A 130,082-nucleotide genomic window follows, 5' to 3' on the forward strand; every position below is an offset into this window, starting at 1 on the left:
AATAAACACGTCCGCTCAGTTCGACCGCTCGCACGAGAATGAGTAAAAGACGTCGATTTGTGATAACATAACCTCGATTGCTGGATTAATACCACAGATTACAGATTAGAAAGATGATAATTAGTACAAATTTGTTTATCTTTTAGTAAACAATTTATAGGATTCTTGTGATATAACCAAGTTACAGGGGATGAAAAAAAGAAATGTGCCTCACGCACGACAACAAATAGATCCAGCTGATTTTTTGGAAGTCAGCAATATTTTGTTAAACAAATTGCAGCCACATGAAATTGTGGTTGCAAATAAAGCTTGGAATGATTTAATTTGAAGGGCCATTATAACGTTTATAAATAATAGAAATCAATTAAACTAGTTGTCAAGCCAGGTTAAATTTTAACGGCATCTATTTTGGTCCCGCTAAATTTTGACATATTTAGTTAAAACAAACCCATTAAAATTTTTATAGAATACAGTATTGGGCTAAACAATGGAAGGTTAAAATTTTAACTGTGATCTTGACGTTAAAATTTAGTCAAAAGCGTTACAGAATACACCCGTTAAAGGGTCATAAACTCTCATAATGGCTTTGGAAGGATCATCTTGACCTTGGTCTGTTTCCACCGTCGATGTTAAGACGTTGGTTCCCTGCTCGCTGGTGAAGGGGTTTCCAGGTGTCTCATTTACTTCCTGCTTCATGTGAGATCTGAAGGTCGCCAACATAGAAAGCTGCTTCCTCCATAATGAGTTCGATCTGCTTCGGGTGGATGATCCACGCTTTAATTGTTTGTTGTTGTGAGCTATCGGCATTATACTTTTTTTAAACGAGTGAGTTTTTATAATTTAGAGTGTTTGTATGTAACGGATTTTCGACTGTGCCCTGTGTATGATTACACAATTTTTGTTCAGTATTGTCGAGTCCGATACCCTAGTGCCTGAGTGTCGATATCACTGTCTGTTTGCACCGGTTAAAATCACTTAAGTTCGATAGTGTACGGCCTCCTTAGAATGCCGGTACGGTAAGCTTTACGAGCTTTTTGTGTACATGGCAACGTGGGAGATCAGCTTTGTGAGCGTTGTGCTCGGTTTGATCCCCTCCCGCGCTAGCCTAAGGGCCACCTTAGCATAGCGCATCCCAGACTGCATAGCCGCACTGCCCTACCCAACCATACCACACATAAATATGACACCACCCCCGGGGTTTACACAGACGAGCCGGCGAAGCAAGAAGAGCGCCAGAAGAAAGGGCCCTAGCCGGCGGGGCCCAGCCAGGACAAAAGGAGGTCCCACAAAGTGCCTACACCGGCCGCATTTGCGGTCGGGGTAGACGACGGATGGGGCCCACCTACGAAGGCTGTCCAGGCCTACACGAGATGAGGCAGGATAAAGAGGGATAATCCCCCTCGATTCCAAATTATTGAGGCCAATTTCTAGCCATGGAATAATGGCGCGCGCTCGGTTTGAAATTGAGAAAATTTAAGTTTAGTGCACACTCTCACCAGTACAGGTCACCATCCCTGGTTATAAAGTTATTGTAAAAACCAAAGCGGACGTTCGGACGCTAAACGAGTGGAGTGGAGCAGCCAGCTGCGTGGTTCGATTTAGGTACAGGAAACACGGGGCTGAAAATTATTTTAATTAGTACCGACCCTAAGGTCGGTACTAATGCCTGCCTTAGGGAGAGATCAGGCATGCGTTGTCGTCGTCGTATGCGGGAATGAGGGACCTTTGGCGACAATCTCTTCATCCTTGGCGGGTAAATTTTGGAAAGATGCGTGAAATTCTTTTTTTCCCGCGTGATCGGAAGGACATAGGGCTGTGTCAAAGGCGTATCTGCATCGTCTAGGCGGCAATCAGGGCTTCTTCTTCGTCATCGTGGCAGGAGAATTTTCGAAAGATAGGTGAAATTCGTCTGTGCGGTCAAATGAAATTATAATAAACTCTTACTACTACTACTTTTCTATAACGTGTTTTAATTTGGTTACGTTAAACTGGGACACCCTCTATATATTTCTCTATTTTAGTAGCGGCAGACAAATAATTATTCTTTGGCAGAAAAACAAAACAAAAAAAACACTCGGAATTGGGTGTTGACACGCGCTGGCGCCTGCGTGCAGACGATGCCGCCGCACGAGGTTGCTCCCGAATGTAAGCGCCGCCGGCGGCGGCAGTTTTGGCCGTCTCGACGTCGCGGACGGTCCACGATACTGCAGAAGACGTCGCGGGTGAGTGTAACTCTTCGCTGGACTGCAACAGAGGGAGGACAGACTCCAACAGGTTTGTTTTCGTTCTGGGTGACAGTGCTCATGGCAGTTAGCGGTGAGGATGGATATTTTTTTGAATTATACAATTTTTGAGTATCAATATCATAACTGAATAAGAAAAAATATTTGGATTCTAGTCAGTATAAAAAAAAACAATGATAATATGTATTCTGGTTATTAAAAAGTTTTTGTTTGTGGCACTACTTGGTGTCTTAAATTTTTTATCATTTGATCATTCCATTAAAAAAAACACGGCGGGGTGCAGATAAATAAATGCGAAAAAAATTGTGAAGTGGTGCTTAGTTGAATATTAAGAACTATTGAAAAGGATTTATGGATAATTCGGTTACAGAGGTAGAAATAATCACCCCTACAAGTAATTTCTTACCTAACTTGTTCTTTTTTAAATAGAATTGTGTATATTTTTGAATTTTTTGTTTTATTTAAGCGTTACTTTGGTAATAAAATTGGAGCTTTAAGTCATATCGTTTGGATGTCGTTTGACGTTTTTTTTTTAATTAACGTTTGCAACATATTAAATAATTCCAAATATCTCCGAAACTAAGCATGGTAATAAGAAGTGTTTCCATAATTTGTTCAAGCATAGAAAAACATATTCTCTTCATTCTTAAAAACGTTTCAAATATAAAAATACATAGATAAGAAATTACAAACTTTAGAAAGTTTCAGTCACGGACATTTGATTTTTTTAATAAAACCACGAGTTAAATTTAATCGAAAGGAATTTCGATTTTATAAAAGTTTAGTTAGTTTAATAGCAAAACTTTCAAAACTAAAATGAACTATAAAAATGATGTAATATTAGACATATACATATTTATAAGGGTGTGCAAATAATTTTTTTTTGTCAATGAAGACATAACTTTATTGAAATATGATCATAATAGTTAGCATATACTGCACAGAAACATTCTTACCAATAATGAAATAATTAATAACAAGAAAACACACAAAAGTCGTAAGAAAAACAACAAAATTTATAATCTTTTAAAATTTTCATTGAATGTCAAGTATAATGTCTTTGAAAGCTTGCTTTTTCCCATTTTGCATATTTCACGTTGTAAGTGGGAGATGAAGAATAATATGCTCAACTTTTTATAAATCGTTACGAGAAGAAGTAAAGTTTTTTCATAGATGTGGAAAATGTTGAGTTAATTAAAACATTATTTTTTCTATTTTGGATTGGATCTATTATGTGACATATTTTTATATGTGGAAATAGAAAAAAAAAGGAAGCGATTAAAAAACTTGTACGGCAAACTATAAATAATAAACACGAATAAAATTTTTATATCTATCTGTATTCAAGAGAGTTCCATAAAAAAAAACAAATTATCCATGGTCTTCTATTTGAGAAATAGAAAATCAGACGAGTATAATGATTACGATGGGTTTTTCATGCTTGAAGAAATAGTGAAAACCACATCCTATCATATTTATTCTTGGATACTTGATATCTTCTAAAATTCTACGAACGACAATTGAAAAAATCATTCAATGACACCGAAACAGGTTGATATAAACCCAATACTTCTTTATCAACGTAGGCCCTAATTTAAATGAAAAATTGAAAAATTCAACTAACAGAGAAGCTAACAACAAATAAATGGAAGAAACTGCTTTCTGTAAAATGTTTTTGAAGTACGAAAATAAGAGCTGCGTTAGAGTCAGTCTTAAACGAGACACCCTGAGTTACTGGTAACGGATTTTATGACAAGTTTAATACACTATTATAATTTACATTATATTAGTTTTATTTACTGTTGCAGTAATTATTTTGACATTTTGTTGTATAACGTCATATGATATGTTCCAAAAAATTTTTACTTTTTTACTTTTTTTACTTTTTTTTTACTTTTTTATTTAAATTTCTCGTGATACGTACAATTGAAAAAAAAACTGAAAGGTTTTTCTGATATTCTTTTACCGTCTCTTACAATTAGTGATTTGGTTATTTTCTTAACTATAGTCTTGATTCCAGTTCTTATTAAATATTTTGCTTTTTTAAGCCAAAATATTTTTGCTATCAATGAAAAATATATTCATGCTAATTATAACCTTTATCACGCCCCAATCTTGTACTATTTACTTTCTTGACATAGATGTTGCATAAAACCTATACCTCAACAGATTTCTGCAACACAAATAATTTACAAATCCGCATCTACCCTAATTCCGTCGCGTTACACAAAAATAAATTCCGACGTATTTATTTTCTGTCGGCAGACGTACCAAAATAGTCCACCAACATAATAATAAAACACCTCACTCCGAGACGGTCTCTGAAATTACTGGATTTCATATCAACAATTACTGTGATTTTGTCACCTTGACACATTGCCAATAGCCACGATGGTGATAAACAAGGGAATATCAACGTTTCCAATTATCTGAAATTAAAGAAGCGTCAACAGGACAAACTTTTGCATATTTTGATCATTTTACCTCCATCGTACAAAACTACTGGTACGGAAAAAAAGGAATTCGGAACAGGATGGAAATATGACCGGTTGGTTAAAGTTCCTGAAATAAGTGGAATGATACAACTTATCTTATCACCTTCATTTTACATTTTTGATATCCAAAGTAGGTAACACAGACCATGGCAAATACTAATGTCAAAGCCATTGTTGTAGTTAGCGTTAGTGTAGAGAATCTTGAATTACTAGAACGTTATTTTAAATTTATCATATACAGAACACAAAGCAAGGCACTACAATTTATGTTTATTTGTATAAATTAAGTAGACAGACCTTCTAAAGACGAATTCAACGATATCAGGTTATAAATAATTTTTTGTCATAGTTGTCAAAAAACGGAGGAATTAAATGAAAACAATAATTTAGTACTACTTTTTATTTTATTACATCAAATGTGCAAAGTGGCCCCCATTATCTATTGCACAATGTCCAATTCGGTGTTCAAAGTTATCAATTACATTTTGAATAACATTTGGTGCTATGTTTTTTCACTGATACGATTTTTCAATCCTTCGATAGTGTCTGGTCTGTTTATATACATTTTGCTTTTTAGATAACCCCACAAAAAAATCTAGTGGGGTTAAGTCAGGGGAGAGTGGTGGCCATTCGATTTGGGAAAACTTCATTAAGGTAATTTCTTACATCGAGATGAAAATACGGAGGGGCACGATCTAGTTGGAACCAGACATCACCAGCAGGCATATCGTGCTCATTAGGGTTTGGAAAAATTAATTCCAGGGCTTGAATCAGCTGAAAACACAAAGATATGCGATCCGAGTATGAGATTTCCTACTATTCCAGTCTTTGTATATAATATTTTGCCTGTTCACGGTTCCATTTAAGCAAAAAGTTGCTTCGTCAGTGAAAATTATGCGATTTCTTAAGTTGGCCTATTCATAAATATGTTAGAAGGATTAAACGTTAGTTTATTTCACATATTAAGGAGCAATGATTTCTTAAAAAAGACAACTCTGTACCTTTTTCGAATTAGTTTTCTACTGACCAATAAATTTTGAATGCTAATTAGGTTATCCACAGTCCACACAGTTGTCTCAAGAAGAAAATTATTAATCCAATCTTTATTTTATGTTAGTTTTTGCGGAAATTAGCTTACATGATGATTTTTCAGGAAGCAATTAAATTTTACCAGGTTCTACATAAACGAAACTTTTCTAATAAAGACTGAGGAAGACCTCTATTGTTTTCGTGAGATACTTTCTGGGTATATAAATTTCTCTTGAGAATACGCTAAAAAAGTATTGCAAGATAGAAATTAACTCTGGGTACATGAAACCTTATACAGTTTTGGTCGGCTAAAAGACAATAAATTTCTCCTTCCTCTTCTCGTTGATACATACAAGATGTTCTTTGAATCTGTGATCTTAATTTGAATGCTCAGCTTTGAAATAAATACATAAATAGTTTTATTTTTGAATTTACATAAACTGGATTTGTTGAAAATAGTTGGAGATTGAACTATTGGAAATTTCAAAAGGATTTTTATGCACCTTACTAACATAAATAAAGCAAGTAGTAAAAGTTTGTTATAAAACCTACTTAATTTCACGCTCATCATCGTAATAAATGGCTAAGTTGTATTGCCTCATTTTTTCTTATTTTTTGTTTGTTTCATTATGGTTTCAAAATTTGAAGTAAACAATATACAATAATTAAAAAATACACAAAAATAAAATCTTTGGATCTATTTGTTAAATTATGATCGCTATTTGTAGTTGTATATTACAGGGGCGTAAGATTAACAGTTTTCAAAATATAGCTTGTATTAATATTGGGGAGTTTTATCACAACGTGACAACAACCGCTTAATCTAACGCTACACAGCTGGTGCATATCACGTGTGCACGCGACAGACTTGTCCTACGGAAAAAATGTAAACAAGTAAACATTTAGTAAATTTCAATTGTTTTCCAATTTTTAAATAAATAAAATAAAATGTTATCGATTTTGTAGTACGAAGATAGTGTTGTGCTTAAATTTTAGCCCGAATTTTAGTAATTAACACACCTTTTATCCAAAAATTATCCAAATTGAATGAGAAAGAAAAAAATTACAACGAAAAATAGATTTTTAACTTTTTATCTTCAAGGGAGTTCATGGTGAGCCCGAATAACACGAAATATACTTATTTAGATCAGAGAGGCTGCCATCATTTCCTGGACATCCTGTACATTAATTCTACAGGGTGTAACAGCGACATTGAGATAAACGTTTAGGGCAGGATCTCGTTAAAGCAAACTAAACAAGTGAGAGTTTTTATACAAATTTTGAAGAAAAGGTAACCAGTGGCGTCGGAATAAGGTGCGATCAAGTCCAAATGTTAGATGAAATAATATTTGATGTTAAAGGGGACTTTTACTTATAGGTTTGGATGGACTGTTTCCAGCTAAAACTTCTGTAAAAATAAAAGTAAACTAGTCAAGTAAGTCCAAAACCAGTAGGTCCAAAAATTACGGCAATGTTATGTACTGATCACCATCAAATTGTAGATTTAAGTTTATTTTACTTTAATTTCTTAATAGAGAATAGATAATAGATTCGTAATTATGGCTTTCTCTAAGTTACATTAAATTGTTTTTTTTTAGGTCACAAAAAAATCTGCCGCTGTTAATAACACATTTATTTGGTTACGAACGATTTGTTGCTGTCTACATTGCATTCAATTCAAAATATAATGTCAACGGTTTCTAAAAATAAGATATAAGGAGTTCGAATTTAGCTCACGTATGATTTTTGCAAGTTGCGGTGTATTTTCTGATTTTATAAGTGTCACTTAAGTAAATTTAGATTTTGGAAAATAACTACATACTTGCGTCAAAACGAAAAATTAATAACCGGTTTGAATGTTCACTTAAATTTAAAGGCTTTTAAAGAAGTGAGCGTGAATTATATTAATGACTTGTGGAAATAATTAAAATCCAAATATATCCAAAAGAAACGTTGAAAAGTGTGACGGTAAACACCACCATTTCATTCTATTTTCGTTGTTCGAGAAAAAAAGATTTGCCACCTTTAGATCCTGACGAAATAACAGTATTCTAAGTGCTATTCGAGACTCTATCTTTAGTATCAACACCGACCAAGTTGTGACAGAAATATTTTTTCACACAGCCAGGAAACTTGGTTTTCACTTTGATAATAACAAAAATCGCGTGACCGATGAAACAAGTAAATAAGTCGCCGACCCTAACAGCTATTAGAACAGCGGTTTAAAATCTAAAGTGGAACTTATTTCTGTTTTGATTTAGGAACTAGTGACCTGCGGTAGTGAAATTGCGTGTCATTATATCGAAGCGAAGTGTGGAATAAAATTTGAATTTTAAAATGTGTTAATATATTCGTTGAAATGAGAACACGATATTTTACGGGATGGCAGACATTTTTATTGCATTAATTTGATTTTTGACTACAAATTTTGGATACATATTGCCACTACTACTTGTTCATGATTCCGTACTTCGATTATCTCGCTCCGATTTATCGATATCCGTAAAAATAAGACTCTTCAATCAATTTGGTTCAAAATAACTTTAATAATAGTGATAGACTTGCGTACAGATTGAATCAAATAAAGTCAAAATTTAAAGGAGGAAAGCACATTATCTCACCTTTCAGGTTTTTAATTATGCCATTTTTAATAATTTTATAATTGGAGTAATAATATGTTCCCTGGAAATCTTTACATCTAAAAATAACAAATCAAATAAAGCTTCAAACTTTAAATAAAAAATATAATTTCTGGACTTTCGATGATTATTTCTGTCAAAAGTACTGAGGTAAGTCTTACTCATTCGCTCGTTAATCACAAACTAAACGTGGCAGCTGTCTAAAAATTGATAGGTACGTCACTGACTGTGCTACAAATACACAAAAAAAGAGTCAACTCAATAGACAAAATACAGCAAGCGCAATTTGAAAATTTCTGTTACTTTTTGATCAAACCTCGCATATATTTTTTAATTTTCAACACCCTATATCTCGAAAACGAAATGTTCCGTGACCCACGTTTGCATGAAAGTTCTTGCTTAAAACCACGTGTTTATTCACCTGATAAAGTTTCCCGATTAGAACTTGAAACGCCTTGTACTTTGTCATAACATTTCAGAAACTATAACTTTACCTTCAATTAAAATATGTTATGTCAAAACTAAGGTCCCTATTTAAAAAAAAAAATGTCTGATGAAAATCTATCCATAATTTCTAAATGAAATGTAATAATAGTAATTTATTGTATATTTTAAGTAACATTTTATCCACGCAAGAATGTATATATCCTTAAGTGGATAAAATGCAATTAAAATACGAATGCAATACGTTTTATCCATAATCTCATCACAATCATATTTGTGGAGTCGGAACTATTGGAATTTAATAAAAAAGTATTCGCACGACTTGATATTTCTTACTGCTTAGTACTCAATGAAACGTGGTAGGTTTTGTTATATCTACTGGTTGCTATATGGTACGTTGTGTATTATCAATTAGGTAATAAACAGTTCTATCTGAATTTGGTAAAAATGCAAGAAAGTAATTGTGTTCCTGTGGCTGTTCTTGAAGAAGCTCAAAAAGCAATTTTTCATTTATTGCCAGCGAAATCCAGGAACATTACGAAAAAGTGTTCGACGATTTTAACGAACGGAGGAAAAAATGGAGAGTAATGACAATAAATAAAGAAGTCATGCTATCGTATTTTTTAAATTTGAAGAAAAAATATGTAATTTTATCTATGGGGTCGAAGTATTCGACGTTGAGGGCTACTATAAAGGTCTATAAAAATTTAGATATTGGAAAATATAACAAGCTTCTTGCTTATTTCAAGAGTGAATCAAGAGGATACAAAGCAAAAAAAGCCGTAGTATTGGAAAGAGCACATATTGCAGAATTTTTGACTGGGACTTCCGATAAAGAATATTTAATGATTAAATTAATATCTCTTTACCTTTAACATGTTGTTTAGGTATATAGTGAACTTTGAATTGTTTTAGGTTGCACTAATAATGGGGGTTTCTGGTGCCAGTTGATGCTACCTACTTGTTTTAATACCTGACACCAAGAAGAGCATTTCAAAAAAATTTACAATTATAGAAGAATTTTGCGTGAATGCTGTTGAAATATACAGAAAATATACAGGGTAGCCCATCGAAAACGTACCGCAAGGCATTACAGGGTAGTAATGAACTTTTCAGCAAATTCCAAAAACAGGTAAAGTTTGCTTCTGAGGGGGACAACTTTTGGCGCAAAAAGCATAGCAAAATCTTCAACCCCCTACGTGGGGGTGCCATCCCCCATTTTTTTTTAAATGGGAATAGGTGTCAAGTGGGGGGTCATTAGAAAGGGCTATTAATTCTCTATACATCGATTCTTACTTTTTGAAAATCGATCCATTATTTTAGAAAATATGCAGCTTTGAAAATACGAACAATATTTTTGACCAGAAATGCGAAAATCGATTTAATTTTACTTCAAAACTTACGGTATTAGCTTGGTAAATTCCTTCAAAAGAATTCGCTGTTTTTTTTTCTGATTTGCGAATTCTTTAGCCTGATTTTGGTGAGCAAAAAATTGTCCGCTTTTTGTTTCGTATTTAGATAGGCCACAAGAAGTTGCTAGATAATTGTCTTGTGACTTGTAGTTGAAGAGTACCAATACTGTCGAGTCTTTTAAATTAATTAATTAAGGTGTACTCAATTCCAGAAAGAGTAGAAATTATTGAGCTTTTTTTCAAAAACAATGAATGCGGAATTGGGTCGCCGAACTGTTCAACCAACGGCATCCTGAGAAACATGCGTCTGGAAAAATTGTTCGCGAATTGGTGGCCAAATTGCGCGAAACTGGCTCCGTTCATAACAAAAAGAGGCAGGTTGAAAATCCGGTACTAAATGAACCTACGGAAATAGCGGTATTGAGGCAAGTGGCAATGGATAGTACGCTTAGTACAATGCAATTGGCTACTGCGACAGGAGTGAGTCGTACAAGTGTCCAACGAATATTAAAAAAATACAAATTCCATCCTTATAAGATTCGGCTAGTGCAAGAGCTAAATGAAGACGATTTTGATCGTCGTTTGTAATTTTACGAAATAATGACTGAACGAGAAATAAATGATAATTTCTTCTTTAATGTGTGTTTTTCGGACGAGTGTACGTTCTTCTTGAATGGTTTAGTGAATCGCCATAATTGTCGTTACTGGGCTGATACCAATCCAAGGATTTTCCATGAGACACACTCCCAACGCCCCCAGAAGTTGAATGTATGGGCAGGTATTTTTGGAAATTCCATTGTAAGTCCTTTTTTCCTTCCTGGAAATACAGGCGATATGTACTTGGATTTACTACAAAATGTCATCGACCCAGCTCTAACAAATAGAGGAGGACCCTGCTTACAATGAACACGAACTGATTTTCCAGCAAGACGGAGCTCCTCCACATTACTCGCTCAATGTGCGCAATTACCTAAATGAGACGTTTCCAGGACGCTGGATAAGACGATGAGGTGCAATTGAGTGGCCCCCTCGGTCACCCGACTTAAATCCTTTCGATTTCTTACTCTGGGGGCACATTAAAAGCAAAGTTTACAGCACTCCACCTGATACCTTGGAAGGTATCTAATAACTAAATAAATTAAATTTGATTTATTATAGGTTTATTATTATTTAATTATTCTACTAGTGAAATAAAGTTACTTAATATTCCACTAGTGGATAAAGTATCACTTTAGAGGATTCATATGTGTGGATAAAATTCCGATTATAAGGTGATTATGGATAAACATCATTTATCAAGACTGAAACAAGCAAGTTCTATATTGAATGCCGATGAAAACATTGGTTTTACTGTTAAAACAGGTGATTATAATAACTATGAATTACGCACAACTGGATGTGCACAAAAAATGGATATAAACGTATTATTTGTTTTAGTTTCATATACAGTATTCCAGACAAATAAACATTGTTAATTTTTTATACTCCTCATTTTCAATGCAACGACTTTAAAGTTTCCAATGCGTTCAAATTTTGGAAGCTGGTAGATATCAGAGATGTGATAAATCTGTGTATTTCTCTTGAAGCACTATTATTCAGATATCAGTCCCGATTGTAATCGATTCAAGAAGGAAAATAAGGAAGAAAGTGCATGTATTACTTTCATATCTTTTCTGAACAACTATAAACTATATAATTTCGATACATCTTTATTTTCTGGTTATGTATCAATAGTATGTGGTGTTAAATCTGTTATTGGGCAATCCTTTAACACCCAAATTGCTAACAGCAAACACACATCCAGCTAAAGGTTCTTCTTTAACTTGGGCATCGTTCAGATGGAGCCTGGAAGACGTCACGAAGAGAACGTCCAGGTTGGGACCTCCAAAACAAACTGACGTTACGTAGGTAACTGGCATTTTAATTTCTCTGATGATTTTTGATGTTCTAGGGTTGATGTTGATTACCTAGGGACGAACTATTTTAAATATTTGATAATAATTTTAACAATAAGACGAGGGTATTTCAAAAATTGCTAGGACATTGACAATACTTCAGTAAATAATTTGAAAAATATATGAAGGAAGATATCTAAAAAATCAAGCTGTTTCGAAAAACATATGAGTGTAATAATTTGTAGAAAATTGAAAGGCAAATCCGAAAATATTGTGGTTGTTATCGTAAAGCAGTGGCGTACTATTTTATTTAGAAAAATATGCCACCGATACCCTGTACCTCCGCCACTGGAGCATGTAAATTTTAGGAAAAACACTCAGATGTTGGACAATGTTTACATAAATACATGTGCCTAATTTCAAATTATTTAACTTCCTAATTTTTACATTATTAAAAAAAATTAAAAATATTTTTTGAAGTTTAACACCCTGTATCTTTTTAACGAAGCGTCTTAGATAAAAACTTTATAGGAAAAACTGCCCTTAAAATTCACCAAAGAATACCAGGTTCCTTTTTTGATCGCCACTTATGAATCACCCTGTATATTTAGAAGAATGTTTTAAATAATTAGTAAAAAAATACAGTTTACATCAATCTATTTGGAATATTTGCACCAGACACACAATCAACTAAACCAGTGTTAGATATCTTAAATTAATTCAAAACAACATAAACCTCCAACAAAATTAAACCACGGATGACACGCACGAAACGAAAGTCCGATTTTGAATTCGTAGATGATCGTCCTTTGGTGGGGATTGCTGTTCGATCAGTTTTATCCATCAGTTTCAAAGCCAATATAAAATTTGCTCCTGTCTTTTGAAATACCCTGGTATATTATTGTTAGTTATCTTGCACTTGCCCGGTATACCTACCGAATGTCCTCCGAATAGAGCAATCCAGAGATTGTCCGAAGTATCGATTGTCATCCCGTCCGGCAAACCTTTCAAGTGGGGATGGTCATGCAAGTCGAATACTACTTTTTCACCGCCTAAAAACAGATCAAATTTTAATTTTTATGAAATATACAAAAACAAAGTCAGTGTGTATGTGTGTGTGCACTAACAAGGAGAATTTTGAGATTTTATATTATGCCATAGCTGATGATGATTTAAATAAAAAAAAACGTCGACGTCTCTCTTGTGTCTTTAAACTTTCTTTGTATTATAAATGCTAAATTCCAAAATATCTGTTCGCCAAATGGTACTGGTGATTTCATTGGATATGAATTCGTACAAAAGTCTGTTCTACTTCTACACTTTTTCTCTTAGGTACCTATTTTTCCCGTCTCTTCATGATAATCGTAGCCATACACCAGTCTTGGTGCCGAATCTATAAAATAAAAGCGCTTGCCATCGCTGGACCAGGCTAAACCGTTGCTGATGCTAGTGTTCGGTACTTTTTCTTCGAAATTCTGCAGATCTTCGCTTCCGAACATATATAAGCTACCTCCATTTGGAGCCACGGAGAGATCTTTATTCCTCGTCAAGGTACCTGTCAAAAAATGAAAGGTTTTTGTTATATTGTACAGCTGACAAAGAAAATGGACAATGAAAGTTGTATCCCCCACAGAGGCGTAACTACGGTTATGGGTAATATTAATAACAAAAACATTACACAGAGATTGTTGTATTTCTAGTGGAGTTTCCGTGCATAAATAGGGCGTAGAGGTCATGAATTGATAAGGGCTGCTACATTTTCATTTACCATTAGGTCAGTATTTTCAAATAGTTCGTAATGTGAATATGGCCTTACAGAATGTAAAAGATATCTGAAGGTATAAAGTAATTTATTAAGTTTACTACAAAAAATTCTTTCCTTGAACAAGTGCAGAATTTCAAAAATCGCTGAAACAGGTCAATTAGTAAATAGACATTGTTACTTTTCTGCAATATTTTCTACTTTTTCTAAAGACAAATTCAGCAACATAAGGTTATAACAATATTTTTTGTCACAGTTGTCCAAAAAAAAAATTTAAAAATGTATTTTATGTCGTACTGACGACTACTTCAAACAATCATAGTCTCTTATGTACTTTAAAAACGTACCTATTCTTTATTAATCTGTTTTTACTCACTTCGAAAAATTGAAACATCGAATCAGAGAAGAAGTTCGAAACAACACCAAATGTTATTTAAAATGTAATTGATAACTTGATCATTTTTTGCTACTACAAAAACTTAACAACTTTGGGTTTTGCGATGATTTGCTCAGACTGTTTCAATATTATCTAACTGATCCCTATCGTGGTTTTAATTTATACACCTTTTCTCAGACTTCCGGCGTTCCCCAGGGTTCAATATTAGGTCCGCTTTTATTCACAATTTTTATTAATGGCATTGTTAATGATCTAAATGTTCGCTACCTTCTGTACGCTGATGATGTGAAGTTATATTGCAGAATTGACGGTTTGTGCGACTGCAAAAATTTGCAACGAAGTCTTTTGACATTGAATGCAGCTAAATTTCCTCCATTTTGTGACAACTATGACAAAAAAGTAGGTAGTTATAACCTTATATCGCGGAATTCATCTTTAGAAGGGCTATCCATTTATATTATAAAATATAGAGCGTCCTATTAAAAATAAATATCGGTAATGTTATTGGTCTGTGAATCATGGCTAAAAAATACAGAAAATAATGCAAAAAGTGACAATTTTTATATACTAATTGACCTGTTTTATCGATTTTTTTGAATTTCAACAGGAAAAAATATGAATTTTGTTCCATGATTTTGGGACACACTGTATATTTTGAATGTAACAATTAAGCAGTTATATGAAATAAATCTTTTGTGGATACATGTGTTTGGAACTGTTTTCTTAATTCGTTAGGAATCCATCACTGTCACTTAGCTAAAGAATTTAATTACACGCATTATTAATTGTTAAATTCGTAACTGAACCGCATGAAAAATAGTCAGTTGAAAGGAAATCATGGAGAAAGAAACTAAAAAACATTGTCGAAGATTAAAATTCCTTTGAAATGTTTAGTATAACAAGAATTCAGCTATTACATTATTATTAATATTATTATTACTTTATTCAAAAAACGTCTTACGTTGGTTTAAACTTGATTTACATTAAAAACAATGTTAATGAGTTATTTTACTCAACGGCTTAAGTTGTTAATTTAATTGTTTTATTAGATTGTAAAGTTAATGTATATTTTGCTTAAAGCAATTAAGACGAGCAAAAATATAATTTAGATAAAGAATAATTGGTACTGCTACTTCCTTATGATCTCTTAAGATATATTGACTTTTTACAAAAAATTGTAGAAGAAATATTCATTACCGGAAAGTTAATTTTCCTTTGTAGTAAAATATACCCATAAGAACAATAGATATGTACTTTGGATTTGCGAACTGGTTGGAAAGTGGTTACGTTACATCACATCAGGTTAGATCAGATCAGGATAGGTCAGGTTAAGATAGATCAGATCAGGTCACGTCAGGTTAAGTTAGATCAATTCAGGTCAGTTCAGATCGGGTTATGTTAGATTAGGTCAGGTTAGTTTAGGTTAAGATCTACAAGGTACTTTTTGTGTTCTTTAATAGCACTTAAATTTTCGTTTGACATCTTATTTGCATCACTCAACAGAAATTTTGAGGACCCTTGAAAACTGATTTCATCCGAATACGACGGTCACTTTGTACGTTTTTGTATTCACCTAACTATACCCAGTTTAGTATCACAATATTTTTTGAAATTATTTGTTATGACCATAAACACTTACCCAACCATAATCTTCCCCTACTGTCAACTTTCCCATCGTTAAACTGGTTCGTAGGTTTTTCATCTTCTACTTTAAGTAATTTCTCCAAAGTCGCTTCTACATTTTCACAATCAGGCCATATCATCCTGTACAGGCATCTGTCTGCTCCAACTATAAACTCATCCTGATTTTCTCCGGATGGTATTACCACAGCAATAGAATTATGACCATCTAAAACAAATACACTTCATTCCTGAGTACATACATCTTGAACTGCATATAACAAAGCACAATATAATAGTAAGCACATCGTACCTAGCTTATAAGAAGACCTTTTTGCGGTTTTTAGGTTGTACCTAAATGCTGTGGCTTGGAAAGTATCAACGTAGTACAGAACTTCGTTATTTACATCACAAAAAGGACCCTCGCTGTGCTGGACAGGTTCTGTGATAGCTAGTACTTCTACTTTCGAGCTAGAACAAATACCTCTACATTTGACATCTGACATTTTTTAAATGTAGTTATTTACACCATAAAGGAGGCAAGTATTATTTAACAGTCGATGATGATTTTGCGCCCGAGCGGAGCGAGGGTTGGCAATAGAATCCGAGACTGGTTAATTATACATAACTGCTGCGTGGTGAATAACATTTTAACTGCTCCCAGAGTTCTTTATGGTTCATGAAATAAAGATTAGGTTTTATTTTTTGACATTTCTTTCTTAATCAATTCATTTTGACATTATTCCAAATCTTTCAAAGTCGCCTTGGTTGCTTGGATTTTGTCGTTTCTAAGGTGTTTACAAATAAAGCTACATAAAAATTGCAATTTTGCTGGTCTTGAATTATTATTTCTAAATGAGTGATTTTCAATTAGAAAGTGCAGCATGTGCCGCCTGCGAATTTTTATTGTCCGGGAAGTCGAAAGAGCGCTACGGACGAGCATACAGAAATTTCAAAGAATGGTACCGGAACAAAAATACTGGTGTTTCTGAAACTTCACTGCTAGCATATTTTATGGAGAAGTCGAGAACTTTAAAGTCACCGGCGAGTTTGTGGAGTGAGTACTCAATGATTAAGTCGACTATTTTCATAGAGGAGAACGTGGATATATTAAAATACCCCAAGCTGAGAGCAGATTAATAGCACCTGATAAAACATATTTGCTAATGAAGCTAGTGACTGTCTTAAGCATTGCAGGAGCATATCGTTCTGATGAGTTATGCAAACTTACTTTGGAACGTCAATTTCAAAAATTGATGACATTATAGTTACAATTCCAGATTCTAAAAATGGTATGTCATGTACGTTTATAATTACTTCTCGCCTGGGTTCTGTTTCTCACCTAGAAATTCTCAAGAAATATATCAAGATTGGACTAGAAATTAAAACTGAAATTTCACGGTTGTTTATGCGCTATCAGGCAGGTTGATGTTACAACCAACCAGTGGGCAGCAATACCCTTTCTATGATTCCTAATAAGATTGCACAGTTTTTGAAACTAGAACATCCTGTAACATATACAGGCCATTCATTCCGAAGAACATCGGCAACGTTACTGGCTAATATAGGAGTTGATGTATTAGCAATTAAGAGACATGGTAGGTCGAAATCAGCAACAATTGCAGAAAGTTATATTGCTGACAGTTTAAGTAACAAAAATGAAATAGCCAACAGGATTCTTTACAATGACACTTTAACTCCAGATTCTACGTAGTAGTACGTGGCATCATGCTGTTTTAATGGATCATTCAGATAATATTGAGCCTCCCGTGACTGAAATGGGGTGGTCAAATCATTTTGATAAGAATGTGACAATTAGTAAACGCGAGGGAAATAATTATCCAGATTTTATAAATGTTGGGTACTAAATGTAATAACTGCACAATTACTATAAATATTCATTCGTAATAATTAATAAAATGTAATGTTCCTCAAAGTTCCACTTCTATGGTAAAATCCACTTACCTCTTTAAAAACAATGTATTTTTAGTATATTTACAATAGTGGGAGCATCTAAAATTCATTATTTAACACTTTTTATCCTTGACATTTCGTGAACATATGAAAAAAATTGCTTCATACTAGACACTATTGGCCAGCCATATACCGATAAATAAATCATCAAACTTGATCTTTCACATGTCGTCAGCCGTTAATGCTTACTACGCATGTAACGGAACGAAATGAAATTGCGAGCCCTATTAAAATTATCAATGAATTGAACACTGCCTCGCAGAAAAATTTTCAGCCTTCTCCAAAGATTAGGAGTCAAATGACGTTTGATACTGTTTGATATCACTAGATTTTAACAGGCGATTTTATTGGATGATTAAGTGTCTTAATTTCATCACAAAGTCAAGTATGTAAAGAGTCAGATATCAGTTCTGATTAGATCCGTCCGGCTGGCTGGCTATTAACCATTATCTAATCACCTTGCCCACATATCCTGCCGGTAAGGTAAGGCAATAAGTAAACCATTAAGCTGACAATAACTCAAAGATAGTCAATGAGAAAAATATAATTTGAGATCAGTAACTCTCGTCATCATAATAACACATATCAAAGCAAGGTACCCCTGTCAAATAATAGTTATTTCTTTAAGTAGTCGGTAAAGTACAAGATTTACCGCCGTGGCTGGTATTTAATACACGAGGCGCAGCCGAGCCTATTAAAGCAGCCAAGGCCATTCTGCTTTACTACCAAGTTAAACACGTAATTTCTTCACTGATCAATTTTAATTTTATTATAATAGCAAACAAATGAAGATATTGCCGTACTAATAAAAAAAATAATGAATGTTGCATATATATTGACCTGTATTTTTTTCGTATTGAAGATATGTATTTTCTCAACTACAGCGAAACAAGAAATCATCCACCCAACTCGATTTTTGCAATTGATAGATCAAACCAGTGTGACTGCGGTTTAATCTATTTTGGCTGACCTTCAAGTAAACCAATGAAGAATGAAATTATGTAAATGAAGATTGTTGAACTGTGATATTAATAAATATGGTGCTTCATGCTTTATAATCTTATCCTGCGGATTTTCTGTGAAGATTCAAACAGATGAGAGTGTAATGCCATCAGGTCCAAAGTACGATGGATATTGCAACACCTCAGATGTCAGTGTGTAGGAGACCTTGTCATGAGGCAGTAAGCGAACTTCCAAGCCTTAAAGTCATATCATGAGCATCACCTTGTTGACTAGTCACTTTAAGGTGGTTCTTCACTAAAGATCTCATCGTTTTCTTGAAAGTGATCAACTTTCTTGCCGAAATGTTCTCCAGTTTTTTTGGCACATGACAAAAAGTGCGCTGGCAACTGTTTTCATTCCAATGATTGATTCCACAGATAACAGAACACTTACCACTTTCTGGTTAGTATCCACGACTGTTCCACAATTCGAGAGAACATTTGTAGGATCCACAACAAAGAACTTTTAATAAAGGCATTCTCATAAATACGTGATGACTTTTATCTCTTTGGTTATGTTTGAACCTATACACTAGTTGCTTTCGAGTTGCATGAAATCCTCAGTCCCTTACTTCAGTTAAATAATTCTAGTCGTTTGGCATTCGATTTGATAACAACTAAGGGAAAATAACTGAGAAGCTTACCGTCCCCCTTACTTTGTTTGAAACAATCAAGGGCATGGCTTAAGTAGTATCAAATTATTAAAAAATCAATTCGGGGTTGGATTTTGAATGAGAAGAGCATGTGTTAATGGGAAATGTATCACGATGTGATCACAGTTTACTGTAATTTCACTGATATTAGGTCTCTTCGTTATCATAAAATTTTTGTGACGTCATTTTATTACAAATTTCTTCTTGATTTTGGAAATTAACGAATAAATATATTTGCCGTCTTTTTAACACTACGACATAGTTGACGTAAGAGGAACCAATATGTTGATAATAATCAAAATTCCAATGTCAGAAACCACCAAACCTTGAACTTTTATTATTGCTTGAAATTTATAGAAAATACACCATTGCACAATCCATAGGAGTATAGGGGTCATGGTTTTACATGAACATCTGTAACCACGCTTTCAGATGCAGATGTTTTAAATTGAAGAGGTATAGCGGTTGGGATTTATAGTATGCAGAAAAATCAATTGAAAAAATTAAAATTAAAAATGAATAAAATACTGATAATCTTACTGATAGACCTTTTAACTGAAATCGTACTATAAAATATTGCAATAAAAAACTTTATTGCGTAGACTCAAAAAACAAATTTGGAATACTACTTAGTCCATATTTTACATTTTACATATAAGCAGTATTACAGGAAATAATAATAAAATTCGAACAACTACTAAATCTAGTTTTAAATCAACATAAATGCCTATGTTAAAGTAGTATGACAACAAATGTTACGTGAATATTCCCTTATGTTAAAAATAATGTTTTGTTAACTTACCCCTTGTCGTAGGAATAAGTATAGAATACAAAACTTAAAAGTAAATAAACGTGTAACACCAACATATTCCTAGTTTGTGGTGAAATAAATTTAATTTTCGTTATCAGAAAATAATTTGTAAGTAGGTGGTTTGAAATCCATGTTTTATTGGTTTTATGCAATTTAATTTCAAATGTCATAAATAAGACCGATATGAAAATTTATTGGTTTAAAAATAATGTTCTATGATATCTGTTTTTTTATTAGAAAATATGTATTGATATATCAGTACAAACATTTTGTAAAAATCCACTTACATCTAGTTTTAGTTGTATATGTACGTGAATGTTGTTGCTGTGAATATAGATTGTTCGTTTAGAACTTTCCATCCTGGTATCTCCAAAAGTACTGTAAGATATGTTCTGTAAAGAGTGCATCTAAATGACTTCAGTTCTCCATACAAATGACATTACTTTATACGGTGGCATAGACGGGTAGCTTTGTATTGAAAAATATGGTATAATTTCCATAAATTTTGAACTTATTTATATGTACTTTGGAACTTTTTCGTATCCCCAGTATTTCCTTTGTTCTGCCTCAGACCATTTGCGAAGAGCCCCATAACCACACTGGGAGATGTGTCACAGAAGGATTTCGGATCAACGAAATTTGTTTCGGATTCCTTCCTAGAAAGTTCATCCGCATTCTCCTTTCCGTCAATGCCCTGTCATCCAACAAAGTCCAACTGTATCGTGGCTCAGTCAGCATTTGTAAATATTCCCACACAAGTTTTGAACTTGCCTTGAGTATGTCTAAAGCCTTAATTGCTGCTTCTCTATCCGAGAATATGTATACGAATTTATGTTCGTAACCTGTAAGTACTTTCTCTGCTAAACACGCCATTATCGCGAAAATTTGTGTTTGAAATACAGCGTGACATGCTTGGCTTCAGTCTCCAGGTTCTACCAATAAAATATTATAAAACTTAGATATCCCATTTGATTTTGTAAGTATCAGGTTGAAGAGTTTTGAAAGGAGTGCTCTGTATAAGAGTGAACATAATAAAGGAACATGGTTTTATTAACTCATGATCTAGCGCCCGCAAAAAGATTTGCGTTCCCAATGCATAAAGGTGCATCAAATGTTTTACAATTTTTATTAACTTTGATCAGTGTTTATAGATAGCATTTAACGGAGCACTCCCGGCGAATCTTACGCTATTAAATTAGAAAATTTTGTATTTTGCAACAATTTTTATGGTGTGTACGTACCCCCACCCCTGCTACTATTTTGTACGCCTATGAATCTGTCGATTTGATATAAATTCATTAAAAAAAATTAAAGATATCGGAAAATATAACTCTAACTAAAATAGTTTCAAAAATAAACCTCAAATTCTAAAGAATTTCCAACTAATTGTATTTCAATAATGATATCTGTTACATTTAAGTGCCTTAGTTTGATAATGATAACAATAACTGATATATCATGTAACGCATCATATCAACAATTTTTTTCAGATATTTCAGTATTAATTTGCCAAATAAAGTACGTACCTCATGTTTCAACGAAGCACTAGCTAATACTGCGTAGTATATTACGCAACAACCTTCACCGCAGCTCAATATCTCTGCTCAGAAGAGAAGTAGGATAGATAAAATTTATTATTTTATAGTTTCTTTATTAACTTGTTTATGTTCTTCGTTTGTTTATTAAAACTTATACATATTATATCTCTACTCTTTTATTTAATTATACCTACTACTTAAAATTGTAACGAATTTTAATTTAAGTTAATTTGATTTAATCTTATTATAATTAGGCTTATTGCGGAACGGAGTTTAACAGCACCGTAGTCAAATTACGAATGAAAATATTAATATGTTTACAGAAAAATCGCAACATAGTACTATTACGAAAGAGCAAGGCGAAGTAGAGGATAAAATACCTATGTATATACAGGTATGAATTTAAGTGACACCACTTACCTGATAAACCTTAGTGTTGAGACAAGGCTTCCGTGGCATATTGGAAGGAGTTAAAACATATTACTACGTGCTTTTCTAAGTTTTCTTTATAAGCCAGGAAAAAGAGCTGGGAATTGACCATTTCGTGACTTTGTTTCGGCAAGATAAATTTATCACTGTAGATGCTAAATATTATGTACAATAACGTATTAGTTTCCACAATTATAAAAATGGTAAAAAATGGTAGGTTAATTGTATAATTTTTACTTAAAGTCACTTTTTCCGTTCATTTCCACGAGAAAACAGTAAAGTACTTTTTTTTTGTCCTCAAAAGACCTACAAAACTAGCTCTCGAGCGTCAAAAAATATTGATTAGATGAAAAGTTATAAACAGAAGAAGTTTATTTATGACTTTTGAATTAAACATTTATAAACTGCGTTATTATTACCAGACCGTTTTGGTATCCCATCCTCTCATTCCTCATCACTGTCTAATAACTCACACGAAATCTGGAATCGGTAAAGTTGAATAGTTTACAAGTTATGGCCTTATAAACAAATTAACTAATTATTACTCTGGACGATCCCGAGCATCTCCCACAATCGCATTGATTTTTTTCATGGTAGATTTCATAATACATTGAAATCTATAATTTTTTTTATTTCAAATTTGCAACCTGGAAGGTTTTTTTATTTTTTAGCCTTAGTTGCAAAATGAAATATACGACGCACAAGCGTGATATAGTTATATATTATTACATATTTGGAAAGCGTATGAAAAGAGCTTTAACTTAAAAAACGTCAAGATTTGTTGCAAAATAATGGAGTTGAATAATTTTTTTCATTGTCCATCGACAGTATTAAAATGTTGCCATCTTTTTCGAGTAAATGACAATTGAATGTTAGAAAAACCAAATCAATTAAAATAATAAAAACGTTATCAAATTTAGTTTTTCGATATGCCAGAAGTTTTTTATGGATCACGTAGGTGTAAATCTTTACAAAGTGTCACTGTCATACCAACTTTCTAAGTAATGTAAGCGATATAAAAATTATGAATGAATTTAAAGTATTATGGCACATTTAACTGTCACACAAATAATTGAAATTTTAATTCTTATCGGATGCGGGGATAAGACTAGAACGCAGCAGGAAGTATGCGATTTATTTAATGAAAAACATCCAGATCGCCGTATCAGCCAATCAACAGTAAGATAGAATCTAAATTTAGAGAAACTGGCAATGTTGTAGATATTCCAAAACCTGTACGTCCAAGCGTTAGTGAAGATCACAAACAGAACATTTTGATAAGTATGGTAGATAATCCTCATAATACTTCACGACTGGTTGCATTAAACAATGAAATTAGTCAGACCACAGTGCTACGTATCCTGAGGGAGGAAAAATATCATCTCTACAAAATTCAACTTGTGCAGGAACTCAATGAAGACGATCCCGACCGCCGCTTACACTTTTGTGAAATTATAATCGATTTATGTCAAGTAAATAGAGATTTACACCGGCAAATACTTTTTTCAGACGAGGCCACGTTTTGCCTCAATGGTACAGTGAACCGTCAAACTTACAGGTATTGGAGTCGGGAATCCTCATTGGATGGCAGAGACACATATCCAACACCAACAGAAATTAAATGAGTGGGCTGGAATAGTTGACAACAGAATAGTAGGACCTTTCTTCTTTGAAGGAACCCTTACAGGAGAAAAATATTTAGAGTTTTTACAAAACGACCTTGTTCCAGAGCTTGCAGTAATTTTTTCTAACGATAATGACCCTGATATTCCTGATGACACCATATGGTTTCAGCAAGACGGTGAACCTCCGCACTATGCGCGCTCTATTCGAGATTTTCTGGATAATTGTTTTCTTAGTAGGTGGATCGGCAGACAAGGACCAATATAATAGCCCGCGAGATCACCAGATCTTACACCCCTGGACTATTTTTTATGGGGCTACTTAAAGTCCAAAGTGTACGTTAATAGATCACATAATTTAGAAGAACTCCAAAATTGTATTATAGATGAAATACACAGAGTTACCCCAGAAATAATTCATAATGTACAAGAAGAATTTCTACACAGACTTGCATATTATCAAGAAGTCGGTGGGTGGCAATTCGAACACTTAATGAATTATATTTGCTTGACATAGGAATTGTTATTTTTTTAATGTATAAAATTTACGTTTTCCTACATTCAATCGTCATTTACTCGAAAACTTTCCTATGTAAGATGGCAACATTTTAATACTATCGGATCGACAATGAAACGATCTTTCAGAATCAAGAAAAAAAATAGGGGGTTGCTATTTAAAAAAAATGGCGATGACGTCATTACTCGAAAACAAATGACTGTTGAAATACGCCTTTTATGCTAAAATATGTATTTTTTATATTAAAAATCGACCTGTTCGAGGATTTTTCCCAAATTTGTTGCGTTTTTACTAAATTTATTCCACACTTTATGCGCGTACTGTATAAAACATAATTTGTCGAGGACCAAATAAATTCGCAACTGGTAGTGTGTAATATATGTCAAAAATTCTTGTAGTAGTACTGGTAGACAAGCAATAACAACATAAGGAATGTTGAATCATTTAAAAAATGAACATACTGACATGTTTCAACGAATTCAGCCATCATTGGATAAAGGCATTCTAGAAAACCAATGATAGTATAAAATACATAAAATGATGCATCCAGAGCACATGTACCGAGTTTCTGGTGATTTCCAAGTCATTACTTTATTTTGGTACCACAATTAGGATTTACTAAGTATCCTCTTTTCTGTGTCTAACACTGTAGAGGTAGGAAGAATCACTATGAACAAAAAACTTGGCCTAACTAAAGGCCAAGGCCTTACCTTTTAGCGTTACTCACTCGTTAGATGCATCAAAGATTCTGCTTCCTCCAGTTCATATAGAACTTGGACTAATGAAACAATTCGTTAAAGCTTTGGATAAAGCTAGAGCAAAGTTAAATTTCCCGAAATCGAAAATGCTAAACTGAAAGAATGACCTCAAATACGTAAAATGTCGGGTGGTGAAGAATTTGTATTGAGAATGAATGAAACTGAGAAGATTGCAACGCAAATCTTAAAAAATGCAACAGAAATCTTTTTGGATAATCACAAAAGTCACGATTATAAAACTTTAATCGTGGAGAATTTCAGATAATTTGGATTACGTGGATTACTTTCCTGATAAATAGATGACCATTAGTGAAAGTAAGGTGAACGATTTCACGAATATCTACAGGAATAGGAAAAAAATATTCGGACAAATTGAGTTTTGACCCATATTTTTTCATTTTCACCCAAAAATTTCATGTTTTCATTATGAATTTTGACTACAGGATCGTGTTCAACGCATCATATTCCCTCGGAAATAATATATGGATCTCTTGGGTTTGGCCTTTTTTTGTCTGCGTTATTGTTTCATGGTACCACATTCAGAAGGATAGGTCGCAGTAGGCATTGATTTATATTTAAATTATTGTTAATCTTCCGTTGATACCGTCTCATTCTGGTTATAGGAAGCAGTTGTCAATATTTCTGGGCCACCCTATATATCTTGACTCTATTTTAATTTTGTTATTTATATTTCAAGAACAAGTATTTGGTACTTAGATTGCGTATTTGTTCGGTAGGCGTAAAACACCCTATGCCATGCAAAAAGTTTTTATATTGGACTCTCATGGACCTCCCACCTGGTTTCAGCGCCAGCGGTCTCCCGATATTGACTCTAGTTGCCTTGATGAAGCGAAACATAGAATGCTGGTGGCTTTGGCAATCCAAATACGCCTCCTAGGCTATAGGACTTCCCTCTAAAATGCTCCTCTCTTTGACAATGGTTTATCCGTCCCTTTAGAGCAAGAAGTGAATGTGCCAATTATTGAAATAATACTGAATTCTCTACTATCAAAACAGAAGGTGATATTTTGATAATTATTTTAGCAATCCTAAGCAGAAACTTTCCTTCTGCCAAATGTGACACTACAAGAAAGAAATTAATGTTATTTTTTGCATTTTGACAGGTAATACAGAGTGGTCAAATGAAAATGAAACACAGCCATTTTCAGGAACTGCGTCAAGATTGTAGAAAAACGCTCAGACCCGTCGATTTTAGATTAAAGGGGGACATTCTTTGCTGGTATTTTTGACTCCGCCACTTTCACCCCCAAGCAAGGGTAAGCATCACCCCAAAATATTTAAATGGCATTGGGGGTTGAGTAATATTTCTTTTGAAAGCTCTTACAATTCTCTTTACAACAGACTTTAAATTTTATAATTCCGCCCAATACTTTGAAAAAAATTTACATTTTAAAATTTAAATTATGTTTAGTTGCTTACTTACTACTTAGTTGATTAAATGTTCAAACTGATGACCGCCCGCTTCCATACAAGAATAAAGATTTTGTTCGAAACGTTCGCGCACATTCCGAAGCATTTCCGGAGTGATTCGACGGCATTCGTCGACGATTCTTTGACGCAAATCTTCCAGCGACGCTGGCTGTGTTTTATAGATTTTACTTTTTAGGTATCCCCACAAAAAGAAATCAAGGGGCGATAAATCCGGTGATCGTGGAGGCCACTCAATGCTGCCTCTTCTCCCAATCCAATTCCGTAGAAAACGTTGGTCCAAATACTGACGGACAATTAACGCATAATGCGGAGGAGCACCGTCCTGTTGAAAAATCAAATGATCTTCATCATACTCTGGAACATTTTCAATAATATCAGTCAAGGCAGGGTCAATAGCGTCTTCCAGTAATTGCAAATACATTTGGCCAGTCAAATTACCAGGTAGAAAAAAAGGACCCACCAGCCGGTCACCGAAAATTCCAGCCCATACATTTAATTTTTCCGGTTGCTGTGTATGCACCTCGTGAAAAACTCTTGGGTTTGAATCGGACCAATAGCGGCAATTGTGACGATTTACCGTCCCGTTCAAGAAAAAACTGCATTCATCAGAAAAACAGATGTTAAAAAGGAACTGTGGATCGTTCCCTGCTCGCTCACTCATTATTTCGCAAAATTGCAAACGGCGGTCATAATCATCCTCATGAAGTTCCTGGACTAAATGTATTTTGTATGGATGGAATTTATTCTTCTTCAAAATGGTTTGTATGCTAGTTCGATTGATCCCAGACACAGATGCCAGCTGCCTCGTACTTAATGTAGGATCAAGATGAACTTGTCCCAAAACTGCAACTTCACTAGCTTCATTAACTATAGGTTTTTCAATTTCTCGTTTTTTATTGGCTACGTTCCCTGTCTCTTGAAATTTTTTTACTAACTCTAGAACATACTTCCTTCTGACATGTCGATCTTGATGTTGTTCATTAAATAGCTGAGCTGTTCTATTCGTACATTTATTGTTCATAAAGTAAAACGAAATGATATCTACCCTTTTAGCAATGGAATAAACCATAGTGTTTAATTTTCAAAAACAATTAATAAACTACCAACCAACGCTTCCAAAGAATACTAGAAAATAATTTGGAATCCACTAACTTTACGTTCATTGTGTGTATATAGCATTCATTTATGTTTTTTACAATTGTGTTTTTTTTTACGAAAGTGATAACAAATCGCCAAAAACCAATGAAATACTAAATTTATACCATTGGCGTACTTAACTCGAATGACTGACATTTTTACCGTTACTAATTGTTTGTACATAAGTTTCAACTTTAAAATCAAAATTCTTAATAAGTATTGGGCGGAATTATAAAATTTAAAGTCTGTTGTAAAGAGAATTGTAAGAGCTTTCAAAAGAAATATTACTCAACCCCCAATGCCATTTAAATATTTTGGGGTGATGCTTACCCTTGCTTGGGGGTGAAAGTGGCGGAGTCAAAAATACCAGCAAAGAATGTCCCCCTTTAATATAAAATCGACGGGTCTCAGTGTTCTTCTACAATCTTGACGCAGTTCCTGAAAATGGCTCTGTTTCGTTTTCATTTGGCCACCCTAAATGTTATTTTACTAAATTTAAAATCGTTTACTAAAGTGACACTTTACCACATGAAATGTCACTTTACTATATAGAAATATCTTTGTTAATAAAAAATCCTGGTTATTAGGTACCGGTAAAAACAAAACAACTTTAGGATGATTTAATTTGTGTTAACAATATATTATGTACCATTAAATTTTTTATCTGATTGTTTTGCTGCAGGTTTTACATAAACAGCAAGCACACAACCTAAAAGATCTCGATCGTCAGGTCGTAAGATGGATGCATTTAGAAAACGTTTGGAAGTACCCACGTAAAGCAGGTTCCCACGAAAACCTCCTAAACAAACAGAGGTTAAGTAAGTCGCAAACATTTCGATTACTTTAATGACTTTTGACGTTCTAGGGTTGACATTGATGACCTGTGAACAAGTTAGTCTCTTCAGAAATAATATATTTTTAGTTTATTTACACTCACGCGATGTCCTTCGTAGAGGGCGATCCACAGATTATCAGAGGAATCAGTTGTCATTCCATAAGGTGTACCAGTCAACTTGGGATGGTTTCTCATGTCGAACACAATCCTTTGATCATCTGGAATCACATAAAACTTAAATTTTTCGACACGGAGTCATGGCATCAAGCAAAATGAAACAAGTCATTTATCATTTATTTGTACATACAGGGTGTCCAAAAAGTCTGGAAATACCTGAATAATTTCTCAGGTAAATTATTTTTGGAAAATGTTAAGGTCATTCCTGTAGTAACGTTTGGCGAGGAATTCAATGGTGACCTTGGATTTGACCTTGACGATGACTGAAGGTTATTTCAAGGTCACCTCAATTTTTTTTATGGAACCTCCTTTTTCGAATGGGCGGGAAATTTTACGTCCAAAAACTCTAAGGTCTTAAATCAGGGTTGACCTTGAAGGTCATTCAAAGGTTAATTAAATTTGAGGGCTGGATATCTCCAATGGACGCAGTTGATGAAAATAGTTTAAAGCTCACTTAAGTTATTTTGTTTAATTACAATTAGTGGTGACCTCAAACTCGACCTTCTTGGTGTCCTTCAAGGTCATTTCAAGGTTTTTTTTTACTGAAAATCTCATGTGACGTCGGCAATCAAAAGAGCGAAAGTTGTCATACTTTTACTTTTAGCGTTACCCAGGAACATCGACGTGGACGTAATAATTTCTGTTCCCTTTGGGGTGCTGTATTATCGTGAGTACCCTTGCTCTCACGTTTGGGGTGTTTCATTATCGTGAATAAAGAAATTGACCTTGAAATGACCTTGAAAGACACCAAGAAGGTCGAGTTTAGGATCACTACTAATTGCAATTAAACAAAATAACTAAAGTGAGCTTTGTACTATTTTCATCAACTGTGTCCTTCGGAGATATCCAGCCCTCAAATTTAAGTTAACCTTTGAATGACCTTCAAGGTCAACCCTGATTTATGATCTTAGAGTTTCCCGCTCTATCGATTGCCGAAGTAGAAAACAGGGGGTTTCCATAAAAAAATGGAGGTGACCTTGAAATAACCTTCAAGGTCATCGTCAAGGTCAAATCCAAGGTCACCATTGAATTCCTCGTCAAAAGTTACTACAAGAATGACCTTAACAATATTCAAAAATAATTTACCTGGGAAATTATTCAGGTGATTCCAGACTTTTTGGACACTGGTTATACAATGCATAATAAAATTGACACTTGACAATTGGTTTATTCTGCACTTTATGGAACGTTTTTTGAATGATTAACCTGTGACTGATCTTTCGTTCATATTTCTTTTAATACGTAGTAACCAGATCTTTTTCTTACCGATGCTTCCAGTTTTTTCTTCAAAATCATAACAAAATACCAGTCTTTGCGATGAAACGGAAGTATATAGCCGCTTGCCGTCGTTGGACCATGTCATACCATTTGTGACGTTCGTCGCTATTTTCCTAAAATTCCCTAGATCATTCCCATCAAATACGTAAAAGTTACTATTTTCTGAAGCCAATGAGAGGTCTTTGTTTCTCTTTATGGTTCCTAATCAGAAATACAAAGTTTTAGGTCTCTATTTCTTTGGAAAAAGGAGGAGTACATTCTTTGTTCCACCAAATATGTTTACATGGACCATTCATAAATGAATCAAAGCTACGTGACCAGTAACTTTGTTTGGAACAGTATATTATTTCCTTCACATTAACAACTAAATTTCTATAAAATTAAAAATTATTGAAGCAATAACAGTTTGTCAGTGTTCATTGCAAACGAATCGTTAATATTAGTGAAATTAAGATTTAGGGATTTACAATGGTTTTAGTTGCCAGTCAATGATTAATGTGTGTTTCTTGGTCATCCTACATACATACTCCCAACCGTGTAGATAACACAAAAATAAACGACACAAGTTGAAGGAGAAAGGATTGAAGAGAAATTACATAATACAGGTCTGGGAAAAGGTTTGTGGCGTTTTCCACGATAGATGGCGTCAATTGCAAATAACTCACGAACCACTGATCACAGCGACACCAATAAACGCTCATTGTAAAGATGACATTTCAAGCGTTACTTTGAGTGTTATTGGTGCAGTGGTTGGAATAAAAAATTGCGCTATATTTCGCAATATTATTACGACAAAGGGAAGAATACTGTGCAAACTTGTGGAAAAATTTGTTCTGTGTATGGTGCAGGTACTTTATCAAGATCTGCTGCGCGGAAATGATTTACTCGCTCTCGTTCTGGTAATTTTGATGTGAAAGATGAGCCACGCTCTGATCGTCCAATCAGTGGAAAAGCTGATAAAATTCCAGCAAGATAAGCATATAAGTTGTGTGGAAATTGGTATGGAGCTAGATATTGAGCACAAAACTGTTTGGAACCATTTACACAGAGCTAGCACGTCAGAACGAATTATGCTGCACAAATACTGCCAACTCTTCGGAATGAAAATGGCGCACAATTCATTTTAGGAGACCCTTTATATTCTCCTATTGTATCGGCACCGTTACCATCATATTTGCATGATTTTCTTTATTTTCTTTGAATCTACAATTGTTCTTACCCAACCACAGTCTTCCCTTGCTGTCAACTTTACCATAATTAAATTGCTCCGTAGGTTCTAGATCATCAACCTTCATCAATAGTTCTATACTACCATTACCGGTAACTCTGTTGAAATTTGGAACACGTAGGTTAGGCCAGGTCAATTTATACAAGTATCTGTCTGCTGCTACTATTAACTCATCGTTATTCTTCCTAAATGGAATTATCACAGCAGCAGAATTACGACCTTCTGGAACAGAAAAGAAACAGGCCAGATATTATTATTTGTATGAATAGAGTGGACCAATTTCAACACTCACTTTTCAGGGGTTTCTTGAATTTAAAGATTCTTGAAGGCTCTGCTTTACTTTAAATGTATTAAGCTGATTTACACTAATTTTAAAAAAAAATTAAAATTATTACCAAATATGCTCTTCGCCTCCATTTTCATATTCGTCATATATAAATATTAAGAAGTTTGTAGAGGTTGTTCAAATTTGAGTTACTTTTTAAATTTGCCGCCATTTTTTTTACTAAAATGATTTTGGTTTTTTGACAGCTGTTAAGTAGAAACATGGCGGTTAATGGAGGCACATACGATTGAACACCTTTATTGTTAAAAATTATTTTAAATTTTGTGAAAGTTATGCAAAGGTTGGAACAAATGGAAAAACAAATTGTCCAGCAAAGAGCACCATTCGAAATAAATTTGAAGAAACTGGTACAATTCAATATCAAAGAAGTAAATTTTACAGTCATAGTGGTCGTTCACAAGAAAATATTGCAGCTGTCAATGATGGTGTCACAGCAGAAACAAATACATCAATTCGTTATCATTCACAGCATTTAGGCATTAAACAAACCACTTTATTCAATATTTTGCATAAGGATCCTCACTTAAAAGCTCACAAGTAACAATTAGCACAAGAATTATTATTAACTGACCATGGATTACGTCGTATATTTGTTAATTGGGCTCTTGTTTGAAAGAAGAAAATGATATTTTTTTTTAACAAAGTCATGTTTAGTGATGAAGCTAATTTTGAAATTGGTGTATAGGCATGTTAATAAACAAAATTGGCGCATCTGGGGTGAAGAAAACCCAAGAATAATATTGGAACAACCAATGCATCCACAAAAAGTGACTATTTGATGGGGTTTTTGGTCTAGTGGAGCGATTGGTCCATACTTCTTCCAAAATGAAGCTGGAAACGTAGTTACTGTGAATGGTGCTCGATATCGAACCATGATTAATATTGGCTAAATTGGGGCATATTAATGTGCAGGATATGTGGTTTCAACAGGATGGTGCAACATGTCATACAGCAACGAAAACAATCCTTTTGAATCAGAAATTTGGTAATCGAACAATATCTCAAAGAAGAGATGACAATTGGCCACTAAGATGATGCGATCTATTACCATTAGACTTCTTTTTATGTTTTTTTTTTGAAAAGCAAAGTTTATGCTGACAATCCTCAAACCATTCAACTTCAGCAAGAAAACATAATTGAGCAAATTACTCAAATTGAATTATGTGAACACGTGATGGAAAATTTTGCTAAAAAATTGTCTTTTCCATTATTAACTGCAACATGTCTACATTAATATTCAATGAAGATATCTAGTTATTTTGAATAAATTTTGTAGTTTATTAAGAAATTAAAAAGTTAACTCAAATTTAAACACTACCTATAAAAATAATAAATTTTAAAAATATGTATTTCTAGAACGCGCTTCACAAAATTTGACATATTTATTATTACATTTAATGTTTACAAACCATGCTAGTAATTCTACATTTCGGTAGTCAGTGTACATCTAAATTACTTTCTGTTTAGGTAGTTCTTTCAGAAATAATATTGTAATCTAATTGTAGAAATTGTTCACCCTGTATGTATTGCATACAGTTACGTATTGACTATAATTATTTATTTGTTGTATTTTTTTTACTGTTTTTGTTTAATTAGTTATTTCTGTCACATTGGAACAAAAGTTTTTAAATAAATTCAATTCCGTAGAGAAAATAAGGTAAAATGATTAAAATATATTAAAATGATAGTAACAAAATAGAGACATGACAAAATAGACAATCACAAAATTTATCTAATAGTTTAACAAAACTGTTATTAATTTATTAAACCGCGATTTAACTTCTTCTAGAAAAATTTGTTCTAAGGTTTATGTTATTACGTGACACCTGAAAATATACGATACCTAAATTAGATATAACATTCACAGAAGAAATAGCTCATAAGTGGAGCTGTCAGAACTGAGCCGCAGGACATAGGCGTACGCATTATTTACTAAAAATCAACAAATTAAATTGTCTACAATACATCAGCATAAACACCAACGGATAGGAATTAATTACGCAACATCCGCTCGATAACAAAGCAACAGTATACTAACGTGACACGAACGTGAAAAGAACGCCATTGAATTGAGGCTCTCTCTGACAGCCTTACTCATAAGTTATCATTTGCTTTGGTAATAAATATGGAATAAGATCTAAAATAAAAAAATAATAAATTATCTTTAGAAACTCAAAAGAAAACACATTAACTTGCTTAGACATTCTAATTAAAAGGCATAATGACAGAATATCGTCAGATTCATAGACTACTAATGGGGCGTTTCTTCGTAAACACGTGACTATTACTATAATTTTTTCACTCAACGCGATGACATTAATGATAAGCTTTTACACAAATTTGAGGTTATTCTGTAATAGTTTCGAAATTATCTAGTGTTGCCAGATTTATTAAAAATATTAAAATTCTGATATTTGAGGTTGTTTTTGAAATCGTTTCTTACTTATATTATATCATTGGAAAACCAAAAAGCTGCTCTATTTGCTCAGCTTAAAGTTCAATATGGCGCCCATAAGAAAAAAGAAAGTTGACGATTGTTTCTCGTAATCGAAACGTCGCAATAAAAATCTAAATATACAGTAAAATTCCTTGAAAAATTTGCTGGGAAAAAGTTTTTTAAGGTTTTAAAAATTCCCCTATATAAAAAAGTTACAGATGATTTTCAAAAACGTCACGTTTACTTTTTTTCAAAGTAACCTGAGGAGCTGCAAGCGCCATTGTGTTAGCAACAGAACTGTCTAAAACTGTACCCATCTAACCATTTTCCTATCTCTTATAGTTTCCAAGATACCAATAAATGCATCATCAAAACGGTCACATCTGACTTTAGAGAATACTTTCTAAGTGCGAGATATTTCTGTCAGAATTATGCAAATAAATATAGACAGTAACAAAAGTACATATATCCCACCTAACTTATACTTTTTTATTATGGTATGCCAGTCGTACTGCTTATAAACTGTTGCAGCAAAAGTGTCAATGTAGTATAACATTTCATTTTCTATATCGCAAAAGATACCATCAATGTGTATTGCTCGACATTCCGCCATCATTACCTCATCATCTGCTAGAGATCTAGAACAAACAGATGTTTAATAATTTCTAAATTTGGTTAATTTTTAAATAATGATGTGGATTTGCGCTATTCTTTGTTTTCATCGTCTGGTACAATCTATTGAAATAATTTGTTTGACAACAGATACGTACAAGTCAACTTATGCCTAAAGGAACTATTCGAGATCGTGTACCTAAGAATATGCCGTCATTCATGCATGATTACAAGCCGATTGACCTTCGATCATAGGCAACCAACTTTGCGTGATTGGCACTATCAACTAAAAATCTCTAAACCTCAGTGGAGCGGTTGAAATGTATTTAAATAAAATTCTTTTTGAATATGAACCGTTGATATTAACTTAATACATAGTATTAGAGAGGTACTAACATATGAAAACTTTTGACATGTACTTATTTGACTGAGACAAAGAATAGCGATGAAATGTAATGAAGTGACGTCACTGTGCAGTTGACAATAAAATAGTTATTACAGTTAATGGAAGGGGCACTTTATTTACCCCCGTTGAATATATTTGTCCTATTAGCTTACCCCAGCTGAATTTGAATAAGAAAGTAAAGGCACATAAGATACAAACACTTCATTTTTGAGAAATACAATCAGCATTTATCGCTACCTGCTAGTATAATCGAACTAGCTCGTTTAATATCACGCTCATATTGATTTAATGCAATTTCCATTGTCGTTTGCATTAAATTAGAAAATAATTTTATGTACAATTTTTTAATGTCGCTGATCGCAACAATTGTTTTTCTTTTATTTAAGTAAACGCTGATACGTTGATAATGTGTTTTCAGATTTATTTCAATAAAATTGTTTAGATAATATTCCTAGAATTAGAACACGACTACTACTACTTTAAAAATGTACAGGGTGTCCCAAAGTTCGCGTCTCGGGCCCATAACAGACGAACGAAAAACGACAGTAAAAACCTATTTAGATGACATGAATGGGGACTCGCTAAGGTCTGTTTTGCACTTGAAAAACATTTTTATCAAAATTCGGAAAATAAAAAAAATTACGTCAACTTTTTTTTCCACGAAAATACCCATTTTTATGATAACTAAAATTATCTATTTTTATGAACATTTTTTGTGCACATTTTTTCTATCTCTTCCTGAAAAAGTTACAATAACAAACATTATACAAAAATGTATCCTATTGTACTGATTTAATCAACATTGCTGTGAAAACAATGGCTGAAACTGCTGTCACAAGTCTGTTTACATATTAGTTTCTGTCAAACGTTATTTCTTCCATAACAAACAAACTAGTAAGTGGTTGTTAAAAATTAAAAAAATATTCACAAACAATGATAAAGTTTAAGTGTCGTTTTTCGTTTGTCTGCTATGAACCCGAGACGCGAACCCTATACAAGGTGTTTTCTAAGTCCATGCCATAACTTTAGGAAGTTATTTCTTAAACAGTTTTGGATTACAGCTTCCTAAAAAGGTATAAAGCTTCATCTCAGTTAATTTTCTGGACTCTTGACTATACCCATTTGAAACTGTATTTCTAATCCTATGTTCCTCTCCAATTTCATTGGTTAATATGTTTATTACTCAGTGATACTAGTTTTCCGTCAATGTTTGCTTTTATTTATTTAAATTATTAACTCTCATTTCATAAACCTCTGTATTTAAATAATTTGGTTAAATTTATTCAAATGTTTGATTTTGCAAAGACCAATTCAACGAAGATTCTGAAATTATTTCGTGAATCTCAGAATAAAACAAAGCAATCCACCAAATATACCTCATTATTAATTTGTATCTTTAGAAAATAGTTATCGGTAAAAAATTAAACGAAAAAATCTTTGAACTTTTAAGGAAACGTTTTGGTGGTGAAGTATATTAACTTAATAGCTTTACAAGCTTTGGTTAAATTTTCTGTATACTGGCAATGTATAAATAACACGTAATTTCATATTAAATGTAAAACGCCTTGTATATTGTAACACTTTTGTTTAAAAAATATTCACAATGAACTCCTTTCTATGTAGCACAGTTTCCTGATATTGACCCAAATCCTTTGATGAAGCGAAACACAGAATGTCGTTTGTGTAGGCAACACAAATACGCCCTTAGATTAGGGGAGACCATCCAAAGTGCTCTTCGTTTAAAAAAAAAAAATGGAAAGTTATCCACCATGACAGAAATATAAAAAGCCAGTATCATATTAGCCTCATCATGAAATCATTTGATCATACGTAAGAAGTTGCCTATAAAAGGATATTTGTAGATTAAATCTTTATGCACCACACACAAACCACTGCATAATTCAAATGTTTCGATAAAAAAAGTTTTAACAATGAATTCTCGCGAGCCTCCCTTCTAGCCTGCAACTGTTTCCTAATATTGACCCAAATCGCTTTGATGAGACCAAACGCAGAACGTTGTTAGTGTTGGCAAATGCAAATACACTCCCCTAGACTAGAGGATTTCCGTTAGTTCAGTGCTCTTCACTTTAATAAAGACGTTGCTCCCCCTGCAGGGATTGTCAACTGCCAATTACTGGCGTTTCACATCCTCTTTTACTAGAGCAGAAAATTGAAAAATATGTACTGCGGTATATGCATGATAAAGAATTAAACAGAAATGTACATATACTTACAAATATATTCGACAAGGAACTACAATTTATACAATTATACAGGATGTAAAAACTCGACTGGCAGAAATATTTTTCGCAAATGAATTGACCCCTTTATGAACCCTATTTATTTACTGAATCCTTTAATGACTTACCAAAATAATACGAAGACACATTTTTAGAGCCACTAGCGCTTACTGTTGCTCTTGTTTATAATTATTTACACAAATCGCTCCACTTATATAAGAATGTGCAGTTAACCTAGTTTGCCTCATATTGGGAGAAAAATAAAATGAATTTTGAGCTTTCTTTGGTATTAGAAACAACTTTAATAATAATAGTCCACGGGCCCACGTACAAAGAAAAAAATGATTACCAGCAAGCTGTAACTTTGCGTGCAGCTTAAGTTTGACGAGTCTCCCAAGATTTGACTACGAGAAAAATTCAACAGTGGTAAGTTTTCCCGTGATTTTCAGGAAAACATGTCAATCTGGCATAAACATGGAATGTTATGACCAGTACTTTTTTTTAAGTTTAAATGAAAGATATATTATTTTTTTTAAACCCCCCAAAAAATTTGTCCGACACAAATGTTGGTATTTTGAGTTTGTCCCCCACCCCAAATATGTCGATTTGGTGACATTATGGTTGGTGACAACCAGCAAGCTGATTTTTCTGGGAGGGTTTGGTAATAAGATTTGAAATGAAAGTATCTTATTGTCCGGCAAAATTCTTGAGAAGTTTTTGCAGTCCGACGCCCCGAAGATGTCAACTTAACGACAACATGGTTGGTGATAACCAGCTGTCGGACAAAAGCGTCATTATTTAAAAAAATTTCATATTAATCTAAGAATTTAATTGTCCGACAAAATTATCGTTTTTTTTGCTTGTCCGACAAAATTAAACGATAAAATTTTGCGGTTTCAATACTTACGCATGATGTAGAAGAAAAATTTATATTTAATAAAAAAAATATATGAATAAAAAAATTTTTGTTCAAATTTCTCAAGTTTCAAAATAAATATGACTAATTTAAATTAATTTTTTTATACAATTACAAAAAAATTGTATACAGGGTGGTTCCGAGCTAATAGGTCAAAGTTCATGGGTAGATTCTCAAAGCACAAATATTGCGATTTAGCCGAACTTACCTTAATCCAAAAGTTGACAGTTAAAGAGATACAGGGTGTTAAATGTAAAATATTATTTTAGTTTTTTTTTTCATTTATTCTTGAACAAATGCAAATATCCTCACAAAATTTTGAGGTTTGGAGTTCATTAAGTAGAGGAATTGAAATGTGTTCACATTTTGGTTAAAGTTCATAGAGGGCGCTGCCTGCAGTAGATTGAATGTTTTAAAAAGGACATAACTTTTTTATACTTTAAGGTATCATCATCTTTGGTATCAAATTCTTATTTTCCAACTTTTTTTACACAAAAAAACTACACTATAAAACTAGCTGTCTCGCACCGTTTTCGAGATATTTGGCTTTGAAACTTCCAATGCTATTGAATTAAATTACAATGAAGTACCTACCTATTAGGTATTAATTTAGCGGTGAAGTTTCTTAAGTTTGGACGAAAATCAAATAATTGACATATTTCACTTGTGCATGCTGTCATTTGTATGCTACTATCCATTAAGTATTATTCGTACCTAAATTACATCTTAATTTAAATTGTATGTACATAAATGTGAGATGGAATGCCGAGACTTCCGTTTTTGGGGTTACATGAAATCAGTTGCTTATGGAGAAACTATAAATACCTGTTAAGAACTTTGGCAGCAGGTTTTAAATGCTGCAAAGTCATTTCGCATTAAGGATTTATACTTTTACAACAAGACAATCTTTTAATAAACGCGTTGATAAATATATAATAATATTTTTAAAATTGGTTTAAAATTGGTTTAATTGGTTCTTCAAGAACAAAACTAAGTATGTGTAAACTGTTTGTCAAAACAAGATTGCAAATTTTAATTTAGAAAAACACACGCAAAAAAGTATGCATTCATTGTACAATTACCATTTTTTATAAAATAGTTACAATAGTTTATAAAATAAAATGTACGTATAAGTTTTTTGAACAAAGAATCATTTTGATGGAGATTAATTAAATTAGTTAGACATAATTATTTACGAATTTCAATTTCTGTTGCTCCTGTTAACAAGATAATTTTCTTATTTATTTTTCTTTATTTTTTCATTAAAATATTAATTATTTTATAGCGGAATGAACATTAGGTACCACAAAAATAGTTATTTTTCCCATTTTTAAGGCAAATTTTCCAATCTTTTTGGCGGACAAGTATATTATTATGTTATACATTTCAATTATTAGAGAAAAAAATCAAAACCAGATTGCAGGTTATCACCAACCATGTTGTCGTTAAGTCGACATCTTCGGGGAGTCGGACTGCAAAAACTTCTCAAGAATTTTGTCGGACAATAAGATACTTTCATTTCAAATCTTATTACCAAACGCTCCCAGAAAAATCAGCTTGCTGGTTGTCACCAACCATAATGTCACCAAATCGATATATTTGGGGTGGGGGACAAACTCAAAATACCAACATTTTTGTCGGACAAATTTTTTGGGGGGTTTAAAAAATATATATCTTTCATTTAAACTTAAAAAAAGTGCTGGTCATAACATTCCATGTTTATGCCAGATGTTTTCCTGAAAATCACGGGAAAACTTGAATTTTCCTCGTAGTCAAATCTTGGGAGACTCGTCAAACTTAAGCTGCACGCAAAGTTACAGCTTGCTGGTAATCATTTTTTTCTTTGTACGTGGGCCCGTGGACTATAAAATTTTGTAGTAGTCCTTACAATTAGGTCGCTTTATTCTTAAGGCAATTTTGGTTTTTCCAAGTTTGTGAACGCCCTGTATAAATTTTTAGTTTTCTGAAACTGGTTTTCGAAGTCTCAGGTCAAGTAAAAATGTTTATAAAGAACGACTTTTTGTTGAAAAATGAAAAATTATTTTTTTACAAGAGTACCTAGTTATAAGCCCTGACACACAGTATAACAAAAAAAAATAATTTCTATAAATTTTCATTCACTTTTACACATCCATTTCATACCTATATGTTCAATGAAGTGTAAATTAAAAAATGTTATTGTTTTAAATACATCTACATTCTGTCCATTTGGACAAAAAAATTGTTCAAAATACCTCAGTAAGCGAATTCCAATCTTCCCTTTTTGTCTAATTTTATATTCGGAACATCCTTAAAATATTGGAATTACCTCCAAACAAACACAAATTACTTGGAAATAATGTTTCCTTCGAAATTGTTTTTTAAAAAATCTCTACCGCATAAATATGAATTATCTTGCCAAATTCTTAAGTGATAAATGTGTTCTGATATATATTGTTCTATTCTAGGTGACCTGATGTTTTTTCTGGCAGTATTCGTGGCTACCTGGACCTCGTAGTTGTCAACTAATGGATCCGTGATTGGCGTTTCGTCAGAGATTTTCCAGTTAAATAGGTAAGAACACGCGTAAAACTAATTGCTGTTAGTACAAACTGTGAAAATTTAGTCTCTTTGATCTAATTTAAGATCAAGGCAAGTATTATATCATAATTTTTCTGACAGTTCGTTTTATTTTTAAGTACAGGGTGTTTTAAACTCGCTAGTATGAGCCTACTGTGAGGATACAAACAATTTAAATAAAATTTGGGACACGTGGGTGTAAGCTCTATTTTCAATCGAAAATATTATCTATGGGGTTTGACAGAAACGACCCAAGTTTTTTTCCTGTTAAAAAGCTCTATTTTTTCTAATAAACTTTTATTATAGAAATTTTTCTGTATTACCCATTTAAAAGTTACAAGCATTATCGTCCCAAAGAGTCTCAAAAGAAATTCCACCTAAAAATCACATTAGCGGTGAAAGAATCAAGTAGTCATTGAAAAATAACTGAATGTTCGCTATCTGTCCAGATGTGCAGATAGTCTATTTGCACCTTCAAGTCAAATTATGTCCGAACCTATGGACGACTGATGACATGACAAAGATTGCATCTCTTACTCCTGATTACAGACAGGATTATAAGTTAATGGAAGGAATTATTCGTAATTTATTTAGCAACGACATTATACCAACTAATCAACATAATTTCTTACTTCTTCTCCAGTTTGCTCCAGAAACGTATGTACATTATATGAATTCTGATGAACAGAAGAATGCAATTTATTTAGACCTGGAAAATACATGGTTTATGTGGTGTGCCCCAAAATTCATGCCCATAAATAAAATAAAAATAACTTAATAACTTAAAATAGTCCCCATGCTGGGGACTATTTTAATTTTATATATTGGACCTTACAAGAAACGGTGCTTCGGAATTGATTTCCTTTGCATCCCTTTTCATCCTTGATGACCTTGATCTCATCAATGATTGGTGCTCGAAATCGTTCCTACCTTTTAAGTATATGTTACGTGATGCATATGTCCAAAATCAACATCAAATTTATAAGCTAAATACATCATCTTTCCCCTAAGTTCAAATAACCTGGCATATAAAACACAGTTATGTTCAATTACTGTGCTGATTTATCAACTTTGTAATTAATTCGTTGAAACAGCTTTCGTCAGCAAACGTCCAAAAGCTCTTTTTTAAATCTAGACCATTGTGTTGCAGCTGTTATATGCACTCTGCCAAATTCGAATTTCGAAGTTTTACGAATGTCTAGACGGGATTACAAAATAATCTGTGAGCCACATGGAAATTCCATTTATAGTTTTCTAGAGGATTGGGTATATACCGTATGTGGGGATTGTTCAGATATCCCGTTTCAACTACATTGAAGTGAGAACGGAGATTTTGATAGGTTTAAAATTTAAAGGGAAACGAATAAAAAGTAGATTGGAAGTGCTTTTATATCTGTTTGTATTTCAATGTAGGAAAGTATAATCATCTGGGGAATAAATTTGAGCATGCAAATTTTAAACGAATTAGTCTCTGTCTGAAGCAAAGGAAATACCCTTAGGGAATTCTAATTTGCTATAAAAAAACTTTAACGGGGACAGTGAAATGGGAATAAGGGCACCAGTCTATTGTGAGGGGATATATGTCCTAAAGAAGGAAAAACTAATTAATTAATGGCAGAACTATTTAGAGCTTACTGCACAACTATGTTGTGATACTTTGCCATATTGTATCAGCTATCTTTTATCCGCGGTAACAACATTCAAGCAAATATTGAATAGAAAAATGTGTGATTTGAAGGAGCACTGAGACATTTCTCTGCAGGTGATTTTCAACCATTTGAGGGATAAGTTATATTATATTTTTTTGGTATGTTGTTTATCTACAGGGTGTGGCGTGTATAATCTACAAAAATTAAACTACAGCTTCCTGATGATATTTATAATAGAAAACTCATATACGAAAAAGTTCTATCTTCGCGTTTTTTTTGTAAATTAAAGTTCACTTATTCAACGAAAATGAAAGCCGTCCCTGTGTTATTTATTAAAAACTTTGGAAATGTTTTTATGCGACCCGAGACGCAACATTATAATTTAAGTCGGTATAATCTAATACTTGTAATACTAAAAGAAGGTTGTTACATTGTCAAAAAATTTGAGCAGTCAACTGATTTTGTATTTATATTGAATTAATTATTCACTTAATTATTAAATATTGAGTATCGTCCATCAGTCTTAAAATGTGAAAAATTCCAGACAAATGTTTTTATTTTGTAATTCCGCGATAGTGACAGTGTAATTTTTATAAAGAAGTAAAAAATAAGAATAGCGTGCCGATTACATTAAAAACGAGATTCTTATTTCTTACTTTGCTTAATTTTTTTAATTTGTGCACAAACTAGTTTTACAATGAACCGAGCATTTACTATTTCCGAACGTGACAATATGGTGTCAGTGTATAGTGCAGCCGGAGAAAATGCGCTCGCGGCGACTAGGTTGTACCGGAAACGATGGCCACAATGTCATCCCCCCATGTGCAAATACAATCCTACAGTGCGTTCAGCGGCTGCGAGATACGGGAGGTGTTATTCCTCGAGGAGAAGGACGTGGTCAGCAAGTGAACCTAAATGTTGAAGATGCAGTGTTGGAAAATCTTGACGAAGACCCCACAATTAGTACTCAACGACTCGCACAGCAAGTAGGAACCTCATCTCGTACCGTACATCGCATCTTAAGGTGCCAGCTGTTTCCAGTGTCATCTGCAATCAGTTCAACAGATTTTACCCCCGGATTGCGATCAACGAATGCGTTTTTGCAGATGGCTTTTACGGTAATGTGCCAATCAAGTAGACTTTCCTGCTTATGTTTGTGTAACAGATGAGGTGACATTTACCTGTGATAAAGCGAATTTCCATAATATGCATATATGGGCCGATGAAAATCCTCACCCGATTAGGGAAACTCATTTTCAACATCGGTCCTCGGTAAATGTTTGGGCTGGCATAATAGGCGATGTATGTACTTGTGGGTCCCTATTTTTTTGAAGGACGACTAAATGGACCAACATATGCTGACAATTTGGAGAACCGGTTTCTTGAATTATTGGACAATGTGGCATTACAAATTAGGGCACGTATGTTTTATCTTCAAGATGGAGCTCCTCCACACAGTACTCGAGAAGTAACGACACTTTTGAATGAAATGTTTCCTCAGCGATGGATAGGACGCTTTGGTCCTGTGCCGTGGTCACCTCGGTCACCCGATCTAACTCCAATGGACTATCTTTGGAGTCACTTTAAGTCATTGGTTTACAATACCCCAATTGCTACGATGAAAGAATTGCGAAACAGTATACTTGAAGCTGCTGACACAATTAGGGGAATACCTGGAATTTGGGAAAATATTCGCCAAAATTGGGTGCGTCGGTGCCATGCCTGTATCCGCGCTAATGGGGATCAATTTCAACATTTTCTCTAGAAATGGTAAGTTTTATTTCATTTTGTTCCATATTTTAATGGAGTTTGTTTGGTTCACGCAGTTGGCAACTGCAGATGCTTACGGATGTGGTTTTGTTTTCGAACACTTGCAATAACAACAATGCATTTAAGATAGTAATTACTATTAATTATTATAATAAGAAAATATCAGTTTCTTTAAAAATATCTGTTTATCTTAGTTTATACTTTTGCATTGAAAAATTCTCCAAAAATTGAGAAATGTTTTTCTATCTTTCAACGACGGTTTGTTTACGCGACTGGTCTACAACACGTAACTCATCGCACAGCACACGGACAGGACCGTTCCAGAGAAAATATTTTGATCCATGACTGAACTTTAATTTACAAGGCCATGGTTTTTCACATTGCAATAACATTCGTCATTTGATCTTATTCTTGGAATTGACCCCCTCGTATATTTTAGATAATACATTATTAGATATGTTTATGATCCTGATTACAGAGGTTCGTGACATCACTGATACCATTTTTTCTAATGGATTGGCTAGACCAATTCAGAACGAAACAATTGTAAGCTTCCAAGGAAATCACTTATTTAATTATTTATTCGGCTTGGCCGACAACTTCTTATAAATATTTAATTAACGTGTTGATCGACGAGCGCGAGTCCTTAATTATTTACGATAATTGTTTATAACATTTGGAAAATAGCGAGCTTTGACAATTTATAGTCTGAACCGTACTGGGAAATAAAAAAGTCGTAGTTTTCCATGAACGCTATAATAGCAAGGTGTTAAGGAATATTAAGATAACTGTTTTGAACCGGTAAAAGGAAATAAACTGAGATAAAGCAAATATATAAAAAAATAATCTCCTTTTTTTGTAGGCGGTGCTTAGGAAAACGACCTATTTATTTATATAACTTCAAAATTTTAATACTACAGAATGTTTCCTATTGGGCATTCCCATATGAGTAACTAAATAAGAGGGTTTTATTCTGTGTATTCTGTCGACAGCAACGGCAGAGTACCGCCATCTGTAGCTGGTGCAGCAAACGCCTCACTCGGAAACCACAGACCATAAAATAATTAAGGAAACTGCATTGTTTAGTTTATCTAGTTTATGACAATGATATTTAAATTAAAATTTAAAGAGAGTCTGATTAAAAAATTACTTAATAATAGTAATAATTTAAATCATATTAGAGAAAAAGATAACTCTAAATTGGTATTATAAAATCAGAGTAGAGTCAACAGTCACTCAATTGGTAGTTAGAGTAACTTGGATTTGAGTAAAATTCACTCATTTCTGATGCAATAGTTACCCTCAGTTGTACTCATGCTAATAGAGTGAAAATTTCACTCAGTCGGGTGTGGACAAAAATTGAAACATTATTGAGTAAAATTGAGTAAAATTTGAGTGATTTTTTGTACAGTGTACGTGTCCTTATCTGAGATACAGAATGGTCAAATATTAAATCTTTTGGGGTTTCTTCTATAGATTACTGTTATGTTAAAAAAAATCCAGTCCGTTTCTCACTAATACGTCTTTTCTAGATTTTAAAAACTATAATAAACTTCCTATAACATTTATTTTTACACTTTTTTCATATCTCGTAGTATAAAAGAGATAAAACGATGGTCAATTTTTGCGTGACCACCCTATATTACAGTATTTAAAAAAATAATAATAAACAAATGTTAAATATAAAAGTTGTATGCATTTTCCCGAAGCCCCAGAATTTGGTATCGAATCAAGCAAAGGAATATCGCAAAAATGAGTGTAAACAGACTTAGATACATTACATAAAACACTCCTTGATGATTCCTGTGACATAAAGTGTAATGGATGCATTAAACGTAAGAACAAGTGAATATAGGTACCGTGTCAATATTTAACTATTTTCGTCATACAGTAAGAGATAACCATTTAAAATTCATAACATTTCATAAAAATTCATAAAATAACATAGCTTTCACCCAAAAATTGTCCAAGCTGAATGAAAAATAAAAAAGAATATGAATAATGAGAATAAAAGAGATTGCCCACCATTTCCTGATTATCCGGTACACAAATATAAACTGACATCATTCCACTAGAGAATCAGTCTTTATTTCTGTAGGTTTTCAGAATGTGCCGACAATTAACTGAATTTATGCTATAAATTATTATCGATCATCCATCGCTTCGCTGGCATGTTCGTCACAGTCAAATATTTGCTTTTAATAAAGACTACGTTGATTTTTATTTTCCCAGTAGTAAACAGAACTTTGTTTGAGTCGTAATACTTCGCTGCTAGGGGTGTCTAAAAGTCTTCGAGGAATTTATTTCGTGATAATTAAGTCTCTTGTGTATACGGTGTACATTTGGTCCAATAGTCGAGAATCTTAATTTTAACATAAATCTTGAGGACACTTTTTTTCAAATGACAGTTGATCAGAATGATGACAGACAGGTATTGTCATAAAAAATTTAACTGGAGACTATAGGAGATTCTAAAAAATACAACAAAACGCAGGGCAACTCATACAAATCGATAGAACACTTAACTGTAAGAGTTAAAATAATTAATGTTTAGTGAATCGCTAGGGAGAACACATTGGCCAAAATTGTACATTGCTTCTTAAATCCCTGCAAATTCCTGGAAATCGTTTGTAAATCCTATATTTTTACATCTTTTTCTTTCAATATCTTCTGAACTTTATACAAAGTGACTCATAACATATTTCCATTCTACATTTAAACGTATGAAGAGTGTTCTAATAAACATCTGTTTTCCTTCAATGCATACATCTAAAAAAAAAAATAAGTTAGGAGGCTGGACAATTAAATAATGAGACCGATTTTTTTGCAAGATGTGGCAACCCTGCAGCTTGCGTTGATACTCCATTTTCGACCTTGATCTTTAAGCTACTTCTAGTCCAAGCGGCACAGTGGTGCGATTGCTCAGTTTTGAATTGTGCTAGGGAGGATATGGTTTTGTCACTCATAACTGAAATCCAACCCAAATTTATTGAACCGTGTTATCACTGGTGATGAGACTTGGTTTTTCCAGTATGATCAAAGATCGCAATGGTGTTCAAAGAGATCACCCAGACCAAAAAAGCTCGCATATCCTAATCTAAAGTGAAATGTATGTTTGTGTGCTTTTTCGATCTAAGGGCATTATATTTCTATAATGAAGTTCTCGAAAGACTTCGAAAACGGATTCTCGTGTCCGTGCAAACATTGCTGATGATTGGATTCTTCATCACGATAATGCGCTATCCCATACTGTACTGTCTGTACAGTTCAAAACGTATTACAGTACTACCATAGCCACCGTATTCACCGGATATCGATCTGTGTGACTTTTTTCTATTTCCAGGGTTCAAAATGGCTGTCAAGGGACCCCATTTTCAAACAACAGAAGATGTCAAAATCTCTGTAACGATGGTCTTAGAGGACGTTCCAAAGAAAAAGTTCCAGGAATGTTACCAGCGCTAGAGTAAGTGTCTGCAAGCAAAAGGGAACTATTTTGAAGAAGATCACACTACAGACGACTAAACACATTACCGTTATTTTTTTTCACATCAGTCTCATTACTTAATTGTCGGACTTCGTATATGCCATCTGAGATATCCTAAGTTGGGATATTTCAGATCTATTTCAGGTTGTATTGTAATTTTATTCTATTCCCTGTAGAACATGCAAGCTCTCAACAGGTTCTGCAATCTGCATACACTGTACCATTAAGGTAACCCCAAATAAAAATGTCTAGGATATTTAGGTCTGATGATCTAGGTGGTCATTGCGCCGGTCTACCACAATCAATCCACCCTTGGTTTGTAAGTTTCGTTTATGTACCCCTGAACCCATAATGAGCACTATCGTACTTGAGCCACAAACCATGTCTGACATTCAGTAGCACGGCTGCAAGTAATGGCGGTAACGCTTCTTAATCAATCAATCCACTATTTTTGTCCAAATTCAATTAATCCACTATTTTTGTCCAAATGTGCAAACAATTTATGTGCGCCACTATGTGAAATTATGAAAAAATCCTTCGATACTGGTCAGTTACCATTGGATTGGAAATTATCTAGTGTGACACCAATTTTCAAAAAAGGTGACAAACTTTCCAGTACCAATTACCGACCAATCAACTTGACGTCTGTGCCATGCAAGGTTATGGAGAGGATTATTTGTGAAGAGCTCATCAAATTTTTACTGAACTATGATATCATACCTCAACACCAACATGGATTTCTCCCTAGTCGTTCGGTTGTGTCGAATTTACTGCAAGCTGTTAATTCCTGGACTATATGTGCAGACAACGGACAACCCTTAGATGTTCTATACTTAGATTTTTCTCGAGCCTTTGATAAAGTGCCGCACTCCCGTCTGTTGAATAAACTGAACCACTTTGGTGTCCGTGGCAAACTTTTAAACTGGATCAAGTCTTTTCTAGAGGATCGCCAATTTATGGTTCGTGTTGCTGACAGTTTCTCCGAAAAACGGAAGGTATTAAGCGGTGTGCCGCAGGGTTCAGTCCTTGGACCAATTTTATTTCTAATATACGTGTCAGACCTTACCAATAACTGCAGGTCTCAAGTGTTATCTTATGCAGATGACCTTAAATTGTTTTCCTCGCCTTCTTCGCTTCTACAAGAAGATCTTGATATGATTCTGAATTGGTGTTCTGAATGGTTGTTGCCTCTTAATCCCGAAAAGTGCTGTGTACTACACATGTCCAAAACCAATCCTAGACTAGCATATAACATTAATGGAATCGAACTACCGAGTGTTACACATCAAAATGATCTTGGCGTTGTTATAACAGAGTCTCTTTCCTGGAGTGCACATGTTACAAAAGTTGTGAAAACGTGCAATCAATTAATTTTCATAATTAAAAAATCTTTCTGTGACCTCACCATCAGCATGTTTCTCAAGTTATATAAATCCTATATTCGCCCTCAGATAGAATTTGCCGTAGCCATATGGTCTCCGTTATTAAAGCAGGACATTGCAAGATTGGAAGGTGTTCAAAGGCGTGCTACAAAACTCCCAGTTGGTTTTAAACATCTTACATTTGAAGAACGTTTTATGCGCCTCCGTCTTCAATCATTGGAAGTGCGACGTACTCGTGGTGACCTCATAACAACTTCACACTTCACTTCATGGTGAATTATACTGTCCAGAAACGATATTTCAACTAAACACTGATTCTCGTCTTAGAGGTAACTCCTTCAAACTTAAGAAAGAAAATTTCCACACTCGCAACAGACATAATTTTTTACCTAATAGAATTTTCGACCAGTGGAACTCCCTACCAGATTATGTGGTTTCGGCACCATCTCTTAATTCCTTTAAGAATGGACTCGATGGCCACCTTAATACCCAAACAGGATAAAAAAATTTTTCTACAATATGCATACATATTTTATCTTATGTTTTTACTGTTTACATTCGTGTCATTAATTTTTGTTTCTTATTTTTCTCTTTTTATTGTATTTTTCTTATCAACCATGTGTAGGATAAGCTTTTTTTTGTATTAGAGCTTAACAAGCATTTGCTTTAGCTCTTAAAAGTTCTTAATAATAATAATAATAATAATAATAATAATAATAATAAATACTGTAAATATGCAGAACTGAAGTATTCTTTCCTTTAAATACGTTTATACATTATAACACCCTGTCACTTGTCGTACAATATTTGGGCTATAGTTTTATGGTAACCATCTTTGTTCGATTTCCTTCCGTGACTGCTTTATATCGTTAGTGAAGATGATTTTCAAATATTGCAGGATTTCACCGACGTAAATCTCATTCGTCATTATTTTTTGCAGTTAATCACATCTTGCGATGTCTCGGGGGAAGCCCGCCCAAACCGATCAAGGCTGTCCCTATCGAATGGGGTGTCCTTCACCGACCTCCACCCCCGAGGAACTAGAGAGGAGGGCCATCATCCAGAGAAATGACCTGCTGCTACACGAAGCAGTCATCAAGAACGACACCGAGGGTGTCAGGAAGATACTCAAGGAGCCTGTAGATATTAACTGTAGGAATAATGTAGGTGTTATTGGTTTTTCAAGTTTTTATACAGGGTGGTTAAAAAAAATTGTCGAATATGAATTTCGGAAAATGTGGAAAACTCGAAATTTTTAAATGGAAACCCTTAATTTTTTTAACGTATTCGCATTCTGCACTAAAATTTAGTGTAACTTTGTTAAAGTTTCCTTATACCTAAACCCAGTGGTTTTCATTTTATTTACGAATAAACATTTCCCTTTTCTTAAAATGATGTTTCCATCTGTTTCTCACATTTTAGGTTGGCCATGACAGATAAGTAACAATCAACATGACAACTGTCACAGGTTTTTAATTGTTAAATTTATTTAGTTCTTTGCTGTTCTAATACAATCCGGTGATATATGCTATTTATTTGGGACACTACAAAATAGTATGTAACAACTAATGGCTGATTTACATTTTGTGAAGTAACAAGTATCATTGATGATTCCTAAAATCTGTGATGCTATATATATAGTTCTTCAGTCCATTTCATGACAGGAATATCGTTCGTACTTATTTACTTGTCAAAAATAACGGCCTGTCAAACAGTTAAATAGTGTAGTTCGGGCGGGCCACGTTTGGCGGCGCTACGATTGCGGGGAGTACGCGGGTGTGCGGGGTTAGCTACTTAACAGAGAAAATAGACCGTGCTTCTATTCACTTTACTTTGCACTCGCACTTCGCACTTGCACTAATCACTTAACAGCGTGAGCGTTTACACTTTGATTTTACTTATCACTTAACACCTGCACTTCTTACCTGCACTTGCTACTTAACAAAATGTAAATCAGCCATAAGGAAAATTTTATGCATAGAGTAAGGCAAGCATTTGAGCATCTACCACCGGATTCTATTAGAGCAGCGACCCACAACCAACTAATCTGAAGGTGTGAAAAATGTTTAGAAGTTGAGAAGTTGAAGTAAGACATTTTGAACATTTATTAAAATAAATTTAACAATTAAAAACCTGCGACAGTTGTCATGTTGATTGTTACTTACCTGTCAGGGCCAACCTAAAATGTGCGAAATTTTGCTGACAGTCTGCATCTGTCAATTTTTGCTTAAAAATCAAAATATCTCGGAAACGGTAAATCCTAAGTACGGAGTGTGCTATATGTTTTCATCTTAAAAATAGATACTCTTTCCAAAAATATAATAATATACAGGGTGTTCCATTTAAAATAAGAAAGTTAGGATCGACTTCCGGTATAACCGGAAGTACGATGACCTTGAAAGTATTTTTGCTTGGTAGGCCCCACAGTCCGTATCACACCATCACAATTTCAAAAAAATCCTTCCAGCGGTTTCCCAGATATCCATCGATGGATTTCGTGGTGGGACACCTTGTATAGATTACTTTCCGATTACACATAAACATTGTTATTTTTAATATAGTCCACAGTACAGGCCCCCCTTGGAAAGTTGATTACCACATACTTTATAACTCCTGAGGTGCTTCGTTTTGACGAGTCTACCACATTTTTCCTCCGCGATTTTTCTCGATTCCTCCGCTTTTCCACTCGGAAAAGTCCAAAAACATGGCAATTTCCCGGGGTCTTGAAAACTCAAGACCACATCTTTTATTTTTAGCTTAAGTAACTGGAAATTTTGTTGCAAATGCCGATTTAAATTTGTCCGACAGAAATTCCTCCGACATTGACGTGTCTACCGGTCGAAACATGCCAAAATAACAGGGTATTGAAAATCAATTACCACATAGGTAATTTTTAGTAAAATTAATTGTAAATAATTAATTCAGTCAAAAAGTATTGTTGTCCGACAAATTTCAAGCCGCGTTTTTTCAGTCCGACAGCTGGAAATCGGAATTTTCACGGGGTATGAAAAATCGATTACCACATATCTAATTTTCATTTTTTCCACTTTTAAATTTACTGTACAAAATAGTGATATAAGTGTCCGACGATTTAATGTCCGCAAATTATTAAAAAATCAATAAATCAATAAACGTGATGAAATTTAATTTTTTCACTCCAAAAATTTCATATTTATAAATGGTTATTAATTATTATTATGTAAATTATTATTTGTTTCAAATAAATAATTATAATATTGCTTATTTTATGCTTAAAAATTTAAAAGTTATAAACAAATGAAGTTATTTTTGAGGCGATTAATACGATCTTAGTGCATAATGCATTATTTCTAAATAAATTAATATTATACTTGATATAAAAATCCTTTTTTCTCTTTCAAGTTTTCATTCGCGTTTGTTATTTTTCTTTACAAAAATTTTCCTATTTTTCTAAAAGAAAATCCCAAAACTTTTGTGCATAATTTTTTTACACCATACATACTTTTTTGAAATCGTTTAATTCTTTTCTCGATATTTATTTGGCTAAATTGAGCATATAGAGATTTACAATTACAAGAATAAAACGAAAAATATATACAGGGTGTTTCAGAAAGACCTCCCGTAAATAAAGGGGGTGATAGTATGACAAAAAATGAGAATTTTTTGTCTTATGAACTCTATGTCTATCTCCTCTTGTTTTCGAGATACAGAGAGACAAAATAAAATTTTTTAAATAACATTTTTATGAAAATTTCCAAATGGTGCGAAATATTTTTATGAAATTTGGTAGTCCGAGGTTTTTAAGGGTGCCAAATACGCTAGTCTAATTATTTTTTGTATATTTCATAGAGGGCGCTAGTTATGCTACATTCTTATTACAATTTAAGTTATATTTTTTTTAAGGTTAGATTTTTTACCAGTCGGGCTCCAATTTCTATTGTACAATTTTATTTTCTAAAAATAATGTACTCTTGTTAGAACTTCCTAATGTGGACGATTTTCGAGAAAAAAGGCTTTTAATTAAACTCTTACAATATTACACTATAAAATAAGTGACTTTTCTCAAAGTAAGCTTGAGCTTTGAGAAGAGGAGATAGACATATAGTTCATATGACAAAAAATTCTTATTTTTTGTCGTCCTCACCCCCTGTATTTACGGGAGGTCTTTCTGAAACACCCTGTATTGTATATTTATATGGAATTTTGCTTAATACATGAAAATACCTTATTAGAAATTATAAATACATGTGCACATTTTTTACGAAATTTTTTTCATCATTTTTTGTCGGACTGACGATTTGCGGATATATTTTTGTCGGACATTACAATTTTTGCTTATAAAAAACACTTTTCTATCGTGTGTTATTTTTGTCCGACATGTGGTAATCGATTTTTCATACCCCGTGAAAATTCCGATTTCCAGCTGTCGGACTGAAAAAACGCGGCTTGAAATTTGTCGGACAACAATACTTTTTGACTGAATTAATTATTTACAATTAATTTTACTAAAAATTACCTATGTGGTAATTGATTTTCAATACCCTGTTATTTTGGCATGTTTCGACCGGTAGACACGTCAATGTCGGAGGAATTTCTGTCGGACAAATTTAAATCGGCATTTGCAACAAAATTTCCAGTTACTTAAGCTAAAAATAAAAGATGTGGTCTTGAGTTTTCAAGACCCCGGGAAATTGCCATGTTTTTGGACTTTTCCGAGTGGAAAAGCGGAGGAATCGAGAAAAGTCGCAGAGGAAAAATGTGGTAGACTCGTCAAAACGAAGCACCTCAGGAGTTATAAAGCATGTGGTAATCAACTTTCTAGAGGGGGCCTGTACTGTGGACCAATAACTAGTACAAGTACTTTTTAAATTTATCAAAAGGCTATATAAACTTGAAAGGGTGCTTTTTAGGACAAGATGGCCATCGGACAAAAAATCTAATTTTTACTTATAAAATATACCATTCCGTTTTTTAGCATCAGCCTTGGAACACCCTGTATAGAGTATTATATTTAATAAATTAAAGCAAACATCCTCTATAGCTCAAAATATTGTTTCATGCAGTATTTTTAAAACATTAAGTATATAGTTGGCATTGGATCCTGTAGTTTACCCACTCCCTTAAATAAAAGTGAGATTTTATATAATGACGCCGCATGTCAATAGCGAGAAGCCTGTCATCCGAAACAAGTTATGGAGCTTCCAAGTTAAAGCCATCCGCGTTGTAAGCACAAATTTTGAAACAATAGCGGGGAGTTGTATGGTTACAGATTATATTATTTGCCAGAGACAATGCCACCATGAACAATAGAGCGTATACGCTATAACCGCAACTCGTCGATATCCCATTCATATTATGGGAGTAATTCAAAAATGTGTACGCGAGATTGGCATTCACAGCTGAGGTATCACGTAAATCCTCTGAAATGATTTTTCCGCGACGCCAACTGCATTTGAAAAATTTATTGCCGTTTTATGATTCAATATTAAAAGTGATGTACATGTGGCATCATTTAATCATTTATTAACGTATAAATGATATTGTCAAATAAGCGTTTGCAACAATAAATCAAATTAAAATTATTAAACACTACATGTATTTAGTGAAAAAACAACAACAGACACCCTTAGAGTATCGATTTTTATCAGCTTTGTACATGTTGATCCAAGAAAGTCATTCTTGGCTTTCGAACACCCTGTAGCAAAATACAGTAAAAATTCAGACTGTGAGCAAACAAAAAAACTCGAGTGTGAAGATGTAGATTCCGGTAGTGTTATTAATTCTGATATTTCGGGTTGGCCAGGCACAAAAAAAGTGCAAACCCAAAGATCTACACACATACAGTGCCTTCATAAATGTCCGAGTCCCACGTGACCGCGACTGTTAGGCAACCAAACTTACAATGGAATCAGTGACACAAAATTTCCTAGACAGAAAATGGAGTACATATTACAATTCTTTACAAGCATTCAACTTTAATTTGCAAAATATATTTCTTTTTTCAATAAAAAACAATTATTTTTTACAATTTTACTTACAAAACAATCATACTCATTTAAGATATTTTGAATTTTTATCCCATTCTATATTAAAAAAGTATTTTTTGATTGGAAGAAGTTGTCATTTTAAAAATATTAGACCTCTTTAGCAGTAGTGACGTCACATACGCCAAATAATAGGCAACCCCATATTGCACATTGTCATGAAGAATTTCTCAATATTTTTACTAGATCGACTTTCGACCTTATGTACTTTGGTTATAAGTGCCAAAAAAATGGCTTCTTTGTCATGACCTTAAATATCGCGATATTAGAAATATTTAATATTATCAAACACCAAGTGACAAAATAAAAGAATTATAGACTTTATATATTTAACTTTATAAAATAATATTTACTTTTATAGGAATTAATAAATTAAAATTATATCAATATTACAGAGCATGCGCATTAAAGATAATTACATGTAAGCGAGGTAGCCTCGCAACAAGAAAGGTTTGGTTGTGATTAAGAGTACGTCTATAATAAACCACTCGAAGAAAAAAACACTCGATAGCACACAGTACAACAACAAGAAAAACAATAAAAATACTTACTAGAACTAGAAAATGCCAAGATTAAACAAAACAAGAAAAAATACACTAATGATGACAGCGATAACATATCAACAAGATCTCACCTGCGTATGAGGCTATTCTTTCCAAGCATGAGCATTAGGAATAACACGGTTAATGTTAAACTTTATTTAAATTTAGGAATATTTTTTTATATCGTTTTTTGTAAGTTTTAAGTACATTATACATATATCTACATGTAAATAGTACACAAGGGTCAGATTCGGTCTGTACAATTTCAACTACGACAATTTGTTGCGGTTTGCCTAAATATGTGACGTCACACTAAAAAGGTCTATTGAGATCGTAAAGACTATACTACTGCGAAAATGTGCTATAAAAACAAATGCGCCTTGTTCTGATGTAAACAGCGTTTCTACACAAATATACAAGAAATAAGAAAGCAACAAATGAAAAATAACCTTAAAATATTCGATTAACTTACGTTAAAGCGTCGAATTTTCGGTTTAATTTTTTTTTTTTTTCAACTCAACAGACAAAAATTCATTTGTATAAAAGCGCAATAGTCCAGTCACGGAATCATTTTGGCTACCAATTTTTTCGCATGGAATGGATTGACGTGAAATTTGAACTGTAGCTAGGGAATAGCCCAATAAACAAAAGTTATATAGTGCCGATGTGTGCTTTTACCCTAGGAGTGGATGGAAATTTTTTATTAAAATAACCCCACGATTTGAGAGGGACGAATTCTAATCAAAAATTGTTCTATAAGTATTTTTTGTACAGTCAATACTTTTTGAGTTATTTGCGCCTAAACGTGTTCGTTTTAAGCCCAAAAATGCATGTTTTTGAGCCATTTTTCGCGAATATCTCAAAAACTGCAAGTTTTATCAAAAAAATTATCATAAGCAAAAATGAAGGTAATTAAATAGCAAAGAGATGTCTTTTTTAATTTTTGTAGGTGGTATAGAACCCGAGCTCCGAGTTATGACTCCCAGAAGTTGAAGTCAATTTCAAAGATACCTGTAATCGAAACGTTCAACGTCCTGTAGCGGAAAAATTAAAGATTTTTCGAGGAAAACTTATATAACACTTATTAAAGTTCTTGAAAAGACCTTTAAATTGAGTGGTGGTAAAAGTCGTTAGCATGAAAACTAATGAAGTTACAATCAAAATAAAATGATTGTCTTGATTTTTGAGAAAAAAATAATCGGTATTAAAATTAATGACTTGACGGAAAAAGAAAATAAAAGTATTCCTTCTGCAATTTACTTTATTTATGTATTAACAGTAGATTCTGGGAATTTGAACGATTTAAGAGCCTAAATTTAAAAAAAATATTTCATTTACTTTTGAATAAAATTTTTAAATTTTTCAAAAAATTGCCTTTTTTCAAAATATTTCAAAAATGAACAGTTATAAAAAAATGATAGAATAAGAAATTGTAGGTTTTTTTCTTACTGAACAATTTGCTTTTTTTAATTTTTGTAGGACAAAATTTGAATGAGTTATGATCGTTAGAAGCCCAAAACTAAGCTCAAAGTCTGCCTTTCCTAAGCTCTTTCAGCTTACAAATCTAAAAAACGAAGGGCTCAAGAAAACTGCAAATCACAGAACTTAAAAGTGCTTTAAATTCCCTACAAAATGGTTCTGAGCGGGTAAATTACCATAATCTTTCTCTATTTTGGAGCACTTGTAAACTGATTTGAGTAAGTATTTTAATAATATACTTACACACACGTATCCGAGTTCACATGTATATGTATACTTGATATTAATTTAATAAAAAAATATTAAGAATAAATTCAATAAAATTTAAAAAATATATCATCATACTCAATATAATTTTTAGGAAATTTTTCTATAAGGGTAGGGTTTTTTATGAGGGGTAGGTTTTCCATAAGGGTTTTTTGGGTGGCTGAAAAGTGCCAATATATCATAGATCATTTGAAAACCAATAAAAAGTTTATAATTCATGCATACCATTAAAACATCTCAAGCTTTCAATAATATTTTTTTGTTTATTTTATTATTAGGGATGGTTTTTAAGGGTTGCAACTTTATAATGAGTCGTAAGCTTTCTAATGAATAACAAAAGAAATGCAATACATTGTGAATGCTCCAAAAGAATATTTTAAACTGTTAAAAACTTTTTTCTATTTTTTTTGTCTATGGAACGGTAGTTTTTAAGGATTGAAAAGTAATTAAATTTCATAAATTATATTAAAAAACATGAAAGGAACTTTATCCAACATATTTGAACATGAATTGAATCTTTAAAATACGTAAATCTGCGAGTTTCGCATTATTTTCGTACACGGGTAGCTTTCGCACCCAAATAGAAAAAAGCACACATCTAGACAATATAACATTTAAAGTGGGGGGTCAGATGAGCTTGTGTGCAAATTCTCAGGAAAATCCATGCTATCCGAACAAATTGGGAGCTTTTACCTTATTTTCGCCTTCAGTGACTGGACTACAAAAATACTAGTAAACACTGCTAAATTGTACAAACAAGGACCGGCAGAATTGACGTTTCAACTAGGGTTCTAGTCGGCAACTTTTTCTTGACAATTTCTGAAATACCAACTTAAGAAAGTCATTTATTGAACGCCGAAACAAATCTGGTCACATAGGATTCGGACATTTATGTAAGTACTGTGTATTTAGGGTGAAAACGGACCTAAAAATCGCACAATTTAGCCAAAGAATAAGTATTTGTTTTGTTTTCAAATGATCTGCGAAGAGGATGTTTTTTTCTTTTGTTTGTCTTTGGTTTCCGGTATATTTTGTTTCTAATTCCATGGTATCGCTTTCCCATTTCCTTGAGGTCCTGATATGATGGAATCTTTAGCTCTGTTTCGCTAAAGTTCCCAAAATTGTCTGGAAAGTAATTGAGGTGTGATTTTCTAAGAAAAAAATCCGTTGTTATTTATTGGAACAGTTTTGTAGTTTTCTATACCGTTCTCGGTGGAGTAACTAAAAAATTATCGAACCTTTTTAGAGTAAAATTCCTTTCGGCGCGGTTCATACAATTTTTATTACATTATTCGAGTCACTTCGCCCATAATGTTTCTATATTTATCTAAATTGCGTCTACGTATTTACGAAATGCCGCAAGGGCAACGCAGTCGGACACCTGAGACTTATAAAATTAAAACAGACGACCAATAGAGACCGGCGGACGCGTGAACGCTGTAAATTACCTCCTCTAATTTAGATATTACATCTAGATATCGCTGGATACAAACAACTAGTTAATTACATGGGGAAAATAAACATAATTTCGTGTGCGCTGACACTCATTATTACTGTTCAGACCTTGTCTACCAACCGTTTATGAAGATAATACCTAAAAAAATGAGGCTACACTAAAAGCCGGCCAATATAAAATTTTTTGTACTATTCTATTTATTCAAATGTCAAAAGTGAACTTCTGAATGTTGTGTACAAACCAATCAATAATTCAGAAAATTCAATGACGGGGCCTTCGCAAAGCGTAACGGGGTAAAATGCATTGTTGTTGGAAGGAAATAAAAGTATTACTTATTATTTCTTTATTATATAGGAATAATTGAAAATCATAATAATAATTGGGGAACGATTTTTTTTTTAAAAATACCGAGTATAGTCCTGTCACTGAAGGCGAAAATAAGGTAAAAGCTCCCAATTTTTTCGGATATCATGGATTTTCCTGAAAATTTGCATACAGGCTCATCTGACCCCCTACTTCAAAAGTTATATTGTCTAGATGTGTGCTTTCTTCTATTTGGGGGTGAAAACTACCCTTGTACGAAAAAAATGCGAAAATCGCAGATTTACGTATTTTAAAGATTCAATTCATTTTCAAATATGTTGGATAAAGTCCCTTTCATGTTTTTTAAATATAATTTATGAAATTTAATTACTATTCAACCATTAAAAAATCCTTAAAAACTACCCTTCCATGGCCAAAAAAATAGAAAAAAAAAGTTTTTAACAGTTTAAAATATTCTTTTGGTGCATTCACAATGTATTGCATTTCTTTTGTTATTTATTAGAAAGTTTACAACTCAGTACAAAGTTGCAACCCTTAAAAACCATCCCTTATAATAAAATAAACAAAAAATATTATTGAATGCTTGAGATGTTTTAATGGTATGGATATGTTGAATTATAAACTTTTGACTGGTTTTCAAATGATCTATAATATATTGCAACTTTTCAGCCACCCAAAAAACCTTTATGGAAGACCTACCCCTCATAAAAAATCCTACCCCTTATAGAAAAATTTCCTAAAAATTATATGTCAGTATGATGATATAATTATTATTTTTTTAATTTTATTGAATATATTCTTATTTTTTAATTAAATTAATATCAAATAAAACATTTTTATATACATTATAAATGGATATATTGTACAAAATGTTTTAAAAATACACAAAGATGATGGTAATTTGAAAATTGAAAATTTTACCGAAAAAATGCGATAAATTTTTTTACCATAACCTTTGTAATTTTAAAGTTATAAATTCACTCAAAGGGAATATGCAGTTTTTTTGAGCCCTTCGTTTTTAGATTTGTAAAAATCAAGACAATTATTTTATTTTGATTATAACTTCATTAGTTTTCATGTTAAAGACCTTTACTTTACCACCACTCAATTTAAAGTCTTTTCAAGAACTTTGATAAGTGTTACATAGGTTTTCCTTGAAAAACCTTTAATTTTTCCGCTACAGGACGTTGAACGTTTCGATTATAGCTATCTTCGAAATTGACTTCAACTTCTGGGAGTCATAACTCGGGTTCTATACCACCTAAAAAAATAAAAAAAACAATCTCTTTGCTATCTAATTACCTTCATTTTTGCTTATGATCATTTTTTTTTATAAAACTTGTAGTTTTTGAGATATTCGCGAAAAATGGCTCAAAAACATGCATTTTTGGGCTAAAAACGAACATAGGCGCAAATAACTCAAAAAGTATTGACTGTACAAAAAATTCTTATAGAACAATTTTTGCTTAGAATTTGTTCCTCTATCGAATCGGGAGGTTATTTTTAATAAAAAATTCCCACCCTCCAGAAGGGGTGGCATCCACACTTAGAGTAAAAGTACACATCGGCACTATATAACTTTTGGTTCTAGGGCTATTCCCTATAGCTGCAGTTCAAATTTCACGTCAATCCATTCCATCCGAAAAAATTTATAGCCAAATAGCTTCAGTGACTGGACTAGTATTGTACTATCCTAGATTTCTGAAACCGTTTTTATAACTGTAAAATTTGACCAGCAAATGTCATTTATTTACGGCACTGTTTTGCAATGTTAATAGAAAGAATAAAGTATCTGAAGATAGTTTATGAATAAAATTGTATGTTGAACTGAAATCTTCAGTGGAAGAATTAAAATAAGAAAAAAAACTGGGCGCTTTCGGCTTTGCTTTAACCACAATTCTAATTTTGTGTCTTTGGTCTGTGTCACAATGAAGAGTAAGTTATTACAGTACAACTCTTTATCCACAACGAATAATATACTTCTGTACTTTTGTTGTATTGTTGTAGAATTGTTTGTGATCGTATATTAAATTTGATACAGATTGATGCAGAATTTAAGTCACGGTTTTTCATATTGTTTGCCGCTATTTTCATAACATATAATGTATAAGTCACTTAAATAAAAACAAAACATACAAAATCATAATTATTCAAAATGTTTACCATTTTGCGAAGCACGTAATCGGGTACGACTGACATCTCCGAGAGCTTGCCCTTTTTATTTTGCATATCTGGCTGTGTGGGAGGCGAATAATAAATTTTACCGCTACCCGACGAGATAAAGTCAGACTTTGTTAGATCGACAGATATCGGTAGCCTTAATTAAGTTACTAGTTTTTTCAGCATTCTCATTACTTCAGTTGTACTAAAATTGTTGTATGTCAGTTATGGACAAAAGAAATGAAACAATTTATTCCCCCTTCGATCATTTGTTTCATTACATTTAAAACAAAGAGTATTTGGAATTACTTTCGTGATCCAATGTATCTATTACATTAGTCTATTTCCATTTACATCGTTCGATAGCTAATGGATCTGAAACTTTAGTAGTTATACCAGGAAGTAGTGTTATATTCGTATGAATTCGTATTGAATACACGGTAAAAAAATCAATAAAGGTACGAAGTGAATCCATTGACCGAAATTATTCAGTACATTTTCATCATTATTGAGCATTTTAATAATATTACATATTATGTGATAATATTTGGACTAAAACTGAGTACTTTCACTCAAATATAAGCACGCGTTAAATAAATTCTGCAGATAAGCTCGTATTTGGTGCACTTGTAGCTAAATTCTATGGTTGTCGTGCGTTGTCTTTGTCTATCCCCATCATCCCCATTAGGTCACGGAGACGATAGGGATAAAATTTTAGTTGTACTTGTACTAATTGAGTGATTCTTTTTACAGTGTAGTTGTTCAAAATGTACCATCTATTTCTACAATGATCGATGATTAAAGCAGCTTACAAGTAATATTAAACAACCGCCTTCTCCATATATATCTCTCACTCACTTGTAATTAAGATTAGGGATGTAGACATTGTGATAATCTTGCTGTTCGATATGAAATGGGCCCGTAATGGCGTTTAATTGATTTTTTTCTTAATTAGTGCAAGTATTTCCCCCAGGCCCAACCTAATGCGCAAATAAAAATGCTGCACGTTTAGTACATTAAATAATTACTAAATGTTCGCCATATGGGACCCTGACGCAACTGGAAATTCTAAATAGCCGTCAAATTTGTGGAAAATACGAAATTACAGTTGTTCAGTCCTTCGTATCGGCCCACAAATCTGGAAAATTATGTATAATTATGAACGTTTAGCGTTATTACTATATTTTTTTCTAGTGTTAGGTATAATCGATAGTGAGAGAAACAGAAGTATTTATTGAACACATGTAATCAATTTGGAAAGGTAAAAGGTTATATAAAATAATTTTCGTCAAAGCACCTGTAAGCATACTACTTGTAGTATGTAATTAAAAAAGTTTTTTTGAAGATTCTTATACTGAAACTGAAGTCGTTGGAATCAGGACAAATAAATCACACCGCTGTAAATTCGACGTTTTATTTATTAGACATAAACTTCTTCAGCATATCGACCTGAATTATCAGACAGACTTTGGTGTGACAGTTACGAATCCCTTATGCTCACATCTCAAGTACTGTAAATAAAATTAATTCAGTGTTGTTCCTGCTTAGAAAGAAATGTTATTTTGAGCAAAACGTTTCCGATTTAGAAACGCCATTCGTATCAATATGATTAACATTAAACTCAAGGACAAACGATATGTATTAAGAGAATACAAAAAAACTGTCTATACGGAAGGAAATAACACGTGTCTCCAAGTATAAGGTTCTAAAGGAACACTAATCCATTACATCATAACTTATCGTTATTACTTCAATGTCCCACACTGTCCTTATACATTATGTAAAACCTCACTCCAAGTGTTTTTCTTTCTGCTACCATCGATTCTTCTACGCAGTTCAGATTTTAATGTAATTGCTAACGAACGACGACACATCCGCTTGCCGCTACTCGTAAGGTGAAGGTTCACAGGTGCATTTTACCGAGGACCTTTTACATATTTAATATGGTGTCGTTAGCGAACGGAAAAGGTTACACTGGTGACAGTTTAAAAGTTTAAAGAGAACTGTAAGCACCAACGCAAAGAAAAATAAATCATTCAAAGCATTTCTGGACGTTATTTATGATTTTGCAATATTTCTTAATATTTCTCGGTCAATTATTGGACATGCACGCAAAAAGGGGTACAACATTTCGACTTATCACGTTGAGGGACGTAATTTGTGAGATATTTTTCTTTCACAATTAGTTGTAGAAACAAATGTACAAAGGAGCCTATGATTAAACGTTAAGAATATTTATTTACTCTTCACAGTAAGTACATACTACAAATTATAATTTGGTAGTTTTCTAAAAGTGGTATCAGATCGTTCGTAATAATGTTGTGTGTTGAAGTTTTTCAATAAAATTAACATTTGTCCTCATTAATATTATAATAAAAAAGTAATATACATAAGAGACTATAGACTTCGATAGATATATACTTTAACTTACAATTTGTCAATAGAGTGAATCAATTTCATTTCGTCGCAATAGCCCGGTCAAAATAGACATTTCAAATAACGAAAATTCCTACAGAGCTAAATTTTGGTGTGGAGACCTTGGGTACACCATTAGAAATAAAGTGTCAAAAGTCCCCATCGATCCATTGTGTGCTAAAAAAGTTATTCGGGGTCAAAAGTCAAAATTTGAGGTTTTTTGGATATTTTTAGAAAACGGTATGTTTTATCAAAAAAGTAGCCTTAGCAAAAATTATAGACCTCAAAATTATCTACAAAAATGGTCCTTATACTTTTTTTTTTAAGAATCACCATTCCCGAGATATTGCGATTCTAATAATAGAAGGTGGTTTCCCCGGTAGGTCTACTCCACGAACTGTTATGACGGAATTTTCAGGGACAATACTCTTTTAATTGTATGATGCCTATTACTATTGATATTGGTAATTGACTTTAACTGTAGTTCTGATTTCTTTTGATATTTTAATCTAATTCATACTCTACAAAGTCGACTTCAACAGTCATGTCTTCTTCGATTTCTTCTTCTTCCTCTTCTTTTGCTGGATGTTCATAAATTGTTCAAATGAAGATGAATCAGCTGTCTCTTCATCGAAATCACATGAATCTTCGTCTGTTGTATTCAATTGGACATTTGAGCAAGACTGGCTTTGGCAATTAGTACACGCTGGAGAACACAGTAACCCTACTCTTCTACAGCCATATTTAGCACTACAACTTTTTTGCAATTGCAAAAAATAGTGTTTAGGAGTTTTTCTAGAGCAGGTCGAAGTAAAGTTTGAATTGGTTCCAAAGTATTATCTGTTAATTTCCAACCCGTCTTCTGGGTTCAGTTGATTGCCTAGCCATGTCTGAACTTGATAGTATACTTGATACAAGTGTTGATTAGCAGAAGCCGATGTTGGAGGAAGAGAAGATAGTTGTACGTGTTTCTTGTTTCGTGTATTTTTTACAGAAGTTAAATATCTGTATTTATCTATACAATCAATTTTTTTTTGGAGCTCCTTAACAGCAAGGAGAAAGCGAATTCCTTTTGTGATTATTGTTTGAGGTGAAGAATCAATTTCTGCAATCAATCAAATCATTTTTTCCAAATAATTTTAATACTGATGTTTTACCCCTTCTGAACATTGCTGATGTAGTATCGCAGCCGGTTATCGCATGTAAAAATAACATATGGTTTTGGCATTTTGGATAAACAGGTAAACTTTTTGAAGAATATATTTCTGTTCGCTGTTGAGCCTTTCCAGGTTTTAAAAAGTATATAAATTTATCAATTGGAGTCCTTGCAGTGAATAGTATTAATAAGTCAACATCTTCACCAACTACAATAGTTGTATTTGTTGAATTAAATTAATCTATTGCTGTTTCAATTATAAGGACATCTGTGTCATTTTGACTAAGGGACTGAGTTTCTTTTGACTGTATATTCTCAGAATAGTACATATAATACATATAAGAGACACAAATAGGCATTTTTACTGGCATTAAGTGCCTGACTATGTATATACGTTGCATATATGTGCATATGTAGAAGGTGACTCCTTCAACTTTTAGAATCGCCATTTCTCAGGAATGGTGGTTCTTAGAAAAAAAAGTATAAGATAATTTTCAGATCTATAATTTTTGTCAGGACTACTTTTTTGATAAAACATACCGTTTTCGAAGAAAATCCAAAAAACCTCAAATTTTGACCTTTGATCCCGAATAACTTTTTTAGCACACATTGGATCGATAGGGACTTTTGACACTTATTATTATTATTATTATTTCTAATGGTGTACCCAAGATCTTCACCATAATTTAGCTCTGTCGGAATTTTTGTTATTTGACCACTATTTTTATGACTAATTTGACCGGTCTACAATCAAATACAGTGTATAGTGCCTACATTTACATTATTACTGGATGTTGTTGATACTGTGAGATTAACAACGCAATGAGACATGGCAGGATTGTCTATGTAAATGTAAACGAAAGATCTTAATTCTAATTTTTTTAATAAAAATGAAATGGAACATGGTAAACATTAAAAAATACGCTATTTATTGATTTTACTTTATTTTATATAAAATATTATGGAGGAAAACGGAACAATTTCTAATAATAACAAATATAGATATTTAAGGTATTTATTTTTAGAAGGTATTCCGAAAACTGAAAGAAATAATTTTTATTATTTATCTTCTGCTTTTTTAAAGAAGCATCATGTCACAAAATATGCGTATTGATGACGTTTTAACGTTAATGAAATGATAATAGTCTATGATCCCGACTTCTAATGAAATTAGAATTTTGATAATATAATACATATATACACTTGATTTGGTAGACTTCAAATTTCCCTACACAGCTATTTTTAATAAAAAATAAAGTAATTATAGTAATAGTACTATAATTACTAAATCAAGTGTATATATGTATTATATTATCAAAATTCTAATTTCATTAGAAGTCGGGATCTTAGACCATTATCATTTCATTAACGTTAAAACGTCATCAATACGCATTACTATAATAATAATAATTAGTATAGTAATAATTCTATTCAAAATTCTATTCGATTTAATTCAAAATTAAAGTTCAATTCAAAGTTACCTGTTTACACCTGGTTTTATGCAAGGAACAAAAATGTCGACCAAACTTTGGCATATTGTATATATATTTCTTTCGATTGGTAATAAATTTATCCAAAAACTCAATAACTACATTCATGAAAAAAAATTAGCAACTTTAATTTTTTTATTAAAAATAGCTGTGCAGGGAAATTGGATGTCGACCAAATCAAGTTTTGTATATTAATACATTATATTATCAAAATTCAAATTTCATTAGAAAACTCGATGGGTGAAGGTCGATCTAAGTTGGGATCTCGTAGGTACTATAAAACAAATGTAAAAAATAGCAACTTATTTTTTACGAATTGGAAATTGCTTTGCTGCTTAATAAAACATAAACAAGGTGCCTCATGCGATATAAAAATGTGTTCTAAATATTGTATGCTACACTTCAAAATCTGGACTGTGACCAAATACCCTACACAATTTATTTAACAATGTTGCATCCAATTAACAGAAAATATGAGTAATGTTGTATTGCAAATAATAATATACAAAATTTATTAACCACGAGTGTACCTTTAAAGTTGCTATGAGAATCACATCATCTTAATAATGTAGTCGTACACACCAATAGAAAATATTTTTAGATAATTAAGTCTGCAATAGCCTCTCAGGAGAACTTAAACATATAAATAAAAAATGCACAATCGCCGTTTTGTTCATACAATCAGAAATTAAACCTGTTCTTCTTATTTAAAATGCCCTTACTTAAACTTGTTTTACTTAACCTAACGTCCAATGTAGGATGTACCATTATTCTAGTAGGTTAAAACTCTTAAAATCCATTTACATATATCAAACATGCTTGTCAAATTCGTCATAACTGCATATTATTTTACGTACCCAAAGTTAAAATTATAACAGCCCAAATGCACTGTGTTTGAATAAAATGTCCTATTTAGACATTTAGACATATTAATTCAGTGGAATCATACCATTTCACTCATTTTAATAATGAAAGGGCTAATTATTGAGGTAGACGTCGATTCTAAATATTATCCAACTAAAATTACACACATATATGAAGAAAGTGGTGAGGCCCTCTAGCATACTATGTATTTGGACCCCTAGAAAACGATTCTGCCATGGAAAATGCTCCGTCATCCTCCAGTTCTTTTTATATGGCAAAATCACATCTAAAAATACAGCATTATTCGCCGATGTTTAGTTGATTTTTAAATTTTAGGGGTGGTTTCTTGCTATTCGTTCAAAGCTAAAGTGTTGCAAGGGTTAACTAATCTTGAAATCCAAATGTACCCAAGGAAAAACCTACTGTTCGCATAGTTCTAGCTGCTTTTCAGGTTTTAAGGTGATTGAATATTTCCTATTCCAGAATCTTGTCTGTGGATCCAAATACAAAGACTTATTATTCTTTGTGTGCTTATCGATTGTTCTGTGGTAAATCTAAAGTTTCATCTGTAATAGATAGACATTGATATAACCTATTAAATGTTGAAATTAATCCCTTCAAAAAACATTGAATATGTTCTCAGATTTGTATAAAATCATAGAAGGCATAAGGAAAAAACTTTTAAAGAGTTTTTCTCATAATAATCATGATGTCGTTCAGGATGTTTTAAATAAGAACAATAGAAATATGAAATTAGATTAATTGTACCAGTGCATGCTGACTGTTGTATTTATTTCACTTCAGTCATATGTTGTACGGTTTTCAGTATGGAAGAGCACCCCTACACTGGGCTTCGGCTAGGGGTAACTTAGATATAATGGAAATGCTTATTGCAGCTAACTGTGATATCGAAGCTAGAGATAAGGTAACCTCTATTAATACCAGTAAAAAATATAAGTAGTTCTTAGTAGTACTTCTTCAGTACTTCACTTAATTCCTCATGATTTTGACGTCTTGGTACCAAAATAAAGCATATATTTGTCTATTTAAACTTTTCATGGTGTTAATAAAGTGAATGTTACCAAGATTGTCAAGATCTGTTGAGGAAAGTTATTCAAAATATGGCTTTTATGCAATTAATATACTCTAACTACTACCTACTACTAACTGTACTAACCAAATTTCTTTCAGTACGGAATGCGTCCTCTCCAGATGGCGGCCTGGCATGGTCATCCACTAGCCGTCCAAATGCTCATTAACTTAGGTGCCTGCTCACACGCCACTACTAAGGTACATTAACCTCTTTCTAACATCCCAAGTTCCTCTTCCAATTAATGAAAATACAGTATTGTACTTTTATTGGATCAGCAAATTGTATTAGTCGTTTTGATTTTAATTGTTTTCTACAAATTGTTTACATGTTACTATTGTTATATGCGTTCGAAGCTACTGATAAACATTCATATTTCATAATATTTATATTGTTAACTGAAATAGTAGGATACTACCCAGGCAAACCAATAGAAGTACAATATATTTTTTAGGAGCAGCAAATGAAGTTACCAAAGAGATTAATAAGGCAATTAGAAAAAATCTAAAATAATTTATCAAGTTTTGCGACGCTGAGACGTTTTTATAAGGCAACATAAAACTGAAGGAATACTGAAAAGTGGATAATCCACACAATAAAGTACATATTTGAAAAGTAGCAACATTTAAATATGTTAGTTGAGTTTGTTCTTTTTGTTGTAATGATTTTTACTTATTCTTGTTACATATTAGTTAACAACACTTGTTTTTATTTCTTTGATTTTTTCCTTTTAGCCAATTCGACGTAAACTATTCCTCATTTAGTCAAATGTTTGACATGTATAGTAATTGTAATGCGATTCCGATAAACATCAGTTTGCTAATTGATATTTCATTGATTGGTAAAACAATGCGGACTATATCTAAATGGATTCTATGAATTGTAAAAATGGAAAAATATCGTTACACATTCAATACCTTTTTATATTTGACTATTAATACAGTATGAGAGATATTTCTTTATTTAAAAGTTTCTCATTACTTTTGTTGATAACAGCAAAAATTAACACATGAATTTCAATTTCCATTTCTTCGTAAAATCAAGGTTGCTTATCAAATCTGTTTCTGAAAAAAATTTGTATAAACTCCCTATTTTCAAGTATGGAGAACCAGATTTACTTTACTATTTATTCAGTGACAACGGAAATTTATATAATTTCCTTATGATGCTTTTAGCTCTCTGCTTTGGATGTGTCTACGATATCAACTCAGTTATAAAGCGATAAATATGGCTTGCTCTTAAAAGCACATCTAAATGACTTCATTCGAAACGTAGAAATTGAGTAGAATTTATCATTTAAAATAAAAAATCGTGTGTCATTCATATTGTCATTTCAAAATAAGTCAATACAATTGCTAACTTCGCGCCATTATTTTATTGGAAATATAAAAGTGGTCAAATTATTAATAATAACAATGCGATAGTAATTTTTCTTCTATTGATGTATGCTAAACAAAGCAATAGACTTCTGTACAATGTAAGTTTGTTATAATTGAATACAATGGTATGGTTAAAGGATGGATGGATTTACTTTTAATGGTAAGAAAGACATGACTGTCATAATATGTCAGAGAGAAACATAAAAGAATTGGTCGATTACATTACCAAATCGTTAAAGTCGAGCTACTGAATAGGTAGAATATATCCGGTAAAATATATCTAAATGAAAATGCTTTCATTGGAACCAAAACGCGGTGCCGCTCTGGTGATCAATCAAGATTATATTGAGCTTTAGAGAGTAAGCTTTATCTCGAAAATCACCCAACTTTTGAATTTTTCCAATGGGCCTAATAACATAAACATTACTCCATCGCCCTCCTATATGAGCCAGGATATGCAAATGACCAAAATGGACAATAGATCAATATGCGACGGCAGACAGATAAATTAGATAGAAATTTTAATCCAGTTTGAAATTTTCAAGCGCTTCTAGACAAACAGCTCGATAACCGCTATTTTAAAATATTTCTGAAGTGTTTTAGACCTGGGAAAAGACGACTCCACCTATTCAATTCTAAATCGTTTTACATGAATATTGTGAACCCGATTCTACTTTTTGTTAAGATTTTCTCTCTTTCTTTAGAATCTTCAACTACCGTCACTCTGGGCACATACTTCTCAGTAACACACGATAGCTTAACAGTATTAACATAAAATTATAGTCATTATATTAATTATAGTAGTAGTACCTACATAGTAGCAGTATAGCAGTAGTTATAGTGACCCAACCGACCTTATTGACGCTCAGCCAAACATCTTACATTGCTGACATTTTCTAATAGTCATATCTTTCTTACCAATAAGAGTAAATCATCAGAACTTAATATCTAACAATTAGAAAGTCAGCAGAAGTGCTGACATACCCGAAAACAATTTTTTTTTTATAAGATAACTCTTCAAAAGATATTTTCGTCTGCTGTTCTCGAACATTAGGAACAAATGACCGTTTATAACTTTTGTTTTCTGCACATAGATAGTATGTAATGGTTTGTTTGAAATTAAACTTAAAGTTTTAATATCCATCCAGCTAATTTAGAAAATAAAAAAGACTTCATCGATCGAATTATTAGTAGGTAGGCACTCGCTACAAGCAAGAACCAATTTCAGTATTTAAATATTCATAGCCAATGAATTTGACAAAGTGCGTGATCGTAGTGTTATCCGAATTCAACAATGAAGCGGAACTGTAACAAACAACCATAAATTACGCCTACTTTGTTTCCGTATAAATCCTTTTTTACACATATCAGGGAATCATTTATTATTTATACATGTAGATTTGAGAATGGCAATTAGAGGAAGTGAATCATGAAACCATTCCAACAAGTAGAGCTGAAATCCAGTTCAATAATGGATTTTGTATTTCATGGGAATAAGTAACCATTTTTGAAGAAATTTATTTCTTTTGAACATAAATTAACTCAGAATATATGTTTTATTGGAGTGATTGGTTGTCGAAATATGAATTAAGGAAATGTTCCTTTCTACAAGGTGTTTCATTCATTAACACTGGACACAGTCGTGTTAATGAATGGGCGATTCCTACTGTCAAAATAGGAAGATTGAGCCAAAAAAGCCTTAAGGGGGGCGTTTTTAAGTACAATTTTCAGTGAATTCTTGACATAACTAGGTTTATCCAACATATGGTCATTCAATATGTAGCGAAATTGAACTGAACCTGTTCCGCTCATTGCCCTATTTTGACTTAAAGAATCTTTCATTCATTTGATTTCCATTCAAAGTGAGACACCTTACACTAAATCTAAAATCATCTAGATCTTGGCAACAGAGTTGGCGTATTATAAAACCGTATAATATATTAATTAAATTTTGGATTTTAAGAAGTTCTTAGAAGTTTCTGATTTACTGCAATATTAGTTTAAAGTCACCGTTTCCACCGTAATATCGATACTTTGTTGAAGCTACTAGCAATTCAGTATTTCCAGATTTATGGTGCCCTAAAAGTGTCGTAAATTCCACATTTCGCGCGTCCTTATTGTGACTAAGTTAGATATCGATCATTACCTTTATCCGCCGCAAGTACAATTTTTATCTAGGCACAATACACGTTGCTGATGTGTGCCGCACGGAACAACCGGGTAGAGGTTGTGGACTTCCTGTTGGACACTTTGGAGGACGTCAAAATTGACGCCGTCGACGCAGACGGACAGACAGCGCTTTTCCATGCCGCCCTCTTTGGTAATGCTGCGGTCGTGAGGAGACTCATCGAAGTGGGGGCGCAGCTGGATAGAAAGAACAAGGTAGCGGTCTTTCCTGATCATTTTAGAACGTCTTTCCTGAGCGCAAACACCAAAAGTCGCAGTGTACGTTATTCTCTCTCTTTTCCTTTTTTTCTTTCTATCAATTATCTTTTATATTAATCTTTTAGGAGATGTTGTAGTTATTTTAATTTTAAGTTCCTTCACTGAGCAGTATGAATAAAAATGGGGTAATCCTTTTACTATAGAAAAATACAGCTTTTACTTAATTTTATATGAATCAAAATAGAATCAAAATCTTTCACTTCAAGTCCAATTCACTTCGATGTCTAAATTTTGATATTTGAATGGTTACTATATTATCTCTATATGACCTTTCCAGAAATATATCGTTCTCTTCTTCAGAAGAATTCACATTTGTTGTGTGCACTAGTCTATGGATTCTGGTGGATGATTTGAAGTAATTGATAATAGTCATGACAAAAATCTTCTTTCTCTCACTAGAATTCTGGTCTTACTTACGTCCGTGAAATGACCTAGATTTGTTACGTGCTATACATCTGTTGATTTATCAAAGAGAGATCAGCACCCGTAGAGTACATGACAGATATAATGCATTTAATTAATTTAAGTATACGTAATTCTTGTGGGAGCGGAATTTAGAGACGACCAATTTCTGACAATCAATGATCAGAAGGTTACCGTGACTTTAAAACGTGCACCACAACTCCATGGACCATGGTCGACACATCAAATATGAATACCAGTCAGAAGACTTAATCTCTTTTTTACAAAACTTCTAACGAAGAGGTATGTTTCTCGAAATGTCAACAAATCTAAATCGACGACATGGCAACCACATCGGAAATTGTTCAATCATTGACAACTGCCACGATAACTTGCCAACTAATCTGAATGGATAAGATTTATTATCGTTGAGAAATAGAGCGTTTGCTTCTCAGATATTAAGATGTCTGATCTATAAAACTATGTCCTATGTCTTTAAAAAGATTACAGTATGAAATGTACAAAACAACTGTCAAACAGCAATTTTGAACCAACAGAACTTGTGATCAATGGAACTCATTTCCATGGTTCTCCCAATGGTCAAAATTTGTTCAAATTTAATACGTAGGCAAATGCTATGAGAACCACATTGTTATAAATTTGACCAGGATGGTTCACAACTTATCAAATAAAAAAAAATTAAATGTACAGAATGTACTAGCTGCATTCGGCACATGTCTACCGGAAAATCGTTCTGCGTACAGATGAGAAGCTGCTAAAGCATTTTGTCTTGCTTCATCATAAATTAAAACGATATCCATCAACCCCGAGTTGCTGTACACCTAAGCCGTTTTTGGCACTTGAAAAACTAATGTAAACACTATCGCAATAACGATAATACTAAAATCGGATTTCAGTATTCGGAATCGCCAACGCACAACGCGAATGACGCTGGAGACTACAGTAGCCCACCGATGTAAAGGGTGAAAATACTACAACTTCAATATTTTTTTCTCGGAAACTGTAAGGTTTTTATAATTTTTTTTTTGATAAGTTGTGAATCACCCTGTGTATCTTCAGCAATTAAAATAAAATATGTTTGACGACCAGGCTTTGAAGAATCGTATAAAGTTTAGTAATTTTTTGCTCTTAAATAAACAGAGATGGCAAGTAGATTTTAGTATATTTTTCCAGTTCCTATTGAATTTTATATCAATAAGAATAAAATGTGCTACTTAAATCGCTTTCTGTTTTGTTTTTTCTATCTTATTTTATTATTAGATGTTAGTTTGTAAGTTCTTTATTTTCCGGTAGTCATAAATTAAAAAATAACATATTCACAAAATCTAGGTATTTTCTGGAAGAGTAGAAATTTCACTATATTTAAATAAATGAATCGTTTTTTAGTTGTGTTGATATTATCTTGAATAATTATTAACTACAAAAAATCGAACACAAAATCTAATACAAGTATCTTTAAGTCAAAGGTTAGGGCTTCTAATTTTTTACAGACAGAAACCACTAATACCTCGGATTGACATTAATGCTTTACCAAGTAATTACACCACAATCGGAGAAGGGAGCTTAGAGTAAATTATTAATAGAGACAGACGGTTGTGAGGTGGTACAACGAAACGAGCTGATTTATTTACTTAAATAATTGATTTCCCATAATCAAGGTGTGATTTAGAGAATGCGACTGCTTAGTCGATATTGTGATTCCTATAAATAATTGATAATCCGGGTTCAATGTCTCACGATAAGACGTATTATGTCTACATTTAGATACTGCACCAAATTCCTTTTCTTTGCAAAAAGATGGAAGCAAATTCGCATCCTTAAAGGCTTATTGGCTTCTAAGTGAGCTACAGTCTTTAAAAGATTGTCAATTTTTTTCAATAAACAATGTCGAAGTTAATTTTTAATCGTAAAATATACATCTGGGGGAGTATGTTCCTTTATTGTGAAACAGCGTTACAAGGAAAGTGTTCTGATATTTCTTCTTTTTCAGGAATCGAAAACGGCCCTCCACATGGCCTGTCAAAGGGGTCACTGCGAAGTAGCCCAACTCCTCTTGGCTCACGAGGCTGATATGGAATCTAGAGATGAAGAAGGAAATACACCTCTTCATGTAGCTGCTCAGAATCAGCAAACGGAACTGGTCCACATGCTATTAGACTCTGGAGCAGACCCAGACAGTGAAAACTTGGTAAATATTTGTTCCTTACCTTAACGAAATACGGAAACACACTAACCATCTTCTAAAGTGTTAGAGATAACTAAAATCTATACTCGGGAATTGATTGTATTGGTATATTTACCACAGTTTCATAATTTTTTGTATTTTTTTGTCGCATCAGAAAGAAAAAATATATATTAAACTAACCTCTAGTTTTTGCCCTATAAGGTTGGTTAAACATTTTAGAATCACGCTGTATGTATAGGGTGTCAAACTCGATCAATTATATTTTTTCCAGAAACATTCCCAAATTTTTTTCCTGATAGGATTTTTTTCTAATAAACTTTTTTTATTATATAAATTTTTCTGTATTACCCGTTTAAAAGTTATAAGCAATATCGTCCTAAAGAATCTCAAAAGAGATACCACCTAAAAATCACATCAGCGGTGGAAGGATCAAGTACTCGCTGGAAAATAATTGAATGTTCGTTGTTTAAAGTGCATAAATGTCACAAAACACTTGTCATTGCTCAATACGAACGTCAAACGTATAACTTTTGTGCTTACACAATGTTTTCTCATTCAGAAAAAGTTGATATGTTGCTAATTTACGGCGAGTCACAAAAAAATTCAAGAAGAGCTGTAGAGTTATATCGAGAAGGGTATCCAGAGAGCCTCATTTCTGATCATAGAACCTTTACAAGATTGGAGGTGACCTTGCGTCGAAATGAGGATGCATTTTCTGTTCGGAAAAATCAAATAGTTGACTGAAGGGTAAGAAACAATGTTAATACAGCTAGACGGTTACAGTATTTCGAACAAAACCCACGAAATTCTATACGGCAAGCTAGCCGGGAATTAAATTTGAATAAATCAGCCATTCAACGAATTTTAAAGACCAATGGGTATCATGGCGACAAAATTCTCAATTTGAAGTATTTGCCTGAGCGTCGGTTTGTCAGTAATGGTTTGCCAAACAGTCGCAACGAACACTACTGGTCCATTGAAAATCCCCACATTGTAAATCCAGTCCAGGCCATTTTGGAGTAAATGTATGGTGCGGTATCATCGGTAGGCATTTAATTGGGCCTTATTTTTATGTCCTACAAGAAGAACTTTCTGCACTTCTGCAAAACAGCTAAGGAGAAACCTATGGTTTCAGCACGAAGGGGCTCCACCCCACAGGGCTAGGATTGTGCAGCAATATTTAGACAACACTTTCCCAGAAAAATGGATTGGGCTTAATGGACCGGAAAATTACCAGATCTAACACCTCTATATTTTTTTATGGAGGGTTTTAAAAAATAAAGTTTCTTCGCGAGATATTAATGATTTGACAGAAAAAAATACAAACGCTTGTAATGAGTTAAAAGGCGAAATGTTAATAAACGCAGCCTCCAAAAAAGTCAAGCGAAGATTAGATATGTGTCTTAAAATGAGAGGAGGTCATATAGAGAATAGAATGTAATATATATGTAGTATGAAAGCGTTTGCCCCATTTTTTAAGATTAGTTATTGTTATCATCACATTTTGTTTTAACTGTACTAAAGAATTATGGAGTTTAATACTTTTATTTATTCTTAATGACATTTATGCACCTTAAACAACGAACACTCAATTATTTTCCAACGACTACTTGATCATTCCACCGCTAATGTGATTTTTAGGTGGTATTTGTCGTAAGTTGTTGTTTGACTCATAAAATTCTTCAGCAAAAATGCCGTGTATACTTACATAAAAAATTTACGAGGCTTCATAAAGCCATTTCGACTTTTAATCCTCGTTATTCGCGTTTATTAGAAGTTCCTCGTCACGCCACTGCCCTCTATACTAGAAGTTTTATCTATCATGCCTGTAAAGAATATAATGCTTTGCCCGTTTGTTTTAAGTCAAACACAATTTTGAACTTTAAAAAAAAGTTAAAGCAATTTCTTTTGGATGATTGTACTACTAGTTAATAATTTTCTGTCACTAGACCTTCGCCTTTTAAGATGTCGGTAACTGTTTAGATTTTTTTTTCACTTAGTCACTACGAGTTTTTCATTTTGATTCATATATATGTGTATCTATATATTTTTCGATTTACGTTTATATTCTGTACGGAATATGTTTAGAGATTCTATTATACTTAGGATATTTTGTGTTCTTTATTTATTTTTATTTATTTTTCCTGTTTATTCATACTGTTTCAAGAGATTAAGTTGAAAAGGAGTTTTAAACTGGCACTTTGCCCCTTTACAAGCTATTTCTATTTTCTATTTGTTTACATGTACATGTACATGTACTTGAGCTAAATAATTGTAATAAAAAATATTTATTATTATTATTATGCAGGGATGGCCAAAAGTACGGAATAAAATTCATATTTTTTTAATGAGTTTATTTTTTTTTAAAAACGCCGAAACACGTTAACTGATTTTGATTATTTCCCATCTTTCGGTTATATAATAATTAATTTTTCTTCAACACCCTAACCCCCTGCTACCCCTACTTTTTTTTTCAAATGGAAACATAAGGCATGAGGGGGCTCGTGAAAATCTTATAGAAACCCGAATCCAGCCATACCAAATAAACAAGTTTTATTTTTTCAATAACAAGTTTTTTTTCATTTAGAAATTGAAACAACTAGATAATTTACAAAAATAAACTCAATGTCGCAAATGCTGAAAACGTCCTCCATTCACTATTTGGCATTCTCTAAGACGATAGTAATGCTGTCCACAGCATTCTGAATGACTTCAGCTGGTAAATTATGCATCTCCGCCCTAATCTTGTTCTTTAAATTCTCAATATTATCCTGTCTGTCCTGGTAGACTATTTCTTTCAAATATCCCCAAAGAAAATAATCCAGGGGGATCTTGGCGGCCATTCAACTGTACCCCGTCTACCAATCCAGCGATTTGGAAACATTTCATCTAAGTATATTCGAACATCAATACCAAAATGTGGGGGAGCGCCATCTTGTTGGAACCAAATTCTTTCATTGGGTATATCTGGATCAATTTCATGAGGGAAAATCACAGCTAGAGCAGGTATCAGGTCAAATGTTAGGAAATCCAGGTAGCGTGCGGCAGTAAGATTTTCTTCAAAAAAGAATACATTAACTTTTTGTAGATGCTGCGTATGCGATTCGCATGTCCAGTGTGGATTTTCCAGGGACCAAAAGCGATAGTTGTGCCTGTTAACCACTCCATTTTAATAAAACGTTGCTTCATCCGAAAAAAGTACGTCTCGTTGAAAACCATTATTGTCGTCACACCGTCTCATCATTTCCTCACAAAATTGTAATCGCCTATCATAATCGTCTTCCAAAAGCTCTTGGACAAGACATACCTTATAGGGGTGGTATTTCTCTTGTTTCAGAAACATTCGAATTGCAGTTCGAGAAGCATCGTGATTGCAGGCCAATGAAACAGTTGAAGTATGAGGATTTTCAACAAGTTGTAATGCAATGTCTAATTTCTTTTCTTCATTCAAAGCACGTGCCCGTCCAGTTTTGGGCAAAGTCTGTACTGTACCGTGTTCCTCAAATTTGTGAAATATTTTACCAACTGTCCCTTGCGAGATTTGGTTTTCGGGATATTTCGCATTAAATAAATCGCGCACTTCAGCCTGACTTCTTATTTTGTCTCCACATCCAAGCAATATCAAGATTTCGATGCGTTGCCTTTCCGACAATACCATTGCAATTCAGTAAATAAATTGATTTTGACACAATAGTAACGTTTCGAACTCCAATTTACAACTAAAGCGAAAAATTAACCAGAAAGCCTGGCAAGTAGGAGGTGCCAAAAAATGCTACATAAAAAATATATCTTTTTTGCGTCAGCAGCGATAGGTACAGTTTCATATTCTTTATTTTATTCTGTGCAAATTCATGGAGGATAACACTGAAGATAATTAAATTTTATTTCACTTGTTAAGTAGGTGTTTTATACAACCCTAAAAACCTTGCTATTGAAAAAATAAAACTTGTTTATTTGGTATGGCTGGATTCGGTTCTCTATAAGCTTTTCAACGAGCCCCCTCATGCCTTATGTTTCCATTTGAAAAAAAAGTAGGGGTAGCTGGGGGTTAGGGGGTTGAAGAAAAATTAATTATTATGTAACTGAAAGATGGGAAAAAATCAAAATCAGTTAACGTGTTTCGGCGTTTTAAAAAAAAATTAACTCATTTAAAAGATATGAATTTTATTCCGTACTTTTGGCCATCCCTGTATTTCTTTTGAGACTCTTTATAGGACGATATTGCTTATAACTTTTAAACGTGAAGTAATACAGAAAAATTTCTCTAATAAAAGTTTATTAGAAAAAAGAGAGCTTTTTAACAGATGAAAAATTTGGATACGTTTCTGAAAAAAATATAACTGATGCCGTCATTAGTCGTTTCTATCAAATCCCAAAAATAATACTTTCGACTGAAAATGGAGCTTACTTCATTCCACTTAACACCACGTGTCCCAAATTTTAAATAAATTTTTTGTATCCTCACAGTAGGCCTCGAGCTTGAGACACCCTGTACACATTCAATGTTCGCCCTGTGAATTCAGAATTTATTTTTCTTCATATTATTTAAAATTGTTCTGGACTCATCAATCTAACGAAGCGCTAAATAACATTTTGTGCCTTCTTTCCAATACCCCGTCCCTTTTTATGAGTTTAAGTAAACAAGTTCGCTACCCAGCGCGCTTTTTTTGAGGTAAAAGACCTGGCGGATATAGCCCAATCGCTAATTATGAATACCCCGGGGGACAACCGCGTCGTAGAGAACAGCGGTCCGTACCCCGGGATCAATAGGGCGCCCAGTCGGATCCGTGGAAACTTTGAGAAAACAGATAATTAAATTTATCTGGTGTAGGGACGTCAGAAAGGGAATAATAGGTAATTACGTTTATTTATAGATTGCGGTTCGAGCATCTGCTCCGGGGGGCGCCGAATAAGTGGCGGATTTGCCGGATCCAAATGATGAAACGTTATACGTGCTGAAATAATAACGGCGATATTTTATTTCTGCGATCACGCACGAGGTGTCTTTTTCATGTCCGGTTTTAGTTACAAAATAACGTGTTTGATGCACGAAAGGGCAGTAAAATGTGCTAATTGAAAAATTTATACGAAAACCTAGGAATCAATAGCGTAGTTATTAAACTTTTATGTCGATAATGGCGGTTGAAACTTTGCTGTTGAAAGGGATTCAAATTTAATTAACAGAGGGAGAAGGGACGATAATGCCTATCGGACTATCCGGTCTATTCTGTAACAACTCCTTTAAAATTTAAAAGCTTTAGAATTTTAAGAACTTTTAAGAGCTATTTTGGTATTGTCTAACTTCTTTTCGAATAAAATTTTAAATAATTAATTTAAAATTGGTCATCACAAACAAAGGGATGTTAAAAATTTACTCTAATAGTCCCTGAAAACTTAAAAAGTTATTAGTAGACAATTTATTGCACTCTATGAAGGGGAAGGATACGAAGAATGAAAATATAAAAATAGTAACAGGAAAGAAGTGACGTTAAGTTGGCAAATTGCAAATAAGTTGTAACATTATGAGTTTTTTCACTTTTTTACTACCTCTGGAAATCTAAACGACCCATCGGAAAATTAGTTATTTTATTTTGAAGGTAATTAAATCACCCACACTTTAAGATACCTAAAGTCATATTTCACCAAATTTGTTGATCTAAATAAATGTATCGGAAAGGAAAAAATCAAAAAGTTGAAATTAAATTGCTCTTTACAACTCACAAAGTAGAATGTGCAAAACAGCGTTATAAATAAATTGTCCCAGGTTCAGACAGAAGTCGCTCGGGAATTCGCTCTTTTTGCATTAAAATACTGCTTTGAAGTTAAATAAATGAAATATTAGATAAAAAATCTTGCGCCCTTTCTCGTGCTGTTTATTATTGTTAACTTTAACTGCTGCTAGCGCGTTTATTACATGAATTATTAGTATAAAACTTTTTAAAAATTAAAGTTCATACTTTTCTTTAATTATCCCTAAAATCCTAGTTTGATACGTCCAATAGTTAATTCACAATTAACGTTATAAAAATTTTTTATCTTTCTTTTTAAATAATCGTAAAAATAAGCTCTAATTTTTTATGTTCAAATTCTAACTCGGCTGGACGTTATGAATTGAGAATGAAGAAAAGTAGAACACAGATTTGTTATTTAAGCATTATCTCATTATACAGGGTGTTCTGCAACCTCGTCAGGAAACTCTGGGAGGTGATTCTATGGATTAAAATAATAGCAGTATGTAATGAAAATTTTTTTCGAATTGTCAATTGTTTTCAAGTTACAGCTTGTCAAAGTTCAATTTCTTTTATTTTTCTATTTAAATTGAAGCTCTAATGGACCAGCCAGAGAAAAGTTTCATTATGCACCGCTAGAGGGCACTTTACTTAGAACTCAAAATTTATTTTGCCCATAACTTTTTTCTCTTGCTAAACATCACAGAAATTTAAACAATATTGAAAAAAGAAACAATATCAAAAAAAATATGTACTCTTTGTTCAAGCCTATAAATAATAATAATAATATCTCTACTCCTCATTCTAACTACGAGAATTAGCCCAGGAAATCGATATTAATGTTATTAAACATCAAATTTTTGATCCTTCTTTCTGTAATTAATCAAGTTGCCATGCTTCAAATAAATATCATTAGTAATTTTGGTGTTACGAATTGTAATAAAAATTATTTAAAGCAAGTACGTTTGATTTTCCACCAAAATATTTTTTTTTTCGGCTCTGTGATAACGTTATAGAAAAATAAGCTGAGGATAATGAATTTGCTAATAATATTTTATTTACTAACGAAGCTGGTTTTACAGCACGGCAACTTGATTAATTGTAGAAAGAATTATCAAAAATTTGAGGTTTAATAACGCTTTAATAGCGTAAGTTATTTAAATAGAAGAATAAAAAAAATTGAACTTTGACAAGCTGTAACTAGCAAACAATTGACAATTCGAAAAAAATTTTCATTACATACTGCTATTATTTTAATCCATAGAATCACCTTCCGGAGTTTCCTGGCGGAGTTTCAGAACACCCTGTATGTATAGCAAGTAAGTAACATAATTATTTAATTTGTTACTGACCTAATAGACTATTTTAGATTTGAAAGTATTTTTAGCTTCAATAAAATATTGCAAAATTCAGAAACAAATTCATGTAAAAATTCCTGCACATCTAAATTTCTATTATTAAGTTGTGGTTGTAATTATGATGGGCTTGTTTTATGTTCTTCTAGAAAGTTCATAACAAATTTATTTTGTTGTCTTTTATGTTTTAAGGTTTCCGAAGTATTGCGAACAAGTTAAAAAACTATATCATTAATGAAATATGCTTTAATACTTGTCAATAATGTAAGACGCAAAACTTTTACTAAGTTTTATAAACAAAACACCCCCCAAGCCTCAAACTCTGCTAGTTTTGTAGGTTATAATAATAATCATAAGCTAACCCACTATAATAACAATGAACATCACTGACATGGAAGGATGAGCTCAAGCAGTGATGATTTAATATTTATAAGAACAGCTGAACTACTGTCAACGTAGTAGTTCAAATAATCTATAAAGCCTATATTGTCAAATGTTTTGTGATAACTTTTAAAGGGAACCTTGAAACAGTTTATATTAAAAGGTGTAAAGTGTAGAGATCACCAATTGCACATATTTTTTTAAAGACCTGCTAAAATTGTAACTTTTAAGATTTAAAGGAAAGTTGCAGAATCAAGTCTATTTCACCTAATTTTTACAACGAAAATGAACTTTTTTGTAATTTTTATTAACAACGTCATCATATTCTGCCTCAAAATAAACATTTTTGCCCTTGTTAAATAAAGGCCTTGCTCTGTTTCAATTTTTGATATTTAATAGAACTTTTAAGGTTATGTTTCCCTACAACATTTTGTTTGTTAATTTTCAAAACCAAGAACAAAATTGTAATAAGTTGTCAGATGCCACAGAAAGTGTAAATCTTGAAGTTTATGGTAACATCGTCAAACAGAGCTAAATGTTAGTCAAATTCCAAGTTATGAGCTAATTTCAAATTTTTGCTCAACTTCCCATTTGGAACCACAAAGCCGTCTTTGGAAATGGAAAATTCATCCCAGTTTCGGATTTCGAAATTCACACATTCCAGGCGACTACAATTCAAGATGGGCAAAATGCAAACAGATCAATTTATTCAAACCTAAAACGAATTTTACTATAGGACCTCTGCGAACCGATCTCTATTTTTATAAGTATTTTAATGGAAAAATGTCGCCAACCTGCTTTATATAATCTTGACCTGTCCGACAGTTGATTTTATAGTCCAGAAAACTACAATTCCAGAACAATTACAAACTCCTATTTCTACATAAATTTAAAGCAAGATGTTTTAAAAAGCAAAGAATCGTTTTATCTTCATATACAGGGTGTTAATGAACTTAGGTCAAACATTTTTGCCACATGTCCGTTATGTCAAAATGCGGTAAATACATAGATTTGTGTTGAATAAAATATAGTTTTAAAATCTGACTTACCCCAACATTACAAGGAGCCACCTTTTGAGAACTGCTGATTTTCATAGAAGATGTTCGATGTACCCACCATTTGCTTGCACACAAGCTTCAGCGCGACGTATCCAATTCGCTCACACGCATTGCAAATTAATTAATTTGTAATTCTATAATTAATCTCAAAACATTTTAATAACTGCATATTCGAAAAGTTATACTTGAACAATATTTAGAAAAATCTGCAGCTGAGTTAAGTCTGCTCTGAACTGAACTAGTGACATTTTTGTTACAACAGGTTTATTGTTGTTTTGAGGTAATAAAATTAAACATTGCAATAACCCTTATTTTTTAAATATTTTCAGAAGGGGTCAACAGCGTTACACATAGCATGCAGCTTAGGATGTAAAGGGATATTAGAATTGCTTATACAGCACAACGCCATGCTGAACAAGCAGAATAAGGTAAGTAACAAAATTGCCTTCATCAAGCTGAAAAATGTCACGCCAATATCCTTGCCGTAATTGGAAATTCGGGATCGTATATAAAGCAACATTTGCTAACTCCACCCCAGTTATTGATTTTAAAAAAATGTCTTCGAAATTATTTTGGAAGGTTTTCATGGAAGAAAAAAATTTTCAAAAGTCTTTGGGTTTTACGAGACACATAAAATAAACAAATTAATGTCAAAAAGCTTGCAAACAAAGACAATTTCGATTTTTTTAAAATTTTTACATTCTTTTAAAATATCATTTATTGCCTATCAAAATTATACCGCTGTAATCTCAATATGTAGAAATACACAAGACTTTCTATTAAAAAAATGAAAGTTGGCCTTATTTCTATACTGTTGTACTATTCATTTTTTTATATTCATCACTAATTCGATAACTGAAGGTTAAATTCTATAGAAAAAAAAGAACGCCGTTTACAAAGTGACAAGTACTATGTAGAATGTCAACATTATCTATTATTTGCTTGTACCATCACCAACTTTTTTTTTTCTGAGTTAAATATCGAAATAGCAACAACGATTTTTACTCCGTAAGTATGTCAGCATTGTATCCGGCATATATTTCACGAAAAGTAACCTTAAAAGGACTTTGTGTATTTTAACACACGCTTTTTGCCACATCTATTACTATGGTTTCTTTAAAGTAAAAGTTATCTGCTCCTATCTGTCACAGGCTTAACAGATATGTTGCCTGATGTCAGCTGATGTTCTGGTTGCTAAGAGACAAAAAGGGATCTCGTTAGTTCCGTTTGCTGAGAAGATCGTAAAGGCTTAGAAAATGGGATCAGTAGTTTTTTATACACCACATTTATGAACGGTATAAAATGATAAGTTATCGACCTCTCGTTTTCTTTTTTCAATAAATTTTTTATGGATCTGAATTTATAGTTCCTTATGGGCAACAATTTAGCAAGATATTTATAATGCAATAAATAGGGACTTCAAAACATACCGTTATAAAAAATGTAGTAGACATAGAATGAAATCAAAAGAGGAAAATGAAAATAAGGGATTTATATTTTATTTCCTTGCGTAATTCGTACTTTAAAATTATCTTAAAATTATCATTATTTGTATATTACTGGCCGTACCGTTTACTTTGCGCAACTAATTTTGCGCACGGTATCAGCTACACACTCTCTGTATTTGTAATGAATTTTCACAATCTTCACTCATTTTATCTAACTGTAACGTGTTTACTACAACATGTGTTCCTTCACAATGCTGCGAACTCTTCGGAATGAAAATGGCGCACAACTCAAATCCCGCGTTAATTTTGGGACACCCTATATATTCTTTATTTTCAGTGTGGAAGTACACCTCTCCACATGGCATGCCAATCCAACGAAGTGGACGTCGTGGACACGCTAATAGGTCGAGGAGCAGAACTGAATTGCCTAAACGCGGTAAATAGCAAGGATGACAATAATAATAATAATGTGCTTATTTATACACGTTTTTTTAGAGGCTTCAGTCGCCCATCCATATCGCTGCTGAGATGGGCCATACGGAGATATGCAAGCTGCTGCTTGCCGCAGGAGCCGACATAGAGCAACGGGAACAGGGGGGCAGAACGCCGTTGTATATCGCCGCCAGAGGGAGCTTCACAGCCATAGTGGATATGATTATAAAAACTGCGCGGTTGGATTATCCTTCTCACGTGAGTGTTTTTGATTTTTACCGAGACAGAATTTGGTTAAATAGGCACGTGGGTTTTATAGAAATTAGCAAATGATCTTTATATTTGACGTAAAAATGCTTCACAATTTATCAAACGAGAAACAAATCAGATGTAGATACAAAGGATCCTTACAAATACCGTAGTGTAAAAAGGAAATGGAAAAGGATCCTTCGAAAATGATTTAAAAATATTTATCTGTACGCCACTGGAATTTGGTAGACTGCACAAATATACACCCAGGGCTATGTACTGCCAATCAGCATGTACAGAAAGAATTTAATGAGCGGAATTTTATCACAGCTATTTTTTTTTAGAGGATTCAGTTATTCCTTTTATTGTAGTTACTAATTCTTACTGTTTATAAATTTAACTAGTACCTAAATGACTATTATAGTCCAGTCACTGAAGCTGTACTACCAAACTGTAGCTAGGGAATAGCCCAAGAAACAAAAGTTATATAGTGCGGATATGTGCTTTTTCCTTAGGGGTGGATGCCACATCTTCTGGGGGGTGGGAATTTTTTTTATTAAAAATAACCCAACGATTCGATAGAGGGACGAATTCTAAGCAAAAAATGTTCTAATAGAATTTTGTGTACAGTCAATACTTTTTGAGTTATTTGCGCCTAAACATGTTCGTTTTTAACCCAAAAAATGCATGTCTTTGAGCCATTTTTCGCGAATATCTCAAAAACTACAAGTTTTATCAAAAAAATGATCATAAGCAAAAATTAAGCTAATTAAATTGTAAAGAAATTGCTTTTTTTAATTTTTGTAGGTGGTATAGAACCCGAGTTATGACTTCCAGAAGTTGAAGTCAATTTCGAAGATAGCTATAATCGAAGCGTTCAACGTCCTGTAGCGGAAAAATTAAAGGTTTTTCGAGGAAAAATTATATAACACTTATTAAAGTTCTTGATAAGACCTTTAAATTGAGTGGTGGTAAAAGTTGTTACCATGAAAACTAATGAAGTTACAATCAAAATAAAATGATTGTCTTGGTTTTTGAGAAAAAAAAATCGGTATTAAAATTAATGTCTTGACGAAAAAAAAATTAAACGTATTCCTTCTGCAATTTACTTTATTTAAGTATTAACAGTAGATTCTGGGAATTTGAACGATTTTATAAGCCTAAATTTAAAAAATATTTCATTTACTTTTGAATAAAATATTTAATTTTTTTTTAAATCGCCTTTTTTCAAAATATTTCAAAAACTAACAAAGTTATAAAAAAAATGATAGAATAATAAATTCTAGGTTTTTTCTTACTGAACAATTTGCTTTTTTTAATTTTTCTAGGACAAAATTTGACAGAGTTATGACCGTTAGAAACTCAAAACTAAGTCCAAAACTGTCTTTCCTGAGCCCTTTTAACTTACAAATCTAAAAAACGAAGGCCTCAAAAAACTGCAAATCACAGAACTTAAAGTGCTATATTCCCTATAAAATGGTTTTTTGAGTAAATTTATAACTTTAAAATTACAAAAGTTATGTAAAAAAGGATGCGGCGCAACTTGTGGTTGCAGAAAAAGGACTTTTTTGCAATCTCACGTGTGGTTCATGTTCTGGCTATAATTGTAACAATTGTCCTTCAATGTTGGACCAAGGCGAGGCTGAAGATAGTGATGACAGTGATAAAAATTAAATATTTTATTATATACACACTTAAAAAATAACAGACCATTTTAAAAACATTTTGTACAATACATCCATTTATAATGTATATAAAATTTTTTTATTTGATATTAATTTAATAAAAAAATATTAAGAATAAATTCAATAAAACTAAAAAAAATTAATTATATCATCATAGTCACATATTAGCGCATTAGTCACATTAGGTTTTTTATGTCTTGCATAAGGGTTTTTTGGGTGGCTGAAAAGTAGCAATATATCATAGATCATTTGAAAACAAATAAAAAGTTTATAATTCAACATATGCATACCATTAAAACATCTCAAGCTTTCAATAATATTTTTTTGTTTATTTTATTAGGGATGGTTGCAACTTTGTAATGAGTCGTAAGCTTTCTAATGAATAACAAAAGAAATGTAATACATTGTGAATGCACCAAGATAATATTTTTTTGGCCATGGAAGGGTAGTTCTTAAGGGTTCTTAAGGGTTAAAAAATAATTAAATTTCATAAATTATATTAAAAACATGAAAGGAATTTTATCATACATATTTGAACATGAATTGTATCTTTAAAATACGTAAATCTGCGATTTTCGCATTTTTTTCGTACAAGGGTCGTTTTCCCCCAAATAGAAAAAAGCACACACAATATAACTTTTGAAGTGGGGGGGTCAGATGAGTTTGTATGCAAATTTTCAGAAAATCCATGCTATCCGAAAAAATTTGGAGCTTTTACCTTATTTTCGCTTTCAGTGACAAGACTATTAGTATTTTAATAAAGAAAAAGTTAGTACGTATGTTATGTTCCAGCAACTGAGATTTTTTTCTTTATTTGTTGCGTATTTTGCCAACTGTGAAAATTTTTAAAAAGTTTAATGAAATAAACACTTGCCCAACAAGAAAAATGTATTTATAAATGGCCAGTATCCCGGGAACTTTGTTTAAAGAGCTTAAGAATATTGAAAATAAAACAAATTTTGTGAAATAGCAAAGGGAAATTACATCTACAAAAAAAATCCGTATATTTCTGTATTATCGGAAACATTAAAGAGAAACGGTAACAAACATTAACATTAGAAGAGTTTTTCGGACAACCAATACCCACTTTACGGGTAGTTGGTATTTTGTCGAAGATGTAAATGTAATAAACATTTTGTTTAAGAGACGTCTTTTCTTGTAAATACTGGAGAAAAATGAGAATTTGAGAAATAATCCTATCCCTATCATGTTTGGGAAAACGGTCATATAATTCAGTGGAGTTAGGCCAAGATTTTGGAGAAGGAAGATAAGGACAGGATGAAGGAATTCAAATTTATTCTCTGTATTTCGAATTCCATAGGACTGTGGTGTTATGGGGTCCTTGGGTTTATGAGGTTATGGTGATTTCTGATAATGGTGCACTTAATCCTGATTCTAAGGTTGGTCAGCCATAAATATCGTGATTATTTGATTTCTTTCGTCATGTTCACTCCGTTCCCAGTTTCATAGGGCTTATAAGGTTATGGTGGCTTCTGATAAAGTATTAAATGGTAATAGTGTTACTAACTACTGACTACCCCATTTCAAGGTTTTGATATCGTGAATATTTGATTTATTTCGTCCTTTCCACTCTGTTCCCAGTTTCATTGGGCTTATAAGGTTATGGTGGCTACTGATAAAGGGTTAAAGGGTAATAGGGTTACTACTACTGACTGCCCCACTTCAAGGTTTTGATATCGTGATTATTTGATTTCTTTCGTCCTGTCTACTCTGATCCCAGTTTCATTGGGTTTATAAGGTTATGGTGGCTTCTGATAAATCGTTAAAGGGTAATAGTGTTACTAGCTAATGACTACCCCATTTGTGTTTATCGTGGACCAGTCGTTTTGTATTAAAGACCTGTGACTTCGAAAATGTACTGTCATAAAATTTTATGGAAAGAAAGAATTGGTCGCAGAGATTCCATGACTTTTTTTGGGGATACTAATGAAATTTCATTAAAATATCATATATTTACTATATTACTGGTAACTGTTTTTAGGAAGAACAAACCAATAGTGGGAGAAGGGAGAGTCTTAGACCTAAGCTAAGTCGAAAATGGAGGACCAACTCCAAGGATGATGGAAAGGGGAAGGAATCTGAAAGGTACATCTACTATCTTCATCTTTAATTAAACAAAACAGCATGATCGACTATTTTTCCACGTTAAGTTTGCTACGATTTTTTTGGTGCCAATTTTTAAAAAGTTGTATTTGCAGTTTTTGTAATCAACATCTATTATTGTTATTGGTCTGAATTAAGACTTAATTTTTTTCATACGGAACACTAATATAGCAAAGAGTCACTATTTTTATTTCTCTGTGGAAGCCTGAATTATCGTATTTAAAATTTCAAACACTCTGTATGTATTAAAAAATATATTAATGACAAAAGTATTAAATATACCTCTGAATAGGACATTTATGAGCGCAAGAGAATAGCGCAAAGCACAGAACAATTTATATGACCTTCATTTTCGTGTTGGTACCAAAAGCCGTAAACAGTAAGTTTTATTAACCTTTCATTAGTTTAGGTCTTGGTAAATATTTTACACCCTAAACGCCTGTGAAATATAATAAAACATCATTAACGTTCTTAGGAACGTCCTAACCTCCATCTAAAATTTATGTTAGGGTCGCAAAAACGACATCTGACCTTTATAGAATGCTATCCTGCTTATTTATAAACATATTTATTTCACGAAAACTAGTTTCCTTTTATTAAAAAATAAATAATGAATTATTGTTCCTAGAAGTAATTGCTTTTCACTAAACGCAGTTTAGTTCATTTGTTCAAATTTTTATAAAATTATAGACAATTGTATTATTATTAAGAACATGGAAAATTCTGTGGTATGTAGTAGGTACTTAAAAAATATGAATAAAATTTGTTTGTGATCCTAAAATGTGTCATTTTCAATACTTTAAAAAGTCGAAAAAGGGACCCAAACCTCCCGATAACTTTTCAAAGTCGAGTCCTATCAAAAAAGACAAAAACTTAATAGCTGATTTCCTGCAAGGAAGCAATTTCAAGAAAAAAGGGTTGTAGGGTTCTGAGGGGGACATTCGAAGATCTGACCTTGACCTTAACCTTGAAACAAAAGTCAACCGTAGAGGTCATTTCAAGGTCAACTTGGATAGAACGGAAAATACGTTCAGATATGTTTTTATGCTATGGGTCAAAGTGACCTTAAAGTACTATTTTACGGTCAAATAAGTTTCTGATTAAGATTTTGCGATATTTTTTGGGAAAGCACATTCGACGAAGGATTCTGGTTGAAAGTTTTATAGTTTGATGGGATCATATGATGATGACTGAGAGGACAAGCTTGAAAGTCAAACCAACATACGAAATAGGAAAACCTTGTTTGCGGCCTCATCCAGTTAAGGCAAGACCTCTATGGCCCAGCCAGTCAAGGCAAGATCGCTTCGATGCAGGTCATAGTAACCTTCAAGGAACCTTCAAGCTTGACCTCTAGGTCATAGTCAAGGTCATCATCGTATGATCCCATCAAACCATAAAACTTGCAACCAGAATACTTCGTCGTAAGTGCTTTGCCGTAAATCGTAAAATCTTATTCATAACCTTATTTGACTTTAAAATAACCCTTTAGGGTCACTTTCACCTATAACATAAAGACATATTTTCCGCTCTATCCATTTTCGGCGTCAGAAATATATCTATCATATCTAAAAATGCAAGTTAACCTTCAAATGAGCTCTGCGGTTGACCTTTGTGTCAAAGTCAAGGTCACTTTCGAATCTCCCCCTCTAAATGACCTGCAAGAGAAAATTTTCTGAGCTCATATTTATAAAATTCGGAACTCTACCGACTGCAAGCATAAAAAAGGTAGTTTCGCTTAATGTTTTCAAGTCGATCTTGGTTTGACTTTGAAACTTAAGATCAAGCTCATCATTGATATCCTACAACTTTATCTGATTGTTTTTTGTAGGACAATCCTTTTTTTGAGACACCATGTATTTATCACAATTATAATGATGCTCTCCCATTAAATAATTCTAACAGGATACCTTTTCATTGCTTCCATTACACATCACAGAACTTTGCAACACTTTCTTAAAAATAGCACGCAGTGAATAAGCCCATCTCGCACGACATTGACTTGGTTATTATACTTCAAAGACTGCGAATTGAGCTCAAAGTTATTTATCGCTTATTTAAAGTGTCCACCTCGACGCTAAAAACGTCACAGTCACTATCGTGACCCACTTGCCGCCAATATTTTAAATTTGTTTTCAAAAGATAAGTTAAATTTACGGCGACAACCGCCATATATCACGCCGCTCAAGGAAGCTCCATTATCTCGGCGTTTTAAAAATGCGGAATGAAACGGGCATTTGTCCGTCTTGCGACGCTTCAGATAAATTGTGCCCACTGAAACGGAGGAGGTAATGTTATTTTCCGTCTTTTCAGGCTGAGGGAGGTCCTCTACAAGCTGGCCTACAAACACTTGAGCCACGGCGAGTGGAAGAGGCTAGCCAGTCACTGGGCTTTCACCGAGGACCAGATAAAAGCTATAGAGCACCAGTATAATGGTAATGTCGTTAGTTAAGTGCTTGAAATTTGTAACGGAATGCCGAGCGTGGATGAAAAGAATGTATGATTGATGAAGGTTTGTTGGAGAGGGTGTTATAAGAGTTGGAATGGGCTTTGAGTCTACTTTAATATGTTCAAACTTTAATGGAGACATAAGAATGTAAGGGGTCAAAAATGTATTGTGTTGGTTTAAGGTTTTAGTACTACATTCATGTAAGCTTAACAGAGTAACTCCAGATAGTTGTTTTTTTTTAAATAAAATTAAGGAACTTTCTCTTCTTCTACATCCTACGACTCCTACGAGGATCAACAAATTATCAGTATTTATAATCTGAATTCAGCAAATTTGTATCTTTAACTACTAGATAAATAATTTACCAATGATTCATCGTTATCCTAGGGCCAAATTTCTCAATTGGCTCTGGTTTTCGAGATATCCTAACCTACAATTGCCAAATTCGCAATTTTTTGACATATTTGAGGTTATGTTAAATGGATAGGTACATTTTTTTGCTAAAACCTTTAATGGGGTTTTTTAAAGTACTATACTTACTTTTTAAAACTTGCATTTATCCCGGCATCATTTGAGAAACAGCTTTGTGTAGTTTAGTAGTTTGACTTATTTCTAGATTTTTGAGTATACTCACCACACAGTGCCACAAACCTAAATTCATCGGTACCTGGAAGTAGGGATCTTACAGATTTTCGAGATCGCTGATCACGAATCCAAGATCAGATTTTCAAAATTCAAGATGGTGGATGGAGACCAAATTTGATATACCTACCTACTGGGGTTTTGGGAGGTCGCTGACCGACATTCGTGATCAGCAACCCCAAAAACGGCGGTATAACATCTTTGGTGCAAATCGACTGATTTTAAAAAAATTCGTCCGCCATCTTGAATCCGCCATCTTGAATTTTACAAATTTGACCTCGGATTCGTAATCAGTGACCCTAAAAACCCGCGTCTACAACGTTTGGTGCAAATCGGTTGATTTTCGAAAAATTCGTCCGCCATATTGGATTCGCCATCTTGATTTTTAAATCCGACCTCGGATTCGTGATCAGCGACCTCGAAAACGTCCGCATACAAAATTTGGTGACAATCGGATAACTTTCAAAAATTTCCTCCGCCATCTTGATTTCGCCGCCATTTTGAAATTTTTGAAATAGTTAAGGTCATATCTGAACGTAAAATTTTCCGCTCTTTCCATTTCCGGTGTCAAAAAGGGAGGTTCCCATTTAAAAAAATCGTCCATACCATAACTACCATAATTACCACGTGGTCAGTGGTCAGTGGTCATGGCATGACCACCGTTCAATAGCCAGGGAAAAATACTAACTTTCCCTATATTCCGGAAAATGCATATCTCGCGAGATTTTTTGGGGTTCCCATACTTTTATGTCACCCTGTATATGTGTAGTATATTCAAAAATTGAGAAATAAGTAAAACTACTAAATTTCAACATGTGATTTCTCAAAGACGAAAAATGATATCGGGATAAATCCAAGTGCGTTTTAAAGAGTAAGTATAGTACTTTAAGACCCCATTAATGGTTTCAGCAAAAAATTATATTCCATGTAACATAACCTTAAATATGTCAAAAAATCGCGATTTTGACACTTTTAGGTAAGGATATCTCGAAAACCAGAGCCAAGTGAAAACGGATAGCCGGAAACAATCCTTCGACTACAAAAATGTATTGAAGTAAACCGACAAAACATTGAACATTTATTATAAAGCAATTGTTATTTATAAATGTTTCATCATTAAACATATTTTTTTTCCATTTATCACATTTCAAACGTCATTATTACGAAAACCGGTAATTTTCGAGATATGGTATGTTATACAAAAAATGTGCAGAATTTACCGTACAATTAAAAAATGGCATAATATACAGGGTGTTCCATTAAAATAAGTCAACGAAGACTGAATATGTTCTTCATGACACATCCAGTATACAATTATCTTATATCAAAAAACCCGCAACTTAAAATACTAATCGACGTGTCCGAGCGTATTTCCACAAAATAATTACCTGAATTTTAAACGAACTTGTTCCTTTCATCCTGAACGCACTGTATATTCAATTGTTCTTGAGTAACCGACGTGTTTTACATCTCTTCTAAAATAAATAATAATTACCTATATGGAGGTATGTAAAACTTTATTTAAAATTATTTGTTTTATTTGTCTTCAAAACGACCCAACAAGGAAAGATCGTCTTCATCTATCTCGAAGATAACATAAAATAAGTATTGTAAGGCTTTCTGGATAGCTTTCTATAGTGAATATATTGCTAATCTGTCTGTCAAAAATTTATGGATAAATTGAATTGTTACTTGCCGCGTCATATTAAATATACATCTTTCTACTTTCCCTTGTCACTTTTGATATATTCGTTGCGCTTATATTTCCAGAGGATATCAGAAGGAAAACAAAGTATATATTACTGCAACATTTACTTTATCATTTCGTGTGACTTCGTCTCATCTCTGCAACCTGAGGGGTTATTTCTTTATTTATCTATCTACCTTTGTGACCAGTATCATAACGAGACTGGATTTCAAAAGAGTTTACTATTTACGTCTCGAAAGGGAGTTTATAATTTTTGTCCTCTACACTTTAATTAATACGTGGGAATTTAGAAATGTTGTACGTTCAGTGTTCGGTTCATGTTCTGTTCTTTGTTTGCTTTGTACAGCTCTTATATGTGACGTATGTATAACATGTGATGTATGGGAGTGCGAGCTCTGAACGCCGCAGTGTTAGCTTAGCTGTAATGTAGTCAAGTCGATTTCTCTAGTAAAATCTCTTGTGACAATACAATATTCATTAAATTATCCAACAACAACAATCACACATACAGGGAATGAATTCCAGTCACTTACCGTATGTCGCTCATGTAGAATGTAATCCATTTGGTTGGTATATGGTGACACTTAACTTGGAAGAACAAAAAAACACCAAAACTTTCCAGGAACGGTTTCAATAACAATAAAAAACACAATCAAAGTAATGAAAACACATAATTTACGTGACAACGCAATCCGAGATTCAGGGAACCCAACGCGCATAGCAAAATTTGGAAAGACTTTAACCGTTATTAAACTAACCCGAGACTCTAAAATTAAGAAAACTGCCCGGTGTGGAATTCAAGGAGAAACTGCCTTTTTTCGGAGATCTTTCCTGAATTCGACACCGCGCTTCGACACGCCCATTTCTTGGATCCAGAAGTTTCTGTTCTTATGTTATTGGTGGGCTCCCTGAATATCGGGGGATGAAATGTCTTAACTATACCATGTTAATACCTAATAGACTGATTTTACAATTGTATGGATAATTTTGAGGCTAAACTGAACTTACAAGTAACCCTACACCTTCCTCTTGTGACTCTGTACAGCAACACGGGATGGATTAGTCGATCCCAATAAATCTATTCTTATAGCTTGGAAAATCCGCCTAAAAACCAGCTATTTGATCTATTATTATTTTCCTCACAACATCCTAACAAACTTATTTAAATATCTTGGAATTCCTACGTCTTTTCGAATGTATTTCACGCGTTATTAAAAATATCGATCTTTCCCTTCACCATGGGCTAAACCGAAGCTACCAGATACCCAACACATGGCCCCGACGTTCAAAGTGAACTTGTTCAAAAACATTGCTAAATTTCATGAGGCCTTCCCCGAAGGACGGCTTTGCAAATTTATTACTCCCGGTGACAAAAGGCACTAGTCTCTCGACGACTTTATGGCGACGCTAAACCTGCTTGAAAACCCATAACTTTTCAATAATTACTGTTGACTAAAATATTTTACTGTCTGAGTTGGCCCATCCGTTCCAAGAACTAACAAATAAACTACCAGCGTCCCCGCTTTTGTTACATCTCTCAAACGTCACCCCTAGGATTAAATGCACATTAGTTCGTTGGTGTATAATACAATATGATTACATTGTTAAAAATATATGTAGATATATGTTCGCTAATAAATCTGAATTGGATATAAATAAGAAAAAAACAAAACTGTACAGGGTGTTTTCTATACCATTGAGTTCTAGGTTATCTTAAGAAATGCAAAGTCGATCAAATTAGGGCAAAGTTGCAGAATTTCATGACGAATTACTTGTTAAAGATACATTTGACCTGCATTTTTTCGCTTTTAAATTTAAGTTTTCGTTTCTTATTTTCCTAATTGAAAACTTTTTAAACTCGTACTTTGTTAGGATAAACTTTTGCGAAAATAATGGCCATGGCACTTTATACTACCAGTTTAATGAACATCATTTGATACCTATTTGTCATCTTCCGACATTCCAAAAATTCATTCGCTTGGTTGTTTTTTTTTATCTTTAAAAGTACATCTTGTACATTTTTTGATCATTTCCCAGGTCCGTCTAGTTACAAAGAACATGGTTTCCGAATGATGTTGATATGGGCACACGGCTTAGCACCCGACGTTAATCCAGTTAAAGAATTATATGAGAGTTTAGTGGCCATAGGAAGACGACCGTTAGCAGGTATAAAACAAGAGACGAATGTAATAATAGAAAAAATTTGCCTTATAAACGTATATTCTATTTTTCATAATTCTCATCGACGTAGATATTCATTTGAAGTTTAATTTCTATAAATTTTAGGTATAAAAACAGATATAATTAAAAAAATTACTATACTAAAATTTCAATTGCTACTTGGAAAGTCTATAGAAAAGTAATCTTCATATGAAAAGAAAATTTTAAAAACCCTCATAGCTGTTCCTTATTTAACAAACCTACTAGCCGTTACTATTAAGTATTATTTGTTGTTAGATGCTCTTCGGAAGAAGATAGACCAGGAGAATGAAGCGAGGAGGAAGGGACACAAGCAGAGATGTCGCCACTGTAGCATAAGTTAGAAACGGAGTCTTATGATTAGAATACTTGTATATGAAAATAACGCATATCTACAAAACCCGTGGTACACTGTACAATCCAAGTGGTGTGCAATTCCGTATAGCATCGATGCAAGATGAATTCTATCGAGACTAGCAACTTATAGTAGAATAGTAATAATAATATTTTTATTTTTTGTTACAGTTTAACATTTGTCCGAACAAAGTTGCTGCTTTTTATTATTTTTTAATTTTGTAGTAGATATTAGTAACGTTTTATAAATGTTGAACAATTTTTAGTTATCGATATTTTGCTAATATTTATATATCTTCTGATGTTAGAATTGTTAGTGTCGAGTTCTCTTCCGAAAACAAACCAAGCGGAAAAATCTTAGTTTAGATAAACCCATAAATAATATTTTCTACATTATTTATTAATGTTGATTAATAGTTCATTCATCATATGTAAATCTTTCTCTTTGCAATCCAGATTTATAGAATTTAGAACCATAAACTGACAGAAAAATAAGTAGATATACATATTAAAAGTTATAGTTCATCTTAAAAAATAGCCTCTTAAGAAGTCTAATGAGAATATACAGGGTGGTCCGTATTTCATGGCTCATCATTGCTATCTGGGAGACCGTAAACAGATCAAAGATATATATCTGCTGCCGGTCCTGAAATATTGTGAAAAAACTGAATATAGCGATTTTAGACAATCCCTGGCGTCCTTATTTCACAACAGAAAGAATTGAAATTTGGTACTAGGGGATAAGAAGATACGGGAAATCCATTTTCGTCAAAAGAACATTTCTACGACCACTAGTTTCAGTTATTCAACATTCAGTTGTTTTTTTTTTCTTATGGGCGCCATATTGGATCCTGACAGTAACATATAGAGGATAAAAATACGAACACGTCAACTATTTACTACTATTTTATTTGAAAAATAACCCACAAAATTAAAGAAATTTAATAATTTATTTAAAAATTAATAAAATCTAGTTGTTCTTGTTCTTATTTTAACGACCCTGAAAAGGCGCAACTTTGTTCTAATTTGAGCTACCCTGTATATCTTACGGTTTCACTGTTGCCAATGGCGAACCATGAAAAACGGACCACCCTGTATATGGGGTGAGTCAAGTTTTGTTAGTCAAACTTTAATACATAGTCAACAGAAATGAGAAAAATAGTTCCCACACATATAAGTCGTAGAGTTTAAAAAAAAATCTAATTAATAATTAAAATTGAAAATTGAATAAATGCATTTCCTGTTGCTATTGCTGATAAAACAGGTGTTTGCCATTTTAACAGAAAAATTTGTCTTTTTGAGTATTTTTTGTCAATTTAAAATAAATTTACGAATTAATTGAAAATGACTAAATAATAGACTAGGCGGTATCTGTTTTGGTTTGGGTGAATCGTATATCCACGGAGATTTTTGGGTTTTTGGCTTTCAAATATCACTAGAAATGAAAATTTTTCTATGCGCATAAAAAAAACGTGGGCTTAACTTTTGATGGCACAATATGTTAAAACAATTCGAAAAATGTCAATGTTTCTTCCTATTTAATTATGTATCTTTTCAAGAGTTGATTTTAGGCGAAAATGGAAGAGGGAAAAATGTTTATAATTAATTTTTTTTTACAAAATATGATAGTTACATATCGAATGAATCAGGATTATTATTGTAAAAATCGAAAAAAATCGCCAAAAATGGGGTTAAAAAACATTACTTTTTAGGGAATTTGTTTGGGGTCATTAAATTGGGCATAGGACCTTCATACTTGGCTAAAAATATGTAGAATCATTTCACCAAATTTCATCAAAATCGGTTAATTTTGTATAACAATTTTGCAATCCAAATTTTGAAAAAAAAATTACAAATTTTCAAAATTTTGCACAGCAAAAATCAAAGCCCTTAGATATTTGAAAATTTAATCGCATATAGAAGGGCTCTCAAGCTTTCAAACGCTTTTTGAAAAATTCAAATCCGTCAATTAGGAGAGTTCTGGCGCTTGTTTAAACATTGGTCGAACTTTTGTACTTGTAAACAATTAGAATAACTTTGTTATTCAATCAAATCAAATTTTTAAAGCATTAAAAATTCCGTAAAAAGTAATGTTTTTCAACTCCATTTTTGGCGATTTTTTCGATTTTTACAATAATAATAATTCATTCGATTTGTAACTAGTCTCATCAACTCTTGAAAAGATACATAATTAAATAAGAAGAAAAATATGACATCTTTCGAACTTTTTTAACATATTGTGCCGCCAAAACTTAAGCCCACGTTTTTTTATGCGCATAGAAAAATTTTAATTTCTAGTGATATTTGTCAACCGGAATTAAATTTAAAAAATTAGTAAATTTTTAAGTAATCAATAACTCAGCACTTGAAAGCGAATATGAACTTTTATTCCAAGAATGGGGATCTCTTAGAGTATAACTACAGAAACTATACTTACCCTGTATATCAAACTTGATAGGCCAATGCATGGATCCTATTCTTCTGACAAGAGTCAGTTCAAATTTTGTACAGTCAATTTTAGGATTTTGTAAAAAGTTAACTTAACTCAGTCTTTAACCAACCATAGCTCTCTTAATATAATCTTTTTAGCCCTATAAATCTAATAATTTAATAGACATGTTCGGAAAAATTTCTTTACAAATACGTTTTATAATTTTCTAGTAAAAAAATTACTAAGAAAAAAATTTTAGGTGTTGAAAGAAACGTTTTACTTTAAATATTTCCACTTTTTATGAGACTGTTATTCAATTCAATTCTTCTGAAATTTAGGAAACAAGTACTGGTATACATAATAGATAATTTTTAGTTTCTGCCGCTGCTTCACACTTACTTGGACAGATACTCGTGAACTATACAAATATTTGCTCGTGAACGTACTTGTATGAATATTTGCTAAAACAGTCCGTCCTTAAATCATCTAAAATCGGTTATTCGGGCTCTTTGATTTATACTTCGTACTTGAGTCACAGAATACCATCCAGTCAAAATATTAACTCAATGTCGGCACCTTTGACCTCTTTCGGAGGTTTGCCCCCATGTTTTTTGTATAAAACTTAGGTTTGCACTTTATTAATTCATATTTAGACAAGTTATAGTCTTTCCGAAATCAGTTGAACATGTATAAAAACGCCTAGCAATAAAAGCGTCCCTAAAAAAGTTTTTTGCTAAAGGTAAAAAATTCTATTATATGTTCAATTGGCCAACATCATATTTTAATTATTTATGTCCTCAAACAATTTTATTATATTGATGGTAAATTTCGTTTCGTTCCGTTTCAAAAGGTCTCCAAAGTGCCATGTTGTAATAATATTAGTAAACAAAATATCCCTTTCATTTCTCCCTTTGGCAATTGCAATATGAATGATTAATAGAAGGTGCCTATAATAAATTAAAATTACCTGAATCACACCAAATTCCGCATTGCTGCAATGCGCTGCTAGGTAATTTGACAAGAACTGAAATTTATGGCCGGTCGCCCAGTGCGGCTGTGTTTGTGCCGCGTTTGCCCGCGCGCTCATTCTTCAACTGGGCGACTAGACCTGTATATCGGTTTGGCTAAATAAATATGGGAACAAGTTTTTCAAATATTTCAATGCCGAGTTGCTGCATCAGCCACCGAACATAGTACATACTACCAACCTCTTGGTTTTTCAGATGAGATCGGAAAGACTATAATTCACTTGATGTAATTAATTTTATTATTAAATAATTGTATATTAATACGAGTAAATGGACAAAGGTTATATTCCAAGATTGAGGTTACATAATAATAATATTAATAATTTTTCCGTCAACTTGAAGTTAGGATTTTGTTCTCAGAATACCTAGTTGTTTTTCACAGTATCCTTAGTTTAAAAACATTGATTTACAGAACTTTTATCAAGGAACCCAAAATTTGTTTCTATAAAACCTTAAGTTGCCCAAATATTGAATATTCATACACGAACAACAAAAGTGTGAAGCTACCAACGCCGGACAGGCCATAGGGTAAAAAGGGAAAATTCTTTATGGGCCGCTGCTCAAAAAGGCCGCTTGGCCCAACATTTAATTAGATATATTTCAAAAATTTGAAACCTTTTTAGAATGGAAAGCAAAAAAAAAATAAAAAAATTTTGTCGTTTTTTAAACTTTGTTTTTTTTTGGGACAATTTATTTAAGAGGCATTTTATATGTTCGAAGTACAATTTTTCGTTAAGTCTGCTGAAATATTTATTAGTCTTAATAAAACTTGTGTTTTGTTTTTGCAAGATATATAATTAAAGGTAACAGGACAGATTGTTCTATGGATTTTTTCTTTTCCATAAAGTCATAATTTTTAGTTTTATTACAAAATTTAGTTAAAAAAGCACACAATTTTTTGAAAACTTTACATTTGAAATTAATTTATATCAGTGAACGATTTAATACCCGCAAGTTCAAAATTTTTAGTAAATTGCAGGAAGAAACCCTATACCAAAAATCGAAAAATTGATCTTATTAAAATTGACTTACTAACTTCAAAACATCCAAGTTTTAGAAATAAGCTTTTACTATAATATTATTTTCAGATTTGTCAGATGTATTTTAATCGAAATTGCTGAAATGAATGAAGTTTCATATGTATATTATTCTTTTGTATACTATTAGGTTAATACGTATGATTTAACAATACGTTTTCCTTGGTTTTATTTTCGTACAAATAATTGTGGTTTATTCTAGAATTAAGTTCTTAGATTACAGCTCTCATATTTTCATGTCTTATTTAATATAGAATACAAAATCGTATTCTATGGTTCAAGCTTAATGCATTTAGAAAACTCTAGTAAAATGTTACCGAGTAAAGCGCTAAAAAGTAGTCGAATGCAAGGTAGAATTATCCACTGAATAAAATAAAAGAAATAATAAACTAATTGATGGATAAAATAAATAATACATTTAAAAATTTTCAATCTTCTCAATTTTGGAAAACTCGACATAAATAACGACTATTTCAAAACTGTACACTAGAAAAACCTGTTTACCTTTTACTATGGCAAGCCAAGTCAGTTTAGAATTTTTTAGGGCCGCTAGTTTGAAAAATTCCCGGGCCGCTTTTTTCTCCCAGTCCGGCACTGGAAGCTACTGTTACAATTTTTCCGAGCATCTTTTTCTACCATGGTTAGACTATCTTTGATTTTTTAAGGGAACGAATTTTATACGAAATAGTTAAGAATAAAGTTCTATATGTTAAAAAGTAGCTAGATTTTAGCGTACCTTTCCAATTATCTCCTGTAACATTCATATTCTAGATGTTTACTGCTCAAAACCTTGTCGCCTTTTGGTCCAACTCATAGAGTGATCTGAGAAAAAAAAGGAATTGTGTATTTTTGGAAAACCTATATATGTGTACTTGAACCATTATTGTAACCTGTTGAGGAAATCAATCTAGATAAGTTTAAGTTTGTAAAATTTTACCTGTGCCACCATTTCAAATTTTTCTGTGTGTTAGTGTATTACGATAAACCTCAACCCACATGGTGTATTTTATTAACATTTTATATCGTTATGTAATTATTATAAGTGTCGTTATATTTTAAATTAAAGTGAATATTTTTTAATGAGTTCATTTTATTTCTATATAATTCCCTAAAATGACGAAAGTGTGTTAGATGCAGATGCTTATTTATCCACCGAGATTACTAAATCTTAGTCCCATTGACTTCCTTTGTTCTTCTCTTATATGCCGAAAGTATTGCTAATACGATAACTGGAGTTTATTTTGACGCTAGATGCACTCTTGAGTTACATAGCTAAACTGATATACATATTCTATAAAAAATTAGAAAATATACACAAAATACATTTTACTTCCACTGAATACTGTAAATTTGACTGAAGCTTCAGCATTTCGGCCGAAGTGAACAGAATCTTATCGGGGAAACTTGTCTTAAAAAAGAGAACACTACTGGGTGTTTCATTAAGGTCATCGACCGGCTATATCTCGGAAACTATTTGTCCTATAGATTTCGGGGAAAAAAAATTGATGACTAATATGGCCACTAGAAATTCAACAAAATTATTTTTAGCTTCTAATTTTGGCCGCTAGAGGGCGCGTTTCTAAAATAAAAGTAAGTAAAAAACTGTTTTATTTTTAAAAAATCAAATGGAACGATAGATACAACTTATAGTTCAGTCACTGAAGGGGAAAATAAGGTAAAAGCTTCCAATTTCTTCGGATAGCATGTATTTTCCTGAATATTTGCATACAAGCTCATCTGACCCCCCACTTTAAAAGTTATATTGTCTAGATGTGTTTTTTCTGTTTGGGGGTGAAAACTACCCTTGTACGAAAAAAAAGCGAAAATAGCAGATTTACGTATTTTAAAGATTCAATTCATGTTCAAATATGTTGGATAAAGTTCCATTCGTGTTTTTTTAATATAATTTATGAAATTTAATTACTTTTCAACCATTAAGAATCCATGGCCAAAAAAATATTCTCTTGGTGCATTCACAATGTATTGTATTTCTTTTGTTATTCATTAGAATGCTTCCGACTCATTACAAAGTTGCAACCCTTAAAAACCATCTCTTATAATAAAATAAACAAAAAAATATTATTTAAAAATTGAGATGTTTTAATGGTATGCATAATATGTTGAATTATAAACTTTTTATTGGTTTTCAAATGATCTATGATATATTGCAGCTTTTCAGCCACCCAAAAACCCCTTATGGAGGACTTAACCCTTTCCTAAAAATTTTATGTGACTATGATGAAACAATAAATATTTTTTTATTTTATTCAATTTATGCTTAATATTTTTTTATTAAATTAATATCAATTAAAAAAATTATATATAGTATAAATGGATGTATTATAAAATGTTTTAAAAATGGTCTGTTATTTTTTACATGTGTATATAATAAAATATTTAATTTTAATCACTATCATCACTATTTAATTTTAATCACTATCATCATTTAATTTTAATCACTATCATCACTATCTTTAGCCTGAAAAATGAAAAATGCGATAAATTTCTTTACCGTAACTTTTGTAATTTTAAAGTTATAAATTTACTCAAAAAACCATTTTGTAGGGAATTTAAAGCACTTTGTTCTGCCATTTGCAGTTTTTTTGAGCCCTTCGTTTTTTAGATTTGTAAGCTAAGGGCTTAGGAAAGGCGGTCTTGGAGATTAGTTTTGAGCTTTTAACGGTCATAACTCAGTCAAATTTTGCCCTACAAAAATTTAAAAAAAGCAAATTGTTCAGTAAAAAAAACCTACAATTTCTTATTCTATCATTTTTTCATAACTTTGTTAGATTTTGAAATATTTTGAAAAAAGGCGATTTTTTAAAAAATTTAAAAATTTTATTCAAAAGTAAATGAAATATTTTTTAAAATTTATGCTTCTAAAATCGTTCAAATTCCCAGAATCTAGTGTTTCAGAAGGAATACGTTTAATTTTTTTTCCGTCAAGTCATTAACTTTAATACCAATTTTTTTTTCTCAAAAATCAAGACAATCATTTTATTTTGATTGTAACTTCATTAGTTTTCATGCTTTTACCACCACTCAATTTAAAGATCTTTTCAAGAACTTTAATAAGCGTTATATAAGTTTTTCTCGAAAAACCTTGCTTGGTTTTGTATGCAGATAAATACTGGATGTTGCAATAAATAACGCATTTTTCTTTAACTCCTCAAAAAATATAATTTTATCTAAACTTTTGTTAATAACTTCAGTTTGAAAGAAGACACAAGGTTCCGGCTTGCGGCATTTTTTTCATTATTTTAAATGTAAAAACACCATAAAATAAAAAAGGTAGCATATTTGATTTTTTTTTTGAATATCGATAAAACTCTTTCATTTGGAAAACAGGGGCAATTGACGGTTTGTTTATTTTTTAAATTGAAATTCAATTTAACGTTATGATTAAGCAATCAATTGCCTTTTCAACAAGCCCAACTTCATTGAAATCGGTTTACATAATCCAGAGTTACCTTACTTTTTGTCATAGGATATAATTTCCACCCCCCTTCCTTTATTTGTTAAGATGGAACAAAATTTTTCCAACAAAAATTTTGAAGAATAAGCAGATCTCGAAAGTATTAAGTTGAATCTATCGTTCCATTTGATTTTTTAAAAATAAAGCAGTTTTTTACTTTAATTTTAGAAATGCGCCCTCTAGCGGCCAAAATTAGAAGCTAAAAATAATTCTATTGAATTTCTAGTGGCCATATTAGTCATCAATTTTTTTTCCCGAAATCTATAGGACAAATAGCTTCCGAAATACAGCCGGTCGATGACCTTAATGGGACACCCGGTATATTCCTCGGAACGTCAAGAGGTTTTCAACCCTGAAAATGTTCAAGTAAAAAACTGAAATTATTTCATACTTATATTCCCGCAATTCCTACATATGTACAATAAGTAAGTTTTCAATACAAATAAAAGCTTCGAGGGAAATATTCCAAACCATCATCCGAGAATTCCCTTTTAGCAAAGCCATCGTGATCCAGTGCATTATCATCATAATACGCGCTTGAGCCAGTCTGAGAATGTGAGGTGCCGACCCTGTTGTGTATCCTGTTGTAGTTGTGGTTGTAATTTCTAGGACCCTCCTTCATATGGTGAGGCAGCTGCTTCGTTCCGTAAAGAATAAGCGTCGTGGAACCGACATTACCAAAGTTGTCACTAGGTCCCGCCTGAAAATTTTAAAGTTGGATAGAAAAATTGTACTCTGTCTAGTTGAAGAGGGTGTACCATTAATAATGGGCCAAAGGACTGAGGTAAAATCTCTTGTCAACAGAATTAAAAAATGCATAGAAATAAGTGGAAAACTGTAAATTGTCCGCCATCTTGGGGCATCCGCCATATTGAATTTAGTGTGACGTCATTTTATTTTCGTGTTCTTCTCAGCAAACCCTTTCATTTGATACCCATATCATGGGGATGCAAAAAAAAATAACTGGTCCGCCATCTTTAGGAATCCGCCATATTGAATTTAGAATGACGTCACTTAGCTAACCATGCATTGTCATCCAAACTAAACGTGGATGCAAAATTTCAGCTCAATCGGTTGGGGGTAAGTGTTTAAAAATTCAGTTGCAAGATTTGACCGATACTAACAAGGCAATTTGAATAAAAACTTGTAATAAAAATAGTTGCAATTTTTACACCTGTATCTTTTTCCACAACAACATTTTACTGACATGTTTTGTTATATCCTAGTATTTTAACTCTGTCCCTTGACCAACAATAAAGTTTTATGACGCATTGTTGTTGTTACTGAAAAACTTGCCTTTAATGTGAAACAACTCTTTCGACAAACTTACTTTTTAGGATGAAGTTTCACTAATTATAGTCAAAATTCTGCTCTAGGTGTAATTCAGAAACTCTACAATGAATTCTGCAATCATATTGATTTCTTTTCTAATTAATTTCAAGTCAGACTCTATGTTTATTTAATCACGAATCATTTTTGTTTCTTTTTTTTACTTTGTTGTAAATTGAATTTTGGATTTCAGATAATAAACCCGTATTTTTTTAAAGAGAGCACACTGTATATTTTTACATATTTGACAGGACTATGAGTGAAATTATTGAGTACATTTTCACTCAATATTGGGCATTTTGATCATTTTACTCATTTGTGATTATATTTCAACTAAAACTGAGTACTTTCACTCAAATATAGGTACTCCTTGAATAAATTCTTCACGTAAACTCGTATTTGGTGCACTTGTACCTAAATCAGAGTAAATGTCCTCATTACTGAGCGAGTTTAAATGTATATTAATTTCGAGTAATTTGAATGGCGCCGTGAAGATGGCGCCACATGTATATTGCTTCTGTAATCTCGACCACTGTTGATAGGGGCCCGTTAGATGCTCCAGAAAAGCACGATCGCCAGGAAAACAGGACTTAGCCGGCGGCGGCGGGTCTCAGCTTGCGCGTCTCAGCCAGGACAGGAGGAGGCCCCGCAAAGTGAATTAATTTCAAGACTGTATATCCTAATTAATCATTTATTTTTTAACACAATATTTAGTTAATTAAAAACCAAGTCTGAGTAAAAAATGCCTCAATAATAGTTAAATTTAAATCATATTAGAGAAAAGGTCAGCTCTAGATTGATTTTATGTACTCAGAATAGAGTCAAAAGTCGCTCAATTGATAGTTAGCGGTAACTCCGATTTGAGTAAAACTTACTCATTCTGATAAATAGTTTCACTCAGTTGTGCTCATACTAATAGAGTGAAAATTTCACTCAATAGAGTGTGAACAGAGATTGAGTGAAATTTAGTGAAATTTGAGTGACATTTTTTTTACTGTGTATGTGCTCTATCCAAATAGGTAAAAATATATAGAGTATTCTGTCATAAATATGATGAATTTGGCTTGTACCTCCAAAGTGTAACATTCAATTTTTTTTAAGCACGATTTTGAAATCATGTAAATTATCTATAACATTGGGTTATACATTTTTTTATTAGTACGAAAGTAACGGAGATAATAGAGTATTACTTACTGCATCTGATACGGTTAAAGTCCAAGTGCCTTCAGCAACCTCCCCCCAAGTCATTACCGACATGAATGTCCAATTTACGAACCCCTGGTCACTCTCGTCCAACTTTCTTGGAGCTAATAATTGCACTTCCGTCCCTAAAATATATACATACATAACGAAGCATTTTTAGATTGCTTTGGTTTTGAAGAAACTTGTCAAACATATTACCTTAGTTTTCTTTCTTTTCAGTTTTGTTCATAAAATTCATAGTTCACGCAAATATCTAAAATTATTACAGTATTACGAGTAGAATCAACATCGGATGACAGTTAAAAATAAGTGTAAATTTTGCACAAATACCCACTTAGTAGCGTGAGAGACAGCGAAATACCTGAATTGGCTTTTTTGTTTTACATTGTGAACACGAGCAGTCCATCAGAAATAAATTATTTCCCAGTTTGCAAAAATTAATTTTGAATTACCTGATGGAGATGTTAAATGCACCTGAAGAGCTCCTCTCACCGTGTAGTTGATATTTGTCTTTAATTCCACGTGTTCCAGATACCGTATTTCATCCTGGGTACCCTTACAGCCACTTGTAGGTATCCCTATTTTCACTGGTTCACCAAACGTCAAGATGGCGGATTTTTTCCTTAAAAGTTTACAAAAATGATAAACTCCGAAGAAAAGTTCACCAACTTCACAAATTTTTAGTACAATACTGACATAAATATGATATTAAATGAGAGGAAAGTTCTAAATATACTATTTCAATGATTGGTTAACGTTACTTGAAAATGGCTTGAATTTCGCAGGTCCTTCTTGCTGGCACAGTGGTCCAGTTGGTTGCAGCTCCCACTAGACCGAATGCATTCATCAGACCAAATCCAAATCTGTTGTTGAACCAAAGTCCAGCTGCGTTCTGTTGCCATCCTGGGTTGTCTGCGACAGGAGCTAGCTCAGATGTCCAAACAATGAGGTGTTGGACATCTCTCCACGTTAAATTCGGGCTGAGTGGTAAAGGAATACATATTGTCGTTTTTATTTATTTTGTTTATTTAAAAATGCATAACAGAGAATTCTAACTACGGGCAGATCATACGTATAATGACTTAGAGCGAGAATGAAAGGATGAACTTAATGATGGCAGGACAATTTATGTCGCCAAGACATTTAAGAAACTTTCTCCGATTTTTTTGGATTCAAATAATGGATCCTGATATAATGGTACTTCCGAAATAACAATATCAGTCTATGTAAAACCACGAGATAATGATCATTTATTGATCTTTTAGATTTAAAAAGTTTATCGACAAACCAAAATTTGATAACTTGCGAAGAAGAATCCATTGATCCAATTTCTCAAAGGTTTTTGATAGATCTGTGTAAACTACATCTATCCGTCCACAAATATCTAATGTATACGCAATAAGAACAGTGATATTAACAAGATTGGTTAAGGTGGATCTATTTTTTTGTTGCCTTTCTTGGATATAGGGCAGATCTTGGCTTTAGTCCAAATACTATTATCAGCAATGTAAAATATACCTACTTACTTTGCTTCAAGGGCCAAAGCAATGATTCCAGCAGCTAATGGTGCCGATGCTGAGGTCCCAGTATGCTTTATCGTGCAGCCGTTATTCAAATCAGTTGTTGCCTGAAAATATCAAAATTAGTTTTATGTTCTGCTACATCGACAGAATAAAATGTGGCGCCTTACAATCATTTGGTCTTTGTAAGCTCCTGAAGAATAAGTCACAGCTAGCGTGGAAGCGCAAGCCTCTCCATACCATGGAAACTCTCCTCTTTGGGAGGCACTGCCTATGGAGATGGTGTATGGACTGGCCAAATAACCATCACAGTTGCAGTTGTCATTCTTTATCCCACCATTTCCTGACGCCCAAACATAAATTGATCCTTTGCCATCGCGACCCTTTTTAGAGAAATTTGTTACAAAAGCGGATATATTTTCAGGATGATATATCTTACTTCAGTGACACCTCTTTCTAACGCTTCTTTGGCCAATCTTCCAGGACCATCCACAGTTTTGCCATCATCACTGGGTCCCCAAGAAGCACTGTAGATGTCTACCAAGTGCTGGGCGTACCCTAAAGCTGTTCCTTCTATCCTATCAGTTACTAATCCATCCAACATTTTGACAGCTGCAAGTCAGTATTTACATAAAATAAATCTGTATAAAAATATAACTGTGTACCTCCAATTTTAGAGTTGAAAGCAATGCCAACTCCACATTTCCCATTATTCGCCGACATGGCAACTTCGCCAGCGCATCTTGTTCCATGGCTGTTAGATTTAGTCACTTCATACCTGGGCAGGGGGTCATCATCGTCTTCGTTGCAGTCCCAGCTGATCTCTGGATCCTAAAAGTAAATTTTCTTTCACATATTTAACTTATTTATAAAAAAAAGACTCACGTAGTTGTTTCTTAAGTCGTCATGAGTGTATTCTAACCCATCATCCAAAATTGAGATTCTAACGCCCTGTCCAGTTATACCAGCATTGTACACAGGGAGAACGTTCAGATCTAGCTTTGGTAAGTCGTATCTAGTCCTTGTATCACGCTGAAAATTAATTTTATGTGCTACGTAATACTACACGATGATTAACTTCTTACCAAGTACCACTGCTGGCTCCAAAGTTCGTCGTTGAAAGTTTTGTCAACAGCTGGAGGTATCACAGGTCTCTTAAAGACCTTTTTTATTGTTTCATACCTTTTGACTCTGAGTTTAGGGATATCCGAGGGGTCTATCGTGGTAAAATCTCTTTTTTGTCGTACCTTGGTATGCTGTTCTTCCGCCCAAAGCACCTTAAAATCAATAAGACGACTACTTGCAATGTCAAAATCGTTTCGCCATAAAAATATAAGAAAACAATGAAGATAAAAAAAGGGAAAACATCAATAAAGCTTAAACTGAAACATAAAAAGGGAAATCAAGAACTTAGCAAGGGATGGTAAAGAGTAACTATTGAAGAAAATAATAGAAATCACAATACTCACCCTCTCATCGTCAATTAATTTATTCGGTTGTAACCCCCTCTTTTGACTTTCATGTACATTTTCCAAGGGTATTAGGATATATGTATCGGAAAAACCATTGACCTAAATATTAAAAGGAAATGTTAAATTTGTAATGTGCAGTCAATTTAACTCGACTGGCAAAATTTTTTTGAAAAACTCTATGTACGCGAGATCCGCGTAGCTCGCTCCTACATATGTAAAGTGTTTACAGCGGTGGTCATGGTTACCGTAGCGCAACAGTAAAAGATAAAGTGGGAGTAGCGCAGATTGCGCTCTGTTTAGTCCGACCTTAATCAAATACTAGCTATTCACGGTTTTTTTCTTATTAAACGTAATTTGTTCAGGTGTGGTGTAAAATTTTGTTCTTTTGGACAAAAGCAGAAGAATGGACTTTCACTACAAAAAAATTATGTTGAACACATTTTCTCTATATTTTAATAGTACCTACTTAAAATTAAACTATCTAATTATAAATTTTTCCGCCCTTCCTGGTATGGAAGTAAAGAGCCTATTATAAAGTGTTTTTTAGTGTTACTTCAAAAAAATAATAAACTATGTAGTAAATGGTAAAACACAATCAAATATTCTCACATATTCCTATTTTTTGCATTTTTAGAGAAGATAAATCTTCTAGATAATATATTTAACAAGATTATCATAGCAGGTATTAACGATTTTAGTTTTTAGTTTATTTTTTTATTCTGTGTTTTCCATATCCCAGTGTCCTCGATACAACCTCGATTTACAGTAGCTACACTTTCGGCATACATTAAAACAAGTAGATTATTGATTGGAGCACCTGTCTGTGGAACTGGAAACATCCGCGATAGCGGCGCACTTTGGCGAGCGTCGCGGCGCCGAGTTTTCAGATAATACAGCGACGCGCTGTACCAGGGAATCAGACGTTGAATTGGGAAGCACGTGCCTCCTGTCACCCCCTTGATACATGTACAATAAGTGGGTGTGGTGACAGAACTAATGGGGTTAGATCATATAACACGTAGTGTATATAACAAACAGATGTTCCAAGCTCGTGATGCGATGCTGAATTAGATATAATTTGTGTACAACAGTTTGATTAACAGTTATACGTTTTCAGATTGTAATGGTAGCTCCAGGAACAAATTGAAATTTGAAGGAAATCGGATTCATTATAACAATTTATTTCCAGTTGTACAATCTTGAATGTTTTCAAAAATATGTCACATATCTCTTAATATTTACAGTTCAGTCCCTAGCAATCGCTTCATGTAACTTGATATTAATTATATTTATCATAAAATAGGTCACAATAGTTCTTTACTCAGTTTTTGCTCCTTTTTCAACCCCTTTAAATTTATGACAAGTTCATTAACACCCGGTATAATGTATTCAAATGATACTGTCAATATTCGAGCAGGCACTGATATAGATATTGTAAATTGTTTATACTTAAATATCGAACACAATTTAGTGAAGTGTGTGGTACTTCTTTGATGATGATGATGATTAAAATAAGATAGCAAAAATTAATCTTACCGAAGCCGAAAGAATCGAACTTTTAATGATGATTGGATTTAGAGACAGAAGTGGAACGCATGATTCACTGAAATTTACCCAAACCAATATTTCAATCAACGGTAAGTCGAAGTAAGAACAAATTTTGCGATCTAGGACAAGTACAAAATTAACCCAAGATTGAACGTCCATCCGCTTTCAATGAAGACGGACAATTGGATGTCTCGTTTCACAACTTAGTATGTAAAGAAAATGCAGTTTTATTTTTCTTAAATTAAAATTTCACGCATATAGAGTGCACTTGGTGGAAGAACTTATGGGACAATCATGGAACTCTTCAATGTAAATCCTTAATTCCTTAGGAATATTACCTTTTCTGATGAGGCAACATTTTGTTTAAATCAATAAGCAAATTGCCATTATTGAGCAGTTGATAATCCGCATTTGAGGATATACCGAAACATCTTCAAAAGGTTGGGATAGTGAGTAATGAAATTGTTGGATGGAATTTCTTTGAAGGAATAATGGGTGCCGAATAGTACCTGGATTTTCTCGGATATAAGTAAAGATCCCGATTCCAGAATTTGATTATAAGATGTTCTCCTCATTATGCTCGTTGAATCTGGGAATATCTCGAGAAAATCTTTCCTAATTGACGGATTGGTAAACGCGAACCTACAGAATGACCGGCAAGATCGCTGGATTTAACACCACTGTATTATTTTCTCAATTTTCTGTTGATTAAAGTGAAAAATGTAGTTGTATTTTGATGACAAACTTATATGTGAACTTAGCTGCATTTAAAATGGCCTTTTACGACACGAAATATTAAAACAAAACTGGATATTGATGAAGTAAGAAAAGAAAACGAAAATTATTTTACTTACTTGTTTTAATATTGGAAATAATTATATTTTTGTAGTAACATGTAGTTTTGGAACCAGTACTGATAACAACCATAATATGCAATTTTGCTAAGCTCTTTGAGATGTCATTGTATGCTGCAACAGTTTTATATTATGGCTTCAAGGAGAAAATAAAATGATTGCCTTACTCAGTTCATGACCAATATAAATGATGGACATAAGACAAGCTTTGAACCGTGTAATTATTAAGAAAGAAACATCGGCTTGAGTATTTTTTTAGCCACATCTGGTGTCTCTCAGAGAATTAACCTCCCGTCATTGTTATTCTTATTATTCATTAATGATTTGCCTTCTTTAAAGGAATGTAAACATCTGTTTTATCGATGATCTTACCGATGTTGCTTACGAAAATTGACTATAGAGGAATGTCTAGTAATTCAACAACAATTGGAAATAAAGAGAGATATGGTGTAATGTAAAGAGCTGCATCTGATTATACCTTTCCAAATATGTATTACAAAGGTTGAAGACTTTTGAGGATCCATTTGAAATGGAACTGTAATTTTCCAAAGCAAAGATTTAAAATTTCTTAAACTTCAAAACCACTGGTGTCTATCCTGTAATCGTCCATGGCCATCAATGTCTTCTGAATCAATTAACAAAGCAATAAGTCACCGATACTTATTTAAAGTATCAATTTCTTATATTAATTAAACAGTTAGATTTATTGAATGCTACTTTTGACAAATGGTACATTATTTTCTCCAGTTTCATGTCATTAACATCAAAATTTTCATCAGCATAACGTAAATTCAATTGATTTTATCTAGTTCTATATTTGCAGTGTTAGTAATTTTACGGCATCTGTGACATACATGTCGTCAATTTAGATAAAATTATACACAATGCAATTACTTACTTTTCCGATCACATCGCGTTTTGTGATACAATATTGATATGATTTTCATTCTGTACCTGCCCACGTCCATATTGCCAGTTACTGTTTCCCGAAACTGATTCCGCGTCCGTCTAATTTAGGTGGCGGACCCGCCGAATCGACGTCGCGACGCGTCGTCGTCAAAGATTCGCACGCCGCGGAAATCGACGCATTTTAGCAGGGTAACATGAAAGCCGTTGGGTGTTTGGACGTATTGAGCACGTGCCACCACCCTAAAAATAGATTGTGTAACAATATGCCCCGCATGTGATTCAATCGCGTATGTTAATTATAGTTTCCAATTATACGCAGACGGACCAAATTTCACACGCGTCGAACATGTTTAGTTTACGTTTGGCGCCAAGCCGAGAACCACCTACTACAAACAAATAAACGCTCCTAATAAGAAGAAAAAGGAAGCAAATAATAAAAAAATTGCCGTCATTAAAAAGATATTTATCTTCTACAATAAAACAGTATGGAGAAATAACTGCTGTAAGGTAGGTAAGGAGGTAAAAAATAAAATGGTGTTACATTGTACGCAAGCTCTTGAAGTAGAAGATTCCTCCTCAATCATGTCTGTTAAAATCCTCATGATAATAAAAAAATAGTTGTTACAATACGACAACAGCGTGAGCAATATCAGTTTATTTACAAGTGTGGAAATCAGCAAAGAAACCATAGGTTTCTTCCACGGTGGGTCTGTAACTACTAATCTTTTGCTCTGCTTAAATATCTGAACTCTAGTGATTGATAAAAGGGAGTCCCTTGATCTCAATTATATCGATTGTCTTACTTAAGTAACCATAAATTTAGGTAGGTAGCACCTTTTCAGAATTTAAGTGTTAGACGTGATGTTTCACGAGGATCTCTTCGAGGACCCCTATTATACCAGATTTATACACTTGAATTACCTACTATGCTTTTTCCAAATATTTTCTCTATGTCATGATACCAATATTTATAGCAATCCTTTCGGACTATCATCAAATGCAATTTGATCTTACACGAATTGCCCAATCAGTTGAAGACTGGTTGATTCTCATTAATTTCAATAAATAAATTTGCCTTGCATATTGGAAAAAATAACTCTGGTGTGAACTATTCTATGCCAGACATCGCTTGCTGTTGTGGAAGTTTACAAGGACTAAGACACCTTCCTCTCTTCCGATCTCTCGTATCTCATGCCTAAAATAGTGTTTTTCAAACCAAATTATGAAGCATCTGCCTCTTTGTTTAATACTTGTATTCTTCCCATATTAGAATATGGTTCAGCAGTTTCGTTTCCAAAATCGATGCTTGATTATAATCTTATTGATGCATCAGTTTAATGTTCTGTAACAAAACATAGTATCGTCAAACCTGCATATTAAGAAAGACCATATATTTTAAAAAAATGTGACTAGACTTAAACGTGGTGATCTTATTACTATATAGGCATTGTAGACGTTATACGTCGTTGACCTAAGCAAGATTTCCAATCTAAATATTGATATGCGTCTTTGTGGTCACACTTTCCATCGCTCTATTAGAGAAAATTCTTTATGTAACTGAATTCATTACCTAACTATATGGTGTTGCGGAAATGAATGAAATACATTTAAAGAGAGATGGAACATAAACAATTAAAACGACATTTTCCTGTGTACCATGGGCCACTCTTCTTTTATTTAAGATACAGAGTTTTTGAACCTATGTCTTTTATCACAATGTAAAATTTCATCACACAGAAAAGCTACTACTGTCCAGAAACAATAAACTAATTAGATTAGATTTAGGTCAAGTTATATGCTAAAATTTTGCTTTCATAAAAAATGTAGGTCTTCCTTTTAGGGCAGTGGATTGTCTTTGGGACAGGCAAATGCGTTTTTCTCAAAAAACGGTACACTTTTAGCTATTTTAGTATCTTTATGTGCAAAATGAAATTTTACATTTACATTAGTACAAGACATACGCCATGAAAAGACTAATCCTAAAAAGGTTATTTTATAAAACGTCATTAGGGAAGATAATAACAGGCCTTCTTTAGACGGTCCAAAAATAACAATACTGACGGACTAAAAGCGCTCAGAAACTTACCTGTACTTTCAATGTAATAAATTCTTTTTTTTTTGGAACAATAACGACTAAAATTATAAAAAATCTTTGATGGCTTGTACATCAAAAACAAGAAAAAATCTTATTTTTTGATCTGACTACATTTTTTAGACTCAGAAACTTACCTGTACCAAATTTTAATGCAATACAATTTTTTTTCTTTTGAAAAGATATGTTTAAATTTTGATTTTAAATAATCTTGTATTTCAAAAACAAAAGACTATAGGTCCACATCCATAAGAAAAAATTTTTTTATTTGTCTACTGTCTAATTTTTTTAGACACAGAAACTTACCTGTAGTAAATTCCAAAAAATTCAAGAAAAGCTGTAGAGTTACATCGAAAAAGATATTCAGAGCACCTCATTCCCGATCATAGAACCTTTACAAGATTGGAGACGACCTTGCGACGAAATGAAGATGCGTTTTCTGTTAGGAAAAATCAAATAATTGACCTAAGAGCAAGAAACAATGTTAATATAGCTAGACTGTTACAGTGTTTCGAACAAAATCCACGAAATTCTATGCAGCAGGCCAGCCGGGAAGTTAATTTGGATAAATCATCCGTTCAACGAATTTTAAAAACCAATGGGTATCATGACTACAAAATTTACAATTTGGAGTATTTGCCTGATCGTCACATTGAAAAAATACTTTTGTAGCTCAAATATTATATGTAGCCCCATATTATCGAGTTTGAGATACATTGTTTTGTATTTAAAGGTTTTACATCTGCTCTTATTTTTATAATAACTGTTATAAAAACAATAATAATTTAAAAAAGTGTAAGCTTATGAAGACATCCTTATTTACCACTTTTTACATGAGGTTTAAACAATGTTTATGTCAATCTAACTGTTTGATTTAAGAAATTATTGACGCATTTCCAATAATTTTCCTCTACAACCTCCTTCTTTCTGCATCATCAAGCTCTGAACGCCCTGTACAACAATTTAGCACCGTTTACCGTGATCTACGTAACTTCTGTCAGCCACGCCGCAACATCTGCCCTACCAGCACGAGGCAGACACACATGTCTAGCGTATTTGATCCCTCTCATACTCGCTCCACCGTCAACTTCGATCTCCCTTTGGCACGCGCCAAACTATTGTCTCGCACCTCAGCTATTATAAATAGCTCATTTGGATTAAAAACTTTGTGAGGGGGTGCTTATTGGTGTGCAATACGGTTTTAGGACCCTCGCGAGTGCCACGTGACACGCTACTTCGATTTTCTGGTGTCCTGGTAGCACGCGTCGATTTTCGCGGCACGGAAATTTCAGGCGTCGACGCTTTCACTGATCGATAGGAGCGCCTGCCCGGTCGGATTTCGCGGCACGTTGGGCTGGCAGGTGTGTGGGTGCGTTAATTTAACGGTTTCGAAAAGTTTCCGCTATCTCCCAAAGTAATTGATAAAGTGTGACAGCGGTAGCGACAAATAATTAAGACAAATTGGAAAAGACAGGGGGAAATATGTATTCGTTTAAGAAATATTTATGCCACGTTTTCTTTGTTGTGTGCGTGCTATAATTAAAAATTTAATTCGGAACTGTCACATTTTCAAGGCTACTTCGACGAAGTTGTATACTTTCTCTTTATTTTTTGGATGAAAAAATTAAAAAAATTAGTGAACCCTTGCGCCAAATGGATCAGTCAAGGAGTCAAGGGTTATTTTTATGAAAAAGTTTTGCCTAACCAAAGAATTTCACATTGAAAAAAGTAAACCAATATAAAATGTAATACAAAAAAAAACACATCACTTTGTATCGCGCAAAAAATTGTTGACGTTTCGAAAATCTATCTGTTTTCATCTTCTGAACTTTTTTGAAAAGGTATTTTTACAATTTTCTTAAATCTTTTATCCAACTGTCTTTGAGCTACGACACCAAGACCATTTTTTTAAGTAGCAACCTCAGTTACTCCAACAAAATTCGTAGGGACTTCACTGAACACAATAATGCACATTGTAAGACCTGCTACTTAGAAATAATTGTGAAGTGAAGGAGATGGTGCTCATTTCTTTTATTATAATTACTTAGGCCAAGCAAATAAAATTTATACTCGAAAAAATTCCTATCCGCGAGATTATTAGTAATTAAAAAAAATTTTTAGCTAACTTTGCTGCTATTTAAACAAATAAGTGAAAACTGTTTTTCACTTTGCAGGGAAAACTATCAATTTTAGCGAAAAGTGACTCACAGACAGCTTGTAAGGAATAAAATTATCTACAAAATGAGACTTGTTAAATTAAAATCGGTTAATTGTTATTTGTTATTTTTTCGTCGAGCTACCCTAGTTTAAAAAAAAAGAAGTTTCTACGATGAATAGAAGCCGAGATATAGCAAAATTTACAGCGCACATCAATTTGAACTTAAAGTATGACAAAACCCTCAACTTTCATAGGTTTTATAAAATTTTAACAATAAATGCGATAGTTATAAACAAATTAAAAAATGGGCACTTTTCTTGTTTTTTGCTATAACTTTTTTGTTTATTAACCGATTTTAATTTAACAAGTCTCATTTGTAGATAATTTTATTCCCTACAAGCTATCTATGAGTCACTTTTCCCTAAAATTAATGGTTTTCCCTGCAAAATGAAAAAACTGTTTTCCTCATTGATTTGTTTAAATAGAAAAGTTAGCTATTAAAATTTTTTGACTCACGGGATGAGAGATGTCTTGTATTATGTTCCTTTACACAATTTTACAATAATATCGCGGATACAAATTTTTTTGAGTTTCTCTTTTTATTTCGCTAATTTTCCAGGTCTAACTACCTCTAAATGATTTTGGTAACGTTTCGTCCAATGAAATTGATATTTTTCTGAAACTGGTATCTCTTTTTCAATTGCAGAAAAAGTTGTGCCTGAGAAAAATTACATCGTAATTTCTAAACCTTTCTTGGTAACAGACCTCACTTATCACTGTACTCATGAAACCAAGCTCTGTCGTACATGGTGAGTGACTTAAAAACTAATTCTTCACTCCTGCCATATGGTCTATAATGGCTTACTCCTGAAGTTATATTTTACCCAACAGATTTAGTTTTTTAATGGAACCGGAAACCGCCTCAAATCAAATCTATCCCTGTTGGAGTTAAGAATGACGTCAAAAAGTTGGAAATTTCACCTATCTTTCCAAAATTCCGTCGTCACGCTTAAAACTGCTCGCAGACGAAAAATTCTCCGAATACGACGAAATTTTGACCTAATACTAGACATTCTGTATAACTTTTAAGTGGTCAAATCAAAAGAATATCGAAATTCTATGATGTCAGAAATACAGATGCGGAATCCTGCTAGAGTACAGAGATCCGCACTGAAACGAAGCCCGCAAGAAAGACACACGTAGAATCTACCATGTGTGTGAATGAACGTCAACTCTGGATCGGCAGAAATAAGCAGGGGAGGAAGCCTGGCCAGCATGTGTATTCACCATATTGAACTCTTACAGAAGTCACTGTCGTTGTAAATTTTGTACTATATAACTTTATACTCATATACAGATACATTATTTTTATATTTTAACCAGAAATAAACAATTTAAAATAAAATTTTCAAGTTTGATTCTTTCCAAAAAATCACCCCCGCGCTAACTCGGCGATTGATCCAATATTACCAACTTTGAAACCATTATACATTTTTTATTTTAATGCTATCTTAATATTAAGTACACTAAAATAAATATAAGTTTTCTTTTTTATCATCTTTTTCTATTAACTTTTACATAAGAAACTTTAATAACAGTGATCAAAAGCATATGTATACAAAAGTTGGTTCACAATATTTTCTCATAATAAAACCACACCTTTTACTCAATTATTCATCTGGCAACAAAAATCGAGTAGGGAGGAGTGGGAAAATATTGGCTTTCTAAGAACCTTAATATTGTTGGTTAACTTAATGCAAGTGTTTTCCATTTTCTTTTTGTCATCAAGAATAATATCGACCGATATGATTCATTTTTCCCAGAGTAATGAAATAAGCCTATAAAGAATGTAGCATTTTCAATAAACTTCTTTGTAAGGCAGAAAAGAAGAAATTGGCCAATATTGTATTAGTACACGTTCAAATAAAACTCTTTAACATTGACGTTACACATCTGCGCAATATAGTGTCATCTGCTCTAGTTTCATTACACATTCTCCCATATTCCCCTATATTTAATCCAACTAAAAGCAAATTATTTCTAATATTTTATTTAATCAAACATGACAAAGCGCCGTACATATATTTTGGTTGCCGATCTACTAATCATGAAAAGTCATTAATGTCTTTAAAACAATATGCTCTCTGAAGATATAAGTTACCCGAGCAATTTTTTCCACGTTAATGAAATTATATTACTGATATCTGGTTTAAGACTACCAAACAAACACGACAGCTTGTTGAAAAAATGTTTTTACTACGTCTACGCCATTTTCTTGTACGGCGCATCCATAACATTCTTTGTGTTAGAAATTCTCAAGCTAGAAGACACTGTTAAAGATCCCACTAAGTTCTTCAGTCACATCGGACTACTCCTCACGCACCTGGTAGGAATACTGAAGGCCTGTCTGTTGCTGTTCAAGTATGATGAAATTCAAAAAGTCATGGATCTGTTGCAGGACAAAGGTTTTAGGTACGAAACGTCGGACGGTTTTCAACCTGGGTTAATGGTTCGTGAGGCGAAGAGGAAGAGTTTCAAGGTGTCTGTTTTGGTAAGTCCTAGGTATGCATTGGACGTTGAAATATGTTAAAACTATAAGCCACTCTTTGTATCTACAGTAGTATTATAAATATACCCGATATATCGCTTTAATTTGGTGCCCTTTTGTAGATTTAATCCGGCAATGACGTCGTATCCGTTCAAGATACGGTTTTTCCTGATATACGCAAACAAAATCATTATTTTTATCACTTCATTTATCGCCCTGTTTACAATATTTTCCACTTTTATTGCCCACATTATTAGTATTGACTAGAGATTTTTCCTTACTGAGTAGTAATAAAAATAACTTTTATATTATTTTGGACAGATTGTAACCGATGATATTTGTATTCATTACAGTATTCTTCATCACTCGAGTGACTATGTACTATTAGGACCAATAGTTTTGACATAATCGTTTTGAATTATTCTATTTTTTGCAATAAATTGCAATTTCTGTTGAATGAACATGTGAAATTGTTGATAGATAATTTACAAATTAATATTCTCTAAATTCTATTCCCAAACATTTTTTTCTACTTAAGCAATATCATTCCAGGTTTTTTCTCTTTATACGTTGGCTGGAGTTTTAGCCTTTGCTTCTGCTTGGACATCAATCATCGTAAAAGTGAAAGGGCAGCAATTCGAAGTCAACATCACTTGTTACGATTTCCTGCCGTTCTATTTCCATATTCCTTTTCCTGTAGAAACCAAAAGCCAGTGCGAGAACGTCTTCACATTTATGGGAATAGCGCTGTGTGCTTTTGCTTGGTTCATTGCCAGTAAGTTAGTTAGTAGTTATACAAATGTGATGCTCCCAAATTTAAACGATTTATTTGTATGTATAGGCGAAGATGCTATATTTTGCGCTCTGTTAAATTGTCTCAAGACACAATTAGATGTGGTGGGTGAAGCTCTTTTAACTATTCGTTTAAGAACTTTAAGGAAGATCGACTTTCCTCCAGGATATGCAGGGCTGCGCGATGACGATTGTCCAGAACTGGAAAGGAGTTTGTATTCGGAGTTAAATGGGTGCATCAAACACCTGACGTCACTCTTGCAGTAGGTATTACTATTCTGTAGGAATAGAAATATGGAAATGATTTTTCATGAAATTAATTTTTGTCTTTCTAATGAAAATGTCTTTCTTTTAGAGCTAGAGACGAACTTGAGGGAATTTTTACCTATATAATCTTAGCCCAAACTATTTGTTCAATTTTAATAATATCGTCTTGCTTATTTGTTGCTGCAATGGTGAGTCAGATTATTGATGTGTATGTTTAAAAGTCTCTATTTCCGAATAATGCTTTTAGGTACCAATATCATCACCAACTTTCTTTTCACAAGGGGAATACTTCCTCTGTATATTACTGCAACTTTGGTTGATATGTAATTTTGGAAACGAAATAACATTCTCTGTACGTATGTATGAAACTTGAACATATCTTTTTTCAACCTACCTTTTTCAGAGTAGTGAAATCATTCGTTCCTTGTACGAGAGTGACTGGTTTAGCTGCAGTTTGAGGTACAAAAAGTCTATGATCATGATTATGTGTAGAATGCAGCGCCCTTTTTATTTATCGATAGGAAAATTCACGCCTTTGACTCTTATAACTTTCATGGCGGTGAGTTTTTAAATACATTCTTCGTCCACTGGGATTAATTCTTAATTTTCTTATGATTTTGTTTTATTGTTATTTATTATTAGCTTCCATGCGATTATTTAGTAAATAAAGTTTTTTAATTTTTCTACTTGTTTAACCAACTTTTGTTTTAGGTTTGCAGGGGTTCCTTTTCATACTTTGCTGTATTCAGAAGCATGTAATAAAGAAACTGAAAAATATCTGAAGAGAACAAACTTTCGATAAATAAATGTAGTGACTCAGAATATTGTTTAAGTTAAAAAATTGTTGTATGTATGTATGTCGGAGGGTGGTGGAATTGTTTTTCCACCGCGGCACTTCGGCCTTATTAGGCCCTTTGTACACCCTCCTTCATTACTCGAGTACTTTTCTTCAAACCATCCTATTTACTACACGGGTGGCTTGGTGGCAAAGTCTCGTACAGTTTATGTATGATAGCATGGTCTTGAGTTACAGAGATTGTCTTTGCTCTGTTCTCATTACAATTTATCGGGGACCACAGCATGCGGAAAATGTTGAGCGACTCAGGTCTCTGGTAGGCTGCCACAGCCACGTCCCCGAGCCTGCCTTAGGTCACCCATCCAAATTCCAGCTTGAGTCCGTGATGCTGCCACAGCCACGTCCCCGAGCCTGCCTTAGGTCACCCATCCAAATTCCAGCCTGCGTCCGTGATGCTTACCTCGGCAGACCGAATTCCACCGGCCAAGACACCCGGCTAGGCGGTCCCCATTTGTTGTTAGCATAAAAATATAACTAATTAAGAAGCACTCATTATACAGGGTGTCCCATAAGTAATGGTACATAGCAGCAGCGGATTCTACACACTAAAATATTAGGATTTGACCAAACTTCTCTATAAAAAATTCGCTCTAAAATTTCTCTCTCCGCTGTTGCTCCATGTGCCACTTCTTATATAATACACTGTTTTAAGAATCGAATTAGTCAAACAATCACCAGTAGAAACATAATAAAGCAATTTTACTAATTTCAAAAAATTCTGTTGTTTTATAGATTTCCTATTTCAGTAAAACGAATTATCTGTTAAATAGGGTAAAGCTCAGATGAATTCTACAGTTTTAGGTCGAATTCAGTGGCGGATTTTGACTTATAAGTCAGGAAAGGATGAAATATTTAAGCAAAATATTGTAAATATAATTGGTAGTTTTAGGTATTTTAAATACTATTGAAATATTGGGAAAATGTGCTCAACGTTATTTTTTATATTCTTTTGTTTTTCAATTACTTTTTCATTGTTTGGTATCTCTCGCATCACTGATGCGATTTTCAATAGATAGCATTGCAAGTACTATTAGTCTGTCTTTACAGTCTTATTTAAAATTTTACAATTTTAATTCTTTTACAAGAAACAATGAGCAGAGAGCAAAATTTTACACCACACGTAAATAAATTACTTTTAATAAGAAAAGAAAATGATGAATAGCTATTATTACTCTTCATTTTTCACTGCTGCTTGACGGTAACCATGACCACCGCTGTAAACACTTCACAGCTTTATGGGCGGCCTACCAGGATCTTTTTATTACAAAAATTCCTTTTACTAACTGTTTTAAATATTAACTAAGAACTATCTAGCTACAAAACATGTTTACAGATATTTGTTGCCCTGAAGAGGTAATAAACCTTGATTCATAATAACGATTTCCCAGCACATCTGGACGTGGGTTTTCCTTCACAGATTTTTGAATTATTGGAAAAGCTTTTGAACAGTGATAAGATAAATTTCCCGCTATCACAGTTGGTAGTATATTTCCCATATGTTATATTAAGTTTATTAAAATACACGTCCATCCGCTACCTATCTTGTTCGCAAACACCGAGAACAATAAAAATTGGAAGCGACAGGGTGCTTATCTTATCTGCCTGTCAGGCTGATGCTGATACTGAACCGGTTTCGGACGAGCGAAGCAATTTGTTAGGAAAATGCCACAAACTGACCTACATAGAAACGAGAATAATTAAATTTAACATATAAAACTAATTAAAGCATCGGAATATATGTTTGTAGAACAGAAACTGTCATAATGAAATGAAAATATGAAAAATATATGGGATGTTAATTGTATTTATATATGATGTCTTTTAATTCGATTGCTTTTCAAAGGAAATATAGCAGCTTGAAAATAACTCGATTTGAAGATTTTTCGTCTTGGAGAAATGTTGAAAGATATTGATAGATACGATTTTCAAGTAAATCTAAAAAAATATCATGGTATACTCTTTATAACTAAGAATAACGATCATTTTTTGTGATTTTGGCATTTCTGAAATAAACTGAAAACTTAATGAAATAAACCTTTGCTAGAAAAGGACCAGTCAAGGTTTATTTTCTGTGAATACAGATTTGCTTAACCAAAAATTATATTAACTAAAGATACGATATGGGGTGCTTGATGATTAACGTGAGCCCTCTCACTTCTCACGATTTAAGTGCTTGATTAACGTGAGCAGTTAGGATTTTCGAGCTTAGAATAAATACATCAGTTAAAGGATATTACATGTAATTTAGCTGTAATTGAACGTAATTAATGGGGGATGAAGGTGTGAAAGGGTAATATAATGTAAATCAAGTACCTTTTCCTCATTTGAAGTACTACTATGACCACTGAAGAAATGGTTTTGAAAGAAATTGGATTTTATGTCTACAATAGTCGTTGTCACTACCATAAGAGGATGAAAGGGATGAGATGAGAAAGGTGGCTTGGAATGGTATTCTTTGTACCGTCAGATTTAAGTTGCTCAAGAAAAAAAACTACAGGGTTGTGGGTACATATGTTCGCAAGTGACCCATTTTTAAGCATTACGTCAAGAGCGCCGCCGGACGCACCAACGTTCCAGGAAGGGTCTACGGCGGGCTGGCGCCAGCGACCAGATGCGTACTAATATACCTACGACCGACTCCACACACAGGGACTCTCCAGCGAACATTTGCTCGGTCAACACGTCTTTTTCTATACAACTTAGTTTTCAATAAAATACTTTATTATTACCGTTGAGAGAGCGTTTTATTCTTGCTGTACAGCGAAGGCAACCCTCAGGGTGATTCATAAATTGTGAGCAAAACTGAAACCTCGTATTCTATGGTGAATTTTGAGGGGCGTCTTTCCTATAAAGTTTTTATCTTCGTTAAAAAGATACAGGGTGTTAAACTTAAAAAATATTTTTAATTTTTTTAAATAATTTAAAAACTAGGAAGTGAAATAATTTGAAATTGAGCACATGTATTTATGTAAACATTGTCCAAAATCTGAAAACGAAGAAATATTATCACCCCTTTGATACCACTACGGAAAAACCAAGCTACTGAAACATTCCGACATTTATTATGTTTTATAATAACTTTCTCAAATTTAATTCAATATTATATCCACATTTACTGCTATTCGTTTTTACCTATCTATAACGTTTAATCTACATTATAAAACTAATCGCACAAAATTGAAGGTGTAATAAAATTTTCATTACTGCTGCACCTGGAACATGAAAATTACTTACAGGACCTTTGTAGTAATGTCCACTTTCCTGAGCCAATAGCTGTGCTACAAGGGGGCCTCCTGTAATCCTTACAACCAGCTCGGTGGAGAGGACAGCTTGTGAAAAGTTTAGTTTTACCAGAAAAATCAGGAAACTCCACGTTTTGCTCATAATATTTTTCTTTATCTACAAAATTAGAGGATTTTGTTTATGCAGGTAACCGCAAATCGAAACAGATAAAAGTACATAAAAGCATATTAATTAGATATTTGGTATTTTTAACGTATACAGGGTGTCTCATAATTAGCTGCCAACCCTGAACAGGCCGATTGAAGAGGGAGGAATGGAAATCATTTTTTTGCAATATCTCTCAATCGCGTTGTGATAAATGAATGAAATTTGGTATACACAGCTAAATTTTGATGAGCAATTTGATGGACTAATCCATTTATTTCCACAAGGTCCATTGGGGTGGGTACGGGGGGGCCCTTGGTACTTTGCGTGTGTAACTTTTTCGTCTTTGACTTTTTAACAAATTGGACAGCAAATTCCGTTTTCTCGAACTGTTTTACATTAAAAAGGTACTATTGTTTCAAATCGTTATCTTTAACGGTTTCTCAGAAAATCGCTCTTGAATTAATCCCACTTTGGTCAATTTCATAGTAATTTAAACAAAAAATAATAATAATAATTTAATTCATAATCAGTAATACACATTATTGATGTAGACGAAGATTTTTAAATGTGTATTTGGATTCAACGAGCTCAATTACATACAGCTATGCTAAGAAATGGTGAAAAATAAACATTTTTGTTATTTGTTTCTCATAGTTATTCGTCAATTTTTGTTATTTTTTACCTATTTTTTGAGGTTAGAAAAAATGTGACGGTGATTGTTTTTTCCGGAAATCCTTAAGAATAACTAATTATTTTACTAATATGTAGTTACCAATGCAGCTAGTTTTAAATACTCTTATTTATTTTGTGTTATAATTTACTAAAGTTTAATAAATATATTTTTAATATAACAAGTTTTTGATCATTTTATTTTGCAAAATTCCATAGTGCTTCGTTTCCACAACATTCATAAAAAATCTATGATAAATCAAAAGCTTTTATGAACCTAGTATTTAGAGAAATCTAATGAATTTCAGAACGTATTGTAGAGAAACATGCCGTTCTTGTGTTCAAAATTATGTTTAGCGAAAAACTAGAATGTACAGGGTGTATCAAGCTCGATAGTATGGGCCTACTGTGAGGATACAAAAAATTTAAATAAAATTTTTGACACGTGGTATTAAATGAGATGAGGTAAGCTCCATTTTCAATGGAAAGTAAAAACGACTAATGACGTCATCAATTATATTTTTCTAGAAACACTTAAATACTCTTTTTTTCTAATAAACTTTTATTAGATAAATTTTTCTGTATTACTTCCAATTTAAAAGTTATAAGCAACATCATCCTAAAGAGTCTCAGAAGAAATACCACCTAAAAATCACATTAGCGGTTTCTTTCAAATAATTAATGTCTCGCGGAGGTGTTCTGTAAACCTTATTTTTTAAAATCCCCCATAAAAAATCAAGGGGTGTTATATCTGACGACTTTCCGGGTCACTGAAAAGGTCCATTAAGCCCAATCCATTTTTCTGGGAAAGTGTTACCCACATATTGCTACACAATCCTGGCCTTGTGGGGTGGAGCCCCGTCGCACAGTGGGAAATATTGGAAAAAATTCTCGCCACTCGCCAATTTTCATCGTCTCGTCGTGATTTTTTTTTTAATAATCTCGTGGTAATCTGAATTTTCATATTTCGGTGAGGTTTTTTCGAAAAACCCTTTTTTTTTAATGGAGCGCCCCAACCTCAATGTCGAAGAAAAAAATTTTAAATACTCGATGTTCAGTTGTAGAAAAAAAATGTTTAAAAAGTATCTGCTATTAATAAAATTGATTATTATGACCCTTGATGATATATTTGGAGTTAGGTTTTTGAAGAAAAAACATCAGATATATCATCAAGGGTCATAAGGAGCGCTCCCTAAGCATTAAAAAAAGGGTTTTTCGAAAAAACCTCACCGGAATATGAAAATTTAGATTACAACGAGATTATTAAAAAAAAAATCACGACGAGACGATGAAAATTGGCGAGTGGCGACAATTTTTTCCAATATTTCCCACTGTGCATCGTGCTGAAACCATAGGTTTCTCCTTAGCTGCAAAGCACATTCTCCAGAAGTGCAGGAAGTCCTTCTTGTAAGAAATTTAGGTAACTCACACTGTTCAATGTATGTTCATAAAAATAAAGCCCAATTAAATGCCTACCGATGATGCCGCACCACACATTTACTCCAAAATGGCCTTGGTTTTGGACTGGATTTACAATGCGGGGATTTTCAATGGACCAGTAGTGTTCATTGCGTCTGTTTGTCAAACCATTACTGACAAACCGACTTTCGTCCGTCCAAAGAACGTGCCGAAAAAGATTCTGATCAACAGTTTCTACCTTTACTACAAATTGAGCTATAAATTTAAGTCTGTTTTCAATGTGACGCTCAGGAAAGTACTTCAAATTGTGAATTTTGTAGTCATGATACCAATTGGTGTTTAAAATTCGTTGAACGGCTGATTTATTCAAATTCAATTCGCGGCTAGCCTGCCGTATAGAATTTCATGGATTTTATTCGAAATACTGTAACAGTCTAGCTGTGTTAACATTGTTTCTTACCCTTCGGTCAATTATTTGATTTTTCCGAACAGAAAATAACTCTTCATTTCGTCGCAAGGTCGCCTCCAATCTTGTAAAGGTTCTATAATCAGAAATGAGGCACTCTGGATACCTTTCTCTACAGCTCTTCTTGAATTTTTTGTAACTCGTTGTAAATTAGCAACACTTTTTCACACATCAACTTTTTCTGAATGACAAAACATTTTGTAAGCACGAAAGTTATACATCTGACGTTCGTATTGAGTAAGGACAAGTATTCTGTAACATTTATATACTTTAAACAACTAACATTCAATTATTTTACAACGACTATTTTATCCTTCAACTGCTAATGTGATTTTTAGCTGGTATTTCTTTTGTGACTCTTTAGGACGATATTGCTTATAACTTTTAAAATGGAAATAATACATAAAAATTTCTCTGATAAAGGTTTATTAGAAAAAAGAGAGCTTTTTAACAGGAAAAAAATTTGTCGTGTCCCAAATTTTATTTATTTTTTGTATCCTCACAGTAGGCCCATACTATCGAGTTTGAGACACCATGTACAATTTAATATAGGCCCTTTGTTATAATATTTCTGGGAAAAGATGTAACTTCTATAGTGTTCTAATGAAATAATTCAAATAAATGATTATGACAGCATAGGATTTATATAAAGTCTGACAAAATTGATTAAAAAAGTTTCGTTTCACAATCAATATCCCCGATTTTTTTACGCACTTCACTTGATGATGATGACGATAAATTTTTGGAATTAATTTATCTTAATCATTTTAAAGCAACTTAAAAGTTCAGAAGCATTCATGTAAGTTTAACATCAAAATCTACTATAGTACTTACGTAAATTATAAATATTCTCAATGTGTAGACTACTTTGAAGGTACGTGCACGCTAGAACCTCTTCCTACAGCGTCCTCGCGAGATCCAGGAACTAAGCCCAATCGAGGTGTTACTCATGCAACCGACCGAAAAACCCGGAGTGCTATTTCAACTAATTCCTCCGGTGGCATGCAACTACTGATAGAGATATCGGCTGCCCCCCACCAGTGGAAATCTTGATCAAATAAAAACAATTAGTGCTATCTGCCTACATGGCAAATCGACAGGATCACGGAGATTTAAGGATTTGAACTCCTGACACGTGACAGGACTCGTGATTTAATTTCTTGGATTGCCATGCTTCATTTGTTCTCGGATTCGAATGATAATTAATGGAAGAGCAGGGGAGTCGATACTGTGGCGTAAAAAAAATGTGGGACGGTTGTTTATAGCCTCGTAGGGTCGTCCTTGGTAGCTTAATTCCTAATTAACAAAATTCACGTTTAGATTGAAGTAAACATATTGTGTTATTGCATTTCTTAGTCCTGAGGGCGAATTTTACTGCACGAAACGTAGTAGAGACAAACGTCCGTCCAAATAATTAAAATGCACTTCAGTCATTAGGGAAATAAAATTAATTATTTGTTAAAACAGTTTTATGTACAGGTTGTCCCTGTAATTGTTCGAAAAAATGAAATGGCGAAATCCTTGTTCAATTTTGGAGATAAATGTAGGGGACACCGGGGCTACTTGTCGCAGATTTGGTATTAATTTATTTTTTAAGTAGTTTTTGGCGCTTTTTACAAATAAATATGGTCATAAGATTTATGTATGATTGACGAAAAATATCTAAGAAGAATAAATTGGAAAATACAAATTTAATTAAATTTATGACATATATTATTTTTATAGACAAATGCGACAACGTACCCCATGGCGGGGCATGTTGTCGTTTTATATGGGGTAAGTTGTCGTTAACAAAATTAATGAGAGAAAACTGTTTATTAAGTATTATAAGTGTTTAATAACATTAAAAAAATATAAATAACTAACAATATTATATCTATATGAATTGCAAGGTTACAAGTGATGACTTCCGATGATGATCGGAATCGCAATGTAGACATACATAATAGGGATTGCCGCCTGTG

The 130,082-nt window shown here is 33.1% G+C and overlaps 4 protein-coding genes across 5 annotated transcripts; 1 reads left to right on the plus strand and 3 right to left on the minus strand.

Moving 5' to 3' along the window:
* The first annotated feature begins 2,184 nt into the window (after positions 1-2,184).
* On the plus strand, positions 2,185-97,562 carry LOC108915564 (ankyrin repeat and death domain-containing protein 1A-like). The gene is made up of 16 exons (XM_018721630.1): positions 2,185-2,316; positions 40,751-40,856; positions 50,088-50,310; positions 68,150-68,248; positions 68,515-68,613; positions 71,971-72,174; positions 74,651-74,848; positions 83,698-83,796; positions 85,154-85,252; positions 85,312-85,506; positions 89,185-89,288; positions 91,617-91,738; positions 93,253-93,265; positions 94,165-94,196; positions 96,137-96,268; positions 96,560-97,562. Exons 3-16 carry the CDS (start codon positions 50,104-50,106, stop codon positions 96,643-96,645), a joined length of 1,689 nt encoding a protein of 562 aa, XP_018577146.1. The 5' UTR covers positions 2,185-2,316; positions 40,751-40,856; positions 50,088-50,103; the 3' UTR covers positions 96,646-97,562.
* LOC108915566 (regucalcin-like) lies at positions 11,956-21,976 on the minus strand. 2 transcript variants are annotated; one of them, XM_018721634.1, is made up of 6 exons: positions 21,902-21,976; positions 16,250-16,407; positions 15,956-16,165; positions 13,494-13,712; positions 13,094-13,209; positions 11,956-12,229 (listed from the first exon to the last, which is right to left on the minus strand). In XM_018721634.1, the coding sequence occupies exons 1-6, from the start codon at positions 21,904-21,906 to the stop codon at positions 11,990-11,992; spliced, it is 948 nt and encodes a 315-aa protein (XP_018577150.1). In that variant the 5' UTR covers positions 21,907-21,976; the 3' UTR covers positions 11,956-11,989. The 2 variants fall into 2 exon arrangements, with proteins under 2 accessions (XP_018577150.1, XP_018577149.1); XM_018721633.1 differs by lacking the exon at positions 21,902-21,976 and adding an exon at positions 20,367-20,475.
* On the minus strand, positions 28,453-35,428 carry LOC108915565 (regucalcin-like). The gene is made up of 6 exons (XM_018721631.1): positions 35,300-35,428; positions 34,604-34,767; positions 31,338-31,568; positions 30,107-30,319; positions 28,766-28,881; positions 28,453-28,709 (listed from the first exon to the last, which is right to left on the minus strand). The coding sequence occupies exons 1-6, from the start codon at positions 35,350-35,352 to the stop codon at positions 28,470-28,472; spliced, it is 1,017 nt and encodes a 338-aa protein (XP_018577147.1). The 5' UTR covers positions 35,353-35,428; the 3' UTR covers positions 28,453-28,469.
* Positions 97,563-105,005: 7,443 nt separating the features above from the next.
* On the minus strand, positions 105,006-129,072 carry LOC108915560 (neuroendocrine convertase 1-like). Its single transcript, XM_023455484.1, has 13 exons — positions 128,953-129,072; positions 125,409-125,573; positions 110,148-110,249; positions 109,764-109,955; positions 109,564-109,710; positions 109,344-109,509; positions 109,118-109,290; positions 108,849-109,061; positions 108,685-108,785; positions 107,920-108,138; positions 107,611-107,780; positions 107,150-107,283; positions 105,006-105,326 (listed from the first exon to the last, which is right to left on the minus strand). Exons 2-13 carry the CDS (start codon positions 125,556-125,558, stop codon positions 105,060-105,062), a joined length of 2,034 nt encoding a protein of 677 aa, XP_023311252.1. The 5' UTR covers positions 125,559-125,573; positions 128,953-129,072; the 3' UTR covers positions 105,006-105,059.
* Positions 129,073-130,082: the final 1,010 nt, after the last annotated feature.

Source organism: Anoplophora glabripennis, unplaced genomic scaffold, assembly GCF_000390285.2.
Source record: "Anoplophora glabripennis isolate ALB-LARVAE unplaced genomic scaffold, Agla_2.0 scaffold726, whole genome shotgun sequence".
Taxonomy (NCBI): domain Eukaryota; kingdom Metazoa; phylum Arthropoda; class Insecta; order Coleoptera; family Cerambycidae; genus Anoplophora; species Anoplophora glabripennis.

Excerpts from the sequence above, each read along its gene's own strand:
- LOC108915560 (XM_023455484.1), bottom strand. The coding sequence starts at position 125,558 with ATGAGCAAAACGTGGAGTTTCCTGATTTTTCTGGTAAAACTAAACTTT. Across the intron at positions 109,510-109,563 it reads ACGACTTAAGAAACAACTAC|GATCCAGAGATCAGCTGGGA; the intron begins GTGAGTCTTTTT and ends ATTTACTTTTAG. Across the intron at positions 107,781-107,919 it reads GAAATTCAAGCCATTTTCAA|GAAAAAATCCGCCATCTTGA; the intron begins GTAACGTTAACC and ends TAAACTTTTAAG.
- LOC108915566 (XM_018721633.1), bottom strand. The coding sequence starts at position 20,431 with ATGTTGGTGTTACACGTTTATTTACTTTTAAGTTTTGTATTCTATACT. Across the intron at positions 16,408-20,366 it reads ACTTATTCCTACGACAAGGG|CTCGAAAGTAGAAGTACTAG; the intron begins GTAAGTTAACAA and ends TATTTGTTCTAG. Across the intron at positions 12,230-13,093 it reads CTCTATTCGGAGGACATTCG|GTAATCAACATCAACCCTAG; the intron begins GTAGGTATACCG and ends GTTCGTCCCTAG.
- LOC108915564 (XM_018721630.1), top strand. The coding sequence starts at position 50,104 with ATGTCTCGGGGGAAGCCCGCCCAAACCGATCAAGGCTGTCCCTATCGA. Across the intron at positions 50,311-68,149 it reads ATATTAACTGTAGGAATAAT|TATGGAAGAGCACCCCTACA; the intron begins GTAGGTGTTATT and ends TACGGTTTTCAG. Across the intron at positions 85,253-85,311 it reads AACTGAATTGCCTAAACGCG|AGGCTTCAGTCGCCCATCCA; the intron begins GTAAATAGCAAG and ends ACGTTTTTTTAG.
- LOC108915565 (XM_018721631.1), bottom strand. The coding sequence starts at position 35,352 with ATGAAGTGTTTGTATCTTATGTGCCTTTACTTTCTTATTCAAATTCAG. Across the intron at positions 34,768-35,299 it reads CTTATTCAAATTCAGCTGGG|ATCTCTAGCAGATGATGAGG; the intron begins GTAAGCTAATAG and ends TGTTTGTTCTAG. Across the intron at positions 28,882-30,106 it reads AGAAAAAACTGGAAGCATCG|ATGATCAAAGGATTGTGTTC; the intron begins GTAAGAAAAAGA and ends ATGTGATTCCAG.